The sequence below is a fragment of the Coturnix japonica genome, chromosome 4, assembly GCF_054131305.1.
Source record: "Coturnix japonica strain WE chromosome 4, WE-NBRP24, whole genome shotgun sequence".
Classification (NCBI taxonomy): domain Eukaryota; kingdom Metazoa; phylum Chordata; class Aves; order Galliformes; family Phasianidae; genus Coturnix; species Coturnix japonica.
Genome location: NC_140666.1, coordinates 74,485,469 through 74,621,995, shown reverse-complemented (window position 1 = coordinate 74,621,995; position 136,527 = coordinate 74,485,469). Strand labels below are relative to the sequence as shown.

The window sequence follows — 136,527 nt, the reverse complement described above, 5'->3', positions numbered from 1 at the left end:
GCGATGGTCTGTATTTCTGTCACTGAAGCATCTCGGTTTACCACTGCAGGATTATAGATATTTTTGCTTGATTTTACAACCATTTTTTTTCTTTCTGTGCATGAACTTTAATTTTTATGAATGCTCTGATGTCAGTCAAAATATAAAATACTGGTGTCTTTGTGTTACCCTTTGCTTTACACAAATCATCTTTAACTGAATATATCTTCTTACATCTTAAAGAGTAAGAGCATAGGTGATAGAATGGTAGTCAGTGCCTATTTATCTATAGAAGCCTCTTAACCTGAGGCTAAAGGGAAATACCCACGTTCTAATTCTTAAAATAAGACACTTTCGTACCTGAAATGTACAGGATCAGAAATACTTCACTGGATTTTTATAAGCTTACAAATTGTGAAATCAGAGAGAGACGTTGCTTGGGTAAATTTTTATGACATTTATGGCAGCAATTCATTATAACTGTTTAAACACAGCCTTTAGTTGTACTGGTTTTATCTACAAAAAGATGTTGATTTCCCATTCCCAGTTTAGGTGTGTACTTTCACATTACATCAAAGTTCTCAAGGCTGTAAGCTGGAGGGGCACAGTGCAGGCATTTTGAAATGCTTGGCTCAGCCTCCACTACCAAAAGGGGCACAGCATGGCATACAGAGCTGTGACACCCCAAAGTCAGTATGTAAGAGCCGTATGTGTACAGCCTGCATGTCGTGGTCTCCTGCTGACCTCAGATCTGACCTGATCTGTTCTTACAAAGCCCTTGCTCTTACATCTAGCTCTGCAAATAGAAGCTACTTCTGCTTCTGACTATTTTTGTCCTTTCGTGTACCACTGCTAACAAAAATCTGTGTAGTGAGGACTATACACACTGTCCTTTCTGATGGATGATCTGGACTCTGCTAATAGCTCTGTCAGGGATAGGTAAGCAAGTGTTATGTTCCAGGTTCCTCATTAAAGCTTATTTGTGCAAAACACTTCTCACCTCACCTTCACAGTAAAACACTTCTGTGTGCAGTTAAAATTAACTGAGTATCTCTGTGTTTTGCTGGATCAGGCTTAGGAAACCAGATCTATAAATATCTGCCCTACAGAGTTGTTTCTTGATGATTTTGGTAACTGTTCAATGGCAGATAGAAAAAATCAGGTCTTTAATGACCTTCTCACATATCCCACTAGTTAATATTCAAAACAAGAGTAAACTTCCAAGACTTACCCATGAAATAAGTGGCAGTTTTGCAAACAGTGCTTCCAAAAATGAAATCTTTCAGCAGGTTGGGAATAAGGGTGAATGGCATGCAGAAGAGACAGAGCATTAGGTCACTGACTGCCAGGGACAGCAGAAACGTGTTGGTGACCGTTCTCATCTGTTTGTTTCTTATCAGCACAGTGATGACCAGAATGTTCCCCAAAACACTGAGCAGAAATATCAAACAATACAGCAGAATCCGGATTATCTGGTGCAGATCTGAAAATAGTCACAAAGAGAAATCAGGTATGAAGTATACAGATCGCAGACTATGATATGATTCATCCTTTAATCAGAAGGTAAACCCTTTCAAAAGCCTGCCTGGTTTTAGTTTTGCTGAGGTTCATGCCTTTATACCAATCAATGGAAGTTCTAAAATTCTTAAATGTATTTTGATCTACTTGAATTGCATAACTTTAAGTCAGGACACATACAGTGAACTTCTGAAGAGCCAGACACAACTTCTGAATGGCATGTTCTGCTCAAACTACTTAACGTTCACTGCTCGTTCATCACAGAAATTCCTCCTTTAATATGAAAGCACAAAACGATCCAGCAATCAAAAACATTTTAATACAGCGATGATCATTTCAATTTCATAGTGTTATAGTTTCATACTTAATCTCTTTTACACATGATGTCAGATCACATAACTCCAGTGCTATGGATTTCCTCAGAGTTAAAATAGTGTTTCTCCATGTCCTTCTTAAAGCTGTTTACATTTTGTGCCCAATATTCCTACTGTCAGTTTTCCATTCTAACCCAATTTTGTTCCAGCTGGATGTTTATCTTGGAAAACCAGTACATGCTGAACTCTTTCCTGCCTGTTTCTCATCCTAACTTATCAGCAAGTAGTTGATTTTGCATTCCCCCACAGAAAAAGCCTTGTCTGGCTGTTTGTCTCTGTGTTTACTTTCAGCTAGGACTGCCTTAAAGATCTACTTTCTATACCTACCTTTAGAAGAATAAGGTGGATCGTCCACACAGTAAAAAGTCTCATTTTCCAAGAGGATATCACACAGCAAAGCAGTGATGTTGGTACTGTTCTCAAGGAAGCTAGCATCAACTATTTCCATCCTTCAGGATCCGCAGGTTAGCTGCTATGAAGAAGGCTGGTTTGTAACTATCTGCCCATTCTTTCAGTAAACAAATATCTTCTGAATGAAGTCTTCAAGAGGAATAAAAGAGAGGCAGAGGTGCAAGTAAGCTCTTTAACCATCCGTTAGGAGCACTCTGGTCAGGCTGAAAAAGATTTATGCCATACGAGGCAGTTTAGAAAAGCAGGGCAAGCATGCAGACACACATTCACACATATGCACACATGCACACATCCCCTCCTGTACTTTTTTAGATCCACCCTCTTCTGTTACTGGCCTACTGTTGGGATTATAAACAGACTAGAAAAAGATTACAGCGTTAACCCCTTGCAAGGTTGCTTCTGCTCACGTCTCTGCAATATTTCTCAGAGGGAGGTTGCTGTGCCACAGCCAATAAATCACAACCGGTGAGTGATGAGAGTGATAAATCCGTCTCTCAACCACCACCACTTAAAATGTCCAGAGGAACTAAATAGACAGGCACAGAAAGGAAAAATAACACCAAGATTTTGCATGCCTTACATGAAAGTGTTTTTTCCTTCACATTTTTCAGAACAAACTGAAGACTGGGTATGTAATTGTCTCAGGAAAACAAGAGCTGTTACATCTATCTCATTTAGCGATTCCTAACTTCATACTGAAGATTTTCATGTCCCTGATCCAAAGCTCAATAAGGCCACAGATTCCAGTGCTCCTGGATTGAGCTCTATGGACATACGCCATTAGAACTGTCGGCTAATATAAGCAGAAGCCTAGACATTTTTTCAGTGCAAGGGCTTCTATTTGACTTGTAAACTTGAGCTGATAAAATACTGCACTTTAGTCACGCATTAGTGCAAAATACAACAACCCTGACTGTTTAAAAGTAGCCCTTTCCTCTGAGTTCTGCCTTGTGAATATGTAAACACTATCCTCTCTGGTGTTCCACAATGTCCTGGACTATCAGCGTGGTAACAGTGGATTTAAGATCTCTTCTTAAATACACAGGACAATAATAGGCTCCTGATAGCAGGTTCCTAACCCCTTAAAGTTGATATACAATGACTGGAACTCCTGGATTTCTTTTCCACCCTCTCCAACCTTGGCTTACAGTGCCAAGGAAACATTCAGTCCAGTAGAATTCATTTCCAGCCTAAAAGGTATGTCACACTGGTAAGAAATTAATCCTACTATTATCTTTCTACTTGATGATTTCAAAACAATTATATAGAAGAAATAGAAGTTGAATTTTGTCTCCATTTTTGCAATAACTGACTGCTGAGCTTGAACTTCAAGTGCTGAACTCTCTGAAAAATCTTGTTGTCTTTTAGCTGCCTAACTCAGCTTTAATTCTTAATATATTTTAAGGAATAGGTTGATGGGTGCTAATAACCAACCACTCTCTTAAAAGACAAATTTGCCTATTTAATTAAACATAGATATATACATATAGTTTTCAGATTTAGTTTTGAATCATAGCTCAGGTTATTTTGAATAACAGTTCAGATCTATGTTGAATTATTCCAGGATTTCAAAGTATTATAATATCCCTTAGTGGCAGCTAAGACAGGCATTGATTTGGCGGTGGTAAACTGCAGGAAAAGTCCTGGATACTTTCTGAGAAGGACTTCTGGATTTCGAATGCTTTCTCACTCTTCAGAGACAGCAAGACGCAGAAAATCTACCTGAAGCTGCCAAAACTTCCAGCTAACAACTACTCTTTCCTTTGAAAATTACTTTCTATAGAAGAAAAATCAATAACAAAACCAACTCAGAGCAAATTTTGTAGCATATATTTGCCTTTCTAAGATGTGCCTTGCTTTTGATATCTGTATCCAAGTCATTTCATTTAAGTCTTTAAATTTGAGAGCAGTTATAAGGCAGCATTCAGTCAGAACGATTTTGAGCTCTCTCATTTTTTCGGTCTGAGACCTTTGCATGTCAACAGAAGTTATTATAATTATTTTCAATTATTATAATACTCTGACCTGCTGCAAACCACAGGCTGGGTAATTGTGTTTAGCAATTCCTTTACTGAATTAAATAACCTGTAATGGAGTTAGAGTCTTTCTGTAAGCAAGATGTCAAATTGTTATTCTGGGCTTATTTTTAATGTGGAAAAGATCTTTCTGGTTTCCTGGCACCTTCTATTAGATCTGTGTTAGAGAAATGATTGGATGTGTTTTCAGTTTCGTTTGTGTTGACTGGTATTAGCAGTATTTCCATCATTATTTCTAACCAGATGTATTGCTGCTTGGAGTTGGATTCTTCCTCAATTCATTTTTCATCTACAGTTTTTATACTGGTTATACCACTGTAATTTTTGGGTTAGTTGCTGTTGTTCCTATGATTTATGCATTGTTTATTCCTGTGCCTTGAGGAAGAAAAGTATATTAAATAGAAAGATTATTTTTTCTTTACGTTGTTAAAGTCTGAGACCGAAAGCTTAAAGTCTGCTGAGCTTCCGGATTTGCTGGACTACATTTCCAAGTGTCTTCTATGAAGACTCCAGGGAAGAACCAAAATGAGTTGTCACATTAGAGCAAATTAGCATTCTGAGCTGAATTCTCCATACCTGTCATGACTTTATCATGTCTGATGTACATGAAGTTAGTTATTCATTCCTTGTGTATGAGCTGTTTCACATCTTCCATGAGCACTGTGCCCCAGATCTAAACGTTTTCTAGTTCATGTACAGTTTTTCACAGATGGTAACATAGGAAGATAAACCAAGGATTTTAATGATGGCATATTGAATTTTTGTGCTTGTCTTTTTTTTCTTTCTCTGTTCCTTTCCTAATAATTCCTGTAATCCTATTTGCCATTTTTTATAACTACTGAGAATTGAACTGATGTTTACATGGAAGAATAATACTGTAACTACAGCAATCTCTTTCCTGCTTAGTGATAACTAGCTTAGAGCTCTACACTATTCATGAAGAATTATATTTGTTTTCTACATTGCAGTGATTTTTATTCTCTCTGCTTTACCGGAAAGAGCTTCCTGCACCTCTTCAAATTCAGCTTTTGCTTCTTCTCTTCTTGACTGATCTAACATCAGCAGAAAACTCTTTCATCTCACTCCTTTTTCCATTTTGTGGTACATTTATAAAAGTGTTGAATGTCTGAGGCAAGGCTTCCTATGGGGCTCCATTCATAATTCCTTTTCTTATCTACTTTTTATGTTGTTCCATGTTTCACTCTAAAACGATGGCCTCGTACTTGTCTATGATATTTCTTTACTACTGAAATACCTCTTACATGATTCTCCTGGTTCTTTCTGGCATCCAAATCCATGCCAGCTTTGATCCTTTAGCCTAGATTAGTATTTCAAGACTATTTGCAAACGCTGATTGCTGCATATGTGGAATTATCTAGGACTTGGGAAACTCCTGCTGGAGAAGCAATGAAGATACAAACCCAGAAGTGATACAGCAGCCCAGTAACATGGGTTATGCCCTTAGCACAGTGCAGACAGTGTTCTACATTAAAGAAACGAGACACAAAACCTGAAGCATTCATGAAAGATAGGACTGCCATTTAAAAACTCTGTAGTATAGACCAGATGTCCAGAGATTTGTATGTGTTATTGCAGTACCCACTGTGGATGCCAGGTTTACAATCTGGCTCTTCATCTCAAAGGTTTTCAGTGTAACTCTGTTTAAAAATTGGCATTATGTTTGCAGGAGGTCATATTTAATAATTTTACTATTTCCTTTAGAACTTCTGGATGAACACTATCCAGTCCTGGACTGAGCAGCATTCAGTATCTGCTGGATAAATTGCCAGACTAAATGACTAAGAATTTGCTGTGAACTGAACTCCCCATTTGGAGTCGATTTCTGCCTAAGACAAACTAAGATTAAATGTTTTTTGTTTTTCTAGGCATTTTTTGCATAGATTTACTCAAATGTACAGCCAACAATCTCAGTATCTGGACAGTTCTGAATTGCCTTTTTAACATAATTTCTCTCTAGTATATTTGACTAATTGCATGATGATCACTCTCTCACAGGCTGATCAGTATCATGTCAATGTCTCCCTACAAGCATTAAGATAAAGTAAAAAAGGAAACTGTTTTAATGAAATGCTCACTATAAATGTCATTTTATTATTTAGGAGAAACTAAAATTAAATAGTTACATTTATTTGATCACATTATTTGGTATGTTGGCAATTTTCGGCAAGAACTTCCTTAGAGTAGGCTGCCTTATTAACTACACTTACTTATGAATAAAATTGGCTTTGATAATTAAGATATAAAATAGGTATCACGGTAGCATAGAGAACCTCTGCGGGTAGTCTAGAGATATGTATACAGTGTATTCCCCAGTATCTGAAGAAGAGAAGGCCTGACTACTCTGATAACTAAAGGACCTTTTTTCTTATTTTAATTATATAATTTTTTCTGTTATGTCATATGGTGAACAAACTAGTTTAGTAGTCAAAACAGATCGTGTGCTCTGTCATCTCATGCTATGTGTGCAATGCTTTTCTTATCCAAAATCAAAAAACATCGATTTAAATTTCCCTCACAGTTCTTCTCCAAGGATAAGCATCTGTTCTTTTCATTTTTTTACCAAGGACTTTCACTTACTCTAAATAGAAAGTCTACTTGTAAAATTATGAATTTGGGAAAGCTTAGATTTTAGCTTCTGTCATATTTACAAACTGTTTGGGGTTTGTTACCAGATTTTCTTGTCTTGGTAAATGAAAGAAGACAAATGAATTAGAAGAAATATATATATGGAAAGTCAAGGTCTAGTTCAGTTCTCAGAGGAGTTATGCTGACATAAGGCCATTGATGATCTGACCTGGAGCCCCATTAGGCTTTCAGAGTAACTGCCATGAAGATCGGTTTATTTAATGCTCATCCAAACTTACCAATGTAAGGATGAAAGACGTGCGTCATGACACCTACCAGATAATGATGTAACTATTCTTGTCAGTACTAAACTCCTTAATAAATCTCAAAAGCAGAATAGACTGTTGAAAAAAAAACCCCTATGTGTAACAATCAAGAACTATAGTCTTTTCTATTTAATTCTCCAATGAAGTCCCATAATAGTCACCATTGTTCTACTGCTAGTAGACCTTAAAGAAGACTGAGGAGGGATCTAATTAGTGTTTATAAGTATCTAAAGGGAGGTCAGAGGCAAATGGATGAGGCAAGGCTCTTGGTGGTGCATAGTGATAGGAGTCATCAACCCTGGAGGTGTTCAAGGGACATTTAGATATTGTGTTGAGGGGCATGGTTGAACTATTGATAATAGGAAGACAGTTGGAATGGATGATCTTGTAGGTCTTTTGTTTAGCTTGGAGAAGAGAAGGCTCAGGGGAGATGTCACTTCACTCTACAACTTCCTGAAGGGAGGTTGTGATGAGGAGGAGCTTGGGCTCTTCTCCCAGGCAACAAACAGGACCTGAGGGAATGGCTGCAAGTTGTACCAGAAGAGGTTTAGACTAGACACAAGACAGAATTTTTTCTTTCAGAGAGTTGTCAAGGCTGGAATGGCTGCCCTGGGAGGTGGTGGAGTCGCCATCCTTGGCAGTGTTCAAGAGGTATCTGGATGAGAAGCATAGATCATGGTTTAGTGGTTTGCTGTAGCAACAGTAATGGGAGGACGGTTGGACTAGATGATCTTGTAGGTCCTCTCCAGCCTTATGATTCTATGATTTCAGCCCTTGTGATTCTATGATTCTATGAAAACCTGAACATGTGGAAGAACTTCATTATGGTAAGAGTGAAGGAGCACTAGAACAGGCTGCACAGAGAGGTTGTGGAGTCTCCTTCTGTGGAGACATTCAAGACCCATCTGGATGCCTACCCATGTAGGATCAATGATCTCTTGAGGTCCCCTCCACCCTCTGAAATTCTGGTTCTATGATTTTATGTCCCGACCCAAGTACACCACCTTGTATCTGGCCTCTCTAAAAATGTTAGGGGATGCATCTCTCGTTTAGAAGGCCTTTTTACTATTACTACTAGCTACAACATAGATCATCAATAAAAGCAATCTCCTTGAAAGAATCCAAGTAAAATTTTCCTCGAATAAAAACAAGTAATTATACAATGTTTAGAATTTTGCTATTTTTCCATTGTCATGATTTTCCATGGAAGGACTGGAAGGGTACTGAGGTCATGAGATAATGGACTGTGCTGCTCAAGTTCCAGGACTCCTGGGATGAAAGTAAGATTTTAAGTCAGACTTATGGCCATGTATTTTCCTGTACACAATTACATATTTTGTTGTTTGACTCTTGCTCTTATACTGTGATAATCTCCAGGCCTTTTTTTATTTATTAATTTTATATTGCTTCACTGAAACTCTGCTAGCTAGCAGTTTAGATTAATTATTGAACCAAGTAAGAATAGGTACAGGGAGACCTTCATGAAGGAAAACAACTTGCACAAGTTGAAGTTCTGCTACTGGTCTTAATTTGTGGAATTTTTATATTTATTTGCAAATTAGCCAATTATCTTTGCATTTTGGACTGCAGGCAGTTGTATTTTTTTTTTTTTTTTGAGAAACAGAGAATAGAGATGCCAAATACTTGGATTTGTTTCAACTATTACATTAAGCTTTCTTGGGAGCATTTGATAGTATTTCCATAGAGAGTCACTTCAAAATGTTATTCAAAAACTGAAAATAAATATCAGTTTCCAGAGTTCCACCACAGATGGGCTGTTACAAGATAAAATTATTGATCGTACCACGCTTTTTCTATATAATTCTTAAGAAAGCACACTCCGAGGAACAATTGCTTTAGCTAGTTTGGGCTATTTGCTTATGTTTATACAGTATTACACTGTGCAGGGAGTTAATGTGACAGAAAGCACGTAAGTTTTAAATTCATTTTCATTGTTCAGTCTTTGCTTACATTACAAAACTGTTTTAAAGCTGCTAAGGAGAACGTTCAACTCTCAGAAGAAGGAAGAAGCAAAACCCCGAGAACAAATTCTGCTCAGAATTCCCTACATTCACTTTTTGTTACAGCAAACCTCAATTAGTTTGGATGCTATGGTACTTCCCAGATATCCAAGGGCTTACAAATAGGGCAAATGTACTGGACAAAGATGGATCTTTGGGATGTAATCCTTGTATATGAAGAAGATACACTTAGTTGTTGTATGGTCAATTTTGCTTTTACAAACAGTTTGTGTTTCTGAAGGCATTATCTTACATATGCAATTTCATGCATACCAGTCTCATCCTTCCTGTAATCACCGTCACTGATAATAAGCATTCTTTGCACAAACAAAGCAGTGTAAAGCAGTCATAGTGTGAGCTGTGGCTACTGCATTGTTTCTTGGATACCTAATTTCTTCTCAGTATTTTCCCTTTATTCTGTAACATTTATTTTTTTAGTCTTGTGGGAAATGAAAAAAAAATGAGGAAGGAAAAGTATTTATGACAAAGGCATTAAAAAAGTCCAGTTACAATTAGTGTTTCATTTTAAAACCTCTTTTTCCTTAAGCTGCTTGAAGCAAGTAAAGCTTCTTTTAAATATGCAAGTAACACGCTCCCAGTTTCTATTCACACTCACTCTGGTTTTAAACCTGATGTGCATCTATTTGCTCAAACCACAACTGTACAGTGTTCTTACCTATTTAAATTTTGTTTGCAGTTCAGTGAAGAAAGCCAGAACCGTCAACTTCAATTTTATAGCTTGCAAACAGAGACCTCCTCAAAGTTTCACCTAATTCTTAGTAATTACTCATAAAAGGTGTTATTAGAAGTCAAATGGGAATGCTCTGGCAAAAGAAAGAGGAAAACATAATTTATTTTATTAAATACTAAAAATAGTTATTTCTCGCTGAAAAATCTCATTCACAAGACATTGTTTAGAGACTGCTGGAAATTTCAAATTGGATCATGTGAGAAATATTAAAATCAAATCTGAAAAACCAGAACATAATATACATTTCTGAATATACTTTGATTTTCTGTTTTAAGTAGGAATAAGCCATAGGTCATGTTTTTGTCATGGATGTGTTGTTTTAGTGCCCTTAAACACCATATAACAATGCCAGAGTAAAGTGTTTTTCTAAGCATCCACATGATTATGAAATATATACACTTATAGAGCAGGTTTGAGATGAGGTATATATATTTGGGATGTGTATACATATGTGTAAATACAAAAATTTTCTCCTCTAAATTACTTATCATATTTGCTCTGTAGGCTATTCTAAGTCTTTGTGCCATGCCTATTCTCACTGTAAACCTTTACAGACATACTTGCAGGAAAATATTAACTAAGTTTTGAAAGCATCTTCCTTAAATAGTTGGTGTCTTCTCCCTTTATTGTTTCTCTATGTGTCACATATGGGGGCAGAAAGACATCTCACTGATCTAAATCCTCTGAATGCTGCCTTTATTGTACATCTAATTTAACTTAAATGAAAAACTTCATGAGTGCTGAAAAACCCCAAGAAGGAATTTTTCTGCTACATTTTAAATAACTACACACTATACAGCAGAAACGTACCCTGCTGCAGCTCTCAGTGGGTACAAACCCAAATGCAATTTCAGACAAAAACCGGACATTTTTATCCACGTGGCTACTAGTTTATGTCTATATTCAAGCTGGGGAGCAACTTTTGTCCCATCTGCTCTGGAAAATATGTCCATTGGTAAACAGTGGTAGGCCAGTTGGCTGCAGGGATTCTTCCAATGAAGAACAAAAGCAATTAAAGATAAAAATAATTAGAAAGAGCAGTGAGGCGTCCTACTGAGGAAGATGGACTAGGGCAATATTCAGCTCCCAGAGCTGGATCAGGGAAAATGTGGCTGTAAAATGCTTTTTGTCTTAGCTGTCTGGTAACTATACCACAGTTATCCTTCTGAAGGTACATATTCCTCCAATTACACTCCTATATTACTACTTACTCATGCCCATGATTGACAAGCTCAGACAGGGCAAATCTGTACAGTTTTCCTGAACTGTTTTGTCATTCTCTTCTCTTCTCTTCTCTTCTCTTCTCTTCTCTTCTCTTCTCTTCTCTTCTCTTCTCTTCTCTTCTCTTATTACAGAGGTTTGTATAAAAATATATATTTGAGGGGTTCATGAGAAGAAGGATGTAGTCTGCAATTCAGTGGCTTTGCATACAGCATTCAGAACTGTCTTACACATGCTTGCACTTTCATCTGCTTGTTCCACTCTTTCTAGGTGCTTGCCTTGAATTCTTGTGCACATTCTTATTTTGAACTTACTTCCACAGTAAAAGCAGTCTATCTAGAATCACAGAATGACCCGGGCTGGAAGGGACCTCAAGGATCATGTAGTTCCAACCCCCCTGCCTGGCAGGGCCACCAAACATACACCTTTACTAGATCAGGTTGCCCAGGGCCCCGTCCAACCTGGTCTTGAACACCTCCAAGGAAGGGGCATCCACAACCTCACTGGGCAGCCTGTTCCAGGACCTAACCACTCTCCTAGTGAAGAACTTCCCCCTAACATCCAAACTAAATCTTCCCTCTTTCAACTTAAAACCATTTCCCCTAGTCCTGCTATTGTCAGCCCTTTCGAAGAGTTTACTCCCCTCCTGGGAGTAAGTTCCTTTCAGGTATTGAAAGGCTGCAATGAGGTCACCCCGCAACCTTCTCTTCCCCAGGCTGAACAAGCCCAACTCCCTCAGCCTGTCCTCATAGGGGAGGTGCTCCAGCCCCCTGATCATCTTCGTGGCAAGTTGTGTTTTGTGCCTACTCAACAAAATGAAGTTTAAAGGAAAGCACTAATGGAAGGTCAAAAATGAAACTCTGTGCCATTAAGCTCCAGAAATCAATGCCTATAAGTCCAGGCTTTTACACTGCAGGTGCAATTAGTGTGTAAAGAAGCCTTACTTCCTTGCCTGGCATAATCCTCAGCTGCAAATGAATGATTTCCTACAGCTGGCAACCTTCACTCTAAACCTCTCTTTGTCAGCTTCACTCCCACATCTGTCACTACCTATTCCTTGTTTTTCACAGCTTTTTCCAATCTGTTTTCCTTCCTCCTATGTATTGTTTTTTTCTCCTGCCAGTTACGTCTCCAATATGAGTAGGAAAATTGTTTCTTATAAATGTCAATCAAAGCCAAAAAGCTACAACTATCTAGTTGTGTTTTGTGCCTACTCAACAATTCCCATAATAGGAGCACAGTATTTAAACTTTAAACGGTTTTCTGCTATAATATATTCCTGTATGTAAATGGATCAACTTTGTTTACAAATCAAGGCTCCATTTTACATTTTGACTTAACCTATTTTGGCCTAATACAGGACAATCTCAAGTATTTCAGTATAGGATTCTTCAGGTCCCTGACATTGCCTGTGATCTATCAGACAAGCCTCTATTCCATAGTTGGTTAAGATATTTATTCAGTGTGCTGTGCTTCTTTTCAAGGGTAGAAAGCATATGTCTGTACAAAGAGAAGCATCATCAGTGGAGACAAGACTATGAGAAACAATTAGAAACTTAGGATTGTTTTGCTTACCATGTTCAGTTCATTCAGTGTTTCCACCAGGTAATTTATCTTACTGGCACATCTGGCTGTGCTTTTAACAGAGCAGCCATCAGGTTAAGGAAGCAGAAGACAAAAAGGATATCTGAAAAATGTTAGTAAGGGAAATGAGGATCCCTGTGAGCCAGTGTTGTTTGTAATGATTGCTGTATCTGGTCGTTTTCCAGCCCTACCCAAACCAACAGAAAAGAACTACAGGAGCTTTCTTATCCTCTTGGTTTATTCTTCATTTCTGAATCTTCTATTTGAAAATGTTACAAAGTATCTAATCAGTTTACTAATCCTTCTTATTAATAATCAAGAACTTAGAAAGAGGATAAATTACCTTTAATTGTCATAACTTCTTAACTAGAGGAATATAAAAAAACTACCTAGAATGGGTATCCAAGACCATTTCCCCAATTACTGGGGAAATGCATGTGAGTGCTGAAGAATGTCTTTTAAAAGGTTTGCCTATATACAATAATTGTGTGAATTTCCAGGCAGACTTAATGACAGCTGAACATACAATTTATAATTAAAATACATACCAAGTATGAAGTGCATATACTATGCTGTATATATACTATGCTGTATATAGACTGCATTTGTCATTTAGAACTTTTTTTCTTCAAAATTGTCTTTGACCAACAGGCTTCATTTCTTTTGTAAGCTTATGAAATCCCACATCCGTATAATTCTATTTTAAAAGTCTTGTGTGCACATGAGTTTTTAAGAAGCAGAAAATGCAGAATGGTAGTGCTCAGGGCTGGGTTGCTTGATTGATAACAAAACACATGACAAACTAACTGAAACGAATAGCACTAGAAAAATTATGGACTTTGTGCAGGTTTTACATGGCTCAAAACTGGCAGTTGCTATTATGACTCAGCAATGCCATTAAGAAGTGCCAGCAAAAGATGCTATGACTTGAGATACATAATCCTCTGTAGGAAGGATTAAACCTGCATAAAGGCAAGGTCTGGTAGGAAATCACCTAAAATCAAGAGCTGAAGCAATGTGATACTCCTAAAGCTGGACTGATAATTCTTGATGTCATTGACAGTCAAGTCTAGCTCTCAAGTTCAGCCCTGTATTAGATAAAACATATTACTTTTCATGAACAATAGTCTGCAATAAGAGATGTTTTCTGCCCTTATAAGTGAAGATACATCTAAGCTTCCTACATTCTTCAGATTGCATCTGAGGTATTTGGGCAAGAAAAAATCTCATTACTCCGCAGGGACTGATTATTGTTAAGAAGTATTGAAACTTGTCAAAATGTATTGCCATTTTTTGGGGAAAGTCATTTAAATAAAGCTTAAAACTGGTGAAAAGGAGTCACTGACAGAAATTTCATTTTTCTTGCATTTGTAGTTTTTGTTACTGTTAGCAGCTATAAGCGATATATCCTGGTTCTAATTGCACAAGAAAACCAGTGGATGTTGGAGCATAGCTGAGATTAAAGTTTAATTTGCAATAGTCCAATATAAAGAATGACCACACTGAGTGAAGGACTGAATGTTATTCTTTGAAACAAGAATGACACAAGAATCTGAATGACTGAGAAACCCAGGGAGCAGCTACTTCAACTTGACACTTTCAACTCACAGGCAAATTTCTGCTAGCATTAGAGGCGTGATGGCACTTCAAAAGAGATGAGACATCTAATTCCACAAGAAAAAAACAACTTCTTAGCAGCTCTGTGACAGTAGTGGCAAACCCCCTGTGCCCCTTAGGTCAGTGATCACAGGAGGCCTGTACTATTTGAACTATCTATTAAAAATTATTTTAGATAATAATAACAAAACATGTTACTCAGGAAAAAGCAAGTCTCATCTACTGTGGAAGTGCTTCAGTCTCTTAGGAGGGCAGAATGTGGGCTCTTGTCCATTGCTAGCAAAAATGCCAAGCTAATGGTGTTATTGTGCTTTTTGTATCTGTTGTAGTTTCTATGAAAATAAATAGGAGGCAACCAACATAGATTCCAGGAAAGAAAGTAGTCTTCATAATTATGAGGAAGTATTAAAGTGCATGTTGTCTTATGTGGCCTTAAAGATGACAATGCATCATGTATGATCTGTTGATTTAGAGCCCTCCCCACCCCCCCCTTATCTCAACATAAACCCCAGTGGGAAAATAGGGACAGACCATGGATGAAATATTTTAGCTACTGACTTGGCAATTTTTACTTTCCCTTGCCAAATTCCCGATGCTTTCCAGATCTACACTGGCAGATAAATACAAGCCAGTTGGGATACTGGTATCAGTTATAGCAAACTGCAGTACAAAGCACAATAAAGATGTGTTAAATTATAGAGCAGTGAAACTGTACTGGAGGTGAGAAATGATGGTGAAGAGTTAATGTTCAGGGTGTAGGACAAGGATGATGAAGACTGAGACCATAAAAACAAAACCAAAGTGAAACCAAACAAAAAAAAAACCCAAGAAAACAGACACCAGAGCTGCCAAAACCAGAATGCTACCTTTGGTATGTGGCATTGCACATCATAAAACAATTCTATGTTGACTGTACTGCAGTTGCTTACTTGAAAGTAAAGTAAATCACAGTGAAAAAGCAGGAGTGGCCCAACTAGTTGTGTCATCTAGTGGGGATGGGCTAAGGGGAATGCCATTCATGTTGGGATTTCTGCCAATGACTCTTATTCAAGTGATATTTTTTAACAATGACCCTATATTTCTTAAGCTGCTATGCTTAAGCTCCTTGTAAGGAAACAAAAAAGAAGCAAACACTTAAGCATGAGATTTCTTAACTGGATATGGTAAGGATGCACACAAAGTGGTTAAGAGCACTCAGAAAGATGCTGTAGAAATAATCTCTTTATATTTCCTTGCTTTTGGGCTTTGATTGACATTTGTAAGAAACAATTTTCCTACTCATATTGGAGACGTAACTGGCAGGAGAAAAAAACAATACATAGGAGGAAGGAAAACAGATTGGAAAAAGCTGTGAAAAACAAGGAATAGGTAGTGACAGATGTGGGAGTGAAGCTGACAAAGACAGGTTTAGAGTGAAGGTTGCCAGCTGTAGGAAATCATTCATTTGCAGCTGAGGAATATGCCAGGCAAGGAAGTAAGGCTTCTTTACACACAAATTGCGCCTGCAGTGTAAAAGCCTGGACTTATAGGCATTGATTTCTGGAGCTTAATGGCACAGAGTTTCATCTCTGACCTTCTATTAGTGCTTTCCTTTAAACTTCATTTTATTCAAAGAGCCCTTCCTAGAGCATATCAAGTTCTGCACGAATGTGAGCAAGAACTTGTCTATGGTGAGGGTGATGGAGCACTGGAACAGGCTGCCCAGGGGGGCTGTGGAGTCTCCTTCTCTGGAGATATTCAAGACCTGCCTGGACGCCTACCTGTGTGACGTGGTGTAGGGAGCCTGCTTTGGCAGGGGGGTTGGACTCGATGATCTCTAGAGGTCCCCTCTGACCCCTACAATTCTGTGATTATGTGAGTTCAGATGCGTTTTTATACCTGTTACATCTACTGATATATATATATATTTAGCAAGGTAGCTGATTACAGTTATCTTCATTTCCTTGCTTCGGCTTTGCTCACTTGCAAAGCTCACAGCAATGAAAACATTGCCCTAATATTTTAGTATGTTATAAAATTCAGTGTTTTAGAGGGATATGGTCATTCTCAGAGCTGGAAATGAATACTGATTATTTACTCTGGAAGTCAGTCTTCAGCTTTTCCATGTTAACTCCTAGAAATCTCTTAGATTGCTGATTAACGATTCTGGGGTTTTCTAAATTAATATTTTGACTTAGTAAATTAGGTTACTAAGCAAGAATTTGATTACATGGTGATGTACATAGGAACAGATTTTCCCAGAAGGGCTAAGTGGGCTGAAGCTCCTTGCATTCACACCAGCCAGTGTGCTGCACCTGGTGCTACACAGCTGCCCTGTTTAAATGAAGGCTGTATTGGCTCCTGGTACTGAGCTTCAGTTACAGAGCACACAGGGGTAAAATATTCAAGACTGCAATAAAGCTTTACTGCAGTACAGGTCTACTACCTCACATCATCCCCATGAAGCACACATCAAAAAAGCTGTGTGACTGATGTTGCTTTTCATACCATCAGTATATGGTATGAAAATATAGCACAGAATATAGAAAATATACCCCAGGCACATGGCAGTAGCATTTTAAACTGTCTCTCAAGCTTTCAGGGTGTGAATCCAGCTACCCTACACCAGTGAAAAGCCACTTAAATCACAGCTGAAGTTTCTTTATAAAGTTAATCTTTCTGACTGCTCTGACATGGGTTGGAAGCTGTGCCAATTCCAGCTGAGAAACAGTTCAAGAGGATTCTGCCTTGTAGCTGCTGATAGAATGAATCACTGGCTGAATGAGAAAGCTTGATCCTTTCCAATGCAAATGCAAACATGTTAATTAAGCCTTAAATTTGATGACAAAAATGCTATTTTAAGTGATTATTGAGCCAGCTCTGAAGTGCTCACAGCCAGTCCCCTGGGCTGGTTGGATCACAGAATTGTAGGGGTTGGAAGGGACCTCCAGAGATCATCGAGTCCAACCCCCCTGCCAAAGCAGGTTCCCTACACCAGGTCGCACAGGTAGGTGTCCAGGTGGGTCTTGAATATCTCCAGAGAAGGAGACTCCACAACCCCCTGGGCAGCCTGTTCCAGTGCTCCATCACCCTCACCGTAAAGAAGTTCTTGCTCACGTTCATGTGGAACTTCCTATGCTCCAGTTTCTGGCTGTTTCCCCTTGTCCTGTCTGCACACACTGCTGAAAAGAGTCTGGCCTCACCACTTTGCCCTCCACACCTCAGATATTTATAGTCCTGGATCAGGTCCCCTCTCAGCCTTCTTTTCTCAAGGCTGAACAGACCCAATTCACTTAGCGTTTCTTCACAGGGGAGATGCTCCAGGCCCTTCACCATCTTAGTGACCCTCTGCTGGATGGTGACTAGCAAGAAGCAGCAGCTACACACACAGCCTAAGGCTGCTACCACCTCAACTGGAGCAGCACTCAGGCGCGCACATAAGGCTGAGGCATTCACTCTGGCTGTAGGAATGGGGCCGTTCTGTCTGCACAGCTCAGCTGCAGCCCCCAGTGGGGGTGGCTCACATGCCCCAGTACAGGTTAGGGGTTGTCCTACTGGAAAGGAGCAGCCACCACGATCCCTCCGGTCCCATCGGGCAGGGCGGAACCCTTCAGCGAGGCTCCTCTTTCCGCCCGGCCGCTGTGCTCTGTTGCCCGGTAACGTGGTTGCGGGCGGGGCGCTGCGCAGTGTCCCGGTGAGGAGGCTCGGCGGTGCCGTGATGCTGGAGCAGGACGGCGGGCTGTCCCTCACCATAGCGCGGATCGTGCAGCGGCTGAAGGGCTCCAGCCTCCACTCCCAGCTGGAGCGACAGGCCCGGGTGAGCCCCGCACCCAGGCCCGGCTCCCTCTCCCCGCCTCACCGCTTTGTTCCCAGCGTTGTGTCCCTACTCCTCGCGATCCAGGGGCCTCCTGCCATCCTTCCCCCCGTCTGTCCGGTCGCTGTGTTTGTCGTTCCTCCCTCTGAGGCCGGAGGATTTGGCAGGCAGCGTGCGGACACTGCCCATCTCCATCAGATAGTGAACGGCTTTGGGTTATAATCAGCGATTTGTGGAGCTTTGTTCCCCTTCCGTGCCCTCCTCCCAGTTGCCTTCTGGGGATACGGAGGTTTGGTGAAAGGATGTGGAAATAAATGGAAAACGCACGTGAAAGTTGGTTTTGTAGCTGGGAAAGCAGTTGTATTTAGTAACTGGTCTGCATTGAGACCTCGGCTTCTTGTGTTCCAGATGATCTCTTTCAGATTAAATTTGTTTCTGTTTTGATAACCATAATAACATGGTATTGGTGCTGTAGCCATTGTTGTGCTTTACTGAACTATTTGGGTTTTGATTTCATAGAATTTGGGATTTCATAGAATTTTGGGTTTTATTTAATGTTTTGTAAACAGTGTGTGAAGTTGTAGAGATTTGGTTCTGGGCAGAATGCCAATTATTTGCCTTCATTTTGGTTGGTTTTGGAATGAAGCATGGTTTTCTTCTCTGAACGTCCCTAAGGCTTTCTCCAGCAGGAGACATCACAGAGTGACCTGGGTTGAAAAGGACCACAATGCTCATCTAGTTTCCACCCTCCCTGCTGTGTGCAGGGTTTCCAACCACCAGACCGGGCTGCCCAGAGCCACATCCTGGACTTGAATTCCTCCAGGGATGGGGCTTCCACAGCCTCCTTTGGCAACCTGTTCCAGTGTGTCACCACCCTCTGAATACCTTCTTTGTTACTGTTCTTGTTAGAAGCACCTGCCTGTTTGGTCCTTAATACTGCCTTAAATGCGTGTCTGCTGTGCTCTTGTTGAGTGGCAGCTCTCTAAATTCATCTAAACAAAGAGCCTGACATGGCATTTAGAGAGTGAAGGGATGTCAGAACAGGAATCTCTTCCAACAACTCAATTTCTGATGACAATGCAAAGCATGCTCATCTCTGCTTTTGTTCTCTTGCCCTCTGATTACCAGAGGCCTCATTCACAGCCATTGATACCTATGTGTCTGTTTTGACAAGGAAGTTCGGTGTGGCCAGGACTTAGTGGGTGGTTGTGGTGTGTAGTACCCGGGAACTTTATCAGTGCCCTTATCAGGACAGTTAGATGACTGAGTCTCATTCCTCAGAAATACCCAGCATCTCTGAAAAGTCACAATTGAACACAAGGTGAATTTTAATACCCCTAGCTGTTTTTAAGATGTCTTGTGAACGTTATTTTAGCTGTTTTGTACATTGAATTCTTCTTTAGAGTCTAGGAAGGAGAGCTCAGAATGAGCAGTCTCTTTCACCTGTTAATAATTTTGAGCAAAACACAATTTCCTGGTGTTATTTGTGAGAGGTGATAGAAGAGTCCCAGGGTTATGAATTGATCCCACTGGTGCTGTTTGATGCTGCCTGCGCGGGTGTCAGGGGCTGTGATGCACGATGTCTTTAAAATAAGTTCACCATGGGTGCAAAATGATCCACTGTCACAGGTATCATCAGATAATCACATTTTTGTCCTGAGAAGTGAAGTAGGGTAGAGTCATGTGCTTGTTAATAAAGGCTGGAAAAAGATATGTTTGGTTGATTCTATAGGATGAGTTTTAATGTTGATAGTTTGACAATAGTTAATGCAATTAGATTAAGGCAGAAAAAAAACGAGCATACTTTTTCATTCTATACTCATTTAAAGGCCTTGTGGCCCTCTTCTGGACTTGCTCCAGCAGTTCTGCATCCATCCTGTAATGCAACCCCAGGGCACAGTATTCTGGGTAGAGCCTTGCACGGTCCTATTATAGGGGGACAATCACCTCTTTCTTTCTCCCTGCTAGCCACCCTTCTTTGGATGCAGCCCAGGGTACAGTGTGTTCATGTCTATTGGGACCCACAAGTTGGCTTCTTGTCCATTGGGACCCCCAAGGATGCTCTCAAGGAATTCTCTGAGTACAGATACCTGGGGTTGCCCTGGCTCAAACACAGCACCTTGCACTTGGCTTTGTACCTCATTGGGTATACAATGTGAGCCCACTTCTCAAGCCTTTCCAGGTCCTTTTGAATGGCATTCCTTCGTTCTGTTGTATCAACTGCACCACTCAGGCTGGTGTCATCAGCAGACTTGCTGAAGGTTCACTCAGTCCTATTATCTGTGTCACTGATAAAGATATTGAAGAGCACCAGTCCCAAGACAGGCCCATGGGACTCCATTTGTGACCTTCCCTTTCTGAAATGTTTTTAAGGGATAATGTAGAAGTGGCTAGAAAAACTGAGATGTGGAAATCTTCAGGCAGGAAATTTAGCGTGAGATCAAATAGAATGATTCAGAGATCGGACATCACCTTTTAAATATGAATGTTTAACAGAATATTAAAAATGCTTGTTCTCTTCAGACCTCTAATAGAAATCTGTCATACTCTGACTTGCCAGGTGACCAGGGGCAAATAACAAGTAAAGCTTCTTTAACATAGAAGTAAAACAAGATAAAAGCTCTAGTAGTTTTTTCCTGAAGATCTTTCCTAAAGCAGAAGTTGAGAATAAAATGAAACAAAGGTTCTAAATTAAGCTCTGTGAAGCAAGCAATGCTCACAAAACAAGGAATCCCTCCTGGTATTTTCTGCATAGACGTTTTCAGATTTGTGTTTCTTGTAGGTTACTTGTGATGGGAGTACTTGAAGGAGAGCTTGTAGCAGATCAAAACAGAGCTGACTGAATAAGCTGAAAGATGAAACTGGAGTGTAGGAGTCAGCCCAGACACCCCCACCCCAGTCTGATAACTCAGGTGTGTAGGGTGGAGGGGAGAGGGAACACAGCTGGGGAGTGGTGAAAGGTTACAAGAGCTGTCTGCAGGTATCAGCAGGGTATGGCAAGGAGCTAAGCTGGAATACATGATCAGAATGGCTGTCCAGAGAAGAGGATACCATCAGCACTCTTGGAGGAGACTTGTAACTACTTCCAAAGGATCTATAGGAACTATTGATCTGAGTGAGAGGTATTGACATTCACAAGACTTAGAATGGGGGAGGGAAGAGAAGCACTGGGAGCGATGCCTCTTGAAGTTGGGATGCTGCCTGAATGTGTGCTTTGAGAGGGCGTGTGTGAACTTTTTAGATTAATTCATTTGGTGCAAAGGTTTGCAAGATTTCTGAAGGTATCATTTCGTGACGTCTTTTCCCTAACGTTTAAAAAAGAGAAATTGAGAATGATTCCTACTTAAATAAAAGATCATATTAAGAAAGCAAATATTTCTGTGAATGCAGTATTTATTTAATTAAACTTAGCAAGTAAACATAGGCTCATGAGTCATCATCACAGATAATTAATGATTCTTTTTTGTGCACTGCATTTGACAAATGACTTGCTATCCCCTTCTGATAGAGCTTGTACTTTGCTCTAATTGGTCCAGCAGTAACACTGCAGTATGATTAATTTTAAGTTGTGTGCAATTATGAATACTGTGAACAGATTGTGGAGTTCAGGAACAATATGAGTGATGCGGGTTTAACTCACAGATTTTTTAATTATTTTTTTTTTAGGAATATGTATTATATGTTTTAGCTTTTGTTTTATTTGAAGCACTAATTTTATATTGAAATGAAACCTAGAAAAATATGAATAGTGCATTTTTGGTGTTTAATTAATGTGTTTTGTATGTCCTGTGGGAGAATGCAATGTTTGAAACTTTATTTCAGTATGATGCGAATAGAAGCTGTCTGTTCCAACTGTTAGATTTTTGACATGTTTTAACTCACATAGGAAAGTTCATAATACTTTCACCCTTAGTTTAACTACAATAGAAATGTGCAAGTGTTGGAAATGCGTCAGTGTATTCAGAGTTTTGTACTTGCTGAAGTTACGCTCAGAATTATCCTTCTTTTGGTTACAGAAATGTGTAGAATAAATCCAGAATCACTCCCTTAACTCCGTAGGATTTTTAGGTGTTTAGAGAGTGTTTATACTGGAATTGCTGCGATAGTAATTGAAGTGATTTTGATCAAGTCAGTTTGATCCTAATGGAATCGTTTCTGATTACGACTGCTCACATCTTAACAGGATACAGTACCAAAGTCAAAGCTGTGCATGAGGTATAAACACAAATGATTGCTAATGGTACCTGAGACACTTGTAAGAAGTTGTGGCAAAATTTTTAAGTCCAAAAGTTCTGCTTTCTCTTCTGTGCAGCTGAAGGACAGGAGGGTGCTGACAAATGCTGTATTGATGCTTAGTTTTGAGAAGGAATGTCCAACAACCAGTTGCCCCCTGATTTACAAGGAGTGGACAGAGGCTGTTGATGAAGGCGGACACCCAACCCTTGGACCCTGCTGTCCTATCCATAACAATGTGCACAATGCAAGTTAGATTGGAAAGGACACCAATAGGCATCAACACTGTTAGAATACTCTGTGTTTATCCCTGTGTAAGGACTCAGCCTGGCTGAGCCCATGAGTAGCATCATTTCTTCCCTGGTCTGGCTGCCATTCTTTATCTTCCATTGCTGCTTTTCCTTTCCTCTGCCTGTTTATGATCTTCTTGATAGATTAGGAAGAAGAAAAAGGTAGATACTCATTCATCAATATGTGTATATTAAAATTGGAGAGTCTGTCATCCTGCTTCTGTGTACCTTGCATTTTGATCATGCAGGAAATTAATTCAATTCATCAGTATGTCTCATCAAGGTGTGGGGCTTTTTTTCCTCAGTAAGCCGTAGTCAGAGTTTTTATCAGTGTAAATCATAATGCTTTCAATACAAGAAAATGTTGTCAATGTGTTTTTCATGCTACCATGAAAAAGAACAAAATAAAACAACCTATAGTGGACAAAAATGCAAATAATATTTAGGCAGTACATCGAGTCAAGCAGTTCAAAACAAAAGCTACTGAAATACCGGAATGGTTTTTTTGCAGTGTAGAGTTAACAACTAATAAGAAAACTAACAGAAATAACTTATAATCACAGAAGTGGTTTGGGTTGGAAAGGACCTTAATGACCACATAGCTCCAAGCCTTCCTGCCAGAGGCAGTAGAGTCAGAGTAGTTATCCAAAGAAGACATTAAAGTATATAGGAGACCCGGTCTGTCTTCTTGACTCCTTCATTTAATGCCCATGAACACCCATATAAAATCCAAAGAGGAAGCAATTCAGAGGGGATTTCCTTTATCCTGTCCAAATGAGCCTTTTCTTTAGTGATATTATACAGCCCTAGGGTGTGTTCTGCTGTGTTACAGCTGGCTGCAGCCACAAGCTGGACTGTCTGCCAGATTCTTGTGTTTTGGGTATTGAATAGATCTACAATCTCATGTACAATAAATAAGACCTTAGCAACAGCAGTGTCTATGGCTCTGTAGCCATTCACTACACCTTGTGGTTTGTCCTTATTGACCATCTTTCTGTTTCAAAAAGCAAATACACCAAATATTAAAGACTTCAATATCTGTAGTGAAGTGACTTAAAATAAAAGGAGAATTGCTGATGCTAGTAGCCTTTTCATTTTTCAGTCATTCTCCCCTTTTTTACAGGGAAAAATAGAAAGACTTAAAAATTCCACATTGTGAATGTATGTAGACCAGCTGTTTTAGCAAGCTGCTGCACAGCAAATGAGCTTTTCTATGTGTATGTATAAACTGCAAGGCAGATGACAAGGATGTGGAGTTGGTTAGCTGAGTGTGATGGAACAAAAGCTTGCTGTGCTGTCAGCAGTGTTGTCTGTGCTGACACACTGCGTGAGCGTGAAAGTCTATTAGCAGCATGAGTTATCATAATAGACAGCAGCTGATATGTCTCCAGCATGTTGCTGAATAGTGTTTGGTGAGCAGTATCCTGTATTTCTGGGGAGCTGAGGTGGCTGTGTGCTTCTAACATGCCTTGCTCTGGCATGGCTGGGGGTAAGTTTCACAGATCTCCCAGTGTTATTTTCAGGTCAGCAACCAGGGTTGCTATTCTCCAGTCCTCTGGCTTTATCCTCTAGTACTAACCAGCTGTTCGTGCTTTGGAAATTATGCATTAAAGCTACTTCAAGGTTGTTGTCCTTTTGGAGCATTTTGGTCTCTTGGTTTTCTCCTCTTGGTTTAGTTGTAGGAGATACCATAGCAGCTGCTCATGCTGTTGCTGGAAAATCTGCAGCAGGATTATAAAGCTGATTGTTGTCCAGCTGACATCTGTCAAATGGAATTCACTGCGTATTGCTGACTATACCTTGTAATGACAGCTGCAGAGGTGAATGTTTGGTCCAGTTTTTATTTGAAATTTGAAGATGGCACTTCTTATCTGATGGGTGAACGGTGGCAAGTTTAGTTGGAAGAAAGCTGCGGAACACTTTCAATTTGTATATCAATGACCAGTCCTTTAATGTGTAGAGCCTGGCATCTGTAGATAGGGTACATAGGAAGAGTAAGTATGTATGTCACAGGTAGTCCTTCTTCTTTACCTGCATACAGCTTTTATCATAGACATAAAAACAAAGATGTTGACTTAGGAAAAAGTCAGCTGATTTTTTTTTTAATTATTTTTTTTTGACTTTTTTTTTCAAGTTACTAGGAAGTGGTTTACTGTGTGTGTTTAACATTAAGCTTGTTTGTCTCTTATTTCATAACTAAATACACACATTGCCTTCTTTGTAACTGATGCTTGACACTCATTTATTTATTTATTTATTTTCTCACATTAGATCAGCCTACACAACCCAGAAATTAAACTGGAATCACTAAAAGAAGACATAAAGGATTTTCTGAAGACATCAGGTTTGTAATGCTTCACGTAGTTAAGATGTGTAGTTGTTGGCACAACAACGTGGAGATGGTTTTAAATATATAGAGAATAGTGGGTGAGGTCATTTGGAAAATGGAAGTTAGCATTTGTGAAGGTCCTCTTGGAAATTACACCCTTTGGTAAATTTCCATTGGAAGTTGTAGGCTATATTACTCCATAATGTGGAGATTTGTATATAAGTGATATAAGGTTTGTAATCACCAGGAACACTATTTCTATTAACATTTATAGTTGTTTTAAAAATATGATGGTTTCAGAGAAATAGCTTATAATTGTTTATCCAAAGCTGTATCATAATTATTTGAACAGCAGATGGAAATAAAGGATATTCAGCCTTTATTGCAGACTTTAGCTTGTAGTTTTACCTACTATTATTAGGTTAAGGTGTCTCCCTCTCTTCCTGTCTGTCCGGTACATAGACATGAATTGAGACAGGACAGAAAACTCTAGCAACTCTAAAGTAACGTCTGATTTATGTTTCATTAGCATTAATTTCTTAAAGTTGTCTAATATTTTTGTTGGTTTATTTATTTTTATTTTAACAGGTTGGGAAAAGAAGCTTCAGAATGCTGTTTATAGTGAACTCAATGTGTGAGTTTATTGAGCGTGTTCATTTATTAAGTTCTGTTTGCATGAATTCCTTTTAATTCCTTTGTATGTGAAGGTGTATGATGTATTGCTATTATGTGCAATGTCAAGGGTGCCTGCTTCATTTCTGCTTGTGAAGTGTCATTTCTTTCTCATCCTGGTGCAAATGTTGGACTCAGATGTATTTTCCCATATTTTTAAACATTAATAATTTCTTTGTTGTTTTACTTCCAGAAGTACCAAAATCCACAATGTAATTCTGTTGTAGCTGAGTTACATATTGCAAATGAATTAAAAATTATCTTCAGATGTTTGTAACAGTATTATGCGCTCAAATACCTTTAGGGTTTTACATCTTTAGACTTAGCGAATCAGTGTCATCACATTTGCTATGGTTATAAATACACCGAAATTTGAGAAATTCTCTCTTTATTATTAATTAGCTCACTTTGAATTAGACTTCTGGGAAGTAGAAATGCCTTTTTACACGCTGGCAAGACTGAAAGGTGAATTAATTGATGCACACAGCCTGAACTGCAATTATGTAATAAAAATTGTTTATGCAAACATACTTCTGCTAATTTAACTAAGCATTTACAGTTAATAGTTTTGAACAGTATGTCTTCAGAGTACAAGGGTCTTAATGCAGCAAAGTACTGGTATATGTCACCAGTTAAAAATTGGGAGAAACTGTGTGTGTGGGTGAAGGAAGAATGAGGAAGAAATGATTAAAAAAGAAATACTACTTGTTTTTAATTTTGATAATCATGTGCAGTGTTTTTATTACTGCTCTCATGAAAGAAATTATGTTTAGGTTTACAAATAACAAAGCAAAATAAATATACGAACGTTTAAAGTATACTGTACTTTCTTCAAGGTTTCCTTCACCATGTCATCCTGCAGCACCTCCTGAGCATATGAAAGAACCATTGGCTTATATGAGGAAAGCACAGGTTGGTTGTTATCAATTTTACAGTTCTTATTAGATCTTTGGTTAGACTATTTCAAATTTCTTTTAATTTTGTTATTTCAATTTTAATGTTAATGTGCAATTTTGAGGGTTTATACATTAGGAAAAATACAGATTTGTAATTGTATGTGTGTAGAGTTTAATAATAATGTTGTATATGTAACGTATTTATACATACCATAAATGCTCAAGTAATTCTCCAGCTACAGAAGAAATGGGATGTAGTGGCAGATGGGTGAATATTTTAGAACAGAGATTATGTGAAGTGCATAAAGGAGAGTTTATTTCTCTTGGGAAAAAGATGTGTAGATAGGGTCATTTCACTTAGGGTTACAAATATATTGTTTTGAAGAGATTCAGATAGGCAGTTTGGCAGTGAAAGACAACAAGCTGCAAAGATAATGAGATAAGAAAGAAGAGAGATCTTCAATACTTGGAAATCTGAAGGAAAGGTGAAAGCTTTAGAGCTAAGGAGCTTAAGGAATATTGAAGGGGAGAATAAGTGAAACAGCACTATAAAACATTGAACAAGGATTTTGGTATAAGGGAAGGATATTTCTACTTCATTGGATTTTTTTTTTTTTTTCATCACTACGTGCTATTTGAAATACAGTTTTGTAACTTTTGAGGCTTTTTTTCCTTTCCATTTTTAAGAGTGTGATCTAACCAGAATATCAGAGATAAAGGCAAAATTGTATTTAACTCAGCCGTGTGTGGAAATACATTGTGGTATTCTTTTACAAGTTATTCAGTAAATTGTGTTACTTTTTCAATCATTTTGTTGCTTGTTGCAGTAAGTCTTGTGCTGCACTGGGTTTTCTATCTTTAGGATGTTGGTATAAAGATTGTTTAAAACAAATTTTCTACTGTGATGTGGAATGTAATGCTACAATTTAGTACCTGAAAATAACCACTCATATCAATGAATGCTGACATTAAAAATGCACAAGTATACTTGTATACACGTGTATGTATGTCTTTGTTTGTCTGAACTGGTTAAATTGGCTATTCTTTTATAAAAGTGTATATAGTGCTTAGGCAGCACAGTATTTTTGGTACCGTGTGGAAAGGATGGTTTTTCTAATAGTTTAGGAAAGATAAGGAGAAGTTCCATGTTTCCTTCTTTCAAAGTTGGACTTACCTATTTCAAAGAGAATTATGCATACTTATTTTCAAATTATTTCTTGAAATACAAATAGTTTTTGCAGGGAAATATTGATAAGTGGTGTTGGTTAGAAAGTTGCATAAGAGTGTGGTTGGAGGATTAACAAGGCATTATCCAAACACCCTGATGTGTGTGTGAGTATTTGATTTTTGAGAGGCACTCGTTTATCACTATTGGTAGTAGGCCTATAAGAAAACAAGGGCAATTGGATCAGTTGAATCTCAGCTAGGTTTTATTTTGTTAGTCTTTTGAATGAAGAACAGTAAACAATGTAAGAAATTTATGTAGTCAGTGTTTCCATGATTTTGTTTATTTAAAATATTTAAAAGTAGCTAAAATTCAATTATTCAGATTGCTGATGCCTACTAGAAGTAAACTAAAAGTGGAAACTTAACTGATTTATTTCCACCAGGTCTCAAAAATCTAATGAATATTTTGAAGGTAGAGGACTGTTTCTGTTTTATTTGTAGGTGGATCCTTTTGTCCTTATTTCTCTTTTAGCATCATAACAGTTAGAGAAGAATTTTTTGTTACTATCAACAATATTTGTCCTAATAGAAAAATGTTTTCCGTATACATTATATTTGATTGTCATTATGCGTAGGCATGGTTTAAGATGCTTTTTCTGTTGTTATGAGTTCACTGGCATTTTCTTTATCCTTTTCTATCTTAATTAGTTTTGTTCTACTTCAGAATTCTGGAAAGAAGGATAGTACTCTCTGAAAACTGTATTGCTTTGATATCACTTATTGGAATGACTTTGAATCACTAATTAAAACTATATTTGCATATCTTTTTTTTTTTTACAACAGATAATAAAATGTTCATGATTAACCCTTTTTCTTCTCAAATTGGTTATGTTTTCTGATTCTTAGCTGTCAGTCATAGATTTATGTACTGTATTCTTTTCACTATATCAAAATAAAAACAGATTTCTAGGAAATGACAGAACCTTCATATCAATGTGTGCTATAAATCAGTCACGCTGTGGTGGCTTTGTTCAGTGTAGTATTGCAATTAATATTTACATTTTTGAATATTAACTTAAAGTGCTGTATATTGTTTAATTTTGTGTGCTGTAGCTGAAGAGCTTTTCCTTCAGTTGAGTTAAGGTAGATCATTAGGTTCAGCTTCTTCATTCAGTCTTTAATTAGGTCTTTCCTAAACAGACGTTCTTCTTCATTTATTTTTGTTTCTTGGAAATTGACGGATACAATATGTAGGACCTCTCTTAAAGGCATCAGATAATTTCACACTCTGGTGTTCTCTGTACTAATTCGTCTGCTTACAATTTGAGGGGATTAGGTCACCTACTCCCACTTTGCTATGCAGCAGAATTATTACTTAAGCATCTTAGTGCAGACTAGGTGTAATTACTAAATTGTATGTTTAAAAACTGAAGGCTGCTAATTCACTTTGCTGCCCAGCTTTTAAATTTTAAATCTGTTAGACTTCTTCATTTTGATATCTGCATTTTGGTGAGGCAAAATGATGCAAGCCTTGTCAGCTCTTTAGTTTTCTCTGAGTTCAGCTTTTGCTTGATTTAGGAGAATTTCTGCTAACAGCAATACAGAAACGAAGTAGACAATGTAAATATATAAGAACAAATAGAGGTAAAGATAAGAATGAGAAGTTGAGTGCAAAGAAATGTTATGAAATGTTTCTAACATCTCCCGTGGAACCATACTTTGATTGTGTCCTATTTTGATATTACAAAACTCATAACAAGCTAAACACCATAGATTACTAACATGCTTCACCTTCAGTGCAATAACCCTACCCAGCTCTGGCTGGGCAGTTGACTGTCGTATCAAGAGTATCGGCCTCCATCACTCTTTGGAATGAGCTAATGCTCAGTTTTGCAAAGCTGTCTCGCTCCACTGTGCTTCTTTTTCATCTTTTATATTTTGGCATATTGTGTTTTGTAAGTTTTGATCTTTATTGTTTCACTTCATGTTCTTTTAACTGTTACTAACGTCTCTGAATTCTTTGTGTCCATTTGTATGTATGGTTTGGCAGTCTTTGTGTTCTTTCCCACTTCTCGTTTCTTCCAGCAACAAAACTACAATCTCCAGCAAAACAGAGTACCATAAATGGTTTGTTCTTCCATGAGAGAATAAATAGTTTTGAGTCATGCTGTTGTGTAATTGTGGCATTTGGGTACAATAATGCAATGAAATAACAAGCGTTATACAGAATATTATAAAAATTACAGTGATCAGGAGAATATTTTTTACAGTCAATATTCAGCCCATTTTGTTTAGAGAGGAGAAGGCAAAGGGTTGACTTGATTTTACAGAAAAGTTACTGATAAGAGGACTAATGTGTTTGATAGAAAATGTCATAAAATATTGTAAATGGAAGCTAAAATGAAGAAATTATAGGCAAGACAATCTTTTTTTTTAAGACTCTTTCTTTCTTTCTTTCTTTCTTTCTTTCTTTCTTTCTTTCTTTCTTTCTTTCTTTCTTTCTTTCTTTCTTTCTTTCTTTCTTTCTTTCTTTCTTTCTTTCTTTCTTTCTTTCTTTCTTTCTTTCTTTCTTTCTCTCTCTCTCTCTCTCTCTCTCTCTCTCTCTCTCTCTCTCTCTTTCTTTCTCTCTCTCTTTCTTTCTCTCTCTCTTTCTCTCTCTCTCTCTCTTTCTTTCTCTCTCTCTCTCTCTTTCTTTCTCTCTCTCTCTCTTTTTTTTTTCCCTTAAGATAACATTTGAACTTCTGCCCTTCCCTTTGTTTGCTTCATGTCTAATGAACTGCAACCCATTTTGGATGGAAATTTAAAGAGCTTAAATGGTTAGATGGTATCTAACTGTTGTCGAATTTGTGCCTAGAGCTAATTACAAATGATAAATAGAGTTAAATGAAATTAACAGGAGTCCCCACATTCATTTGGTTGATGCTTGACTCATCATCTGCAGAAAACAAAATTAAATATAAAACCTACCAGTGCAGCTGTAATCATGGAAGCAAAATCCAAAGTCCTTTGACTAGGAAGTCAATACTACTTGGCATTAATTACAGGGGAATTATCCACAGATAAGGCCACAGAAGTGAGCTTGAAGTCTAATACAATAATCAGAAGAATGTGATTGTTCTTTAAGTGGTCCATTTGCTCTTGTGGAATTTGTCATCTGTTGAGGTATGAGGAAGTTATTAGGCATATGTCATAAATCAGTGACTGAAATATGTGCTTTTTAGAGATCTAAAATTTGTGGAGTTCACTTTTCTGGTTCTTTATTGCGATGATGAAATCTATTTCATCTGTTGTTTCTATTTAAGCAACCATGTAAACTTTCCTGTAATGCTTTTGCAAGTGTCAGTGGTTCTTGTTATCCTTTCTTTATATTTGACTTTAGAAAGCTGATTATTCTCAGACAATGGAAAAATTGGAGAAAAAAATAATTTTAAAATAATTTAATTTTCTTGTGCATTTCAGGGAAGCTGGGAGAAGCGAATTCTGAAAAGTCTAAATAGTATGTGCACAGAGCTCAGTATCCCGCTTGCACAAAAGGTAATGTATTACTAACTTTCTGTTGCCAAACTGACGTATTTTTTTCTTGAAATCAAGCCTGGTCTCGCATTTTTTGTAGTGTTCATTGTACACTTGGTTATCAAGAGCTCCAAGACTGCTCTCCAAAATTTTTTAATACAAGGGTAATTCTCAAAGATAATGACTGTACGCTTGAGCTGAACTTAAGAGAAGATAGAAGAAGTCTATAGGAAGATCTTCCTCTGCTGTTGCAGGAATTAGCCTCTTGAGGGAGCAACATGTGGGAGAGCTAATTGCTATGTTCATTGCTTGTAACAGAATGTTTTTGTGTGCAGACTCAGCTGTATAACTTAGAGCTGCATAGCCTATACATAACATGAATGTATTTTGTTTGCTGGATCATATGTGCCCAACCTGCTGGTTGTATTTTTTTTTGTTGTTATGATTTTCATAAAAACGTAAAGTTAGGATACTTAAATAACAATATTATGTGGCCCAAGACCATTTGTCTTCACTCAGTGTGACCCAGGTAAATCAAAGGGTTTAACACCCTTGCAGTTGCTACTTAGGAGAGAGATACTGACACATCATTACTGGTTCCCTTGTCAATCTGCATTTGTTTCTTTATTCATTTATCAGCTTTAATGTTAAAGATCACAGATTGGGCTAGTAATGTTAAAATGTTGCATTCTTTATTTATTTTCTTGTTACAATGTACAGAATTTTTGATACCATAAGTAATTTGGTTTTCTCTACAATATGGTTCTTCATCACTGATAAAAGTGCTCTTGGTTTTGCTTTTCATGACTGTGCTGCAGATGGGAATTTGAGGACAAAGTTCAGCAGCTTCAGCTCTAGCTCAGTAATATGAATCTGACCACCAAAGAGCCTGAAATTCATTAGTAAATTCATAAAACTGTTTAAATTCCGCCTTCCCTTTTCTTTCCGTGAACTGGAGCCTGGGGCTTTCTAGAGTTTTTAGCTTCGGATTAGTTTTCAGCAAAGTAAGTTGGTGTTCTTAGTGCAGCCTGTTTTTAAAAGTGTAATATTCTCTTACCTATTTGAAATAGGCATGCTTTTACTCTTTTCTGTTAAAAAAGAAGTTTCTTTCTTGGTGACTTTCAGAGGCCTGCAAGTGAGCAGAAAGAGCTGCTTAATAAATGGAATGAAATGGGAACTGATGAACCAGGTATGATCAACTAAATTCACATGCATTAAATTTTTATGCATAGTCAAATACATGTTATTTATCAACCAGAAATTAGCATAATCATTTCAAGGTAAACTGATTTCAGTCTTTTTTTCTAATTTATAATGTTTAACTGTGCATAAGTGTTCATTTTATTGTCATTTTGTTTCGAGTTACTGTGCAAATTTTGAGTCAGCACTGGGAGTTCGTGGTATAACGCTCCTGATTCCAATGGTTTAGAGATTTATACAGCAAAGACACAGCTCTTTTTAGTGTAAAATCAGGGTAATAGGTAGAAAATATTCAGAACTATGGATAATTAGGCTCAGACATTTTGCTAACAAAAGATAAATATAACACCTGCACAGAATAGTCATATTATCATTTGGGAAAGCAAGGCTAACCACAGGTAATTCACACCCAGCTTCCTCGGAACAAGTTATTTTGCAAAGGTAATGGTCTATATAACCTGCACAACAAGAAATACGTTTCATCTTTTAAGAATGTCATATCACTTTCATGTCTGAATGTGGTTCAGCGTAAAAGCTTACGTGGAAGCAGTAAAAAGTTTTCTATTGCTCACTTAAATACTTGGGATTTAGTAAGCCAAGGCACTGACTGATAACATAGTTTTGGAGTATGTGAAATAGTTTTAAGCATGATATTTGGGATGATTGTGATGTTATTTTAATCTTAGTTGTAAGACATTATTGAAATTGCTAGACTGTGTTACATGTATGAGAAAATTGCTTGTGTTTTTCATCTCTTTTAGTTTTAAGATACCATAATTGAAATCTTATTTCAGATCTAAGTCTCTTCAGGCCTGTTTATGCACCTAAAGATTTTCTTGAGGTAAGAATTCATAAAACAACTCAGCAATTGAATTGCATCCATTACAGTGATTTTTTTTGTGTGAGGTGGGAAAAGTGGTTTTTTTTGTTTTTTATTTTTTTTTTAAGTCTCAAAGAGACAAGTAAGCAGTACAATTTGCTGTTATTCTAAAAAAGCCCAATTTGTATGATAGAGTTGATTGTCCATGGAGTGAAACAGTAGAAAGCTCATAAACAGTATTTACAATACCTTAAATTTTCATTTTCTGAGTGATTGTCCACACACATATTTACACTGAGACTAAGTACCAGTACTATGCACTAAGTACTACTACTGCCAGGGTCCCAGAACAATTTATGAGGCCAACCCACACAGATCCTTTACACTTGTGGGTAGTGTTTGTGAGCCTTTATCTCTTACAGTGTCTTTCTCTCAATCATATTAGATTTTGCACATTCTCTAATTCTTTTTAAGACAGTATCTGATTGGACCATTAATTAAGGTTAATGTGTTTTATGAGAGTGGCTCGAAAGTGATATAGACACTTGTTTGTTAACTTACTCTATGGATAGAGTAAAAATTATTTTCACATAAAAATGTGAAAATAGTAAAAATGATTGTTACATGCTTGCATGCACTGTGAATTTTCTTATTGCCAACAGGCCTTTAAGAATCCTAAAGTAGATTAGAGTATTGAACTGTTAAGGTAACTTCTTATGTTATCCAGCACTTGTAGAAGTTGCAGAGATATTCAGAAATCTTTCAACTACTCCAGTTCTACTTTAGCAACAATAGAAAGACCAATGTTGAATAATGGTCTCTCAAAAAAGAATGAGCTGTGTTGACATTAAAAGGTTGCACTGCAGTAGAAGTGCATTTGTAGAGTGGAAGAGTTGGTCCAGCATTTACAGTGTTGTTTTTTAGGGGTTCAGTAAGTAGTCAGTAAGTAACGTAGTCAACTCTTAATCTCAATCATCAAAAATGCTTTCTGCTTTTTTATTTCATACTTTGAGCTTCCTTTTCAAAGTAGAATATATTTGTTTCCTCAAAAAAATTGTCTTCTTTTTGGTTTTGAAAATGTAGATAGTTTGATAATTTGGGCCTGTGTATGTAGCGGTTGCGGGAAATGGTTTTATGCCAAAGGTCCAGTTTGCAGTATTGATTTTGAGGACAGTTCTGACTGTAAATTTCCAAGTATGTGCAAGGAATGACAGAACTACCATTTTTAAGGTACTGATGAATCTTCGAAACCCCAATTATGAAAATGGAGAGCAGCCTAGTTTCAGAAATCATCTGGGGCTAATTCAGGTTCCTCTAAAAGTTAAAGATATTCCAGAGTTGGTAAGTAAATTCTTCCTTGGCAGTAAGTTTCTATAAAAATTATTCTTAATGACAAAGAAAACATAAATACCGAATTGTCAGTCAGTTGGGAAATTTTCATTTTGTGCCACACAGCTGTTGATTTGTGCTCATGCATGTTTTCTTATTTTCTGTGGAAAAAACCTGTAAATCTTAAATTTGTAACTTACCATAATCTCTCAGTTTTATTCAAGGTGCACAAGATCGATTAATGTGAAAATCAGTTTCTCATTTTCTTCTTGAATTAATTCTCAATTTTGTTATAATTTCACGCTGTAAATGAAGGGAATTGCTTGAATATAAATCTTATCACTGGATGATAGGAGAGCTATTCCTAATGCTCTACTGATAAGGTTTGTCAGGACTTTATGCTGGTAGAAAAACTTGCATCTTGGTTGAGGAACAGTTCATTAGAATGAATTTGAGTTCATTAACCTAATATTTTATTTTATACTTTATTACATCCTGGCATAGATCATAGTCAACTTCAAAACTGAAACTAGAGTAAGGACTGATGTGAGATTCTTCTCTTTTTAAAAACCTGTGCTCTTATTTCATATATATGCATTTAAAAGAAATACATTTTGTGGAGAAAATATTTGCATTTAGATTTTGATAAGAATTCTTGTGGTTTAGGGAATAAAAGACTGTCATTTTCCTTTTTATGGTTTTGTTTCTTTTCAGAAAGAAGACTTCAGTGAACTAGACTTAAACATAGGACAGCTGGGTATTGATGATTCAGCACAAGTGCCTCCTGGTTAGCTAATGCTTTGCTTCGCTCGTTTAATTAGAACACTAATGCATAGAATACTATGCAAATATCAGATAATCTGTGTATTTCTTTCACAAGAAACCATAGATGTTTGTTCTGTAACTAGGATTGTGGCAATTTTCTTGGTAAAATATAGCTAATAATAGACAGCATTTCAAATGGAGAGGGTCAGATTTGAAGAAGATATAAAATTGTCAGCTGAAGTTGAAAATAAGTTTATCTCAGGTATTTGAACACTAGAGAACAAAATTGCCTGTCTCCCAAAATACAGAAAATACTGAAAAATCTTAAGTCAATCCTGTAGTGTGACACTGTTAACGTAAATACATATATACAAATGTCTTCTGTTATTTTTCCTTGTATGCAACTATTCTAGTTAACCTAGTCTTAAAATGGTGTTTTATACAAAAAGACTTATCTTATGAAGCTATTTATCTTTTAAAATGGTAATTTGCCTAATTAGAAGTCTTAGTTCTTGTAGCATAGTGCAGCTTTTGTGTTTTTGTCTCTCTGACCAGAACTAGTTTAGTATTATTACTTGAAAAAGAACATTTATGCTGGTGCAATTTAATTTTACTGCCATCACATTCAGCTAATTTTTACTGCTAGAGAAATGTAGAAAAAGATAGAATACTGTGCGTTTTGTTTGTTTTTAGTTTGTTAGTTTTTTTTTCTTATCTAATATTATCTCTATTTATTTTCTAGAGTTCTTTGAAAATGAGCATGTACGTATTGGACAAAAAGGTAGGCATCTGCTTCCATCTGTAAAATAAATAAAAAACTGACTAGTAACAAATACATCCAGTAATTTTATATCTCATATGCCTTTAGAATTTTAACAAATTAGGCAGACTAGAACAAAACATAGTCAATAATAACATTGTAATTTAGACAAGGATGGAAAAGGAAGCATTGCAGCCTACCAGTAGCTATCAGATAAATAGTTCCACAGATATTTCATTAAAATTAAATAGGAAGCATAGACATGCAGCTTTTTGATGATAACTTAGGTCACTGCTGAATTTCATTTTAAAATCAAAAGATTCTGGACTCTTTTCCCTGCATACACAGTTCTCATTAGTGTAATGGGTTTTATGTCTTCAGAAAGAATGTTGTAATGGTTATTTGCAACTGCAGTACTTGTTAAATATTGCAGTACTTAACCACTATGTATACACCTTTTTTTTTTTTTCTTCCTGAAAACGTTCGGGAGTTTCCTTGAAGGATAAGAAATGATCTGGAAAGGAAGAAACATTTCTTAGTTCAGATTTGCTTATAAAAGCATACATACAGTGTTTGAAATCCATTAATATCCACTAGTTACTGTCCCTTGTGATTCCTTTTAGAATTTGTCAAATAAAAAAAGGGGGTGAATGCAATTCCAGAATTCTCTTTTATTGTTTCACTAACCAATCAATAATCTTTCTATCTTCCTTCTCTTTTTGCGGTTCTTATTTTGTCCATTGTCTGTTCTCTGTTCTGAGTGCACCTCAATAGGGTATGGTCCATCTCCTTCTTCATAGAATCATAGAAACACCAAGGTTGAAAAAAATCCTGAAATCACCCAGTCCTGCTGTCTACCTGCCACTAACATTTCCCACTGAACCATGTCCCTCAGTACAGCATCTAAATGTTCCTTGAACACCTCCAGAGACAGTGACTCAACCACTTCACTGGGCAGCCCACTGCAGCAGCTGACCACTCTTTTGGTGAAGTATTTCCCAATATCCAACTTGAACCTCCTGTGGCTCAACTTGAGACCATTCCTTCCAGTCCAATCATTAGTTATATAGGAGAAGAGGTTCCTTTTTGCCCCAACCTCCTTTCGGGTAGCTGAAGAGAGCTATAAGTTCTTCCCTGAGCCTTCTCTTCTCCAGATTAAACAATCCTGATTCTTTTCTATTTTGTCCCAATAAAATCTCCACTCAAACTTAATGAGATTTAAATCCACATACAGTGTAATTTTTGATGCTCATCTCTTGTCGTTGTAGGGCAGGCTCTATTATACAGATTGTCTTAGCTTTTTATCTGTGCAAAGACACAGAATCTTTTAAAACTGCAAGCTGAAGTCTTGACCATGAATATTTAAGTTCATTCAAGGGGAATCATTTTCCATGCTCCATTGGATGTTGTTTATGACCTTGCCTGTCACAGATGCATTGATTTTCTTTTATGTAAAATATTACCTAGCCTGAGGAGCTGCCTTTATTGTATTTTAATTTGTAATTCTATAATGTTTAAAAACTCATCTTGTATGTGATAAAGCTATTTGTTCATACTTTGTGTCTCAGTAAAAAATGGCAAGGTAAATACTCATAGACACTGAGTCACAGTCTTTTCTGAAGTTTTGTGGGAATTGAAGGAATGTCTTTTCTTTTTGCTCTTTAGGGGAAGGAAAGGAGATCATGCAGCATCTGTGTTAGAGCTCTACAGGGTAGACAAAAAAAATGTTGGATTAGTCTATTCAGTACTTAAAAGGAGAGGGAAAAAGAGAGGAATCAATTCAATAGGGTTTTGAATCTGACCTCATCCTTCCATTACAGGATCGATATGGTGAATATAATATTACTGTTAAATTTAGAAAAGCAAGTTGTTTACTGATGAAAAATTGGAGGATACAGATTTGGAAGCATCTCACTACCAGAACTACTGATCTGTGGGCAGTTGTTTAAGTTTTTTGCTCTTACTATCTATGGCAACTTAGTTTTTTTTATCACATGCTCTAATAATCAAGCTGAAAAATAAAAAAAAACCAAACAACAAAACAGTGTATCATAATTGCCTCAATGAAATTGATATTTTCCATCTTGAGATTATATACAGTAAGTTCACAGTACTTTCTAAAATATTCAGATACTTTGCAGGAGTCAGTCAGCTCACAGAAATATTCTCCCAACCCATCTCTAGGTAGTTAACATCAAAATAATAAGAAAGCAGAGTAAGTGGCAATCTCATATTTGATATATCACTCATACAGGAGTATTTTATGGCTATGTATGACTGCTTGTTCCATGTGATGTCAGCCTAGAAGCTGAAACTGGTCTTAAGTAAAGACATTTAAGTGCTGTTCTTCTGCTAATGGCATGTCAATTGTTTTCTTTCCCAAGGAGCTAATTCAAAACTGTAATGTGAAAACCAAACCTTTTAGATATTTTCTCTTTTTTTAATGTTTACGACATAGTAAACAAGACTGTACACCCTGTACGTGAATCTTTGTGTTACATGTTTATGGGGCTAAACTGCACTCAAACTATTACATGTTTATAGGGCTAAACTGCGCTATCAGATGCTATCAAGTACTAACCTTACTCTCTTGCATTCTTTGTTACCTGCATGTATGTGTTTTATTTGCCAAAAAAATGTTTGAATTCTCTCTATATAACAAACATCATCTAAAATAAATGTTTCCAAAAAACTGGTTTCACAGAAAACTGAGAGATTATGTAAACAGAGAAAAAGAAGGCATTAAATTTCAATGAAATATAATGTTTCTTTGTATTACAGTATTTTATTCCTTTTATATTTTTACTTTTGTATCTCAGAATAATGTCCATTTCAAATACATAGGAATGTTACAGAACTCTGTTATTTTTGGTAGAAATTCAATTTTCAGTACTTAGAAATTAACAAAAAATAAGAAACTTGATAGTCTGATAAGCTTTGGAAATCTAAAGTAACAGTTGTTTGTTGTTTGCTTCATTTTTTACAGTTTTAGCAGAACAAGATAGCGCTGCAGCTCAACAATATGTTCGTCAGGGATGTCCAACAGCACTCCGAGCTGATCTATGGGCCCTCATTCTGAATATTTCTAATCAGCCAGAGGTAAGGGGTAGAGCGAGAGCAATATGTGAACATGTGTGCAAACACATTTTTCTGTGATGTTTTTCAAGAATAGAAATGTTCTACTGAGTTTTCACACTAACTGATACAAATTCCTTTCAGAAACCTCAGTGCTGTGGCGAAGTCTTTTAGGCTCTTCTTTAAGTGTATAAATAAAATACTATGGAACAGACTATTTATTTGCTCTAGCCAGCTTCTAAGCTTTTCCCTAATGGTGCTGTTTTTTTTACAAAGGTGACTAGAGAAAGGTCTCATAAAGCTGAAACTCTCTGAAGTTTTATAAAAAGAAAACACATATACCTTTTTCCTGGCTGTTAGTACCAGTCATAATCTGCATATACATATCTGGTAAATTGCTTTGTATTTGTGGATTGTTTTCATGCCTGTTTGTACATCAGCAGTTTTTCATAGTACTTTGTGTTTTACTGGAGTCCTCAAGAGTGAAATCTGTTGCAGTAGTAGAAGACAATCAGTGTATCTAGTATATTAATACCACATCAAGTTAAATCCTTATTTAAGACATTGCAGAATTGTGAATATTTTGATACAATATTTTGATCTCAACTAAAACAGCATGCAGAGATGTAAGTTTAGTCATAAATGTGGCAGTTTTACTGTTTTTCATGTCATTTGAAGATGTAGTCACTTTCTTATAACTCTGAGGCTGGTAACTACAGAGTATAATGGTAACACCTTATCCTTAAAAATAAACCTGAATCCTGTTCATTGGCAATTTACTTAGCATGGATTTGTACAAAAACAAGTCTTTATTAAAAATATTTGGCCTGGAATTGGAATTACTTAGCTTATTCTTTTTTGAAAAAGTGGAGTAGGCTTTTGTTTCTAGTAAGTAAAGATTAAATCTTCTGTAGAAGAAAGAGCTGTTGAAATAATCACAAAATATTGTATATCTTAATCAAGATGCTTAACACAAGACTTAAGTGCTATGAAATTCTGAGATCAACTTGAACTTTAGAAGTTTTTCTCTGTAAGAGAGCAGGAGTATTATCATGTTAAATTAATGTTATTGGTTATACTGCATCAGCTTATATTCTGCTGAGTCCTTTGTGCTCTCAGAGCATCTTTAATAAATAATAAATAATAAAAAAAAGCAAGTATTCTGTTTTGATGACTGAAAGTCAATAAAATAATAATAAAATAATAGAATATTTCACTTTATGTTCGTGTAAAGCATGAGCTAGTACACAAATAGATTTATCAAAATCTAGTTCCTGAAATTGATGTGAACATTTCTCAACAGTCATTTTTCTTTTTAAGGAGGAAGAACCTTTATTTTCACATTCTCCTTCAGGAGATATCCTACGGAGTTTAGAGCCTTGAGAATGATCTTATTTGGCTGCGTGTAGGGAGTTATTGGTGAGACAATGCTTTGTGGTGCAGCTGAGGTGATGTCAGATAGCTGGAGAATGGTAACAATAACCTCAAGAAAAAGTAATAAGTGAGGTTAGATGAAATGGTGCAGAACTGCAAGTCTGTCAACAGCTTCTAATTGTTGAAATTAGAACTGGAAAAGAGGAAAAAACAAAAATCCCCCACATCCTTCCACATAGAACAGAAATGATTTTAAGTGTAGAAAGATACAATATATTGGAGAATGTCTACTAAAACACTGAGTATACAAATGCTTGTATAGTATGCTAATGTGACAGAAACTTTTATCTCATTTAACAAGGCTATTTCTGCATAATGTAGCATAGTGTTACTTATCCTGGGCTATAAGTTATAACTGTCAATCTAGCTTCATAGTCAGCAACTGTAAGTTCTATGTACAGTTGTTTAGATGTTTTTAAATACACTGCCTAGCAGTGAATTATTAGTTTTCATTTGTAGTAGTACATTTTGGAGAAACTGTTTAAAAGTGCATTGTTTTAAGATTGAGTAGTGAAATATTTAAAAGCCAAACAGTATCACAGTTAAGTCTGTGCAGACAGTCCAACTTGCTGTGTGAGTTTGTGTATGTATTATCATGTGACCTTGAATCACACAGTCACAGGTTTTCCTGTGGGACATCTGTCTCTTCCATTGCACCAATGGGATGGCATGCAGTTACTAAGAATCTCTTAAATGCTCTTTTCCTCTTTCTTTTGTTATCCTGTTGTTCATCCACATGTAACAGCATGTAACATCAGTGGAGTTAGGAAGCTAAGGATCAGTAGCCCTAGATTTCCACTCAGACTTCTCCTGTTCAAACAGCTGAGAAACTAGTAACACTTGTCACTGTGACTGGGGATATATTTTACATTTCACTGGTGTCTACAGAAAAGGACACAAGCTTTGGATCATAACCATCATTTGATTCATTATGATGCCATAAGCAAAACTGCATTGAAACTGGTCTCGTAAGCATATGATATGAGCACTGTACAGCATCTTCTATGCATCCTTTTTGTTCTTGTACGGAGGTCAGTTTTTTCTACATCCAGTATGGTCATTCCTTGTGTATCAAAACACTAAATCTGAATAAAGCAGGAAAGTAATTCCATTTAATGTCAAGTTATTTTGACTGCTGAGATGAAAGGAGCAAATATTTAAATGATTACTTTTTACTTGTGACTTTTAAAAATATTCTAATAATAGCAGGTAAATCTATGGAACCTGGTAAGCCAACGTAAAATATAGTTTAGTAGTTAGTTATGTCAGCTGTATTTTAGGCATTATGTTGTCTCTGAATATTCTGCAGTTCAAATGTTAATGTGATATGAATTAACTAGTTATTATTAAGTAAAATAAATGGTGGCTGTATCTTGTGTATGATTGTTGGTTGGATTTTATTTTATTTAAACTTATAGTCATACTTTATAGAGTAATATTTTAAGATACATTAAAATTATAAAATGGAAAGCTGAGACCTTACCTTAAATTGCTACAAAGCCTGAAGTGTGTCTGTGAATATAGATAGATAGATAATTAGTTTTCAATTTATAAATATTCTTCAATCTTTAAAAGAATTGAATGATTTGGTTCTTTTGATATACTTTCGTATTTGAATGCCAGGTTTTGTTTTTATTCTTTTGATGTTATCTTGACATCCGTCTGAGCCCTGTTTGTAATTGAAATTGCCTCTAACCTTCACTTGCAGAGTCAGTTCAGGTGGATTTAGCATTCAGTTTGTTTTGATGTCTGTTTTTTCTGCTGTGTTTATGTAAGATTTCCTGGGAAACTGACAGATCCATCTGATATTGCTAAATTAACTCTTCTCAATGCATTCTATGAAAAATTTGTTTTTAATGTTTTCCTTCGGTAGCAAAACAACCACCAAGGGAAAAAGCTCAGGTTTGTGCTATACAAACAACTTCTAAATGATGAAGTTGTTAATATTCTCTGCTGCTGCTTCTGTTTTCTAAACAATACATTATTGTTTTGGCTTTCGGAGTTGTAGCAGAATTTAGTTAGTGCAAATAAAATGGGGAGATTTTGGACTGTATTTGACTTACACTGAGTTACTGGCAGGGGATTTTATTCTATTTTTTAATATGTTTTCTGTGAATTATGCCTGAGAAAATTGTGAAGACTAAAAATAATGTAGACTTACAACAACTATTTAATGCAACCTGATCTTTCTGGCTTTTGAGTCTGATTAAATGTAAGCAATTTAAACATACAGTATTAGTTACATATACACAGAGACTAAAAAGCTCGCATTGGAATATGAGCATTAATTCATGAAGCTTCACAGATCTATGTATAGTACATAAACACCATTATCTCTGCCTCTGGGCAGCCAAGGCAAAGTGGTTAATAGATAAATCTGTAAAACGATGGGTGAAACAATTTTGGGGGGGGAATTTTTAGGTAAAAGTGTCACTCATTTGCTGTTGAACTTTGAGGGCAGTAACTTCAGGTACTTTTCCTATTGACTTTACAGTTCTCTGAAGATGTAATCCATATGATCTAATTGTACAATTCTAGGGTGGTTTCATAATCTGCAAAATTAGATGCTACTGAAGTTTGATTTGTATTATCTTAAGCTAGTTAAATTGCAAGTGAGAGTGACTATAAAGACAACACAGAGGAGTGGCTCAAGACATGATATTTTCGCCATATATAAAAAATATCCTTGGAGTTCTGATTCTGAGTTTGACCAAAACTTCCCCAGCAAGAAAGGGGAGCTCTGTTAATTAGAGTTCTCCAAGCTATGGTTTCCTGTTGGACAGAAGCCTTTCAATTCTTAAAGAGGTTCGAGGTGGACTTTTTTTTTTTTTTGGGGGGGGGGGGGGGAGTTCCCTGTGGATTGTCACCATATGAAGTAACACTGTTCTTGTCAGAGAGGCTTCCATTTGGTAGTATGAGCTATGAGCATGAGCTACTACTCAGACTGGTATTCTGAGCTGCGTGTCTCTTGCAGTGTGTAAGCAGGCTGTGTGTCTTAAAATGAGCAATTTATGTGTTACTGAATCTTACCCTAAACAACTGGCCTGTAATTCCATGGGAGCTTAATGACAATCAAGAAGAAATGTATTGCAGCTTCTTCTGCTGTACTGTCTGGTACAGCTCTTTTCTAAAGATCATGTAAGTCAGAGTGGGTTATTTGTGGTGAAAATTATAGATGAAGAACTGCTGATCTTAGTTCAGTGTCTGTCTCTATTGTGAATTTTTTGAGTGATTATTTGTAAATAAGTTAAACTTCTTGCCTCTCATTTTTTGGTTTGTAGAAAAGGAGATCATGATGCTTCTGTTTGACTGCAGACTCTATGCTACACAAACTGTCTTACTATTTCTTGCCTATGTAGAGCAACAGAATACTTCATTCTAATGTTGGAATGTTCTAATTGGACTTCATTCCAGTGTTGAAAGTGATCCTCAGGAGCTTTAGAACTCATCACCTTGCTGCCTTGAGGATCTGTATTTTGGAATCTTATTGGATGATTAGATTTTAATGAGAATTTGACACAGCAAACCATTCTCATCTTCTTCCCATTTTGTCTTAGTATTTTCTTATTATTATTTTGTTAGGCATGTTTGAGAAATTGGCTAGATGTTTCTTAAAGGATTTGAATGCTGCCCTGGTTGTAAACTTTGTGAACTATCAAGTACATTAGTGCTTGTGGAATACCTTTAACGCATCTTATTTGCATACAGGGCAGAAACAGTTAATTCCACAATATGCTGAGTATTTTGCTTTTTTTTTTGCTAGCTTCATCTGTCATAATATGTGCAGCTGTTTGAGATAGGAGAAGAAAAAAACAGAAAAACTTTATGAATAATTTTTTCAACAGTGCTGCACTTTAATAGGCCGCTGTATTAAAGCTTTAAAATTCTAACCTGAGTATTAAAGTAGTTGTCTGTAGCATTTAAAAACTGTGCTACATTCAGACTGCTGCTAGTTTATATTTAGTAAATATTTGTGTCACCCTTAGTAAAGAATTAGTGCACTGTTTATACTTTTTTTTTCATCTCCTCATTCCCTGTGCTAGTTACCAGTACTGAAAGGAATAATACATTTATCCTCATTTCAAATTAAGTTTAGTAATGTGTTAATTTTAATAACTTTCTAAGTGTATGTTATTCACCACTTTCCAGTTTTTGATCAATGCAAAGAACAGCTGCAGTGTTCCTTGGCCTTCCCTGTACTTTCTCTCATTCTCTCCTATAATCTGTCTTCAAATTTCATCTTGCTTCTCTTTTTTTCTTTAGATCCTTACTTCAGCCTCGCATCTTTTGCAAAGGAATCAGAAATATTATGTAAATCTAGTAATATACAAACATCTGGGTGGTGTCTGAAGAGACACACTGAAATTTAAAAAAAAGAATTGTGAATTAAGCCCTTGGGACTGGTAATTTAGTTAATACATCATTCTAGATCCATCTAGAACAATTTGAAATGGTAGTACTCAACTATTGGCATAATGGCATAGACTTATTTATGAATTACATGATGATAGTGTAACATATAACATTTTTTTTTCCCATTGCAAGCTCTTTCTGTGAATAAAGGGGTAAAATAAGAAAAGTGAAGAAATGTTTGTTCTTTTAATTCCTTATTGTTTCCCCCTTGTTCATCTTATGTATGCATTCAGGATGTAATTGAAGTTTTAAAACAAGTCTGAGTTATTTGTATTCAACATTTGTATATAAATATTTGTATTTGTATTTTTTATATATTTAATCATGATTTAATCTTTCAATGTTTTAAAAATTTAGAGATTTGCATTAGAGTAATATAAAATATTGGCTATGGATCAGTAATGCTAGAAGATATGACAGAACTCATTTATGGAGATATGCACGAAAGTAGAAAACAACAAGTAAAAAAATTGCAGTGATTTTAGCATGGAAACTATTTTGACTGTTCAGTGACCCAAAAGTTGGAAGGTGAGAATCTTTGGTTTGAATTAGTTCCTTCGTTCTCATTCTGTTAATTATGTAACACGTGAATAAGCATAAAGGGGAGTTCACTTTATGAACTCTCAAATATATGTCTCATTTCTGAAGGCGAATTAACAGTGATAGAGTGCTTCCTAAATTACGTAGTGAGACTTTGAGTTTAATACGTGCTTTACATTTTTATTATTATTACTAAAAAACATCTTTCTTATTACAAACATAAATTAGAGTTTTGTCTCTGACTGATGATGATAATATTTTCAATTTTAGGATATCTTGTATTATGAGCAGCTGAAGTCAAATGTCATCCAGCATGACCTTTTAGTGGACAGCCTGATTTACAAAGTAAGTAATCCATTAACCAGTGCCCAAGTGATTTATGTTGTCATCACACCAGTATCTTATTTGTGGGCGACTTTTTTGTTTTGTTTTGTTTGTTTTCTTTCTTTTTTTAAAAGAAAGAAAATGTTACATAGTTCTATTTTAAGAAGTGTCAGAATAATTAGAGTGAATTTATTCTTGTAAACTCTCTCCTTGTTCCTGCGGTGGCTCTTATGTAGGACATTTGTTTAAACTGTAGAAGAAACAGCCATAGAGAAAATGGTAACTTCATTTTGAGGAATACATGATTTCTGAGGTCAGATAGCATTGGGGCCCAAATGATTCCATTTCGAGTTTCAGTTCTAAATAATAACTAAATGTCATGGTTTTGCATTTTACAATATGGATTTTATGCTTTACCATAAGCTTTTTCAATATTAGATGGTGAAACAGTGTCTTCTACCATTCTGTTAAGCTTAGTTAAGTCTTTCAGCTTCAAACTGCTTCATTTTTATTTATTTATTTTAATTTCAGGATGTAAAGCTAACGGCAAGCAATGATGATTACTATTTTGTATTTGAGGATTATTTGTATCAGGTAGGTACCTTAATTTATTACCAGAGGAGCTAGAAAGTGTACTGTTGTGGCAGTATGTGGTGAGACCCTTAACAGATGCATGTTTGCTGCATTATATATATTGCCCCTTCGAAGTATATATACTGTAGGTGAATCTTATATGTTTGGACAGATGAAGCATGACTTGCTTCTAAAAACTCCCGAACGACCCTCAATCATCCTTCCAATGTAAAAAAAAAAATGAAGTCAGCTATATTTGTCCTCTTTCTATCTTTGTAATAGTAAAAATGATCAACAGGAGCTGTGCTGCATGGAGATGTTGAGAGTTGAGAATTATATTCAGATTTCCAATTTAAAAACAAAAATATTGCAGTGACATACTGCAGTAGGCACAGAAGGTATTTTATTGACAGTATTTTTAAGCTGAACACATGGGTTCTGCATAAGGTAATGAAGTGTATGGTTACTTCTAAGCTTCTTCCCATACCAAAGCTGCTACTTGCAAGAGGGAATACAGCTAATTTATACGGAATTATCTTCATTGCTGTCTGTCAGATACCCTTGAACAGAAGAAGATTACATTTATGAATTTCCTAATGTGTATTTGATTGCAGTGTCAACATAAATGTCATGCAGCAAACTTCACATTCCCACGGCTTTTTCAGTTTCATTAGTCACACTTGTTAGGTTAGACTTGCTTAATTTTTTGTTTTAGAGCTATGTGAAACGGTTCTTCTTTGATGATCGTATGTAAAACTGCCATTAATATGGAGAACTAACAAAAGCAAAAATGATCCTTAATGTCGTTTAGCCCATATGAGTAAAGAAAATGAGTTACTATTTAAACATACGATTGAATCATGTCTACATATGATATTTTTTAACACAGTGATTGTTTAAACATGAACATTTAAAATCACAGCCTCAAAAAATATCATTCATTTTACTTAAAAAAGTTACAAAATTAATGTCTGCATGTGATTTTGTTTAAAATGGATTACAATTAAACAAAATAACTCCAGAGTGACAACTCAGCATTGGTGTTACCATATCCAGGAGTTTACCAGACATTTCTGTACTTAACAGGTGGTTGTGTCATTATTTCTTACAGCAGCATCATTCCTGTGAATGAGAAAAATAGCGCAGAAATCGACAGATTTGTACATCTGTGATTTCATGTCAGATGTTCTATTTTAATACTCAAGTCTTATATCCTGTATAACGAATAGGTGCAAAGAGCCTCACACTGCAGTTTTCAGTGTAGTCAGAACTTGTGTTTGGGTTGGAGTCTACCTCTTGTAAAGTTACATGGTCTTAATTTAAAGACTTCCTCATTCTGGTGCTGGGCACTGTATCCCCCTCTGTGGGTGAGGGAGGCCTCAAGTAAGGTTACATTCTTTCCCCTGTGAGAGGACACAATTTATGTCCCTTCTAGATGAGTTCCTCTTTCTCTCACCTCAGTTAACATATACAGAGAATTACGTTTGCCTGTGTATTGTTATTGTCAGTTGTATTTTGGCAGCTGTGAAAATGACTGTGTACTGCACAAAAATAATATTTAGCTTGAACTGTTGAAGATAAAGAATTTATTTTTTAAAAGATGTTTGTAACTGTGAAGTAATGTTGAAATTCAGAAAAGGGAAATTTCTCTTGCTTTCAAAAAGCCAGAGTGGTCATCAGATGTCACAGTTTTGCACATTTCCTTTCGATAAATGCTGATCTCTGGAAAATGTTTGAAAAACGTTTGCAATAATTTGTTGAAGAAAAACTCCATTTGTTTTACTCATAAGAAATTATGTAGTAAAACACTGTATAAACCATCTCCACATCTTACACCTTGGCTACAGTTTAAAGAAAAATTGTTGAAAGCACTGCAAGAACAATGGGTTTAGTTATTTAGAAGTCAGCAAATTGTAGGTTGTTTTACTTCTGCCCTCCTGTGTCCATTCTGGATAGCACAATCTCTCATTGCATGAAAACAGGAAGGAACATATTAAAGTAAAATAATTATTGCATTTTTTTCAACTGTATATAGGGTGAGATTCTTTATTGTTTTATTTTTTCCCCTAGGAATGCTTTTAATATATATATATATATTTTTACTCAATTGCTATGAGCAGTAAATTGTTCTTTTACGTAAGCAATGAAAAATGCAGATGTATTTTGTAAAATATAATATACATTTCAGAACTTAGGGATATAAGGGGAACATTCTCACTTGTTCTTTTGGGAAGTTCTGAACAGCGCAAGCATTCTGCAAAGCTCATGGGAATGAGGGAGAATATGAGGATCAGTCCTCTGGAAATGCGTGTATATTAAAATATAAATTCTTCATTTGCGTATGCTCCTACTTGGACTTCCCTAAGTCGTAGTAACCAAATGGGAAAATGACCTATTAGACATCAAAGCAGCCAGGTGCATGCACAGCCACTTCAGCTACTGAGATTAATGGGAAAGGGGGAGCTAAGCAAAAGCTGAAGAGTGTTTTTGAAGTATTCCAGAATGTTCCAACATGCCCATTTTTCAGGTGTACGTCAATATGACATGACAGAAGGGGGTTAAACTGATGCTTAGAGGCAGAGGAAGATTGGAGGTTGTGGATATTTTACTGGCAACAAGTGAACGTGAAGATGATATCGTAGCAAGCTCAAAGTGAGCCTGGAAATTTTAACAAGGCACCACTAACTGGAGCTGGTCGATAGCTTTCAACCACATTAGCTTTCTTCAGTAGCATCTTACAAGTGCTAATTAAGGCGGGTGCTTGAATCTCTATTTGACATTTCTTTATTGATTGTAAGCTGATTTTTTTTTTTATGCTCTCTTTTACAGGTATTACTCTGTTTTTCCCGAGATACTTCAGTGTTGGAGCACTTTGCGTACAGCAGTGCTACCCCACCAAAATCATACATACGAGGTAAAGGGGGTTGTTTTAAAAAGGAATATATTGTGTGAATTTCTTTTGGTTCATTACACCTCATAGACTACATTTAAAAGAATATTAATAAAGAACATCACGCATCCAGATGACATCTTTGTGGTTTCTATTATTGCAATTTAGAAATTGATTGCATAAAAGCCAGATTGCAATGATGTTATTTTATGGTAGTTTTCTGTGTGTTATTATTCAGTGTTTTTTTCCAAAGTAAATTAAAAATTAATCTATGGTGGTATAATAAAATCATGACATCTGTCATCTGTTGGGATAGAAATTTAAATACACATCATTGTCCTCTGCAACTTCAACAGATTTACTAAGTGGAAGTGGGGGTAGAGGGTTACCTTCAAAACTCACTGCTTTGGGAAGATATTTGTAGACAGGGACAGAACATGTTGCTGAAGAATATTAGGCTCTGTTACATAGACTGGAAAAGTACAGCCCTACCAAGCAGGCTTACACTGATTTTTTTCATTGCACGGTGTCTTCCAAAGTTCTACCCTACCTTTGGCTTGATTTTTTCAATTTTTTTTTTTTTGTGACTTAATAATATTAAATCTATCATTTCAGTCGACTTGCCCTCTCATCCAGCTTCTGCCATGTTTCTGAGCTCTGCTGCCTTGCTTCTTAGATCCTCACCTCCTTTGGATTTAGCCATTTCAAGTGTAGAGCCATGGCAGCCCAGAAACTCTGCTATTCTATTTATTCCAGAACAAATCTGGAGAATGAAGTTGCTGAAAGCTAAGTCTCTGCTGCAGCATATATGTGCAGTGCTTGTAGGTCCTATTTTTGGCTAATTTTCCAAGAGAAATGCTTCACGCTAAAAATAATCACCTTCCAGGTTACAACTCCCAGCTACAGGGCAAGCATACAATTGAAATGAAAAGTGAAATTACTTCATAGTTTAATGAAACAGTTGATCCCTGTAATTGGAAAATAGTGGATTTTGTTTTTGTGGGTAGGGGGCAAGAGCTTCACAGGTTAGTGTTGGATTTAATTCTGTCAATTTGTATTATGGGAAAATGTTTAAGTCTAAATTAATTTGAACCTGGCAAAAGGTCCTGTGCCATTCTTCTGTGTAGAAAGAACAAAATGCACAGAGATCTGCAGGACCTGTCAATATCCTATAAATTTTCACAAAAATAACTGTAGTTGAATTTCTTATTTTAAAACAGAGACACAATGAAGGGTTTTTAAGTAATTGTAAAATGCTTAGAAACCTTTTTTATAGTGCTAAATAAATTGTGAAAAAAATTATAGCAGATTTAAAATGAGACTGTTGTGTAGTTATGATACTGTTGACTAATGTGAGATGTTCATTCTGCAGAGAAAACTAGTAGGTTTAATCTGTATAGTCAACATTTGTCTTGACTTAATTAGTCTTTTGTATCCAATAAATCACTTTTTTTGTTTTGATTTATCACAACTGTACCATGCATCTTCCTCTCTGTTGCAGACTTAGTGAAGTTTGGAATATTTTTTATCTGGTGTTCTTCTATCTATTTAAAGGACTTTCCTTCCCCTAAGTCAGCTTACCACAGCATGACAGACTTAGCCCTCTAACTTCACTGTCTTAAGTTTCAACACCTTTAAAGCTTCCTAATAATATTACACCTCAGTCAAAATTCCTGTTCTTTTTTCCCTTGTTTATCATCGTGCCTTGGTGGTGCTGCATTTTTGTTTTACATTTCAGAATGTATCAGTTCTATTACATCGCTTACATGCTTTTAGACAGTATCAAATGATCAGTTACATATGTAGTTACAATTTTTATAATTGTCATTTAAATCTATTTATTAACTTATACCTTTAGGCCTTTTTAATAGTCTTATTGCGTTTTAATTGTTGTTTGATGATTCACAGGAAAACTTGGAATAGAAGAATATGCTGTTTTCTATCCACCAAACGGTGAGAATGATACTATTGCCTCCTCTAGCGGTAGATTGGAAAGGTACAGGATATGTTTCTCCTCAAATACGTGTTAACCTCTTTTTCTATATCCAAGTGTGCTTTACTGATATTCTGCCAAATTCATTAACGTAAAGGATTACGTTGGACTGAAGCTAATGCAGAAGCATGTTCAGCCTGTTGTTAATAGTGACATGGAGTTCGTATGTGTAGGAAAAAGGGAAAGCAACTTCTGGTGCAGCAGTGTCAGGAGATCTTCCACTTAGAGAATCTGAAAGATCCATCCTGACCCCCAGCTTTTCAATGCTCTGCACACCGTGTTTGAAAGTCTCTTTCAGAATTAGAGTTCATTTTAGAAATTCAGATCTAACAAATCTATACAATTTTAAATCACTATCATTGCTGTTGGTACCTCAGTTGTTCATTTTCTTTTTCATCTCTTATTTTGATCATTTCAGTCTTATACTGTTGAATCCTTACCCTGTTTTTGTGCCACATTTAGAATTCAGGCTCTCTGCTATTGCTTTCAAGGTCTCACATCACCAATCTTAAATCCTTATCTCTGACCTTACCTTCAGTGCCTCCTCTGCTGCAGTGGTGTCAGTGATAGCACATTTGTTTGCTCTCCTTTCTTCCATTTTTGCCTCCACATTTCTTGGCAGCTTTATGGCTATGAAGGTCCTTATGATCTCTTGTCAAAGCAGTTCCCTCTCATTGGTGCTATGGAAAATTAATGAATGGGTACTGAGATCAGTTGCAAAGGAGGAGAGAACTGTCATACAAGTGCCAAGTCCTCTAAATGTTTTGTCTCAGTAGTACATGAGTTACTGGAAGTCTTGGCCTTTTTTTTTTCCAGCTCCCTCCTTGTCAGTGCATGACATCTATGGGTTGTCATTTAACTGAAATTAGGTTCTGATTTCATCAAAGCTTATGCTTAGTAACTTCATGGAAACAAAGCTCTACTTGGCTTTCTAGGAACTATAGCATGTGTTATGTGTATGTGTTACCCTTGGTGGCAGTGAAGTAAACTACCTAATTCTTATACTTAGATACACACCAGAGATCTGAGACTGTGGGTGCTATAACAAAGACATATTTTATCTCTGTAGCAGACAGAATACAATTTAGAAACTTGGGGGGAAAGTACATTTCTATTGTGGATAAAAATCGATTTATAAGAAAAAGAATAAGAAAAATCTTTGTTTTTTAGGTGTAATCCCATTTCATGGCTTTTCTATGTATGGTAAGTATGACTCATACAAACTCATACATACTAACAGTCTGGGATTTCTTTTTATTATATCATAGTATAAGGCTGTATGTACTTTTCTGTAAGGATATTGCTCTCTATATTCTATTTCTTTGTATATAAAAGCTGTTGTATGTGATTCTTAAAATTCTAAGCTGTATCTATTTCCTCCCATTACAGCCTTATACGCTACACAGTTTGAGAGCTAATCACTGAGCTGTTGGCATCCAAGTCAAAAGTGGCATCTTAATATATTTAAATGGAGGGAGAAAGTTCATTTGCAGAGTTCTCTTTCCTCATGCTTCATGTGTTCTCGGTAGACCAGTTTATTTGTCAGTCTTAAAAGCATGAATTATGTGAAAGGCCTGCTGCTCTGTCTGTCTTTGAATAGGAGCTAAAGGACTGTTAAGTGATAGGTTGGTTGCTACTGCCCTGCACTGAGGACAGCTTGATTATCAACAAGATTTCTAGGAAGAGAGCACAAAAGTCCCCCAGTTCTCAGATATAGCAAGGCATCAAGGCACATTACAGAGTAGATGTACTGCAGAGAGGCACTCAAGCACCATGAGAGTTTATGTTACAGGTTTCCAGAGTTGGTGGTGGTGCTGATGGTGAGTTTGTTGCTTCTTTTTGTTTTCTTTTTTTTTTATTTTCAGTCAGAGTTCAAGATTATCCTTAAAATGCCATATTTAGCTACTAATAAAGCTTAATGATCCCACACCTTTAATTGTCAGAGGTAAAAGGCAATTTAAGTATGAAATAGAAATTTGGAATTGAATGGAGAATCTAAGCCTTCTGAAGTAGGAACCAGCTTGGTTATATACTCCTCCTTAAGTGCTCACTAGGAGGCTTTCAGTTTCTTCCATGAGAAACTGCTTTTCAAAATGTTTGGATTTGACTCTGCCCTTTAGAACAGCGCTATCAAACTGGGTGGGAGCCTCTTCCCCCCCTTTTTTCCCCTTTTACTTGGAATGGGCACAAAATAGACAGGCTGTGAGAAGGAGGGAGTCTGAAAAGGCAGGCAGCTGAAACACTACAGCATGAATGCAAGCTGTGTGTGCAGAAGCTGGGTCCAAACAGCTGCTCTAGGAGGAAGTACCTGGGACCTGATGTAAATGTCGTATACTTCTGCATGTTTGCACACATACTCTTGTACTGTGCCACCTGTCAGGCACTGTTCTCATATCCTCCTGGGCTCTATGTACAAAAGCACTTTGCCAACTCTTTTCCCCTCAGCCTTCAATCCTTACACATACACACTAGTAAAACCCTCTGCTTTTCTTAAGCCAGTGTAAATACATATTTCAGTGAATATCTCACTTTGCCTTTGTGCCCCCACCTCTCATACACAAGTGCTATTATTTTATAGTAAGCCATCTTCTCTGATTTATATATGTAAAAGAATGAATTCACACATGCAGGTTCTAAGTAGTTTAGATTCTTGAAATATTAAGAACTGTATGCTAGAATGTATTGTATTCCCTTGCTTAAATTTGTGCTTCAAATAATAGGTTATTATAACAGTCTTTGAATAGTTTTTATAATATAAGTTTTGTAAATTGTGCTGATATATATTACATGGTTTTCACCATATTTCATGCCTCTAACCATTAAATTCTTTTAGCAGTTTACAATGTTGTGTCAATTATAATTCTTCTATCCTTTCAGTTGCTCCACTTTGTTTTCTGTATCATGAACCTTCCAAACTGTATCAGATATTCCGTGAGATGTATGTGCGTTTTTTCTTCAGACTCCATTCCATCTCTTCTCATCCCTCTGTAAGTTCATTAGGAATTAAAATCCAATCCTTTAATATTCTCTTTGCTATAGAATGATATTATATGGTGACATAAGTTTTCTCTGTGGTTGAAATATATCCTTATGATGTAATGAAATGTTTCAGACAAGCTTGGGAAGGATGTTGGATGTCTTTTTCTATCTCTATTTCAGTCTTTGCTACAGAATATAATGTACTTTATGAAATAATGTATTTTGCTTAATAGGCTTCTTAATTCAAGCTGTTATGTAAATGCATATTCTGTCCTATTTTAATTGATGACATGCAGTTGCTCACTTAAGTGCTTTCTATAGTAGATGGGTTATAAGGTAGTCAAAGATATACAGATATCTTTTCAGTAAAATCATGTTAATATATCTTTAACTCAGCCATCTTTGAGTGAAAGCATATGCTTTTTATCATTACTGGAGATACAACTTAAATAACTTACTTACATTCACAGCCAACTGTTTTAACTGTAAGACAGTTGTAGAAGTTTTTGCTCACCTTCTATTTTTTAAGAGTAGAACATAGTAAATGTTTTTCTCTTCTCCCTCACAAAAGGCTGAATAGTTATATTTCATTTTCAAAACATTTCCTGGTTAAAAGAAAATCCTTTCCTTATATTTAATATACTGTTTCAAGGCTGGCCGTTGTGCTTTCAGTCATTAATAGCGGGAAAACTGGTTGGACAAGAATCTATTCCTTTTCATGGTAATTTGTTAAAGAAATTTTAAAATGTGTTTTTATTTCACTTATTTGTACCTATCCCCACTGCTGTTCATTTCAGTTATCAGGGAGACTATTTCTCACATCCTCCATTTTTTTAGCATATATATATTGTAAAAATGGAAATATTTCGACTAGGTCAATCAGAGTAGATCCTGGCATGCAGCTGAGAGCTGAAAGGGGCTTTCAGAACATATGACATTGCTAAATATATATATAAAATTTTAGCATTAATGACTGAAGGCATTAGAGTTGCTCATGCCCTGCTTACCTGAACTGTATATTGTATCATTAATACTGTTTTATTTCTTGAATTAAAAAGTCATGCATACTTACATGCCCGTACTGTTTTCTCAGACTTGACAGCATGAGTGTTAGTATTCAGGATATAATCTTGTTTCTTTAGGGTATTGTGTCATTGTGTTTGCTATTTGAGACTCTTCTACAAACTCATCTGCCTCAGCTCTTTTATCACCTTCGAGAAATTGGGGCTCAGCCGTAAGTACATCTTACTAACTTGATATAAACGTTATGGATTCATTGTTCTTAAGATGCTGGCTGTCCTGTTGTATTTTAATTTAAAAACCGCGAGAAATTATTCCAAACTGCAGGCATGAATGTGCCAATTTTCCTTGAAAGTCATTTGGAGTTCTTTGTCTATCATGCATACACGTACACTGTGCATTTCCTTCAGTATGTTCTATGAAAAAGAAGGGTAATTGCTCTTTGTGCCTATATGAGAAATGATAGATATTACTGGGTTAATTTTCAATAATTCACATCAGATCTGATGGAACTAAGGGAAGAGTAAAATATTTTTTATTTTCATTTACATTGTGATATGCTCAGTAGAGCAGAAGCTATTGAAGGAAGAGGAGAGTGAGCAGGTGGTTGTCATTCTCTGTAGTATATTCATGGCACTAAGTGCAATAGAACCTGAAAAATCTTACTGTCGTAATTAATATTCATAATAGTAGCAGAAATTGATTAAACATTTGGGGTGATAAAAGTTGGAGATCATTCTAATTTAATCGTTTGGTCAGAATATTTCAGTGATAGAGGATTTGTCTAATCATGGGAAAGAGAAAAATCTAACTAAAACTGTTTATTGCTTGTTTTCAGACTGCGAATTTCATTTAAATGGATGGTACGAGCATTTTCTGGTTATTTAGCTACAGATCAGCTCTTGCTTCTGTGGGACAGAATCCTCGGGTACAACTCCCTAGAAGTTCTTGCTGGTAAGGGAATTATTTTTACAAAATATGTTAAATCCATATAGATGAAATGCAAATACATGTTAGCTCACAGTCTATTTTGTGACAACAAAACATAGTTGTTCTTCAAATGCTGAAAGCAGATTATATGCAAGTCAAAGAGAATTCTTTTTAAAAATGGTATAAATACCACACTTCTAACAAAAACATGAAGTAATTGTTTAATATACTTCTTTATAATTGTTTGCTGTGATAGCAGTCCAAAAGTAGTGCTCTGAACAAAGCATAAGATGTTCTCCCACCTTCAGTGGTAACGTTTGATGTGGCAGTGATTAAGATTTGAATTCATTACCTTTCACAAAACACAAGATTAATCTTATGGAAAGTACATCCTCAGTACTTAGCACAACTGAAAGTTGTCCTGATTTGCTGTAATTCTTTTTTAAAACCCCATCTTTTTAAGAGACTTTGAAAGTTTTGTACTTTATAAGGGAAATTCTGTCCTAAGATTTACACATGGTAGAGGCTTCCGAGGAAGTTATATGTATCTTCAGTTGGATCACATTTTAAGTACAAAGAATGTTTATAAAAGAGAAGTTTTAGTTTCATTTGTATCTAAGAGACAGCTATGTAGATATGTATGCCTATATATGAGATCACAAAATGAATTAACGCCTTTTTTCAAGTTATATAATGCTAACAATTGAAATCAATCCAAATTATTGGCTTAGAAATAAAATAATTGAGAATCACCTTGTCCCTTGTGATTAAAAGCTACTCATCTTAAACAGAAGCGTTTTCACTCGAACTTTTCAGAAAGGATGTTTGTTGTCCTATCAGTTTTTGTGAATAGCCAAAGAAACTCAAGCATTGACATTCTCTGTATATAATTATTCAAAATCAAACTAATTACTCTGGACAGAGAAGGATGGCATTTTAGATCAAGATTAACCCTAACCACTAATTAATAGGTCATCAACTTAAACATTGGTTTGTTGGCTTTTTTTTTTTTTTCCAGTCCTGGCAGCTGCTGTATTTGCTTTCCGAGCAGTTAACCTGATGGAGGTGACATCACTGGCTGCAGCTGAAGTAAGGATAAGTTTCAGTTAGAGGAGATTGAAATAGTTTCTGATGCTTTGCCAGCCTCAGTAACCTAAGCCTCACATGGCACGTGGTACATAGTGCAAATGTTTCTTCCTAAATTCTTATCTTGGTTAAAAACTAGATAAATCTTGAACATGCAGTACATATTACTGCTACTCTGAACTAAATGGAAGTAGAAGTACCTTTCTTACAAAAATGCAGAGTTATCAAACTGTGTTGTGTAATTAGTGCTTTTATTTCCTATTTTATTCTCAAAATATGTTTGTGGGATATATTATTTTAAAAAGTATTGTGGAGATTTGTACTTTTTTTTTCCCTCAGTGTATTTTAATGTAGGTGCTTCTGTGCTTTTTAATATTACAAAGATTTAACAAAGTTAATTTTGTTAATATTGAATCTGAAAATTCATTGCAAGTAGTATCATTTTACAGATAGGAAATGGAAAAAGAAAATCAGTCATTAAGATGAAGATCACTCGTTAAGATGAAGATTATTATTGTTTATTTGTACTAATTTGTTAAAATAGTGATAGGTATTTTTTAAAACTACAAGAGATTGTGATTGCTTCAATTTTTTTTGTTTGTTTTGTTTTTTAAACATACTTCATCAGAAGACATTGACTCTTTGAGTCATTACGTTCGTTGGACCTGCTTCATAAGTACTAGCCAAGCCACAGGATAAGGATTCTTAATTCCCAATTATTTTTAGAAGCAAGTTGAAATGTTAGACCTCTTGATGCCCTGTATACTTCGAGTAAGACTAAAGGCTAAAATAAAGTTACTTGGTTTTATATAAGTAAACATACACTTTTTCTTTGAAGTGGTGGGATGAAAAATAAAGCAAGATAAATTTTTGGCACACTGATGTAAACCAGTGTAATTTGTTTCTAGTGAAATCTGAAACTAACTATTGTTATGAGTCAATACTGAATCTTTTCCTGACTTCTTTAGCTTCTTTAAAGAAATGTGATTCAAATGTCAAGTTTAACAAGCCTTTTGGGTTTTTATCCTAGGCTGTCCTTGCTGACCTTTCAACCCTGAAGGTTATGCCACTTCTTCAAATCTTCTTGTTTGCTACCATCACCTGATCTGCTTCAACAATACTGATATTGCATTTCCAGTCTCTCATGAGAAGCTAATGATCAACTATGCAATGTCTGCATAAAACCAAAATTAAACTGTACGTATAATATTCATTTAGAAATCTGAATAGAATTTTCTAACTGGAAACAGAAACTTCACACAGAAGTGTGTGCAGTGCATGCTGCTGACTCTCACTGCAACAATGGTTATTACTTGTACATTAAGAATGACAACTTGTGCAAACAAATGATTATGAATCAGTGTCTAAAATGCATGTAATATATAATAAACAATGTAATTCTTCCCCTGAGTGTTGTAATGTTAATGTCAGAATTATAAAAGCTCTCTTTTAATCTTAAAAAAACTTTTTTCCAGCTCACAGCTTAGAGCATATCAGCTCTGATACCATAAATTGAGAAAATGAAGATACTTTAACTTCTATCTCAGGAGTCTTCTAAACTCTTTCCCAGAGTCTCATCAAAGGCCCCATGTAGTAAGATATGTTCCCTTGTAGAAGGCCTGAACATAGCTTCCTTCTGAACTTGTTGAAGCCAGTCCATGCATGAGCCAAAATATTCCCCTGAGAATGATGCCAAGATTTCTTTCACAGTACCCCACGCCCTCTTTGGGAGGGCAGCGTTATGTCTTTGCCAGTTTTCCAGCCTTGGTGATTCAACAGCTCAGGCTTCAGTTCAGAATCCAAACTCATATCAATGTGTGACGGATTTTCACTACGCCGTCAGGATGGCTTGTTGTCTGTTAGTAAGTATACCATTTTTGAGGTCTTCCAGGTTTTTTTCATTGACTTGGTTAATACCAAAGTGGAAATGATTCATGTGATTTGATTAAGCATGTCTTAATATGTGGAAAAGGGTCAAAGTCTGAAGGACATAAGGGGTGCCTTGGGACTTTCCATGGGACTTCTGTCTTCATCTAAGTTATGTAAGACGTGTTACTTTCAGAGCAACCTATTTATTTCCATGGAAATGACAACAGACATAAAGAGCACAATAACGCTATTCGATAGAGCAAATTTTCAGCCACAAAGCACTGTTTTTCAACACAGTCACCACCAGTAGCTATGAGCTTTCACCAGTGATAAATAAGAGCCTGCATGCCATGCTCATAAAAGCCTGCACCAGTGGAGGTGACCTGCTGGTCACCATTGCTGAAATGTACCACCACCACCTCCCTGTATTTTCATCCACTGTTTGGTCTCCATAAATGTTCAGCAAGTGTCAGTGAATGTCAGTGGGTGCCATTTTTTCCACATGGAGGAATTCAGTGGCAGACTGGTGGAATTCACAGAGGAGTTCAATGACACACTTCATATTCACTTGTGTCCAGCGCCATTTTGTCAGACTGCCTCTCTGCTGCCATCTGTTGCATGGCAATGAAATGTAACAGAATATTTGTGGTGAGGTTCAACCTCTGCTGCCATACCACCAAAATCTGCCTCTGACATCATGGGCTGACATCATAAAATAGGAGGCATTATTTTCATATATATGTTCATATATATGTTTGTCATTTGTGATACATACTGAATCTGTGACAGTGAAATACAAATCCTCATAATTTGTTCAGCAGTTACCTGAAAAGTGGTCTAAGCTGTAATCTCGCCTTAGTTTGAGCTTTATGTCTGTTGTTCTAATTATGTCTACCTGTATAATACAGGAAGAAACTGACTCAACTTCTATAGATTGCTAGTAAATTTATAAGGCTAATTTTAATAGAAGTAGAGCTTTGAATTCAGCACAGTCACTTCTTCTGAAGAACAAAACCATTTAATAGGTTTGACTCTGAACAAGAGTGTTTTCAGCAGTTTTCTTCTGGATGACAACACAGATATTTTCCTTAATATTTGACAGAAGTGGTTTTAACATTTTTACCAGAGGCTTTTCTAGACATTTAGTTTTTAAAAAAAGAGGACACACATGACAACTTTTATCTTTACAGACAGTATTACCCTATTTTACATATGGAGAATGGAGGCATAGAAAGATTAAGAGATTTGCTAAAGATTACAGAGTAAATTCCTAAGACATGAGCAGCCTCTCCTGAATTCCTGTTTATATTTCAGGAAGCTCAGCTTGTGTATTAAGTACAGGACCTTATTTCAGGACAGCACATCATACACATCTACCTCTAAAAATTGAGCATTTTGCAGTTTTTAAAATCTGTGAGGCCTGGTACCAACTTAGAAATTATAATGTTACAAAGGATTCACAAGAACTGTGGCTTTGTAAGGTCATTACAAGGTTACCGTGGCTTTGGGGGGAATTAGAAGTACTTACTAAATAGCAAATCAGATCCCGTAAAGGCCTGGTAACCTTCTATTCCTTCCCATCGCTCCAGTGTGTGGTGTATAATCTGACCATTATTCTAACCCATTCCTTGCTGGGCTTATTATTTTCACTCTTTTTTTTTTTTGAATCTCAGTGTGGTCTATTTTGCTGTGACTTGGCATTGCATTATTCATTCTAACATTCATTCTCACTTCTCCCTTCTGTCCCCTCTGCCTTCCCCACTGGCAAACTTGTTCTTCCTTCTGTTCTTTACCTTTGTTTCTCCTGTTGGCTGGACAGGGGATCTTATTCTTTGCAGCTACTGTGGATCAATGTGCATCATTGGTCAGAGCAGTTGTGCTGCTGCTTTTTCAGCCTGGGCCAATGCTGTGCCTCATGCTTCAGGCTTGGCCAAAGACTTCACAGACTACATGCAGCTCTTGGACCAGGGATTGTATGGACCAGCTGTGGCAGTGAATCTCTTGAAGACCTATGCTAAATTTTATTGTATGTTTAAGTTGACATTTTTGAGACACGAACACAGGTGTACATAAGAATAATGAGTATAACTTCCTTAGAATGAGATTAATATAAGATTAAAACCAAACTGGATCCTTTCCTTAGATTTCAACTGTACTCTTCTAGAACTTTCTTGAAATCTGTTCTTAAAAAATTGCTTTTACTGGGGTATTATTGTTTTCATGCTCACATCAGTTTCTCCTTTTAGTTCAACAAAATCCTGTGCTTCAGTTTCTGGATGGTATTTGTATTTTTCATCTCTCTTGTTTAAATAACCCTCCTTCATTTCAAATATTTATAAAAATAAAATTACTGGCTTCTATCTCAAAGTTAGATATTTCTACTAGGCAATATTCATTTTTTAACTGTTAGCTCTTAACTCTGAAGTGAGCAGTTCAAACCTGTTTAAGTCCACAGTCATATAATTTGACTTCCAAATTCATAAAACTCCCTTTTTGTTAATGCCATTATAAACAGTGGCCAGATTTTGATTAAAAAACAACAACAAACATAAATAAATGAACACTTACACTAATTTAAAGAGAATTAGCTGAACTTTGCATGGGTCAATTTAGCCAAATTGTTTTCCTTACTCTGCATCCCCCCGTATGAAATCAACATAGAGATATTTCAGTACAAGAACCAATTGTTTCTGTATCTCCAGATAAAGATCAATTTTTGCTGTTTACCTTTAGAATTCTGGCTATGATCTGTCAAAGATATCTTGTAATGTCAGATAGACTGTTAAAAAAAAATATGCAAAAGCAAATTGGCTTTTCTAAAAATGTAACCAAGTTATCTTGTTTCAGTACTTCCAAAAATATATTGAAACTTTCATCTTGATGGCTGGGTAATGGAACAGCTGAATAACTAGAACAACTTCTACTTTTCACTGGATTTTTTTGGTCATAGGAACAAATTTTATTATGAGCAATGATTGTAAAATATCCCAATAAAGGGAAAAGGTTGGAAGGAGCCATTTATGTGTTACCAAAAAACAGCAAAAAATTGTACCCAAAACTCTATTTTACTCCCTTGTAAACAGAAAGAAAGTCAATGACTTTCATACAGTTCTTCCAACGAGGCTGAAGGGATTTTACTGAATTGATTGTTGTGTAAAGATCAAATATGGGAATGTAATGTGTAGCAAACTGCTTATCAACTCTAAGTGAGAGCTTACTTAAGAGCTACTGAAGTATTTTGTGAAACTATGGGAGTTTATTCTCAATTGGGAAGGAGAAGAGGCTTTCTCCTTTGTCTGAGCAGTGAAATACTTCTCTGCTGTTCTGTCAGGTATTTTATGTTAGGAAATGGGGGAGGGAAGGGAGGATGCAGGAGTGGTGAGAGCTGCAGGGCTCTTCCTTTTCCCTCCTTTCTTACGGCCTTTTCCTGTTCACGCCTCACTGCTGGCAGACGGTGCTGCTTTCATCCCCAGAGCGGACACAGGAAAGGCAATCAGTCCTAACCAGGGTTTGAGATTAACAGAGCTCTGTATCTCATGTAGCCGGCCACACTCAGCTTCCTCTGGCTGCAGATAACTCATGGCGTGTGGCTGCTGGGCTGGCACGCAGCAGGGCCTGGGCTGGGCCTAGTGGAGAAATCACCCTGGTATGAGAGGGGAAGAAATGTCTCCTTTTCTCTGGTGGCAACTTGCAGAGGCTCCAGGCTCTCTGAACAAGGCCGCTCATCTTGCAGGGCACCACTCCTGCCAGCAGCTCTGTGGAAACCACTGGTTGCCATAAAGAACAGCAGGAACTGAGAGAGCTCTGGGATGGAAAATGAATTCTGCTGCTGACTGAAATCGGTCACAGATTTTTATTCTTAGCTTTTTCAGTCCCTTAACAAAAATGCTGGAGCAGGGAAGATTGGTTCGATCTAACAGGGGAATGGTTGTGCTCTGCTTTAAAACAGTCATAAAATGTCTTATCTTAGTATTTTTTTCATTGGTCAGGTCATAATACCAAATGACTGCCATTCAGACTAATCACACTTTTGGGAAATGTTTCAGGATGCTTGTGTCATTGCGGATGTCATGTGGTGCAGCAGCATCCAGCAGACGTCAACGAGGACAGGGCAAAATCTGCTTAGAACACTGTGTTTGCCTTTGGTTCAATGTGTTTGCAAAACGGGAGTGCTTAACCTGCTGTAATGTGATCTAATTGTGCTAAATACTGGCTGGAGATCAGTCCTAAAATGGTGGCAAGATGGGTAATGCTGCTCTTTGGCAAACCTGTTTGGTTTTTGTTTTGCTTATATAAGACTGCACACCAGCCCAAGGAGGTTCACCTGTTCCTGCACCGTGTCAGACATTACAGCCTGCAGAGGCTGAGCTTCACATTCTGTGAAGTCGTATTTCAAAATCAGTGTGTTGTTTTAGATGTTGGACTACTGATACGCGCTAGCAATTATCTCTAGAGAATTGGCTTTATGGAGGACCACAGTGCTTTGCCAAATGACACTGTGTTTGGCTGAACAGTTTGAACAAATTCTTTCTTTTGGGATTATGACCAAAATAAATGCAATATTTAACAAAGGACTTTAAATACTCAGTTTATGTAAGACAAAGCAGGCAATCAATTTCTGTGCATTGTTTTAAGTGACAAAAATTGGAATGAGATAGTCAAAGACAAAATATGCTATAGCAACAGAATATGTTTAGTGGATATCTGACAGTTAATTCAACAACAGCTCATTCCACGAATGCTAGATTCTGTAATTTTATCTTGCAAAGTTCTTTTTAGTATAAAGTTATGCTCTTAATGAGTCAAGTAATAAAGAGTAAATCATTACACATATATGTTGTAAAAATCAATTGTACTTAGTTTGCTGTCTGTTCAGAATTATTATCTCAAGTTGTTTGATTATATGTCTAGTGTCAAAACATTGTCCCTTTTTTTTTCTCTCTCTCTTTTAAGTGAGTGCTTCTGGGTTACAAAAACATAAGCAATGCTTTGAAGCCTAGTTCTGGTTCATTAGTGTTGACTGGAAAACTGGCAGTGTTACAGCTTGTGATGGAAGCTCTGGTTGCTTTCTGCGTTCATGTTTACTCCACAGCTTCCTACATAAGGGCATATTTAGACATTCAAATTTAGTTTGTGATACACTGGAGATATTCTGACCACCACATCTTGGAACACTCAGTTTCTCAGGCTGGATGTTAGTCTATTTGATCACTCAGATTTTAAAAGAAACCTGTTTGAGACCATACTGAGTAGCTTGGCTTTAATGGAAATCACACACAGCTGTGTATGTAATAACTTTCAATCAGGTAACAGAATTATTCCCATTGTTACATGCTACTCATGAAGTTCATCCATTTTTCTTGGCTTATGTTGAAGGAGGGATCAAGACCCTTATGTTCTAGAACACTGCATAAGCACCCACTGTACACAAAACTAAGTTTATTTGTACAAACTAGTGTCTTGAACTCAAGGCTAGTATTCTTATAGCTAAGCAATCAGCCTTCTGTAGTTTTATAAGGGAAAATGCCATCTTTTCTTCAGCAGTACAAAGAAAATTAAATGTAAAATGCTACACAGTACAGCTCTTTATGCATGTGTTTCTTGTTCACAAGTTATAAACAACTTCAGAATAATGAAGAATAGCCTCAATGTTTTGTTCTCCTTTTGTAGAATTTGCTGTAAATCCCAACCCAATTGAAATTACTGTCATCTTTTCAATTAGCCCTAGACTGAATGTTTGCCCCTTTTTAGGAAACACCATGGTGAGGATATTAAACAGCAAGCGCAGGGTGAATATCTCTTTTCTGACTTCATTCCAGACGTTTAGCCAGAGAGATGGCTATTGATACTGCTCAGGAAATTGTTCCAATGCAAACAGGTTAAGGCTGCACACTCTGCTTTTGGTGGTTCTGGACCATTGAAAGGCAGGGTTATTATGGGACAGAAACTTTCTTTAGAGACTCAGGGCTGTATTCATGTTTTAGTGAGGATTAAAGCTGGGAACTTTAGCATTTTATTTCCTTCATACTATTTCTTTCATTTTTTTACTAGCCCCCTTATTTCTTTATGAGTTTACAGGGCACCTGCTGTCTGAAAGGATGAGCTGTTGGGATTAAAGAAGTGCACCTCAGCTCATGCTCTTCCTTCCACCTTAAGACACCCAGGATGTGGTAAATGCCCTGCTCTAAGGAGCAACACCCACTGACATAGTTCATAGTTTGCCTCCACGCCGCTCCAGTAATCCTGGACAAGTGCCACAACTACCTCAAATCTGCATAATTCAGGAGGCATTAAAAACCTAATTGTGGGGGAACTGTAGCTAACTGTTTATTGAGCTCGTCTTTCTTCTTCAGATCATGGAGTGATATTGAAACTTTTGAAGGATCACAAATGCTAGTTCCAGATGAAGTGGAACATTGCTGGTGTTAGCACACCTAATCCCACTGGGAATGCATCTCTGGAGCCAAGCACTACTCAGAGTCCCTCTTCAGTCTTTCAAGATTGGTTCTGAAGATATCCTCTGAACTAGTGGAAGTGTAAATATCATGACAAACAGAAAATCATCAGGAAAGGTTTACCCACTGCCACTGGATGTGCAAGCAAGATGTAAGCATTATCCTTATGGATGTTTACCAGGTATAGCAGTTTCAGTAAGGCCTTACATTTACTTATTCCTGATAATATGATGTAAGACATGTGGAAAAAGACCAGGTCCACTTTCTGCTGTACACAGGAAGCTCACCTGCCTCTGGTCCAGTCCTCTCATTTTGGCTGCAGCTCCCCCAGCCCTCCTGCTCCACCCAGGCTCCACTCTTCTCCCTGGGCTGCAGCTCCAGCTGTTCCTGAAGGTACTCTCAATGCGCTGTGGTCCTCAGCCACATCTGCTGCTGCAGCTCAGGCTCCTCCATGGCTGCACATGGGGATCTGCTCTGTGCATGAAGGCAATACGGGGAATCAAAAAAATCTACATTCTTTGAAGGCCAGTCAACTCAAGTTCTCAGAAAAGCTTAGCATACTGCACACAACCTCCAACTATCACAACCTGCAAAGCAATCAGGAGCAGAAATAAATTGTACGTATTGCTTCTGAAGATGCAAGTTTTATATGAATTTTGTTTTTACCGTTCTAAGAAATACAGCTGCTGCTTGTGAGTCGTGATGCCAAATGCCCAAGGTTGTATTTGCAAGTAGGAAGACCATCTGTTTCCAGCATTCTTTTAATTGAGGATATGGCCTCCAATGCTTTTTTTTTTTCCTCTCTTTTTTTCTTTTCCCCTATTACCTAAACCAAAGAACACACACAAGTAAATAAATAAATAAATAAATGAAGTAAAGAGAGATGAAGACAAAACAGCTGTTATTTTATTTTCACAGCAGTGGCTTCTATATCTCCTTCAACATCCCGGGTGATTTGAGACTAGCTGTCTCTGCCTCTGTTGAACGATCTTATTTATGATGTGACACAGCACTCAGTACCTGGCTGCACATGCCACTGCAGTCTGATGGATCTGGGAAGAGCTCCTGTTTACAGGATGTGCAGCTTGCCTTCAGAAATTCCAGGAAACCGTCTGATTGCTGTGACCTCAGAGCAGCCATTTCAATTCACTACAGGCATCTGATGGTAGGATTGTATTTACGCACAATATATGAGTTCACCAGGTTTTTTATTACTTTCTGGTACTTATAGTTCTTAAGAATATAATCTCACTTAATTTCTGTTCTCTGAATGAGTGGTTGGCTGTTCCACCTTCCAGTCAACAGCTGCTAGAGCCACCAGAACCACATCTGAAATAAATCTCCAGTCACTTCCTTCTTGCCTCCACATAAGGTCAAATATATTCTTTGTTCTTATCCCAAATATTTACCTAAAGAGGTAAATGACTTCAATGTTAAACAACTAAGCTGACAGCATTTTTCTCAGACCTTGCTCATTCAAAGAACAGCTCTACGTATTAGGAGCTAACATGGCTTTGGCTCTTTACTTAAACAGAAAAAAATAATCTCCAAGTTGCTATGTAGGTTAGTGATAATGCAGCATTTCTCTTGGTTTCAGCTGATTCCTCAGAGCACCTCTCCCAGCTGGAACAGGCAGACTCCAGCCAGAATGGTTCCTGTTACAAGTGAGCAGAAAAGCTTTTTTCTTCCAGTGAAACCATACCCAGGCATGACCCAGGAGGCAGTCTGCACTACCTGCTGTGAATATATGAGCACATGCTAAATTACTATGCCCAAATCCGCCCCCCCCCTTTATTTTTAATAAATAAATTGTGGCTTCAATTCTAACATTTCTGTTGGTCAACATACTTGTTATAAAAAGCAAATCCTGTAAGTAGGGGCTCTTATCATCCCCTGATTCTTTCCTTGTTTTGCTCTCTAGGCAGTCACAAAGCACTTACTGTCTCAGCACCAGGTAAGGGGAGGTTTAGATTTACTGAGATTTGGAGACGGTAAAAGAAATATTAGGTACATGCTGGGATCCTTTTCTTCATGTGGCATTAAATTATTTGCACTTCTGTCCCTCTGAGAAAGCCCTTATGGTGATTCATCTCTACAGCTACCACTTCTGTGTTGAAATTGGTTGAATTCTTACAAGCCTTAGAACAGAAAAATGGAAGGCACGTTGTTTTGGTGTACAGATTGGTTGTGTGATACTGCTGCTGATTAGACTTTAAGAATGGTTACATTGATCACTTAAAGTCAATCTGAACTGCAAACGAACTGATTATGTCTTTACTGAGGATGTAAAATTGTCACAGTCAAAGCCTTCTTAAAATTTAATAACACACCTGGACTTTCACTGCCTGGCAACCAATTTTAGCTGGAAAAAAAAGAGGGTATAGTGAGGTATGCTGAGGTATGGTAGGTATTCATTTATGAGGTAGGTACATCAGATGAGGAAAGGGATGTAGTCACATCTAGATCTCAAAGGTTGTCCCTTGGCAGTTCTCAGCAAACTTCTGATCACTGTAATCTGTAACATATTAATTCCATAGCTATTTATGTGTTACTCTTGAATGTCCTTGTAGCTGTCAAAACATATAACAGCCCATCGTTTTGTTGTAATCTAACCGTCATGCCAAATAACAGTCAGTGAGATAGGAAGATTCCTGCTCCTCTATCACTAATAAGGTTGTGCCCTGGCAAGCTGCTCCTGCTCCAGATTCCATAAATCAAAGTGCTGCCTCAGATATTTCAGTCATTCATTCTGCCCAGTGTTTTCCTTTGGATTTGGTATCTCCAGATATGCCTCGAGTTATTGTGTAAACAGATTGAATCATTGTTTGTTAAACAAAATTCAACCCCATTCTGCACAGCCAACATCTTCCAGCTGGAGTGGCATCTTTGCTCTCATAAGAAGAAACTGCAACAAGCTGCAAAACAAAACCAACCACAAACAAAGGTTCCCTGCTAATGGGAGACTCAGCTGCGATGAGCATTCACTGAATATTCTGTGCTTTACAAGACTTTTCTTTAATATATTTGTACATGCTTTAATTGATAGTGTCAGAGAAAAAAACAACAAACCCACATTACTGCGATGGAAAAACACCATAAAATTAGGAGATGTAATCAACCATTTCTCAGAGAGCTACATGTTTAGTTTGCAGTTCATGACTGTTCCTTCTCAGTGATTGAAAGAGATGTCATTATTTTGCCAGCATTTTAGCATAATTCCAGGCAATTTGCTCATTTCAGAGATACCCAGGATCTTGGTCCTTGATAAGATCGTAAGGGCTAATACACACATCAGACAAGGAGAACACTTAATTCACTTCCATTCTTTCAGTTCTAATGTCATCATTAGACCTTGATAATATCAGTGGCCCATAATTTCTCAGTCCATTATGGGCTGGGAATACAGGACCACTAAGAATATTCATTTCTTTTTTTCCTCTTCAGCTAACAACATTCTTTATACAAAATACAACTTCAGGAACTCAGAAACAGCTGTGGATGGGGTCCTAAACTCCACAACTCCATCTTCATTCAAGATTTCATCAGCAAATGAAATAAGAGAACTGCGAGGTTGCGGTCAGTTCGTTTTGCATTAGTTGCTTACAGATACAAATTACTCATTATCTACTCAAGAAGAAAGCTTGATTTTACTAACAAACTTGTTCACAAGTGACTGTTTCTGTTCACACCAGTTGTGTAGAATCAATTGTTCTTCAGACAACTTACAATAACCTGGAGGTCATTAGATATCTGAATTTACATTGATCTATTGGCAGTTTGTATTTGCAATGTTTTTTAATAATCTGATTGTCTGCATTTCTCCCCAGAGAAATAAACACCAAAGAGCACAACAGATATTTATTTGTCTTTATTTCTGCCTTGCTGTTCAAACCTGCTCACAGGGCCCTTTTGGACCGGCCAAATATACCTATTGAAAAGCACTGCATTAAGCAACTCTGAAGATGAGTTCCTCTCCGTTTTATTCTATTTGGATAAATCAATGCGTGCAGCAAAGCAAGATGGAAGGAATTTGCTGATTGCAAATTGCTGACGGAAACAGCAACTCAAAGCAGTAAAACAGAGACCATTAAAACAAAACAAGCAAACAAAACTGCTCTGAAGATCAGTGGAAGACGGGACCTAAAAAGAATCTCGTGTTATCCATACAGCAAAGCACTTTTGACCAAAACTATACAAGTCCCTTATTACTGATAAGGACTGAAAGTCACATTGTTGTGTTGATGGACATGATTTAGCTGGGAAGTATTGGTAATGGTTGGACTAGATGATCTTCTAGGTCTTTTCCAACCTTGATAATTCTCTGATAAATTACTTTACTTTAAACAGAAAATGCAACGAAAGACCTTTAACTAGAAAGTATGCAGGGACAAACGATGGCAGCACTGAAGTCTTACTCACTCCTCCTGTGTTCTTCCAAGGTTGGTGCCCACGTGGAGGTTTTGGCAATGACTCTTCAGGGCATTTAGAAGCTGATAAGGATCGGTGTCTTTCATCACGTCTCTGTGATTCATCAGGATTTGTTCACTGCTCTTTTTCTTCTCATCTGTGTGTCTTGCAAAACTACTCGCAGATGTGCTGGTCTTTGTGATCTGTGAATTCGGATGCCATTAGCACTGACCCTTTTATTGCTGCGTGCTTAGTCAGGATTGTCAACACCCAGAGCGCCATTTATTATCCAGCTTCAACCTTTCAGTTGAAAACACTCTTAAATTGCATTAATTACAAGTGTGCTAACCCTGAGAACCAAGGGTCTGCTGCTGAACTGAGGGGGTGACAAGGGAAAACGATGAGCAACTCCACGCCCTGAGAGGCTTTGAGGTCTTTCCCTTGGTATTTCCCCTCAGGTCTCACAGAGACCCAGCAGCAAAGTTTGAAGTTGTGTTGAGGGATATGATTTAACTGGGAAGTATTGGTGATGGTTGGACTGGATGATCTTCTAGGTCTTTTCCAGCCTTGATCATTCTGTGATTCTGTGATGATACCCCAAGCCGCAGTTGTGCCCGCATTGCCCGCAGCGCTCACCGCTCCCGCCCGGCTCCACGCGTCCTTACACCCCGCCCCGCCCCGTTCTCCCCCCGGTCCCTCCTCCCGTTTCGTCACAGCGCGGTGACGTGTCCCCGCTCTGCTGGGCGCCGTTGGCCGCCGGAAGCGGCAGGAGGCGGCGTGGGACCGGCGAGCGGCTGCGGCGCGGGCAGCGGAGCGGCTCCGGCCCTTTCCTTCCTTCCTCCTTCCCTCCCCCTGCTCCTCGCACGGACGGCGGAGCGATGAGCGGCCTCCGAGCGCCACGCGGTGTCCCCGCGTCTCCTGGCCGCCTGCTTCTAATGCTGGGGCTGCTGCTGGTCGGCGTCGCCGCTGCGGAATGCGAGCTGGAAGCTGCGGACGTGCACGGTGGGCGGCGGGGAACGCGAGGAAGCACCGCCGCCTCTTCCTCCACCTCTCCCGCGGCGGACGGAGCGGCCGTTGTGTCAGGTAACGGCTGTTGTGTCACTGCGGATCTGCCCCTCCCCGGCCGGAGCTGCCGCAGGATGCGGGCCGGATCCTGCTGCACCACCACACCGGCTCGGCTGGGTGGGGGGGTGTGCGGTGTTCCACCCGGAGCCACCCCGCCTGGGGGGCTGCACTACGGCTGCGGGCACCGCTGTCGGTTCCTCCCTCACCCCTTCCTCCGGAAAGGACAAGTGTGAGGAGCTGATTGTCTGCGGGTAGATTTATTTATTTATTTCTAAGGAAAAGTGGCAGCGTGCCTCTGCTGCTGTGCTTTTGGAGAATGGGGGTCTGTCTGTCTGTCTGTCTGTCTGCACGCAGTTGCAGCGAAACGCTGTAGATAATGATATTTCGGCAGGTCGTGGTGCCTCTGAGTTGCTCGTACAGCTTCCTGGAGCTGTTCTATAGTAGGCAGTGGGAGGCTCTACAGTCCTCAGACCGTACTATGAGGACAGCAGCGTTTGTGTGCAAGCAGCACTTGAGCATTGTGAAGTTTGCCGTGTCTCATAGCGTGCTTCTGAGAGCACTCTGCCTGGAGGAAGGTGCGAGTGAAAGGGGAAATGCACCGCTTCAGATGCAAAGCAGAGAGTGTTCCTGGCAGAGCAAAACCCACTGTTTGAAGGTAACGTTGGCACCCTCTGCTCGAACTATAAGTTTTCAGTGGTGAACCATTGGTCTGCTTGGAGGGCAGGGCACTTCTGGACTCAAAGATGACCCGTTCCATTGGCTTGCTGTGCGAAGTGAGGAAGTGTGAGCATCTGCAGTCTGGGAGGCAGGAGCCGTATCTCCTAGAGCTGTTGTGAATGTGTTGTGTTGGAACAGCTTTTTTTTTTTCTTTCTTTCTTTTTCCAGAGCGTAATTAATCAGGTGGTAGGTGGTACTAAGCAGTTCTTGCCGTACATAGTACTGATGCTGTCTACACTTCATGCTCAATCAATCAAAAGGTGTCAGTTTGGGTGGAGAAAAGTTATTTGGACTGTAAAATCAGATGTTTGTCAGATGCTGTGGTATTTCTACCATCAATGTATCTGGAGAAGAAATAAATTTGAGGGGCCTAATGCATTAGGAGTCAGTTTGTTGTGTTACTTATGTAACCAAGAACTTATGTGCTTAAATGCTGTCTTAGAATCAGTTTTAATCCTGGGGAGGTTTTTAATCCTGGGGAGGTCTTTAAGAGCATTCATTGCTTGGAGGTGCAGCGTATGGCTGATAGCTTGAGCTGGTTGCCTGTCTGATGGTGGAGTCAAACAACTGCAGGCTGCAGTTTGCAGTGCCGGGGGAACTCCTGAAGGTTGTGGGAGAACCTTGTGATTGTACAGGGAGTGATTATAATGTTATAATCTTTTAGGGAAAGAACATACAGGTGTGAGAGCAAGTTAGGAGTGATGCAAACAGTCATCTGGATAGGCTGAACATCAAATTCTCTGTGCTTAAGAGGTAAAATCCAGAAGATAAGTTAACAAAGTAAGGAGTGTTATGCTAGGAGGAGTCTGTCAGGTGCTCAAATAAGGTGTAGGTGTACAGTCAGCACAGCTGTAGAAAATAAGCCAGAGTTACAGTTGCAAACCGAGCTGAACAAACAACATAAAGCAGCTGGTAGGAGCGAATGCTGTCCTGGGATATGTTAATCTGGTTTGAATTGCAGAAAACTTTACAAACAGAACATTTTATTGTTCTTCACTGCTCTTCTGTGTCTAGTCTTGAGTATTAAACAAGCCAATAAGGACAGAAGAAAGCAGCACCGTGGACTGTGAGGCTCAGAATCTGACTGATATGCTGCTGTGTTTGTGTGGTGGAAAAGGCTGTGGGAGGATTGTGTCACTAAATAGGTAAGAAATAGCTCAAATGAGGGTATCGATCAAAAAACCACAACTTTTTCCATCTGTTCTGTGGCTAAGAGGTAGGTTAAGAGGAAGTGAGTTGTACTGGGGGAGTTTTAGGTTAAGCATCAACTGGGACGTTTTTACCAATAGCATTTAGATTGCATCCTGTCGTTGAAAGGTTTTGCTGGGTTAGAGGAGAAGTTGGCAAAGTTAATCTAGGGATAAACGGACATGACAGTGAAGGGATGTGCAACTGATTTTTATGACCAGGAGCCAGTTATACTTTCAGGTATTCAGAGACTTAATTTGTAATCATTACTGCTGTGTCTCGTGTGTGTGCTCCCTTTTTAAATGGCAATTTGTAACATATATACAGCTGTCACTTACATCTCAAGTCGTTAAGAAAATGAGATCTATAAGTTTCCTTGCACTAAATGGGGTACTGAGAGGCATCGTGTGTATGTTTGGACTCTGCTTGTTTGCTCTTTGGTGTGGTAGAAAGTTGGAGGGATCACCTATTCTAGCCCTGAAGATAACCTTGGGTTTTCACATTCTGTTTATTCATTGACTTTAACTACATTGCACTGCAGTTCTGTGCAGGCAACAGAAAACCCGTTTTCTTATCGGACTCCTTCATGGCACGCTCTAAGGGCTAACAGCAGTGCAGGGAGCATGGCTGTGCGGGTGGGTCAGCAGTGGGATGAAGGGCGGTGAGTCATTAGAGCAGCCGTGCTGTCCGTGTATGTGCATCCTGAGGTGACTGGGACCGCTGCGGTGACCTTTCTTTAGTTGGAGTAATCCCCTCGGAACTTAGTGCAGTTGTGTGTGAGGCTTCACGTGGTGGAGGAGTACAGAGTGTAGTGGTTTTGATCATGTAGCAAAATGGTCTTTGAGGCTTTTGGCATGTCCTGGTCATATAAAATGGGGCTGTGAGATTTGTCACTTCCTCAGCAGCAGGCTGCTTTTTAAGGGTGATTGCTGTTTCTGGCGATAAAAACTGAGTATCCCAAGTCTGTTCTCTTTTGTTACTTCTATTATATGCCTGTAGTTAAGCCCTTAACGATCTGGTCCTGTCGTTTCTATTGGGAGGACGGAAATTGGAGTCCTTTGTCCACTAATGATGCCGACCTCAAGCTGTCGGTTACTGACTGCGTCTCCGAGCACTTATCTACAATTACTTAACTCGGTATCACTGCTCCATCAGCAGGTTTTTGAGTCGCTCTTTCAGCTGTAAGCTTTCTGAAGAAATCTGTGCTTTTCTGGGGACCTCCTACCAGGCTCAGACTAGCTACTCCTACGCAACCCGGGCATGACTCATTTTCTTCTAGCTAACCTCGGTGATAACGATCTATCCAAACTGCGTTGAGCTGCCTTGCATCTGTCAAAGGATGGCAACCGGACCCAATGGCAGAGGCAATTGATAGCGTTAAGATTTCCCACGATGATACTATTGCTATGGAAAACACTGAAAAGTTTAGTTTTCTTTTTCTTTTTTGAAGTTTATATGAAGTAAACAGTTTGATTTCCTTCTCGTTGATTTTAGTTTGTTTGCTGTACTTCGTACGTCCTTCAGAATTCAGTATCTGTTCTCTGTCAGCTCTAGGGGGAGGATCATGTTGTACAGAGCTGCAGTGCTGTGGAACGGCTCGGAGAATCACAGCCTTCAGATTTTTGTAGTTTTGAGTGTGTTGTCTAAAAGTCCAGAGAAGTGAGAAACGTTTTATATAAGAGTTGACTTAGAGACTTGCTGTGGAAACCTCGGTGTACAAGCAGACTTCACTGGGACTAGTCTATTGCATCACACCTGTTAAATGCTTTTTTCAAATACAGGAATTTCAGATGCTTATCTTGACCACATAGGGTTTGTGTTGAGAGTAAATAATCTCTGTGTGGTGTTATTAAATAAGCACCTATACATCTTCAAAACATAGGTGAGTTCCCAGTCATTACATAAGTTGGTTTTCTACTGCTTCTGGGTACTGTGAAGGCTTTCCAGTTGCCACGGAAACTATCTTTGCATCTCTGAGAGGGGGGAGGTGAATAAAACAAGGATGCAGAGTTCTCCTTTAGAATCTGCATAAATGGAATGCGCTCATTGCCTGGGTGCTACACAACTTGTGTTTGTTTGCTTGATTTCTGTGAGCACTCCACACTTGACTGAAGAGTGTTTGTTGCTTTCTTTAATACTTCTTCTTTCTAAATCTTCCTCATCTTCCTTCCAAACACGAAAATTGGAGTTGGTCAGTAAGAACCCCTGACCTGATATTTTACATCTTCTCCTTGTGTTATGAGTTATATAGCTCATGAGGGGATGTCCCTTACATGCAGACACCCTGATGCTGCTGCAGGTAAATTTTAACTTCTCTGGGACCTCCTGAGTGTAGGGCTGGAGGGGAATGGCATTGCTGTAACTTGCATTACAAACTGTGAGCAGCACTGTAGGAACTTGGTTGGTCTGAAGCAGATGTTGAGGTCCAGGCTGTTGTATGAAGCTTCAGCTTGTGCAGTACCAATATTTACTGGAAAGATAACTTCGATCCCTCTCCTTTAGGCCCCATGTTCTGTTTCCTTCTGCTGCTTCTGCATTATGAAGCACCTCAGAACTGACAGCAGCCCAGCCCTCTGCTGCTGTCTCTAGTTAACATTTTAATATCTGATTTGTTTTCTTTGTGGCTAATTGTTCTTCTGTAAGAAACTGTCATGTGCTCGGCTTCTAAGACTGAGATCAGCAGCAAACAGTGGTTTATATGAAATGATTTAAAGCCATGTATAAGAGCAAGTGCAAACTTTGGTAATGTGTTAATTCAAATATTATTTCTTACTGAATAAAAACCCGGTGAAGGCATTTTAGGTTTCTGTGTCTGGGATAGTTTCTGTTTAAAACAGTGAGCTTTCTATGCATTGAGGTGTGGTGTGAATGCTCCTTTTCGCTTTGTCGTTTCAAACAAAGGAGAAGATGTTGTTAGCTGGAAATGATTCCACTCGTGCAGGAATGTTACACTGCAAAGGAACTGCTCTTCATCTGTTCCATCAGGTGGCTGTGAACTGCATCTGCATTAGTTAAAATTAATATTTATCTGCAAAACAAGTATATTATTTAGAAAGGGAATTTTAACACCAACATTAATAATTCCAGTAGACTGACTGCCATTGAGATTTGTCATCAATAACATTTCTTTTTTTTTTTTTTTTTTTTTATCTGTAGTGCTTTATGAAGGAGGGAATGGCTCAGTAAGTGCTTTATACTGCCATCTGTTTGCATGTTGAAATAAGTTCAGTGAGCTTCACTAGGAAATTCTTGAAGTAACTTGTCTATATTTTGATGCTTTTTCCCAACCATAGCGTTCTATTTGAAACTTATTCCTCCCCTGGACACCTTTCCTAGTCTAGTAAGCAAGTGAATTTTCTAGTTGTATGCCTAACCTAAAGCATATACAAATATTTTATATTGTTTCTCTTCACTTACAGTCTGAGAATGACAAGCTTGGTTTGCTTTATCTGAATTTGAAATGCCTTCTAGTATTAGAAGAACAACAAGCAAAGCATATGATACTGTTGAGAAGTAAACAAAACCACCCAAGCCATGTGGTCTGCGATTTTGAAACAAAGCTGCTCATTCTGAGTAGGAGACTTCCTTCTAGTGTGGTTTTAATTCTAGATTGCTATATATAGAAAGTAGCACGATCACCTCTTACTGTAACACTGCATGCCTACATTAAAAATACCTTTGACTTTCTTCATTGCCTAGTCTTAAATGCTTTGAAAATGAAAGTTTGCCTTTTTAGTGCTAAGTATGGCTTACTGTTTTGCTAAATATGAAAATTAGACTATATCGTATCATGTAGCTCTAATACTATATCAGGTGACATGAAGGAAAAATATCCTTGTCTATGTGTGTTTTTAGGTGCAAGTGAAATGCATTGAGGCAGCTCTGTCTTCCCAGTGTGTGTATGTTTTACTTTTTTTTAGAGAGACTTTATAAGTGCTCTTTTGGGAGCATGTCTGTCTCAGTTTCTTCTGTCTGTTCCATGTTCTTTGGATGCATTTCCTGAAATGCTGTTGGGATGCCCATAGAGAGGGTATTGTAGATACTGCTCTAACAGCTGAATGAGACAATTAGAGGGATCGTTTAGTTTTGAATATATGAACCTTTGTTCTGTATTATCTGGGTCTGTGTCTACCACTGCATTTGAAATATGTTTTAGTCTTATGAAACAGTAGTCCCTGTAATTGGTCTTTTCATGGTTGCATTGCAGGCGGCGACTTTTGCTGTGAAAGATGTGGCTTTTTATTGATCTAAATGACCTCAGTACCTACTGTTGCTACACAAAGTGTTGTTCCTTTGCTTGTTGCTTTCTCTTCCTCCCTGCTTATTCCGTATGTCCTGACCTCTTCCCTAATGTTATTGTGGCTGGAGGTGAGCTAGTTTTGGGAATGGATTGCACTCGAGGTTGGTGCTTTTTTCTTTTTCCCCCAGCAGGATCAGGTCTTCAGTTCACTGCACTGCTGCACAAGAGCAACTGTGAGAAGGTAGCAGCTTTGGCAGAAGGTAGTGCTGGCCACTTGAGTAGAAGCCTATGTGAGCTGAGTAGAGTTTTCTGTTTAGGAATTACTGCTTTCTTTCAGGAGTTAACTCAGTTTTTACCAGCTGTTCGTATGAGAGAGCTCATTACTCAAAACCAAAATCACATGCTTGCCCTAACTACTTAGTTGCATAAGGCAAAACTAATGAAATGTGATTCTGTAAATACAGGATAATGAAGACATTGCCCATTCTGACTGAGCTGTAGATATTTAGCAACTTGAAAGAAGAAATGGAGTCTGAGCTCTAAACGCATTTGATTTACCACTTTTAGTATTTCTCATGATGGATCCAAGTAGAACTGGTTTGTTTCCTTTATTTAATAAGCGACTTCCCTAAAAGAAACTATGCATCTGTGAAGTGGTTTTTTGTCCCCAAAGCACTCAGACACTGTTTTTTGCTGCCTTGTGTTTGGCTGTTTCTAGCATCCTCTAAAGAATAGGCAAGAGTGATTTTTCTTGATGTTGAAAAATAGTAAGACGTCCTATTTCAATAAAATGGAAGTGCTGTGCACAACCTTGACTGTGATGAGATCAATAAATACCAGAATCTCCTCAAAGAGTGGTAAGTTTTTGTAAGTAAAGTGTTAAGTTTAATTAGAATAAAAATGATACAACTTCTAAGCAGTAGATAGTAAATGGAGCACCAGCTCAGAGGTGAGTGGAAATTGGACATGCAGCAGAATGATGAAGGGGGACCTGTTGTCCACATGGATCTCTGAAGGTGTTGAGTGATGGCTGCATGTTGGGATGATGAGATGTGAGACTGTGTCTGACGTGCAGGAGGGAAAAAACAAAAGCCAACAAAAAAACCCCAAAACTGGGGAAGGGGGGAAAAAGGAAGGAGGAACTTACTGAACTGGATACTTTCATGCCATGAAGTAAAGACTTGGATTGAACTTAACTTGGTAACTGAACTTCTGATTAGCTGTTATAATTCTGATTTTGAGAGTGGATTGTTCTGTGGTTGTTGGTTGGAAAGAAATACTGCAAGTTACGAAGAAGGGAAAATAGTAGATATACCATTATTACTTATGAAGGATATGTAAGACTAGGAAAGGTTTGGATAAAGCTTGCCAGAGTTCCTGTATGCATGTTTTTTTGTGTATGAAGAAGCATCAGGTTTCTCTGGTTTTTAAAAAGCCTGCCTGCAGCCATACTTCCTTGGGAGCCTAAGCCAATATGTGTTATCAGCTGTGGGTTAGGCCTCCAGCCTGTTCTCCTCATTCTGAATGATTTCCATTGAGCGAACTGACATCTGCTGGAATAATGTGAAGGTCAAATGAGCAGGGGCTGTGGCAGCAAAGGAAGGAAGGTGATGAAGGCCAAGGAGCTGGAGGAAGGGCATTGCAGCAGCTGGGTGGGTTTCAAGTCTTAAGAGCTATTGCTGAAAGTATGATAGACCTGTTTGTTATTGTAATAGAGGCAACTGTAGGTAGTTAATGGTAGTTATTTTCCTGATAAAAGACCTGAGGCATTAATCGAAGATCAGGTTTGAAACAGACATCCCACCTGCTCCATGCTTTTCTTTTTTTGTAGGAGGGAGGTGGAGGGCAGCACACCTTTGTTGAAGAGCTGGAATTAAACTAGGAGACACTGCATCTATGTTATTTGAGATGGGACAGTATGGTGGATGCTTGCTGTTTTTCATTGGCATTTCATTTTTTGTTTAATGCAAATGCTTAAAGTGATTGCTAATGTGGAAGGAATAAGGCTAAAATGCTCAAAGGAGAATGTCGTAATGTTGTATGTTGCGTCATAATTCATATAGTAAAGTTTTGGGGAGATGTTCTGAAATGGAGGCTGTTGTCTTGTGGAATTTTTTTTGCTGGCACTGACTCGGTAAATTGATTTTTATTGAACTGTTTTTCTTCCATTGGTTTGTATTGGTTTGCGGTCTCCTAAATGGTATCTGAAATTTATTTTCTGCTGGAAGATGGTAGAATTACAATGACTTTTTTATTTTCTGTATTATTCATAGTTTCCTTTGTCCAAAAAGCTGTCAGCAGCAGATTAACGTGCTTGTAGAAACTAAAGTACAAGACAACCATTGTCTTGTTACCCCAATAGTTACTTTCTATACTTTTAAAATGTGACCCCGCCACTCTTGTTTGCAGGATGTTGAGGGAAGATAATTTGGCACATCTTGTGGTCTCTTACACTTTTTTTCTTCCTCGTGAAAAGGTTTCAGAAGCTTATGAGAATGAGATTAATAATCCCATTTAGAGCATTCACAATTGTGCAAGAAGCAGTTAAACCATCTGATCTTGGCATGTGTTCTAATCTGAAAACTGACTATAGAAATATTTTGTGAACATGTGTAGTTCAGTTTGCCTCTTTTTATTGTGCTGTGCACACTAAAAAATGAAGGTGGAAGTGAAATTCTTCTGGTAACAAGGAGGTATTGCAGGACATTAGTGGAAGCACGGTGTGTGAAGTAAAAATACTATTTACTTTTCCAAATCTGTGTAGTACTCTCAGTGACAATAAGGAGACACTTAGTTCTGGTCAGTTTAGTTGGAGTGTAGTAAGAGACATGTTAGGTTCAAGGAGCACCTATTTCGTTATCAAGACAGAGCTCCAGTTATGTTTTCCTTGGTGAGTTTTTTGTTCAGTGTTTCGGAAAATATAGTTGTATGTATGAAGTTCTTTTGTACTTCTTGTATGTAGATGAGAATTAGAAGCATCAACCCTAAACTGCTGTAGGAATCAACAGTAGGTGTGTGTCCTGCAGTCATCATGGAGGCTGCCATTTGTACAACTGTTGGGGTATTTCGGAGCCCCTTTTGTGAGGCTTGGTAGTGAACTGAAGAACTTGAATATATAGAGCAGTCTGTGTCATTTGGAACTAAACCATACAAAGCTGTTAGTCCTGTAGTTGCCTAATAGATAATTTATATATTGGATATTGTCTTAAAGTTTGTATGTGAAGTAAGCTAGAAACGTGGTACAGGGTGAATTATAACGTTCATAGTGTTTATGAGTACAGGTACCAATGCTAATAATGAAGTTGTCAAATTATTGCAGTTCTAAGTGTTAGGCAAAGAACTGTATTTGCCTCTGCCTAGTATATCTTGTCCAAGAATTTTAAATAGCTATATTCATACTTGGATAAATTCATACTTGTGTGAATAATGAGCCCTTGGCTCTGATTTATTCATTTGTTTTATGAGACTGCATTACCCAACGATCTTAAGTTTCTCATTTACTTAGAACTATTTTGAAACTCACTTCCTCTTTGACCTATCTCAAAGTTGTGATAAACACACATTGCTTCAAAGGGTGAGTTCTAATTAGCTGGTTTGTTAAACAGGCAGAACCCCTTGATTTTACTCATTCTTAGTCATTTTGTTTGAACTTAATTTGAATTAATAGTTGTAACAATGAAATCAACCTCAATTTTTATTTTTTGATGTGAAAGATTTTAAAGATAACTTACATTCAGTTATAGAGGTCTAATTAAATTATTTTGGGATCAGAAATTGTGTTTTATTATTGTTACAGCATCACACCAAGGGTGGCTTTCAATTCTCCTTCAGCTCTTGTCTGGCTGCTTTTTCTGTTGGAGGAAGCAGGCAAATAAGGATTTGCATCAGGTCACATGGAAGGCTTTGCTGTTAGTCTCAGCATTGCTTCCAGATGGGGTTGGGAGTGTGTGGGATGCTTCCTGGTGAAGTACAGGGTCTGGGGCTGAGGGAAGCAGCCAGACCCAGCAGCAGGTGCTTTGCACGCTGGGTATCTCCAGCAATAGGGTTGCTGCACTTTCCTTGGCTTCTTTGCCTTGCTTCTGGTCATGCCGATAGCTGGTGGTGCTATACTGGACTTGGAGAGTGCTGTAGCATTTGGGAACTGATGTTTCAGACCATTCAGGATGGAAAAAATATACTTGGATATGTTTCACTGTACATAGTTTCCTGCTTAATAATTTTCATTTGTCATTTAACACTGTTGAATTTGTAAAAGTATGACCCAGCCCTTAGTTCTTAAAGTGCTGTTACTTGAATCCAATCCTTAAAGTTCATGTTCATTTTACAGCTCTTGGTGTTGATATTCAAGTTAGTTATCCATCCTCCTGTAACAGAGCATGGAGAACAAAATTAAGTTTCTATGAGGTAGCAAAGCCTGTTTGGATATGTGAATCACACCATTACCTCAGTGTTAGATTCCTGTTGGATTTAAGGAGGCAAAAAAGTGTGCTCTCGGTTCTATACAGAAATTTTTCTAGGAGCAAAATGCTATCCTGCCTGAGGAGCCTTAAGCTGTAATCTTATATCTAACCTTAGACAGTTCTTGAGACACTGAGTGAGGGGGGGGGGAGGAAAAAAGCTGCTTTTAATGTTTTGATTTTTTGAGTGTTGGAGAATAACTGCTGCTCAAGTTGGGTACTAATTTGATATTTACTTTCATAGCACTTCTTGAGTGCGTTAAAGTCTTGTTTCCTGCCATTTAGGTTTAAAATGTTGTGGGATTAAGTTTCAGTCAGTCAGTAATACTAGCTAGGAAGCTATAATTAATGTGTTAGGGAAGGGGAGGTGGTGTTAACTCCTTCTCCCCATCTTTCATATCCTCGTTAGCCATAATTTATTACTTTCAAAACGTTTGGGACTTCCTAGTGGACGATGTACTAGAGAAGATGATCTATGCTTGAATTCACTTCAACTTTTGAACTGTTTTACAGATGTAATTTGAATGTTTGTGTTACAGTGCAAGGCCTCTCATTTTTTCGCGTGGTACAGATCTATATGCCAATATCTGTATTCTGTAAGGTGTACCAGAGGTATCAACTACATTGCCATCAGTTTATGTGGTTCTGGAACTCTAACAGAAGTGCTTTAGATCTGTAGATAAAAGTGAAGCACGGATACAAAAGAAAGAGAACAATTCCACCTCTGCATTGATTGCATCTGGGAACTTCAAGTAACGCTTTGTACTTCAGAGCAGAATGTTGTGCTAAATTGGAAATTGTGATATTCTCGCCCACAATTGTTCGGACTCATGCAACTGTGATTGGTTTAGTCACAAGGAGAATATTGGTCTGCCTACTCTGTCTTTGCAAGCTACCATAGCACTAGAGTCGTTCTTAGGGATTCATTAGTATTCATAGGCACTTAACGTGGGAAGGATGAAATTTGTGGGCAGTGTCTTTTATGATAGCATAGACTTGACTTCAGGAGATGTCGGAGAGCTGGAGAAAATCTAAAATACTCAAGAAGGGTTGACGACATTTAACGTGCAGCTTGTTTGAAGGCTACAGTTGCTTTGAATTTAAGGGTCTTTTGTAGTCCTTCAGAACGCCTGTTTTCTGTGCTTTTCTTGGGCAGCTTTCTATAGAGAACTTGTAGCAGTTACATGTTGCTAATGCAAGTTGCAGTAAATCAGCACTGATGCTTAAATTCTGTAAAGTGCTTCTGAGTGCAGCTGATTGTGGGGAAAAAAAATACCAAACAAAAAAACAGAATTAGATTCCTGATCAGCTTTTGTGTTATTTATAAGTTAATGATGCAGTTCAGATAAAGAATGAATTATAGATGTCAGTGTGGGAAATCTGGAGTTCATGTTCTTACTAGACATGATGCCAATCTGTTTAGATTAATTAAAGAATTTTTATTGATTGAGATTACTCTGACTTTTTGTGGTGTTGTCCTGATTAATGACCACTTGTGAAAATTCTGTGCTCTTTTGCTGTTTTATTGTATTTGGAACTGATGGTTGACTCAACACATGTTAGAGGGGCTTTTGCATTAATTCTAGCACATAGTATATGTAGAAGGACTTGCCTTATAATATCATAATATCCACTCTGAACTGCTAGGACCATGTTTGTGTATAGTGATTCTAGTAAGTAGCTTAAGTGAAACATTCCTTAACAACAGTAATGTAGTCAGTTTTCAGTGGAAGGTGACTCTCAATATTAATTCCTCCGTTCTGACTATGCGTGTACTTGGCCTTAACATTTAATATGCCACCCAGCCATCACTATTGCCCAAGCACATGGTAGACACGAGAAGTAACAGGAAAGTCAGAAGAAAATAAGACTAATGAAGGATTACTAGCATCACTTTCTGAATGTTCATCAGTAGATGGATGATGGCTAAAATTATGTAGAGAAAATAAATATTCCTTAATAAATATTGGTTTTAGTCATATTATTGTCTGCTTCCTTCTTACACCTCTGCCAGCTGTTGTTGATCCAGAAGTGGACTGAAAGATTAAAACTTAAGAACATGATTGTTATCTTACAGAATAAGTGAAGTAGCTTGTCTAGAGTCTTGAATTAACTGTCTACCTGTGGCTTGAGGAGGATATCGTCTTAGCACATAACTGCAGTGTAGTGATTCAGGAAGACTTCTTGTAACAAAGTATTTACGGGTTGCTTTATGTCCTAGTGTGAAAAATTGTATTAGGCTCCTTGGTTTTTTTCCTTACCTGTAAGAAGTATCGTTCTGTGATGTGCATCTCCCTTTTAGAAAGAGTTATAAAATCAATGTCTGATTTGTTTTTCCTCATGTTTTTCTATCACTCTGCTTGTGTGCTCTTTGCATATGAAGATTTCTTTTGTTTGGAATACTCTTTTGAGATGATTAGAACCAGGGAGAGTACTTGAGTAAAGGGGGTGTAATTACCTCTGCATTGCTCCATTTAGTAATTTAACAGCTACTTATTAAGCAAATAACTTAATTGAGTTAATACCAATTAGCAAACTTTGCGGTAAGAAATTTTCTGAAGCAAATTCCAATGTGTATAATTACCTCAGGTGACTTTCTGTTCAGATCAGTCAGCAGTGGTTGGTTTTATACTTCCGCACCTTCCCTTCTGTATCTCCCTGCAGCTCTGGCTTGCATTCCTCTTGAAATTGTTGTAGGTGGGCTTTGTAGTTGACTTACATGATCAATAGCAAAATTCAGAAGGAAATAATAGAATAGTTAATAGTTGGAATCAGTTCTGCAATTGAACTTGCAGCTCTCCAGCACTGATGAGAAGGAAAGCCTTAAGCTTTGTTTTGAATATAAGCTGATAAATCATTTGAGTAAAAAAGATTTATTCTGTATCCAGTGTTCATTATTTGTCTGCAGTATTTATAGCCTGTCTATGAACAGTTGTCTGTTCTTTGGTTGTACAAGCTACAGTGTCTCTTCTACTGTTGTACAAAAGCTTACTAAAAGGATCTGGTACCACTATTTGGCTGTTGGTTTCAACTTCAAAAGGAAAGTCAGTGTTTTCCAGACAGCTCTGAATGTAGCTGTTGTTTCCTAGTGCATAATTATGCAGTATTTATTCTACTGATAAGAGAAGGAAAAAAAATCCAAGTGCTCTGATAGGCTGATTAAAAGCAAGATAATAAGGAAGGAAGGCTAGCTATTTCTTATTTGGTAAACAGTTGATGTTAAAAAAGCAGACAGATGGAGAACATACTATCAGGAAGCAATTTGACTCTATGTAGCCGAGTTTCTTCTGGTATTTACCTTCTAACTAAACTGCATCTCGAGTCTTTACTCAGAAAGCTTAATTTGGAAGGAGGGAAAACAGCCAGTGCTCTTGAGTAAGAAACAGGTGCATGATGGACCATATTTCATGGCTGGAGAAAATGCTTTGCTGAGACCTGTGAGGTGGTGTGAACTCCAGTGGGGCTGTGTAGCACTAGGCAGTCCTATGGGCATGCTTTGGCAAGCTTGGAAGGCAAGGCATTTTAGTTTAGGTACAGTGCTTCTATAACAGATGAGCTACTTCCATGTTACAGTGAGACATCTGAAGGTGCTACCCAGACTGTTCTTCACTTCTGTTCTCTGCACATGGTATGAAGATGTTCCTGGCTTGCTTTGCTGACTTAAGTGATCTTCCTTCACAGTCAGTGGCAATCATCTTTGTACACTGAAATTTGTCTTTTTATAGTTAACCCGGCCTGCCTGGAAATCAGGGCTTTTCTAACTCCATTTGCAGGAGTGTGTGCATGCTTGTGCAAAAGTTACTTTGGCTGGTTCAGTGAAAAACAACTGTATTAGGAGGGGATGAGAATAGCAGGTTCTTCACCATGAAATAATAGGACTGATGTGTCACTATATTTGACATATAAAACGTGCACAGTTTTTTCTTAAGGATGCGTTAAGAAGATGGACTTGGTATCAGTATATCCAAACTAGCAGACAGTGCCATCTTAATTATAGCTCTTTCACAGATGGAAATTGATTAGAAACTGGAATGAAAGCCTTATGATACTGGACATGTAATATGGGGAGCATGGAGGAGACCTGGAAAGGGAAAACAGAAGTATGAGCAAAATATGGAAGGGATGTTTGTGTGCATTGAGGGTTGGAGGGGAGGAGTGACACAAACAGGAAATGCAGCAACCCAATTTATTTTAGGAAGGGACTGCATTGAAAGTAGAAAGTAACAAGCTGTCAGTTTGCTACTCCTATTTAAGCATTATGCTTGTTTATGGTAGGAATAAGCATTACGTTTGTTCGGGCTCCTTATACGTTGTGGTATGTGTTGGTAGCAGAGGCTGTCAGGCAGCTTGTGCAAAATGCTGTAAACTTGCTTTTGTGCGAGATACAAAGTATTTACAAAGTGTTTGGAGCATTAGATACTTTTGTAGCTTGTTTAAATGGTGCTGCTTTCCTGGCTGCGAACTGTGCATGCCAAACCACAGAGTGGTGGCTGTAGCTGTCTATTGCTCAGTGATGTGCTAAAAGCGATTGTTTGCTTTGCAAGTCCTGCCCGAGGCGTGCGCAAGCTGAGTTTAATGTTTGCACCCGTGGAAACAATCTCAGGACTCGTTTCAGACGTCGGTTTTCTATTGTCTTCCCAATGAGTTGATGACATTGCTGGGGCTGTGGTTGTGCTGCAGTTTGCTCCCCCCCGGTAATGCAGGGGATCGGGGTGTGGTTCGGCAGAGGTGCTTTAATCGAGGAAGGAAGAAGCTGATGGAAATGATGGGTTTGAGGCAGTTTGCAGCTGCGCTGGTGGTAACAAGGCATGGCTGAACGCTTGGCTTGATTTCCTTGTTCCTGTTTGAAATCTCTCCGAGGTGTGGCTCCTCACAGCTGTATAGTGGTGTGGGTGGTTAATGCTGCTGGCTGCAGGCACTGCAGTGCAGGCAGAGCTGGGGTGACATTGGCAAGCTGGGATTGAGATGACAGGGGTGGCTGAGTGAATTCTGCTCTCCAGCAGTGTTCTGAAGAATAAATTGCTTGTGAAACTCTTGCCCTGTCTTGCCTTTTCCAAGTTGTCATTGGACTTAATTTAGACAAGATTGAAAACTCTCAAATTCTTTCTTTGTTACCGGTTTGTGCTACTGCAGGTGGTTTTCTTAAGTAGGTCAGTGGGCATGTGCTCAGTCTTTGATATATGAAGCTGGCATGTATTAATGTGATATGTAGCAATACCTGTGGGATTGGATTAAAAAAAAATGTTTTAGGAAACAGGTAGGTCTTCAGAGGACGCTCATATCAAGATGTCTCTGTGGAAAAACTAGTTAAAATCCTGCTTGTCTTCATTAGTTGTGCCTAGTTGCTGGGTTTTTGTTACTTAGCATATCTTTTATTCGTCCATTTCATACAGTTATTTGTCCTCATGGTTTGGAAGAGACCTTAAAAACTATCTAGTTCAGTCCGCTTGCCATGGGCAGGATTGCCACCCACTAGATTGTACTGCCCAGGGCCCCAGCCTACCTGGCCTTGAACATCTCCATGGATTATATTCCCTACTGATTTCTCTATTCTCAAAGCTTGTAGATTAAAAAAAAGCAACCACCAAAACAAAATGCCAATTGTGTACGTAAATAAAATGGTAAACTTAAATAATGTTCACATTGTACACATGTTAGTGTACTGGATTCTGTGTATACATAACAATATACAGTTATAACAGCTGCTCATCTAATGTGAGCAGTTCAAGTGAGCGTTTAAGCATATGAAAGATCTTTTTTAATGACAGACCCCGCCTTCTTGCTGTCTCCTTTCAGTCAGTCATTTCAAATTAGCCTGTAGGTAGAAAGCCTTGCGGATAAGAAAACCGTATGCTTGTGTTAGTATAAGGAGTGTTTCACTTGTATATAGTGTTCCATGTTAGGGTGGGCAGAAATTCTTCTAAGTCTAGATGGGATACATGATACATGCTTTTAGTGTAAAAGTATGGGGACCATGGAGTAAAAATATAGAGACTATGCATGTTCTGTCATTTAGTATTCCATCTGCTGCCTTACTGGACTGACTTTAAGATTTCTCCTGTTTGTTTTACCTCTCATGTAGAAAGGCACAATTAAGTGTTGGTAAAAGGGACTTTGAACTGTAATTTTTATCTTTTCTGCTGCTATTTGCAGAGTTGTCATCACTGAACAATTGAACACTGGTCTGAACGCTCAAATAATAAAATGTTTTTTTTTTGCTGTAATTCTTTTACTTTATGTATTTGAAATAGTAGGTGCTTAATTTTTGACTTAGTCTAGTTGTCTTGCAGTCATGTCTTTACCTTGAAAATCATGGTATAATAATTGCCTAGCTAAAAGAATTCTATTAATCAGGACTTACTAAAACAGAAAATCTTTTGTAAGGGATAAGTAAGCCAATAGCCCATGTGATCTCACATGAAACAAAGGAATTTAAAGAACTCCAGTGTTTAGATTTGTTTATTAAAACTTGGTCTGAAATAATTATTGTTTAAAAAAAAATGAACAAAGAATCTTTTATGAAATGCAGAGATTAAACTTTACTCTAGTTTATATTCCCTACTGATTTCTCTATTCTCAAAGCTTGTAGATTAAAAAAAAAAACCAACAACAAACAACCACCAAAACAAAGAAAATGCCAATTGTGTACGTAAATAAAATGGTAAACTTAAATAATGTTCACATTGATTTTTACCTGTTGTTTTGCTGATTGATTGGATATTAAATGATTTATCTTTTTTTTCCCCTTATTGAGTAAGCTATTCCTGGCAAATGTTAAATAAAAGGCTTTAAGTGCATTAAACCCACCTTTCAGTAAATAATGCTCAGGCTTGTACAGTTGCATGGAACAGCTGGTGCTGTTCAGAAAAGATTGGAATTAATTCTTATAAACTCCGAATTGGCTTCCTCTATAGGGTGCTGCCACAGGTAGTTACAATTGAGCTCTCTTATCAGTATTTTTCTTGTTGAGCTGGAACTTCTTTTTGTTTAAGAGTGAACCTTTATAGGAATAAACTTGGGTACCTTTTCAGGGTGTTGTTTGCTTTAATATTGCTGATCTCCTTAATTTCACTTCCGCTGTTCTGATTTTGATTGCTTCTCTGTTTTAGTGCATTTAATTTGCAAACATTTTTACAGCTCTCCTGTTTAAAAAACGTGGAGAAAATCTAATGGTCAGAGATTCTTATTTTTGAGTATATCAGATGCTTTTTACATGAGATACTTTTTCTACACTTGTCTGTAATTCCTTTCCCTCCCCCCTTTAGCTGCAAGCATCTTGAATCTTATTTTTGATCGGGATTGCAGTTGTAGTGCAGTAACTTATGTAACACTTGTTCATAAATTACCTTCTCTGCTCATAGAAACAGTGCAAGAGTTTCAAAACAACTCTATTTTTTTCCTCTTCTTCCCTTATAGTTCTGCAAAAGAAATTAGCCCTTCTTGAAACTTTTAGCCTTTAAACTGTGAATGTTAATAGAGCTTTTAAACCTTGATCTCTTTTCATCTTTAGAGAATCTCAGATAAGTTGGTGGAAGGAAAAGTGAGGCTGCTTATGTCATGTACCTTAACATCACCGAATCCCCTTGGAGCTATGAACAGTGCCAGAAGCTTTCTTCTCTTTTAATCATGGCACAAAGCTGTATATTTCTGCAACAGACATCTCACTTAGAAATACAGGTCCCCTCTTATGTGGGACTGGGTGTGGTCATGTTTAAGTACAGTTTTAGATTTGCCTTTTCAAGGTTGTTTACACAAAATGTCTCCACATGCAAGAAGATGACAGATGCTAGTTGAAAGGTACCCCTGGAACTCAGTCTTGTGTTATAAGCAAGAGAACCAGAGCTGGTCATCTTTAGCTCTCTGGCCATCTCCTGAAGATCTCCAAGGGTGGAGATACTGTATCTCCACCTTAATTCTTCTGTCTAGCCTACTATAGGGTTGTAGCAATGCTCTCCTGGTTAGAAAGACTTGATGTGTAACTTGACTCCTTGAGCACATAGTTTGACTGTTGCCCTGTGTCTACCACTGTGGAATAGGGTATACAATCTGCTGTCAAGAGATTGCAGGTTGCTGTTAATCACCATAGCGTCCTCTTCACGTGACTACTGAAGAAGAACAGCTTTCTGAAAATAAGTGGTCTCTTTGAGTTTATGCAAGGCTGAAACATTTTGTTTTCTTAAGACTTATAAAATTGGACTAGTATGTTAAACACAAGATTTGGAATGTGAAGGTTTTAAGAATGTGTGCTAGTACTGCAATCAAAATAAGCCTCTGAAAGAAGGTTGAAATCAGCTGCATGCTGCCAGTCTGTGTTTGTGTGTATACACACAGTCAAACGATACAATATTTTACTTAAAACAGAAAACAAAACAAAAGCAGGGGTTACCTGGGTACGACAGAGTGTCACAGAACTGTAGGGCTTGGAAGGGGCCTGCTGAAGGAGGTTTCCTGCAATAGGTTATACTGAAAAGCATCTAAGAGTTTTGTGGAGACTTCTGAAGAGATATTCAGTCTCTCTGGGCAGCCTTTTCCAGTGCTCTGTCACCTTCAGGGTAAAGAAGTTCATTCTCATATTTGTATGGAACTTCCTGTGTTCCAGTTTGTGCCCATTGTCTGTTCTGTTGCTGGGCATCATTGAAAAGAGCCTGCTGCCATTGACTTGACTGCTGCCTATTCAATATTTATGTGTTGATAATATACCCTTTTAGTAATCTCTTTTTCAGGCTGAACAGTCTTTCAGCACAAATCTCCAATTTTCCCTCATAAGAGAGATTCTCTATGTCCCTAATCATCTTTGTGGCCCTCTGCTGGGCTTTTCCTAGAAGTTCCCTGTCTTTCTTGAACTGAGGAGCATGGAACTGGATGCAGTACTCCAGATGTGGCCCTCACCCAGGCAGAACAGAGGAGGAATAACTTTCCTTGACCTGCTGTCTATGTTATTTTTAACACACTCCAGGATAACACTGGCCTTCTTGACCACATTGCCACCATGGACATCCACCAGGACACCCAAGGCCTTTGCAGAGCTTTTGTCCAGCTGATCAGCCCCTACCTATACTGATGTATGTGTTTATTCCTCTCCACGTGCAGAATGATAATTGCTGAGCTAGCAGGCAATAGGTCAATCCTGTAGTCTAGTATTGGCTGATGTGATGTAGATAATGGAAATAAGGAAGTTCTGTAAGATAGCTGTCTGCTTAGACTATGGTGAGCATACTAAGTTTATGTCTTTGATGTTGTACTTCAGAGCAACAGAGGGCAGCTTTTCTTTTCTTTGTTTCACTTTCATGCAGTAGCTACATATGCAAATATTGCCATTCTTTGGTTTGTCTGGAGCACTTCTAAGACTTTGGGTTCATCTGCATGGCAGAGAATTTCTGAATACCCATGTGGGTTCTTCCTGTCTCCTCCCAGTATGGAAACTTCTGATTAATTTCTTGATAATATTAAGTAGCTTTCATTTACCATTGGTAGTAAAACTTCACCTGAGTGAATGGAACCTCTGTTAACAGTTTAAAATGTCTGCAGAGGATATTTTAATGTTAATCTGTTTTTACGGTAACTGGAAACTCTTCAGCATGTTATTGTGTAATGATAGAAGCATTAGTAAAGAATTGGGACTTGATGAAAAGGGGAAACTTTGTTTTGTATTTCAATAGACTAAATGGGATTCTAGATCTGTTAGTAAGAGTAAGACATGATATTCCTAACTATTCCTGAGATAATCTATACATCAGTTGTGTTCAGTATTCTTTAGAAGTGCAAACGCTGTCCTCTTCTGCCTCCAGCAGATGACTTGGTATGAAAATTACTTTGAATTTGTTACCTACAAAAAACACATTTAAGGCAAAGACTTGAAATGCAGGAATAATTGTGCTGATGCACAAAAGATTATAACATTTGTACTGGTTGATACATGTGAATGAGGTGAAATAGTTGGTTTTAAGATGTCGGCTTAGTCAGGTGTTGCAGTTGATGCATGACAACAGACCATGGAAATAAAGTACAGTTCCTTATGTTCAATTAAACACGAGAGAAGCTACAAGGTATGAAGGAGTATGCTTCTCTTTCAGATATGAATGAACTTCAAAGGTGTTTTATAGTCTGTAGAGGCTATAAAACAGCAGTGGAATACCTGACAAAAGATACTTCCAATTCCTTTTAAAACAACTCTGTAAAAGTTTTTTATATATTCTATTTGTGGTACTTCTCTTTCAGTGGGAAATAGCCTTGCATGATTGAAATTCACTACTAGGGAAACAGAATCTTAACTGAACATACTGAAGTTGAATTTATTTTCCATGTTTCTGGCTGGCTTTTGGTTTCATTAAGGGCAGGCAACCTTTCTTACCTTTTGGAAGTTATTTTCATTTTGATAACTGGGAATGATGAATTGCTTATACTTGTTGATGTTTGATATTTAAAAAGAGCAATGTAGTGGAAACACTTGCACTGGAATTTGGCACTGGTCCACTTTTTCTCCTTGTGCCTATTGCAACGAGTAAGTAGCAGAAGTGTTGGTAATTCAGTGTGTGAGAGATCCAGCTCCATTTACAGCATGTATCCAGTGGAGCTTAAATAAAATCTGGTATGTCATTTATCAAGCTTCAGTCTTTTGAAGTCTGACAGTTGCATGTCACTGTTAGTGTTTAAAGTTTCTTATCAGACTCTTAATTTTAGTTAGCTTTATGTGTAATTGTCATGAAGTTTTCTTGAAGAGTAGTCATTATCTGGAAAAAGCTTACTGTCCTTCGTTTGATTTTGTACCTATCTTGCACTGGGGAAAGAGGAAGAAACAAAGACATTAAACTTGATTTTGAAATGAGTATTCTTCTGTAGGTGGTTGCAATCTCAATTGCCACAGTGTTAAAGATCTTCATACTGGCTTGTGCTTTCCCTTGAGTTCTCTGTAAATACCTGTCTGGCTGTTTCTTCTCTTCAGGAAATTCTTTTGTTATGAAATCTACAATTTAAAACAAAATGAAAGCCTCCAATCCGTTGTGCTGGGTAAATAGGTGTCAGTTTGTTGGCTTTGGGACAGATCCTATTGTGTGTTCCGCATGTTCTGGTTCTTACGTTTTGGAAAGTGGTCAAAACAATTAGCTTGAATGAAGGAATATACTGAGTCCTGTGTTGTGTTATGTGCTGCCACGCATCAGCCTGTTGCAGGTGACTATGTGTGTGACATCATCTCAGCTTGGTGGTTGTTACCTGCAGCAAATATGCATCCCAGAAGTGAGGGTGAGGATTTAAGATACGGGGCTGGAGTTTCTCTCAGCAGTGTAGATGTTATTGTTCCATTGCATTCATTCTGTTTTTGCTTATTGCTCACCTGCTGTGTTGCTGGCTGAGTTTAGCAGTATGAGAGGATCAGACACTGTGCAGTTCTGCCTGCTTCTGTTTTGATTTCTCCTTTGCAGTTGCAAGTTATTCACGCTGAATTAGTTCCTGAGCCTTCCTGCAGCATGGTTGCACAAATGTGCTTTTGTTGGTACAAGGAAGAGAGCAGTATGGGGCAGGAACGTGTGGGTACAAACAGATTAGAATCATTTTAACACTGTGCTTTGGCTTATTCTTCTATGGAGCTTACGTGGAATGATTGCCTTAGATCTGTACATCCTGGATGTGTTAGCGCTCATAGGGAACAAGTGGTGAAGTAACACTTAGCTGTGTGTAGTTCAGGCAAACCTAGAGAATTCAGGAGTTTTACATATTGCTATTGTGTATGCCTTCTCAATATTTTTCTGGAGGCACAAGCCTCCTGCTTCAGATTTATATAGAAAGTATGCATCTGTTTTTGAAGGGAAGAACTATGTTTTTTATCATGCACCTTATAATAATCAGACTACGTTATGTTGCTTTTTTTTGAGGTTTGGAGCTCTCGGGGTGATCCAAATTTCCTGGTTTTTTTTTCTTTATCTATGTGTGATGTCTGGTGTCTCCTCACTGTATTAGAGCTAGCTTCTTTTTATAATGCCCACTTAACATCTAAGGGATAAGTGTTGGCCCACTATGCCCTTCACTACTGCAGACCCAAGAATACACTCATCAAAGCTTTGTCAGCTGAAATGTATGTAGGGTATGTACATCTGTGGCTTATTCTGACACTCTCATTGCTGCCTGTGTTAAGTTTGAGCAACATAATGATGTTATATAATTGACATGTATGTGAATTTCTTCTTCTGCACATTCTGAAACCTTAACAAATGAAGCAAGGGGACACATTTGTATCTTATTTGCATGAAATAAACCACCGAGGTGAGCTGGGACGACAGCAGTAGGTTTGTCAGCCTGATTTATCACTTGGTGGAATTTGTCATAAGAAAAATAGGCAGTGTATTAGCAGGAGGAGCAAAACTGCCAGTTGTGCAGTGTGGTTGTACAGTCTGGAGTTGCATGTGAATGCTAACTGCAGAGCAGTTTATAGAAGCTTTTGGAGTTAAATAGTCCTTTACTAGCTAGCAGTGTGCACTACTAAATCTTTACCTAGGCTAATGGAACTACTTAGAGAAACTGATATATGTACATGCTCAAAATGCAGTGCTGGAGGGAATTGTTTAATGGCCTTATCAATTAAAGGAAATGAATCTACAGTTAGCACCTTTGGGTTTCTGAAAGTATAAACATGGCATAGGCTAATAAATTTAATGCTCAAACATTGAAATTGTAGCAGATTACTTACAATAAAAAAGGTGCCTCAATGTTAGGGGCTTATTTTATTATAGTCTTACATTTTGGTAGTTTAGGTTTCAGTTGTACAGTTCTGATACGCTCTTTTAAAGTATAAATACGTTCTGACAACATGTTGTTACAGGAACTGTGAGGGATTTGATGATGTTACAAATGCTGCTCACAGAGGATTAAATTTGATTCCTTGGTTAGAACAGTTAATAATATACGTACTAGATCGGATGGTGTAAAAGACTTGAAGTAATTCAGTAATGTCAGCAATGTCATGCTTGTGTGCCTGATTCATGGATATAAGATATGATTATGAATCACATGTGAAAACAAATATAAGTGTAATTATTCTGGTTTTACTCAGATGTACGTTTATGTATGATTTTAAATGAAAACAGTGACTTAAAACAATCCTCTAATTTATAATCATAGGACGCTTAATTCTAATTGCCTAAATGTGGAATGGTTTGGGTCTTAGAAGGTATTTTGTAAGTTTTAGAACTGCATCTCTAATGCTTCTTTTACATAATTTTAAATAAATAAGGTTTAGTACTACGGGAATCTTTTTCAGGTGCTTTAGCTCCCTCATTTCAATTCTAAGGTTTGAACTACACTTTCAACATGAGAAGTTGGAACTTACCAGTGATGCCACAGCAATGAGATTGTTCAATTCTGCAGATCATTGTCCTCTATGGAGAGATGTAGTGGCCCATGCTCTGCTTAACTCATGAGCTGTATCTTAATACAGATTGGTACACTGAGTACTGACTGCAGGCTTTCACCAGAAGGCTAAAGACCAGGCTGTGAGATCAATTCGTAGCAGAGGTGTTAATAAGTATGCAATTTGAAGCAAGATGATGAGGTTTAATATAGAATTGAGTTACAAAGAAGTCTGCAGAAACCATGTGGGCACACTATTAGGCAGTTGCAGGTCATCCTCAAATCTGATTTCCTGACCAAATTTAGAAAGTGGCTTAAATGCTATGCTGTCTTCTTTTCTTCGTTTAGAGCTGACAGATTTTTGCATGCATTCACATAAATGATTAAGCACAAAGTACATCTATTTCTAACTTCCCACCCTTAGAAAAGGAGGAAGCTGTTACAGCAGGAGAAAATAACTAGTTAAACCTAAAACATGTAGAATGCTTAGCTACCCATTATATACTTAGATACGCTATGCACTAACAGTCATTTAGTTTATATGAATATGCACCTGTAGTTTATTTAATCGGCTTAATCAGTATTCTGTTGACATATGAACTCAATTACTGAATTCATAGTCCTAGTTAATAACCATGGCTTCTGAAAGTAAGTAGTACAAGGCGAACACAGCAAATGTCTAATCATTTTGTTTGAATTAAGGTTTGTTTCTCGTTTATGAACCTATGTGAATTTGTTTCTTCTTGAATGTATTCTAATTTCAGATGTTAGTCATTAAAGTGAAAGGTATACCATACATTTTAAAAGGTGTGCTAAATAGCACATATCTGAACTTTAAACAATTACATTTCTATCCTTATTCTTGTATATGATAAAGTTTACTGAAGTGAGATATACCTCTCTATATTGCTAAGAGGAGATATTAGATGTCTGTTATTTTTTTTCTTTCACTATTCATGAATGTATAGGAAATGTTTATAGATAAGGTTATAAGGAGGAGAAAGGGAGATTGTTATTGGCTGGCTTAAGATACATCTCCATCTCCCCATGTACTGCTTTACTGGGACTAGCAAGAGTTCCTCTTTCGAGTCAGCTGTCTTTGAACATTTCATATACATGTAGTCCAGCTTCTTCTCCCCTTGTGCAGGGGAAGGTGTGCAAAGGAGATGGGAGGAGTCACAAATCCATCTACTTGGCTTTTGTGCTACAATCTACAGCAATCTACAGAAGTGCTGTAGATTGCTAATTAACTTACAGTCTAAGTGAAATGTTTATACGGACACTTTGTTTTGTTAGAACAATCTGTAATGAGTAATGTCATCTCTCAGCCTCCCTTTGTGTTATTAATCACTAAAATTTATATATATATATTCAGAAACAATATTTCATGTACCAGAGTTTGCAGATGAGTTTCATTTTTTGAATTTTGTCTGTTATTGTACAAGTTAATAGAAACAACTGAAGAAATTATCTGCATTTCTGATATGTAGCATCAGAAAAGACTAACGTGAAGCTTTGCAAAGCTTTAAAATGCTTCAGACACAGCAGGATGTTCTTGTCTTTTCTCCTTTCCCACTGCACCCCTTCCCCTTTTCTTGCTGTCATTAGTATTACTGCATATTGCTTTTCAGAAAGCTCATTTAAGTAACATGAATATTTTGATTAGAAGATAAATGTGTTCTGCTTTTTTGTCAAAATTGTCTGTTGCTTTAACGTTTTTAGTGGAAAGATATGTTGCAATGATGAACTTTATTTTTTTTTCCTCATCATTTAAATAAATGTCACAAATAACGTTGTCAAGTTAACTGTTATCCTGCTCAGCCTACTTGTCGCATGGAGGAGTTTAATTATTAAGAGTAGGAGTTATTTGCTTTGGGAGCTGTTAATTGAAAGATTAAATGAAGCTTAATCTAAGGATCTCTACAAGCATTTGAAGATTTTAATGGCACCTTATGTAAGGACTTGAGATAAAAGCTGAACGTTTGTTGCTTTTATTCTAAGTAGCCGTTTCAAATGTGGTGATATTTGTGAAAACACTTTCAAGATACTTCTGTAATCTCTTGTTATGGGTCAGATTTGTATGTCTTTAAAAGTTTTGGTTTTTTTTTTTTTTTTTGTCCCAAATTGATGAGGAAAACAGAGTGTATTAAAGTACAGCGTAAAACTGAATCACAAATAGAAATGTAAGCTGTAAGGAAGTAGTGATTGTAGTGAGTGGAAGATGCATTTGGAGAGGTGTCAGGGAGTGTTGTGGCCACATGCTTTAACTCTGAAAAATGCAGAGAAATCCCACTTCTGTCATCACAGCTTGTTGAAGTACAGCTATTTTCAGCTTGGAATATATGATTCAGTAGCTGACGTTATAGTGCAGTGCTTGCCTTTTGTGTGAGGCTTCCCTTTATCCCAGATGGCCTCTTAGTAGTGGGAAACCATAAAGCTAGCAGAACAGGGTATATTCCTGAATGTATGAGAAAAAGGCAATCACAGAAACATTGTAGGCTTCTGTAGGACTGCTCTAGTTAGTGTGAGGAAAAAGTACTCTTCCTACTGGTGAGTGCTGAACAAACATGTGTTGTAACCAACTGTCCAAATAATTCCCAACAGCAAGTTCCTTTAAGCAAATTAATTGGGAAATTACAAGGCATGCACCTGATTTCAGGTACTCTTGAAAATATTAAGATTTTTTGTTGGCTTAACTCGAGGTGCCTCGAGCTGCCGAGAAGCCTTTGGCATGCTTTTGAGACTAGATCAAAACTACCAGACCAGAGTCCCTGCGACGCACTTTCCGGCACCATTACCTCTCTGATGCTCCAGAATCCATGTGCAGGATGGGGACAATAACTGCAGGGCTGCCTGCTTGTTGCTGGGTTCATTTTCGTTCTGCAGTCTGTTACGCTGCCAGCAGTTTGAGGAAAAGTAAATGCAGGGTAGACGACGGGCCGTGTTGTGATCTTACACCCTTTTGCTTTGGAGCCACGTGTATTCCTAAAATAAATTTCATGGGCTTTGCTGACACGATAGCCTGAAGATATGGGTGTAATTAATTTTTCTTACAGGCTTGTGTTGACAGTGACACTCTTTAAGCTTAAGTCCTGTTACCTCCAGGAAATGAGAAGGAAAAGCTGTGATGCTACAGCTCAGAACTTCAGATAGAAGTTTCTCATGCAGCTTTGCCTTATTTTTGCTCCTTTTTTAAAAGGGAGAGGGAGAACCAAGGGCTAATTTCCCCTTATTTGTAAGAGCAAACAGCTTCCTGTGTACTAGATTGAATCTCTGAGCTCAGTTCCTTATCAGACTGCCACCTGCAAGAGCAGTCAGTAACAGTGGTCTGCTGAGGACTGCTGTTTCCTGCTCTGTCAGGGCTAGGAAGGCAGCCTCTGACTTGCTCAAGGCAGGAGAAAGGTTTACTCCTGGAGCTTCTGCCAAGTTTGTTGAGCTATGAATTACACTTAATGTTTCAATAGAAAACTCTGTTCTTACTGTGAGTATAATGTCAGAAGTGTAGAAATTTTAGACCTACGTTGAAGGCATATCATAGAATCACCAAGGTTGGAAAAGAACTAAAAGATCATCCAGTCCAACTGTTCACCTATTACCAATAGCTCCCACTAAACCTCAACACAACATCCAGTTGTTCCTTACAATGCGGTGTGCTTGTGTGCCTCCTGTCCTCCTCACTTGAACATCGTATTTTACTTTTGTTTGTTTCGTTGATTCCTGTTGATTTATTCATTAAGGGAGGGATCAAATTTAAGTTGCCGGGTACACTCCCTGAATGAATGCTTGATAGTGTATCAAAATAAACTCGGAGGTCAATCTGGATTCTGTTTAGGATGGATTATTTTTCGTTGCGCTTGATGTGTTCCCGTTGTATGTTTCTCAGACCAAAAGGTAGTAACTGGATTTCTGCCTTTGAGAGAGATCAAGTGTTCGTGGGACATTTGAAGCATAAGTAGAGGCCTGTTTACTTCTCTGAAGAGCTGTAGCTTTTTCAAGTGCCTTCATGTTTAAATAAGCGAAAAAGGTTTGGAGAGGTTCAGGCTGGACGTAAGGAAAAGTTCTTCAGTGCGGGTTGGTTAAACAGTAGAACTAGCTTCTTGGAGGGATGACTGGTACCATGTGCCTGTTGTTATTCAGGAGGTATTTGGATAATGCCTTCACAAATGTGCTTTAACTTCTGGTTAGCACTAAAATGGTCAGGCAGTTGGACTCAATTTTTGATGGCCCCTTCCAACTCAACTGTTCTATTCTTAGGTGTATTTATAAGTACTCTGTTTAGGAAACTGATCAACTCGTGTTGAGAGGGTGTAGATTGAGAAGATTGTGATCTGAAAAGCTGTCCTTTCAGCTGAAGAAAAAATGGAAAAGCATTTGAGTGCTTGCAAACTGTTAACCATTTACCTGATATTTTCTACTATAAAAGAATTAGCGCTAAGTGCAAGTTAAACAAATTAAATCAGCTTTTTACATTAAAAGACTAAATCTTGGTGTTACTTCTTTCAGGTTATATTCCGAAGCTGAAAACTGTGATGGGTCTGATTTAATATTTATTTTTTTCTTTACAACTGTTTCATGCATCTCTGAGATTTCTTTCTAATTTGTAATAGTGCCGCTGTGTTGGTTTTCTAATTGATATGCAGACACAGATGGAACTGTCAGTTTCTCTGTCATGAAACTTGCATATAAAGTAAGAGTGCTTTGGACTCGTATCTGTCTGTAGTAGGATTAGCTCTGCTAATGTGTCTGAGAACTCAGTTATGACTTGTTTGCCAGCTTTGTACTTCAACTCTGTAGCTTTATGCAAGTAAAGTCTTCTAGGCATTTCTTATTAGTTGTTATTTTTTAATGTGTAACAGATGCAAAAGCAGAATCATGCCAATTTAATAGATATGTTAATTTTTTCTATGTTAACTTTAGATTCTGTCATGTATTTGTATATGTTTCATTCATGTTGCATGTAAATGAACCTTTAATATCTTTTGTCACACCATGAAAGTGTAGTATTCTGGTAGATAGTAAAAGAAGCAAAAGATAATCATGCCTCCTCCAATTTTATTTTTATTTGTGTGGGTTAAGCAGAGTGTACCTGTAGTTTATTGGAATTGCGCCTTTTAATAATGACTATATAGTAGGAAATAGTGCTGAACTTTAAAAAAAAAATAATAAAAAAATCATTTTGTGTCTTCTGTCATTTGGTTTTGCATGCATCAGAACTAGTGTGTACAGGGTTATGGGGTATCAAATATTTTTGTCAGTTGTGTTTTCTTTTTAGTGTGCTTTCTTCACTTGCAGTCTTTGTGTATTGTGCCTGTGTATGCTGTCTACAGTACTACTGCAGTATAGCTATCGTTCCTTTGTTATTTGCTTATGAAGCTGTGATTGCAGGACATGAGAACTTATTTTTGCTCTCATCCTCCTCCACTTTGTTTTTGCCAGGCTTTCTGAAAGGAGGCTGGAATCGAGGCAGTGGTTTTCTTTGGTGCTGCAATGATAGATCATGCAGAGTGGCTGACAAAGAAGAAGAGATAATTACAGCGTAGGGGATGGAATTGCAGGAGTCTAACTGTCCCAGCTTCTTCTATGAGGCTGGTTAAAGAGAGGATGTTTTTTTTTTAATTTTTTTTGTAAAAATTTTGCCATCTATCTATAACTTGGAGGATATGTTCAGTCAAGAACATAAAAACATACAAAAATTCACATCCTATGTCTTGCTTAGAATCGTCATATTCTAGAGAGACAACTAATATATATATATTTTTTTTTTTTGTCTGATTTGTTTTTTCTCCTTTTAGATCCCTGCAGTTCTCTCAGCCCACCGTGCTTTACTGAGGAGGACCGGTTCAGTCTGGAAGCTCTTCGCATGATCCATAAACAAATGGATGATGACAAAGATGGTGGAATTGAAGTAGATGAAAGTGATGAGGTAAGAGGCTAGAAAGCCTTCACTTGTGCATACCTTCAAGGTCTGTCCTTTTCTCCCTGTTTTACTTAGCTGCTCTGATATTCCAGAACTATAGTAGTTGTTCCTTTTATAAAGTTCAACCCTTTTTTTACAGCCAAATGTGGAAGGTAAGAAAATACACCATGGGCAGCAGTTAAGCACTGAAAACATTCAGTAACGTTAGGGCTGAACTGCTTATCATGAATGTTCAGGGTATGCACAGTCCAGTGTGTAAACTGAAACTCTGGTGGCTGTGAGATTTTTTTAACAGCTTTCCAGGACTGTATGATTCTCTAGACTTGCACTGCATTTGTTATACATGGGCTTCATCTTTATTTCTAAACGCAAGTTTCTTCCCGTTCCAGAGGAATGTCAAGGTAAATTGAAGCTACTCATAAAAATGTTAAAGTGACTGAAATTTCAGCAGTTCTTGAAGTGATGCTGTTATAATTGGCATGCACAGCTACTGAAATATTGTTGTGCATAAATTAAGATAGAAAGGGCTATATTTCAGCTCTGACACTATTTTTTTTTAAATATTGAATTATTTAGTGAAAAGAAATCCAAATTAGCTGCTTTCTACATTTAGTTTCCTGCAGATCAGTGAGTATTTGCTCAGATGTACTTTCTTCCAAGATAGTAATTTCAGGTTTGCTAATAAGAATTGCATTTTGATTGTAAATTAAACCAGTAATCTGTATGTTCCTTCAGTGCTTGTAACCAGATCTCAATCATCAAAAATTTGATAGTTTTAACAATGTACTTACCTGATTACCTCACTACAGTAGATCTGAATATATACAAAACGTGTCCTACTAGACACTGCTTCAGAAGCAGATGTTTTCTGTAACTGTAAGAGTGGATAATGCTGCTTGTTTTGGTTAAAGATGAGAACAGATAATTAATAAACCACTTTACTGGAAATAAGTGTTGCTTAAATATGGGGATTAACAGCAAGTTCTATTTCCTACTGTTCCATGCTGCATGGTTTTTGTTTACAACAAGACTCCTGGAAGGGCATCATATTCACCACATTTTTTATTTGGCAGGAAAAATACAACAAAGCACATTAAATTCCTGCTGTACTAAAACAGTGTTATGATTACAAGTGTATATTTACACAAAGGAAGGAAGTTCTTGTAAATAAGTTATTTTGAGAGAGGAAAGGTAACAAGAGGTAAAGCAGTTAAAGCACTTTTGCTATTTTAATTTGCTAATTCAGTTGAGAACCCCTAACAGTAACTCCAGGCGTTGCCTTCTAAAGTTTCTCATGTCCCTTTTTTGCTTTAATTTTTCTGTAAATTAACAGTCTCTCATAAAAAACATTCAGTGAGTTTCTCTAGGGAGTAAGGAAACTTGTACTTCTCTAGGAAACATTGTTTTCTCAAAAACTCACTATAACTGGAGGCTTTTTGTAAGCTGAAGAAAGCTCATTTTCTTGTGGTAAATTTGATTTAAACTTTGTTTAACTTTTATGGGATTTACTAGATGACCTCAGTAAATGTTTTATGCATTTGGGTGACTAAATAGGATAGAGGGGACCTTGTTAGTGTAGACTGGTTAGATTTTTTTTCCCCCTTCAGTCTTTATTAGATATGTTAGACTTCTTAGACTACTGAGAGCAGCCCTGCAGAGACGGACTTGGGGGTCTTCATGGATGAGAAGCTGGGTATGAACTGGCAGCGTGTGCTTGCAGCCTGGAAGGCCAACTGTGTTTTGGGCTGCCTTAAAAAAGGGGTGGCAGCAGGGAGAGGGAAGTGATTGTCCCCCTCTGCTTGGTAACTGTGTGGCCCCATCTGCAGTACTGCGTCCAGGCCTGGGGCTTCCAGTACAGGAAGGATGTGGAGTTCTTGGAGCTGGTCCAGAGGAGTGACACTAAGATGATCAGAGGGCTGGAACACCTCTCCTGTGAGGAAAGGTTGAGGGAACTGAGCTTGTTTAGCTTGGAAAAGAGAAGGCTCTGGGGAGACCTCATTGAGGCCTTCCAGTACTTGAAGAGAGCGTTTAAGCAGGAAGGGGGGAATGCCTGTTTATGATGGTGGATAGTGATAGGACAAGGGGAAATGGTTTTAAATATGACAGGGGAGGTTTAGGTTAGGGATTTAGGGGGAAGCTTTTCACACAGAGGGTGGTGGCACACTGGAACAGGTTGCCCAGGGAGTTGTGGATGCCCCATCCCTGGAGGCATTCAAAGCCAGGCTGGATGTGGCTCTGGGCAGCCTGGTCTAGTGGTTGGTGACCCTGCATATGGCAGGAGGGTTGAAACTAGATGGTCATTGTGGTCCTTTTCAACCCCAGCCATTCTATGATTCTATGATACGTAGTATAACCCAAGATTTTTAAAGGTGGAAAAACTAAAGGAAAAAGGAAAGATTACTTGGATAATAGATTATGCTTTACTGTCTAGTTATTAGTTTACCTGAAATAGGATATCCATGTGCAAACCAAATGGTGGTGTAAGGGAGAGTGGGGAAAAAGGAAGGATGGAGAAAGAAGTCTGTATTTATTGTTAGGATAGGTGAATATGAATTTATCAATTCCAGCTCCTGCTAATATTTTACTATTTATGTACAAAAGGTTGCAAGTGTTTACATTGGTTTAAATATGTAGGCTGTTGAAGGGTAACTAAAAGGGAGGACATATTGCTGACAGAGATTTTAGTCATCTGCTGTGGGAGGCTATCTGCTTCGGGAAGCATCTGTTACACCGTGCATGTACTGCCTGTTTTAGAGGTGAGGCTCAAACAGTAAGACAGATGTATATGCTTGTTAATTCTGTAGCATTTTCTTCTGTTTTCAATGAAGCTCCATATGCAGATCATGCATTGAGTAATTTCCTCAAGAGATATCACTGTAGGAAATAGATAAGTTGGTGTTTTCGAAATATTGTTATCTTAAATGTGTGTACAATATCACACAAAAGCTAATGGCATGAATTTACAACTTCTGTGGAATCTTTGGGTAGATGATTTAATATCTTCATATTTTATTTAGAATACACTTGCATAATGAAGAAAAAAGGAAAACCGTCTCCAGTACAGTGATTAAAGCAGAAACTGTTTGCTAGTGATATATTCCTTGTTCTATAGGCTTCCTTTCTTTCAGCTGTTAGGATGGTACATGCATACATCACTGTTTTAGAAGGTTACTAAATTAAAATATTATACATTAATATTATTATATTAGAATCTAAAGAAATAAAATGTAACACAACTACTTCAACATGAAATTTTCCAAATTACTCCAGAGAGAGCTGTTAAGCTGTGAAGATGAGGAGGTATAAGAATTCTGTGGATATCTTTTGTTCTGTAATTCCTTAAGGAAAGGAAAACAAAATAATACAAAACCATGTAATTTACTGGATTAAACTACAGCTCTGTTCATTTCAATAATCTGTTTTGGTCAGGGGGTAACTACCAGACATTTCAGGGAAACTGCAAGCAATTCCATGGTTGGAAATCCTGAAGAACTAAGCATCAAGTAATGTGGTGCTAACACTTTGAATATTGTGGGTATTAGGAGCACTGAAGCATGAGTGTGCCATTAAACTCTGGATGTCTCTAAGTGAGCAGGCCCTTCTGTGTTCTTGAAGAAAGCCAAATGTATACGCTGTATCTCTGTTGTTTTTGATTGTTACATCTTAGAGAGGATGAAGATTTAGCAAAGCTTTTTTTTTTTTTTGGAGGCCAGAGATAAGTACATCTTTATGTAGACTTTTAAAAAGTGTCTGGTAGACAGTTTGGATGGGCATTTGATGAAACATATGGACAGAATTTGCATGCTAAGATGTTTTTGCTTTTAGAGGTAGCAAGGCAGAGAACTACTACATGTAGTTCTGAGCCAGCTCTGAAGAAATCCAACCAAATGTTTTTAAACCTACAGACTTTGTGTAATGAGGTTGGAAGGCTTCATCACCCTTTGTTTAGTATCCTGAGACTTCATTATGCTCCAGGATCCTACCGCAGGTGTTGTCATTTCAGCTGGGAGGAGTTTTGCTATAAGCTGAGCCTCTGTTTCTTGTTTGTGGATGTACACACAGCAAGATACTAAGAAAACTTTGAAGAACGTTTTGTCATCGTTTTTATAATGTCTCTGCACTGGTATATATAATTATGTAAAGTAGTCAGTGCTTCAGAGTCAGACTGTTGGGCAAAGTGCTCTGTTGTAGAGATGTCTACTTAAGCAGCTCAGACTGCAAGTGCTACAAGCTGCTTTGCATCTCCAGGATATCTCTGGAGTTCATTTAATTCTCTGTGCAAAAACATTCTGTGAGGAACATGGGTCTTTCACATGAGTATGCCATATGTCCTCACTAGTGTGACTGACAAAACTCTTCCTCCAAAGCCATTGGCTTACTCTTGAGATTACTCTTAAGTTTTAGTTACCATCTAACTTTATTGCAGGTGTAGTAAGAGGTCTTGTTTAAATTGAATGTTGTCATTCAACTGCGTTTGTCTCGGGTCGATAAATTGGGAACTGCCTTTTCTCTTTGCAGCTACTTGGAGCCCCTCCACTAGCGGTTCCTTTTCAGGGCAGGCAAGTTAGGAACCTGCTTTGCCCCCAGATGTGATGTCTGTCACTGTGCTTTCTGCACAGGGAGTCCCGAGAAATGGCAGCGGGTGCTATTGTGGGTGCTGTTGCATGGGAACTTGTTCAAGGGTGTTTTGAATCAGATCTACCTCATGCTGTGCCTCTGTGGAGGTACTTAAGCTAATATGAGGCTGTCTGCACCTGTTTATGCACATTGCAGCTGGGCAGTCGTGCTACAAGGAAGTGTGACTGTGGAAATTCCAGCTTCTTTTGAAGGGACTGTGACAGTTACAGCAGAATAAGTAAAATTTTTGCCAGGTGCCATGTATCTGGTAGCAGTGGATAATACATAGCCTTTCAGGAAGCTCTATTGCTGTCTAATGGTGGTTGCTTATAGAACTGGCTGTACCTGAAGGTAGGGTATTAGCTTAAAAAACCAAACTTTTAAAAACCTTTTTATGTCTCCTTTGGAGAAAATAAGACTGGGGGGAATTATGTTGTAGAATAGTTGCATTAGGGAGATAGTAACACTGAGATGGTACTAATTGCTCTTAAATTGTGTTAGTTTAAGTCTATTTTAAGTTTCTGAAAATGGAAATCATAAGCTTGAGTCTTACTCCATAAAAAGGAATAAACACAGCAGATGAATGCTTCCTTCTGTAATAATTGCGTGTGGTTAATTTGACTTTACCACTGTTTTGCAGAAGAATGCAATTATTCATTTGCTCCTTGAAATGTGAGGATATTTCGCAACTTCAGTACTCAAACTACACAGCTGTTCGATTTTTTTTTTTTTTAATTTTTTTTTTTTTGTGGTGTTGTGCATGGCTTTAGTTTGTCAGTGCTATTTGCATGTCAAACCTGTACTGGATTTTTTTTTTTTTTTTTTTTTTTTTCTTGTTCAGAAGGACTGAAATTCTATGGTGGTGGTGGTTCTTGCTTCAGGTTTGCGTTTCCTTATGGGTTGGGTGCAATTTGAGTTAACTGTTACAGTACTGAAGGTTTTCTAAAGAGGAATGTGGTGGCTTGCCTGACCTTGTACTCCTGCTAACAGGACTCCACCTTCAGTTTGCTTCAGGGAGAAATTTTCCACTGCACCTTATTACATTCCTGAATTCTGGCCTTTGGGATGATAGATCTTGTAGTAGGAGTATAGTTGTCTCCAAACTTCTGGAACTGAAGCTCCATGTTGGAATTTAGCTGTCTAGCTTTTTTTTTTGTTTTAAATACTTTCTACTACTTTAAGTACTTACATTGACAATTTTTTATTTTTTTTTTTCTCTTGATGTATTTTTATGTAACTCATCTGCTTTCTTAGTTTCAAATTTGTAGTCTTTTTAAGAGGACTTATCTTCTTTTGAGTAATTCCACTGCCTAAGATAATCCTTAGATGTTTTTTTTGCAGAGCTCATTCTTTTAACTTCTCTGTTTAGAGTTATTTTTCTAACCTGTTCTTTGTGTACTTAATGGCCAAGGCAACAGGAGAGAGATTAGCTGCTGTGACGAAGAATAGAAAAATCTGCCCTCCTTTCTTTCCCCCCCCCCCCCCCCCCCCCTTCCATTTTTTCCTCTTACCAGCACTGTTCTGTTTTTAGGGCTTTCTTCAGTTTAGGATGCAACTAATACTGAAGAATTTCTGTATTAGGCCTGCTTTGAAATAGTGGTATTTCAAACAAAAAAAGATGCATGTTCAACAGTGCTGTCTCCTTGTTACACAATGCATTCCTTCTTTTTGAGAAGTGACATTGTCTGGTCTAGATATACATGCAGTAACTTATTGTGACCATCTTCTGTTAGAGGACCCTATTAAGGAAGATGTTAGTGTTATTCTCACTGGATCTGAAGGGGGTTAAGGTGAGACTGAACAGATGAACAGAATTCTATGGAGAAATTCTCAGAAGGGTATAACCTCTCCTGAGGAGTTACTACATGTGGCTTATTAAATGCAAGCTAGGAGCTTGTGTGTAGGTACTTCATTTAAAGCCATTTTAGGTTTTCCTTGAGTATTTAACTGACATTTTCCACTTTCTTTCTCTCCTATCTGAAATTTTTGTGCTTTGAACTTGGATCTGTTTTCTCTATTTGTGAAGAAAATTTGAAATTTGGCTGTTTTCACACAAAAGCTGGTGGAACTGTGTTCGCATCTGAGCCTGTTGAGAATAGATCTGTTAACTCCTGCTCCCTCTGCTGGCCTTGTAGCCCAACAGCATGGTAGTTTGATATATAGGTTTCCTACTAGTCATTGCAAATGAAACAGCTATGTATAATTCTTCAGTACTTGGAATGTACCCAGAATGTACCCACTGAGGCTTCATTAGCAAGAAGAAAATTGTCTCTGGGGTGATTTCTGACTTTCAGTTTGAAGCAGAACAAATTTTTGGTACTTTCTCATAGGACTGTAGTAGTATTAGTGAACTCTTATCCATCAGTTTGCTTTAGCTGCTACAGCAGGATTTGAATATTACTCACTATCCATAAAGGACTGATATGGTGTCAAATATTATATGGTCTTCCACAGCTGAATAAGATTAAATATATTCAGAATGGAGAAGTATGCAGTGTGATTGACATGGTGCATACTCGTAAATGTTGTGAGGCTAAGATAAAGTAGTAATGTTTTCAGTATACTAGCAACTGCAGCTTCAGTTTTTCTAGGGTTTAATAATTGCAAAATCAAATCCTGTAAAAAGTAATAAACTTTTTGAATCTGACATAGTTGATTTGCATGAATTTTGTGATGCTCGCATAAGGAAGAGATGGTAATGATTCTCTTCTGCCTGATTTAGTTTGTTTAGAAGTTAGCATTACTTAGGAATTAAAACTATTTTCCTGTTTTCTTCAGTTTCTAAGGGAAGATATGCAGTATAAGGATGCTTCTAATAAACATAGCCATCTGCATAGAGAAGACAAGCATATCACTATTGAGGATTTGTGGAGACGATGGAAAACATCTGAAGGTAGGTAAAAAAGAATAACTAGAAATCATGGTGCTCATTGAAATAGACATAATTCAACCATTTTCTACTAAGTCACTTAGAGTTGTTAATGGATGATCTTTTCTTAAGCATCTTCAGGAATCTGTAATGGTACCTTGTAGTACAGGGATTAGATATTCATATAAATCCAGTTGAACATGGACTCAGTCCAGCTAGAGTTTACATCCTGCCTTGCTGGATGTATTGTAAATTAGGACAGCTTAAATTAATTAATACAGGGTTGTGATTAATGGACGTACCTGTTGCAGGCATTGAATTACAGATAAACTTGTTTTTAATTTAGTAATTCCTGAAGGTGAGTATCATGGTGTTTTTAAACATTATGCACTTTATAATAAAGTAGAAATTTCAGTGTGCCTCCACTCTATTACCACCTTTGGGCTATGAAACCTAGTTCTTAGTACAAAACATTTTGTAAAGTCTTCTAAAAATTGGAATACAAAACAATGCAATAATGGCCCAGCACGCACCCGTTCATTTTGGATGAATTTTTAGGACAGATATCCCAAATATCAAACAGTAGCTGTTTTCTGTTCATTGCTGAATATGGTCTAGAATATTGTGATTAAAATAAAGCTCTACAGGTTGGGGATATTACAGTTCTTAAAAACAAAATATTTTTTAACCTTTTCAAAATGTACTGTGTTAACGTTGAGTGCTTTGGAGACCTGTGAATTGCTATCAGTTGAACAAGAATAAGTAGGCACAGAATATAAATGAAAAGAGGAACATGCTTTTCATTTGTTCAGCTAACGTTGGCACTTAAATGTGCATTTAGCACTCATTAACTCTTTGCTGTAATAAATAAATAAATGTACTTTAACCAGTTTTTTGCCTCGTCTCTTCAAGTATTCTAAAGGTACTCCTTCACAGTAGACCTTGTGCAAACAAAATTCTACAGCTACATTATTGGAAAAAATAATCTCCCTAGAATCGTTTGACCTATATGTAATTCAAGCTGTAATAATGCTCAGTAAACAGGTACTTTTGGTATAAGTTGTTCCAGGTCTCTTGGATGTAGCGAGCATGTAAGATTCAAATGATGTTGAGGGTACTGTCATTCTCTTTATAATGACTTTGTTCTGCATCTTGTTAAAGATCCTGTTTGACCACTGAAAAAGTCCCCTCTAGAATGAAACTCCAATGTGGTACTAATGGTGTGTAAATGATGCTTTAGGAAAAGTGAGATTTAAGCTAAAGTTGTTTAAGCTTTATGTTGCTAATTGAAATACAGCTGTTGGAGATGCTTTCTTATTTTCTTTATCCTCCTTTAATTTTTCCTCATAAGATGAAAAGTTGTTCAGGTGCTTTAAATTCACTTAAATTTCTGTAATTTAGAGATTCCCAAACTCTTGCTTTTGTGATTACCAACCTTTTCACTTTCACTTTTTTTTTTTTAAAGTTTTTATTTATGTGATCACCTGTTTTAATCTGAGGTAATATTTCACGAGTGTTGTTGCAGCAGCTGGGACTGAACTGCGTGCCACAAAGATGTTATGGTTGCCTTGCACTTTCTAATTCGTTTACTGTCTCAGGTTTTAAATACCAGTGGCTGGAAACACGTGTGCAGGGCTTGGCTAAGGCTGGGTTATGTAAGGCTGCATGCCATCTGGGGCAGGAGGGTACAGTGCTGCAGACAGGCATTCTGCACGAAGGAGAATTAAACTTGTGCTTCTGTTGGAAAGATAGGGTCACCATCTAATAAATTTAAATTAAAAATTGTAAGAACTGGTTGCAGAGTATTTCACATAATGCAGCTGCTGAAGGTCCTGCTACAATAAAAACCTTGGACTCCGTACATATGATTGACATAAACAAAAACCAAAGTGTTTCTATATTGTTTTTGCCTGATTAGTCTGTTCTCAGCTTTCAAAGTATGGCTGTCATTCACTACTTACTGTGAAGTATTGCTGTTGTATGTATTCTGATCTGTGAAAGGTGTTGGAGGCCCATAAGAGTACTGGGACTGATAACTGTAATGTTTTACTTTCCAGCTGCCTCCTTGTAGCACTGTGCTATGTGATAAGTTCAATATGAATAAAAGCATATCTATTGCCTGATCTCCTAATGGACAGTGAATATGGGTTTGCAAGGAACAGCTCCATACAGGGTCATCTTGCTACCTTCACCTTCAAGCATGTTTTCACAGCTGTTTGTTAAAAAGAAACACCAAAATTGGTATCTAGAATAGAACAGCTGAAGTAAATCTAGAGTCTGAGTGCTACACTGGGGTGTAAACACTGTGGCTTTTACACCTGCCTGCCCAAGGCATGTTGCTGACATACTGTCTCTCAAGATAGCTACTTGTAGAAATAGGTATGACATGGAAGGTTACTACGATTACTCTTTAATGCCATATGCATTTAACTTAGAGGAGCAGCAACTAAACGACTCTATCTGCTATCTACTGTATTCTTTCAGGGTGATGAAAATAAGGAAAAGTCACTCCCTCAGCACACTTGGAGCTGTCACATTCTTACTTGCAGTGCTGATGGAGGTGAACTGCAGCTGCCTGCTTTACTTTGAGTACACTCATGTCGTCAGTTCTCCTGTATCGTGTTTCAGCAGGCTGTTGCTGCTTCTGCCGAATGAAGGCCAGCTTACTTCTCACTACTGTATGCTGTTGAGGGATAAGTGTCTATACTGGTTGTAAGGTCTTAGTGGAAACAAGTCAGGCGATACTTCTGACTGGCATATACTCTATAGAAGATAAATATAAAGAAAGCTTGAATGTTTTGGCTGATGTAAATCAGTTTTCCGGGGCTCTACCATGGTGCTTCAGGAAAGGGAAGTTGAGGTTCCATCTTGAAAAGGTAGGGACATGCAGACCTAGTATTAGAATTTCACTTGTGTGGAAATAGATTACAAGCAGGCATACAACAACTTTAGCACCAAAGTAGTTTTCTGTAGCTACTAATCATTTACACAGGAACTCTGAGCCCTGCTACCACCTCTCTAAACATGAATGAGTTTGGTTGCAAGTGTCTTTTCTTGAGGTTAAGCTCGCTGTGTAAAGTTTCTTAATTTCATCGTTCAATCCATTGATTGTTGTTGCTTTACTCTCTCCAAGTTATTACAATCCTCTTTCCCCTGCTGTATGGTTAGAAATGCCACACAGTTCTTCAGATTTGGAAGCAACATGCATGTATGCTGTTTTCCAGCTGCTGATTACTTTCACTCATTAGTTAATTGCACATCATCTTTTACAGCCACACTTGTTTGCCACTGGATCAGTTAATCAGATAATTACTTCTTACTTGCTTCTGAGTAAGTGGATGTACTTGACAGATCCTGTAGGGAATTAGGAGCTTGTTCTGCAGTTGAATTTTTGGCTGTGGATAGCAGAGCTCGAGTGAGGGGGAACATGATCAATTTAGGATCAAGGATCAAGCAAAATAACTTCTCATATGTGAGGAAAAGTTGACAGTGTTTCTACTTAGCTGCTGTCTGGTCTTTGCTTGGATGCAGGAATTTGTCTATAAAAATGGAAAGACTGTCAGGTCTAGGACTTATGCAGACCTGGTGTATGACATTGTATAGTTTTACTTTGCTTTGGATTATATTCTTACTGACATCCAGATCAGCCCCCTCCACCTCTCCTTACCCCCTGGATCTTTGTTGTCTTATTCTTTTTAATCTCTCTTTAATTAAGGGACTGACCCTTGTAACTACTCTAATGTTTCTCTTGTACCTTTGGAAAGCTGTTGACTCCTGGAAAAGGCTTTTCTTGCATCTCTTTTTTATGGGGAGAGAATGATCTCTGACATAATGAAGTGTACTGTTTATTGGAATTAGAAAAAAATAAATTGCAAGTATGTACAGTTTAGTTGCTTGTGTAAGTCACAAGACTTAGGCTTAATTATATTTTCTTTAACATTGATTAAGTAGTGTTATAGTGGAGGTAGCCATTTGTAAAATGGTTTCTGTGGGCATGACAAGTACAATGTGGTTAAATACAAATAAATCATAAAAGCAAAGGTATTTCCTGAATCCAAGGGTTCCTGCCAATCTAGTGATTACAGTGATGTGAACTAAGATAGATCTAGACAAGCATGAAACTTCTAAGCTTTCACAGTGGGATTTACAGTCTTTTTGTCAGACAGCTAATTTGCTGTGAGTTTCTGTAGAACTGAAACAGACAATCTGACTACTATGTTGGTGTTGAAGGTCAAACGAGGAGGTGTTTATTAAAAGGAGAAACGCTTATTCCGTACAGCTTTGTTTTTATCAAACAAATCTAGCATTCTTGTGGACAGATTCGGAACATGAAATCCTAGAATAAGAGTTGACTCCATATTATGAGTCCATATTCCATATTTAAGAATAATTCTTAAAGTTGAGAGAGGTTATTTAGATAGGCACACCTATGTATAACCGTTAATAGCAGTTTTTTGGTCAGAGGGAAACTATATGAGAAGATCACAGCAAGTGTAAGTTCTCATTTTAGTTCAGAACAGATTGACCTTGATGCTTTATGAAGGCTCTTTACTAATGGAGGTATCTGGTACGGTGATGGGAAATGAATAGGAATGTTAACTAACTAGATTGTTTTGGGAACTTTCTTCAATATGTCGTGAAGGAGACATTGTACCTTTTTGTCTCTGCAATAGAGCAGAAATAATTTACTATAAACAACGCGTATATTTCTTCAATAAGAAGTTGAATATTATTGAATTTTTATTAAAAACAAGAAACAATTTCACTTTGATTTTTAACAATGTGATTGCAGAATACTTCCAGGAGAAGTGAAACTTGTAAGTTCTTTCATTTTCTAAACTCTGCGAATTGCTGCTTCCAGAACTGTGCGGTCTGTGCTGTCAGCAGTGAGGTCTCTAGTGTGTCGTAGCTATTTGAGATGACTTTTTTTTAAATTCAAACAGTGCACTTGCTTTGAATCTGTGAATGTAGTACTTGTATGATGCAGTTAAGGACAGTCTTGGATGATCTTGACTAACCTTTTGATATCCTTACGAAGACCTGTGAATCTGATGGTCTCACATTAGAGAAACAGTTAAGAATCTTTGCAGTGTGGAAAGGATCTGTTTGTAAATAGAGTTGAACCATCTTTTATCATAGTTTAGAGTATTATGATAAAATGGAGTCTGAAGATCAACATCTGGAGAACAGGTTTGGTGCAAAGGCAAGGAAATAAATGGGATGAAATAATTGCTTTGTGAATTTGTCAGTGTGAAGCTTGAAGCCATGGCAGCTGGACTAGAAATGTTTTTGGAGGTTAAAAATCTATGGATAGCATTTCTTTATTTACTTAGAGCATTTATAGCTATGACAGGTTGTATAGACACCTGCCATTATATACTCGAGATTTTTTAATTAATTTAAACATTTTTCTTAGCAGGAATACAAGTGCATATAACACAGAAATCTTGGACTTTTAAGGAGTTGATGTGTTTTGTTGTTGTGTATCTTTCAGTATTTTCTTTCACTCTTCCCATCTTAATCGCTTTTGTGCTCCTCTTTTGTGGTTAGTTTGCACAAGCCTCTGTGAAAATGGGAGCAGGTTCCTGGGTGGGATTTTGGTATGTTACCTTAAATTATTGCCATACATTGGTTAATGCGGATGTTAATTTGTCTGCACTTTTTTTTTGGCTAAACTCTCATGCTCATTGTAACTTGATTTTTTTTTCCTACTGTTTGTTTGCAATGTCTTCTTACTGTTTTTTGCTAAAATTAATCAAAACCTTTTTTTTTTCTCAGTTCATAACTGGACTCAAGAGGACACTCTTCAGTGGCTGTCAGAATTTGTTGAACTGCCCCAGTATGAAAAGAATTTTAGGGAGAGCAACGTTAATGGAACAACACTTCCCAGGTGAATATTTCCTGTGATTTAGTTTCAAATGACTTACTGTAGGCTGCTGATTTAGCCACCATGTGGGAACATATATGTGAAACTGGTCTAACTATATATGATCAAATATAAGAAAAGAGAATAGCCGTGGTGTTTCTAAAGGCTGACTGATGTTTTTCTGCTGAAGTAATTCTAGATATATTTTTCTTCCCTGCTATTCTTTTCATCTTAGTTTTATCTCCTTCTATCAAAGCTTTTATCAATGACTACATTATATTTATATTAGCTCAATTTCTTTTGGACAACTTTGAATGTATTGCATGAATGTATATCAGAACTATCTGCAGAAACCATTTTCTTGAGCATAATTGCTACATTTTAGTTTTGTAGATATCAGTGAGTTGTTGTCACAGGCTTATAGATAAGTCATTACTTTTAGCCTTACCAGTGGGATTTGTTTCATGAATATTCCAGAAAGAATAGTGCTATGATTTGATTGTTTTTCCTTGACCACGTGGTTTTTCACAGCAAAACTATGAATGTATTGTATCTCTTAATCTAATTGTGTGATCATAATCTATCTAACTGGAAAATTCTGTACAGTGTGGGTGCATTTTCTTCAATAAGTGGTTTGAATACAGTGTGAAGTATATGATGTGTTGTTTTGTCGTTAACAGGATAGCAGTAAATGAACATGCTTTCATGATTTCTCACCTGAAAATAATTGACCGGAGCCATAGACAGAAACTTCAGCTCAAAGCCTTGGATGTTGTTTTATTTGGACCTCTTACACGTTAGTAATTCTTTTTACCTTACCTTTTTATTGCATAAATTAAACATCAAGGATTTCCAGTGACATTTGATACTATAGGAACAATGGCTTCTTTTTTTACTGTGTATACTGATTGACATGCAGTATAGAACTAAACAATTGATTTAAAAAATTATCAGAATGATGGACTGGGGACACAGCACACTTCCTTAGTCTACTCTAAAACATAATACAGTGAGTAGATTTTATTCGAGAACGATTTCTTATGTGTATGGTAAATGAACAGGAGTTGTTGGAGTTAGCTTAAGTATGGAATGAGTATGAATTCTGTTTAACATCAGGTTTAATCACAGCCTATGCTATGCAGGAAGGAAAAAACAGCACAGCAATGCATATACAAAAAAAACCACAAAACCACCACTAACTCATTATTGTAATTTTTGTACCTATGAAGCAGTTAATGATTGTGTTATTCTCTGTACAGGTCCCCCTCACAACTGGATGAAGGATTTTGTATTAACAGTTTCCATAGTTATTGGTTTTGGAGGCTGCTGGTTTGCATATACACAGAACAGAACCTCAAAAGAACACATCACAAAAATGATGAAGGACTTGGAAAGTCTGCAAACAGCAGAACAAAGTCTTCTTGACTTGCAGGAAAGGTATAAAAACAAACAAAAAAAGTTAATGTTGTCTTTGATTTCCTTTTGAAATGAAGTTTGAATACAGACCACTTAGAAAAAAACCTCTTGCCTTAAGCTTACTTTGGATTTTGTTGATTTTTTTAAAATGGAAACTTACCCCAGTGCTGAATGGGGATTTGGGTAGGTATTGCTCCTGGGTACTTGAGACTGTGATAGAAAGTTAAGATGTGAGTAGAGAATAGAGGTTCCATCTTTATAGAATGATTTAGAAGTAGATATGGTTATTTTCATATAATTAACTTTGGAATCTATACTATGTACATTAAAGAGACAACACAGAAGCATGTTTCATCTATTTTTAGTTCTTAAGATTGAATCACACCGTGACTGATTATATTGCTTGTTTAGTGTTATGAAAGTTGTTAGGTTTTTTTTTTTTTTTGGTATGTTTGTAACTCAGTTTTCTATGGAAACTGATACTTTGATCTTATTACCTTTAATGAAGGCTCAGTGAAAACTTGACATGTTTTGCTTGACGCTATAAACATCTCAATGTGATGCTGCAGATTCATGCAGCTTGTTCAGTTTTTATTGTCACAGAATGGCTGAGGTGGGAAGGGATCCCTGGAGGCTGTTCAGTCCAACTCAGAGCAGCCCAGGACTGCATCAAGGTGGCTTTTGAAGATCTCCAAGGAGGGAGACTCCACAGGCCCTCTGGGCACCTTGTGCCACTGCTTGCTCACCTGCACAGCACAGGCATTCTTCCTAGCGTCCAGATGGAGTCTTCTGTTTCAATTTATATCCATTCAATTTGTATTGTTGTGATGTTGGACACATTTCCATTCTCTGGAGGATGGTAACATCTAACAAACCTGCTGTGTGTTTTCTCATTTTTTCTGTTTGATTGTGAAGGCTTGAAAAAGCACAGGAAGAGAATAGAAATGTAGCTGTGGAAAAGCAAAATCTGGAGCGCAAAATGATGGATGAGATCAATGATGCCAAACGAGAAGCTCATCGCCTAAGGGAGTTGAGGGAGGGAGCTGAATGTGAGCTCAGCAGGCTCAAATATGCAGAGGAGGAGCTGGTGCAGGTATCTCCAAACTGTATTTTAATGCTGACTTAAATGTAGTTCTTGCTTTATTTAGAGCTTTAGGAGTATTTAAAATAGTCTTTCTCTGATGCTAGATTTGAATGGAGAAGTCTAAAAATACTTAAAAGTGTGTCAATTGTCATTATTCAGGGGTGTTTTATTATGTAAGACCTTGCGATATTAGGAACTCATGTAACCAGAGATGTAAGGAAGAGGATTACAAAAGTTTTACTGTCTTGTTTTTGTATGGGAGAACTAATGGCTTTGTCTTGTTCTTCTTAGTAGAAGCAGGTCAGATGTATGTTGTGGGCCAGTGTAGCAGGAGGTATAACATTCAGAGCAGCCCTTGCATAGTTTCAGAAATGTTTGCTATACTTCCTAAGAGGAGTGACACTTGCAAGAGATTTGTAAAACCTGAGTATGTTGCTGTGTGGTAGAAATATGTTTGTATTTTACATTTTTTTCTTCTGTCAGTTCTAATGATGATCTTGATGATGCTTTCATTTCTTTCTGATTGTCAGGTGCGCATGGCTTTAAAAAAGGCTGAGAAGGAATTTGAGCTGAGAAGCAATTGGTCTGTTCCTGAAGCATTGCAGAAGTGGCTTCAGTTAACGCATGAAGTGGAAGTACAATATTACAATATCAAAAGACAGCATGCTGAAATGCAATTAGCAATCGCCAAAGATGAGGTAATGACTTCAATGTTTTGTAAAGACCAATATTTTGCTAAATAAATTTAATGTTAAATACAAATTACTCAGGTAAGTGTGTGGATATCTTTTCTGCTTTGGGCTGGTTTATACTGTTCATCCATTTTGCATATATATTGCTGTATGCATTAAGTATTTAATTTGTGCGTTTCTGCTTTTTAGGCAGAAAAGATAAAAAAGAAGAGAAGCACTGTGTTTGGAACATTACATGTTGCTCACAGCTCTTCACTGGATGAAGTGGACCATAAAATCCTTGAAGCCAAGTAAGACTAATACCAGGATGTGGTTATTTTTTTTTTTAATATATTTTTTATTTTTTTTTTTCTTGGAGGGAAGCAAGTTCTGAGTTCCTGGAACAATTGAATTGGAACTTTTGTTTTTATGGAATTTTTGTTTCTGGAACTTAATGTTTTTGCATTTTTATGTGCATAGATTAAAATACATTGGTGTTGGGAATATTTGGACAGTCTTAATGGACCTTGAGGTATTCTAAAATGACTGCACAGTTGTTGCTTTGTCACTAAAAATGTAATTTTAATGTGTGATTTTCTTCAGGAAAGCACTGTCCGAGTTGACAACCTGCTTGCGGGAGCGTCTTTATCGATGGCAACAGATTGAGAAGATTTGTGGTTTTCAAATAGCGCACAATTCTGGGCTACCCAGCTTGACCTCCTCTCTCTACTCTGATCACAGCTGGGTAGTTATGCCCCGAGTCTCCATTCCTCCTTATCCAATTGCAGGGGGAGTTGATGACTTAGATGAAGATACTCCTCCAATAGTTTCACAGTTTCACGGTAAGTGTTCAGTAAAAAAGAAGGGAAAAAGCATTGGAGGGATAGGATTTTAAAGTCAAGTGAGAGTTCTAAAAATAATAGAGTTGGAACAAAGTCAGAAGAAATAAAATTTGAGTTAACTTTTTCAGATCTCTTTCAAGGCTTGCATAAACTGAAAATGGAGTTTTGTAATAAGGAGAAAGCCTTTATTCCCTCTCATGGTTGGGGACTGGGCAGGAAGGAGGGAACACGGTGCAAAGTCAGTTGAAGTTTTGAAAGTCTGCTTTTTGTGCTTGCAACTTAGACAAAACATGGATAATCCATAATGTTGAGTTTCTCTTAGTGCACCTGTTCTTTCTGATGACAGGGATGGAGTTTGCCTAGGATCCCCTCAGCCACTTGGAAGGTCTTATCCTTTGAGATGCAGTGTGATACATATCTATTCAAACATTCTTCAGTGCCTGAAAGAAATTCCTGTTGTTGTCCAAGGGAAGCTTTCAGGGAGAATGTTTATGTTGAGATGCATTGAGTTGTTTGAGTGTAAAGCACAGAGGCCAAATGCTGGAGGGAGCGAGATCCAGCTTTGGTTAAACTATAATCAAAATATATACACTGGGGGTTCAGACCACCCTGATATTTTGAGTCATTATGTCAACACAAGGTTTTTTCAGGGAAGTTGTGATTAACTCGGCTCTGGAGACACGTCAAAAAGATGAGTTCCCATGTAGCTGTTCAAGAAGCATCAAGCTGAGAATTAAGTAGGCAGGAAACTTTTGTCATATGTGTATGTTTTTCTTCCAGGGCTGGAATTCCTTGAAGAAATTAGAATTAGTGTTTTAAAGCTGCATAATGGGACTATTTGCCACTTTGCTGGTTTCAATCCATATGCTTTGGGCACGCTTTCCTTCTGATCTTACCAACCTTCTTGCATGTGTTCTGCAGGCCTCTCTGAAAACCCTTGTAACACTATTTCTTCTGAAAGTTCTGTTCGCTTTCTAAAGAATACTGTCTCTATAATATTTACCATGAGGACTTTGATTTAAACCTTACGAACAAATTCTTTGGATGACCAGTGGATGCAATAATATTATACCAAAGCTCAGTAGGCACGAGTCTGCTTTCATGGAAGTGATTTTTCAAGTTTGTACTCAATGAAAAACAAGGGAAAAAAGCCACAATAAATGACAATCTCAATTGGAGATGCTTTGGAAGCAGGGAAAGAGAAAATGTGCTGAATGACGTTGCTGAAATCAGTTCAAGTATAGTAAAATAGTGTGATTGGTTGATAATGGTTAGGTTTATTCTCATACGTCAGACCAAAAATGGCAAATGTACACTGGGAAAGACAGAAGTAAAATGTCTGATAAAAGGCAATGTGCAGAGAGGTCAGTTACAAGCAGTGCTGTTTCAGTGTATGAACCTAAACTGAGTTTACTAGTCTGGGTTAGTTATCTAGCCCAACATCCTTTGATCTCTTCTTAAGATCTATTTAATCAGTCCCGAGCTGAAGAACTGAATGGGGTTAGGAAAAATATGATTGAGAATGGAATGAAGTCATTACAAGAAAGGGGATAGTAAAACTTCCTGTTTTCCATTGGCTCATTAGGATTCTGCTAGTTAGTTCCTCAACATAGTGTTTCATTTGTATTTGAAAACTATAGTTGCTGAGTTGTCATAGCTTAGTCCTTCGTAATCCCATGTGTGTGCGCCTACAAGAAAACAAAATGTTTGTAATTCCTCTCGGCGATGGTTCAGTCTTGGTTTTTACACCATCAAGTAGAATGACATCTGATTTACCTGGACACACAGTACATGTATCCTGAATGGATTCTGTAGTTTCACCTCACTAAACTTCCAGGTTTTTGTTTCTTAGAAATTTCTTAGTAGTGACAAAACCTTATTTTTGAGCTGTCAGCGCCTGCATTTCAGGTCAGTAGGGCATTCCTCAAAGTAAAATAAAAAGTTTGAGTTACATGACAACTGATACGTTGGAACTTGAAAGCAGTTGTTCTTTATCACTCAGCCCAGTAGATCACGAAATCTAAGTAAGTACTTGTGAAGGTCCAGCTCTTTGCTATTTTGTGCAAGTTGTGACTTCCTGCACTGAAAACAGGAACTGAACCTTTTCTGAGATTCCAGGAAGGGAAGCTAATCTAGTGGTTGCTAAACTGGCATATCAAAAAAAGATATGTTTTGTTAGGGCATCCTTGTTTACCAAAAAAATTTTAAAAAACCACCAAAAACAAAACACAAAACCAAAAAATACCTGAATCTACGGTGTTCTGAATTAAAGATCTTCAACATCAGGAACAGTCTTATCTAAGCAAAGTGATGCATTTTGTGAGACAGTTTGAAGAGGCATAACGAGGCTGATAACAGCTTGCCTCGAATGTAGGGTTTGTAGTTTTTTTTTTACATGAGAGTATTGCTACCTAGTCAACTTCCAAATGAGAAATTGGATGAGGAAGATAATAGTTTGTCCCTTCATATTAGATGCTTGAATGGTCAATTCTTGTATTGTAGTCTCCGCCCATTAAATTTTTTTTCCTGAAATTAATAATTTGCTTGGTAAAAGAAAATGTTGTCAAATCAAAATTATTGAGCTTGAAATGAGGCTTAATTATATATTTACTATCTTTTAATTTAAATGGAATATGATAAATTAGTCTTCTGTGTCTAATGTTAATTCTCAACTAATGCAATAAAATTCAGTTGGCTGTTTGGCTGGATGCGCTTAACTTGCAAAACTTTCACATATTCTTTAAGCTTCAAATCACTACACAAGAAAAACGCAGGATATTGCCTAACACACTAATTTTAGCACTGCTGTTCTTGCTTTAAAAGGGCTTGGGAGTCTTGCTCTTAAAGAGAGGGTAGTAAGCCAGTGGTGCGTGCAGTCAGTATTTGTCAGACGCAAAATTGCTGCAGTTGGATCTTTGTTAGCTAGAATGTATAAGGTGATGTCAGTCTGTCTTCTCTCTAAACAGTTAAACAGTGTCCACTAAATAATTGGGTGATGTCGAAGATGCTTAGGAATCACTATGGCTGAAGCAGACACCTATTATTTAGTCTTCAGAGTAGATATTATTAACATCAATGTCACTTGGGGGATTTTGGTTTGCTTTTTCTTTGCCTCAGGGTCCATTGTAAAACCTCCAAGCACACTGGCAAGAAGCAGTAGCTTGTGTCGATCAAGACGCAATGTTGTGCCATCATCTCCACAGTCTCAGCATGCTTTGCACTCCCCTGACCCTGACATCCTTTCTGTGTCGAGCTGTCCAGCTCTTTATCGAACTGAAGAGGAGGAGGAAGCCATTTACTTCTCTGCTGATAAACAATGGTACGGAGACTAGCAAACAGCACTTGGAAATCTGATAGGATTATTTGAGACTATCAGTTTAGAATTAGAGATTGAACCAAGTCAAAAAATTGAAGTAATCTATAGGATAATATAAGTAATACAGTTCATAGGGAGCAGAGAGTGTTCTTGTCTGGTATGAATATGTAAATAGCTAGTATGTCATATACAGTTAAGTAATGTTACAATCCAGGGTGCACTGAACTAACCCTGATTCTCCATTACAATATGTTACTGGCTTTCACATCTGAAACTAGGATCAAAAGCAATGTCAGCTACTGGGCGAAGAGAAGATGGATGGTAACACAATTCTTACAGCATGTTGAGCGTGTACCTACTCTTGTTACATGGCCTCATAGGAAAAGGTTAAATTCCTTTTGGAAGGAGCAAATGAGCTTGTTGAAAGGTAGGGACGCTTGTCCTGAAGAAACTTCTTATATATGATAGACTTAAATCTCCTCCTTTCATTTCATAACTTTTCTTGACTTCATGTGCCAGAAAGATAGTTTTTGTTCTTTTCAGTGAGATACAAATGACTGATTCTGGGCAGATTCTGCTGCCCACAAAAACGATTACAGAAGCTAACTAACTTAAGTTTAGGTAATAAAATGATATAATTCAAGTTGTAAGTTAAAATGTCTGACCTAATGTGTTTTTGTTTTTGTTTTTGTTTTTTTGTTAATTAACTAGTAGGGAGATGTGGGTGGTGCTTTTAGACTAATGTTAATACTAAATTTATTTCCTTTAAATCCCACCATGCAATTAAAGTTTCATTGTTTTCTCCTCTGTTTGCTTTGACTCAGGGAAGTACAGGAAACAGGTTCGGAATGTGACTCGTTAAATTCGTCCATTGGAAGGAAGCAGTCTCCTCCATCTAGTCTTGAGATGTACCAGACGCTTTCTCCTCAGAAAGTATCCCGGGAAGAACTCTCACTGGAGGAATCATCTACAGGAGACTCTTCTCTAACTGCAGATATATCTAGGGGCTCTCCTGACTGTGTAGGCATGGCAGAAACTAAAAGCATGATTTTTAGCCCTGCAAGCAAAGTTTATAATGGAATTCTGGAGAAGTCCTGCAGCATGAACCAGCTTTCAAGTGGAATCCCAGTTGTAAAGCCTCGGCACACCTCATGCTCTTCAGCCGGCAGTGATAGTAAACCCAGCCAAGAAGCTTGTTCTGTCCCTAGGATAAGTAGCATCCCACAGGACCTGTACCAAAATGGTGAAAAAAACAAAAAGCCATCAAAAATAAAAAGCCTCTTTAAGAAGAAGTGTAAGTGAGGTGGGCAGAAGAAGTCTGTAGTAACATTATAAGAACTCTTTTTTTAAAATCTTTAGGAATGTAATTCCATTTGAGCATTCCGTTTTCGAATGGGATGTTCTCTAGGTCAAGTCTATTTAACTGACTCTCTTGTCAAAGATCGTGCCAGCTGTCAATGAGAAATCATTAAAAATTTCAGACAGTTTACATTCATTTCTGCCTATTTATTTCTTTTTCCTTTTGTTTATTCATAAATCCTTTTTAAGCCACTTTGGACTTAAAAGCTTTAATGAACTAGTAAGCCTTCCTGGGCTTGCCAAAGTTTATTGTTTACTGGAGCATCTTCCTATCTTTCCATAGAGCTAGGACGCTTATCTACTGGACTTCAAGAAAAATAAAAAGTAGAATTAATTGAATTGCACTACTGTTTTACAGACTGGAAAAGTCTCTCTGCAAGTGAAACTGAAAGACTTACATTTGACTGAGAAGACGAAACTTTTCACTTTTAGATTTTTGGGGTTTTTAAGTAGAACCTAGGATTTCTAATTGACTTGATTTCTGGAAATGGAAATGCCACGCTTTTACTATGGGAAGCTTTGTTAATGCATTTATTACTAGAATGGTTCAAGTCCTGCTGTAAAGATAATGTTTTTCCCAGGACTGTCACTGTGATTTTACTTCACTGCAGGCTGTATGATAAATTTATATAGATGCGTGTAATTTAACAAGAGAAGAAGCTCTTGATTCCTTATGCAAGTGATCGATATGAAACTTGACTGGGGACTGAAAATATTCGCCCTCCTAAAATGAGGAGGGGATTAGTAGCTTTTGTTTACAGACTGACAGACAACAGACATCTGGTTTGTGAAAGTTTGTACTGTGGCAAAGATAATAAATTGGAAACATTATTGTGCTTTGGGAATGTTCCAATTTTAGCTGATGCTTGTTTCAGACATATTTCAGAGTTCTGTTTATTCAAAGCTCTTGTAGGCTACATTGCTTATGCTTACTGCTGTGTATAAGTTATTGTTATATTTTTTTTGGATTAGCTATTAATGTCTTAATGTCCTCCTTTTGTAAGATTTCATACACTTTATTTTTGTATAGTTTGAAGATTTAGCTGTCCAGACATGTCTGAAGTAAATGGTATAATTTTATAATGCATACTGTTATACTAACTCATAATTTTAGACATAAAGGTGAGACTCGACGTGCTTCAGAAAGAGTTTTTGTTGAGCTTTTATACGCAGAGATGAAATTACTATGAGGTAGCAAGGAAGCCTATTTAGGGCAACAGTAGCTAATTGTTGAAAAACTTTTTTTGTTTATAAACAGTAGGCAACAACAAATGTACTGCTTGAGTAACAGTGCCTTTTATTCAGTTTGTCTGAAAATGTTAATACTGAGCAGGAATTTATTTTGAGGGTACATTCCAAAGAAATATTTCTTGCTCTAATGAACACAAGCAATTTATCCAGCGATCACTGAGTTGTTTTAGCTCTTCCATAGGGGGTATGCTAGTTGTCTCAGTAATGGGGTGCCACTGCCAGTAAGTGGCCTGTGAGTAGGGGCTCATTCCTCGCCAATATGTTCATGCTGTACTGTGTGAAAGAATTAATTCACTGACTGCCTAAATTTTTTTTGCTATTAAGGAGCCTTTAACAAAACCTGTAGCTAACAGAAGTTGAATGATATGTGTTTCTTTTCTGTAATTTTCTATTTAGGTTCCTGTACATAAATGATATGTTCTGTCCTTAGTAAGTAGTGGTGATGTTAACAGAAGTGTTTACAATGGGGTAGTGAAATGGTTAGAAGAGGAACATTAGAAGTTGGGATGGAGATGTTTAAGTACCTTAAAAGTCCTGGAACGCTGCTTAATTCTTGAAGAGAACAGAAATAATCCAGAGTTTTGCTGTCTGTCAGGGAGTATTGAACATCACCTATACAAAAAGCTTAGAAAAATAAAATATTTGTGAAGTTTGGAGAAAAGAAAAAGTGGTTGAATAGAAAATAACGAAACTGTATTGTTCTCTGAATCATTACTGAACAGTTAAAACTGCAAAAATAGTCATCACAAAGTAGCAGTGATTGCTTGCTCTGTCCTTGTTAGGCTGTACTAAAGCACCTATGTAAAAAGACTTTTGCCAGGGTGAACCACCTCAATGCTGAGTCTTCAGAGTCCATGGTTAAAAGCCTTATGAAGTACTTGAAAAATGTAAAAAGGGAAAATGCATAAAATTAAGGAACAATTTGCTTTCAAAACAAGATAAAGAAAAATACTACCAGAAAAATGTTCAATTTTTGTCTGCACTTGAGAAGGCTATAGCAATAAATGAGTTTTAATTAAGATTTGAGGCTGAATGGTAGATGTTGCAATGTGAAATTGATGAATTGTCTCTACCATTACCAAAGAAGATGAAGCAGCTTTTTGATACTAGAGTGCAAATATTTATTCATGTTTTACTAATCACACAGTAGGTAGGGGTTGGAAGGGACCTCTGGAGATAATTTAGTCCAACTCATTGCTAAAGCAGTTTCCCTAGAGAACTTGTGTGAAAGTCACGCAAACTCAAATACTGAAAAGCCAAATTAAGTTTTCTGTAGTATTTGTAACTGAAAAGTAGAACAGCAGCAGCGGTAGCTTCTTAATTGGCTGTGACTTAAAAAAAAAAAAGTATTATTTTTATTAAAATACACAATTTTACCAGCTTCTGGAAGAAAAATGTTATAGTATTCTAAAAATGAGACTGTCATAGTGATAGCTTCTGGAGCACAGACCGCTTTCAACACTCGGTTTATCACCAGCTGTCCTGCAACTCTATAGCTGCTACTCAATAACTATAACTAAACACTTAATATGAACCGAAGAGGTAAGTATTGTATGTTGGAGCATAAATTGCAATTGATTTAAATTCATCAAGCTTTCTCCATTATTTAATTGAGCCCTTAAAGGTTAATTTGTCCATAATATAAATGACATGTTCCTGCTGTTATGACTACTGTAGAATTTTTTTTTTTTTTTTTTTTTTTCCTTCCCCAAACTTTAGGTCTTTTTTTTCCACCCTACTCAAAAAACCTAAAATTGCCAGGCATCTGATGAGGTGGAGGAAGGAAGGATATTGAGTTCATAGACACTGCAGCAGATCCTCATTGGTAAACATCAAATGCAGCCTCAGCACTGAAGTACCTGAGGTGTGTCAACATCTCAGAAGTGAGGAGATTATAAGCTTTAAAAGGTCCTCCAAATTTTACCTCTGTTTGCTTAATGTAATTTGAATAAGCTGGCAGCCACTGAGTCCAATCAGTGATCCAACCACTAGGACTGCTGTGAGGCATAGTCATTTGGGACAATCTAATGTCATCATTAGGCATTAGAGCTCCAAACTCTGCATGGTTGTGATCAGAGGTGTTTTTTTTTGGTTAGCTTTTTTTTTTTTTGTGTGTGTGTGTGTGTGTGTGTGTGTTGGAACTCTTATAGCTAAAATCATGTTCTATTTTAAGGTCACCTTCTTCTGAAAGTGAGGATCTTTGCCTTCTTAAACATTTCATTTGAAGTATCCTTTGTCAGGATAGAATGCCCCTTTGTAGATGCTGTCTAGCCTCTTCAGGGAGGATTATGTGTCTGTCTATGGTGGTTTCATATCAAGAAATATACTGACAAGTAAACAAAATGAAAAAACCCAAAGGCCAAACCTTTCCACAGTTCCTTACTGAAAGTTATGATTTTTCTCTCTCCTTATAGCACAAAAACTTTAGTAAAGGTATTTCTGGTTGCTGTGGGGAATGCTTTATGAGCAGCTTATGGTGGACTTTGTTGAGATTAAAGCTGTTATTTTTTTTTTTTGGAATTTGAAATTGCATATGCACAGTTCCAGACACATACAGTAAACTTTCCTTTTCCCACTTTGCTGATACCTAGGTAGCAAATTACTGTGTACTTTCTGATGGACAGTTGTGTAATGTGGAAAAAATTCCATCAAATTCTCCATCAGAGCCTATCCATCCTTATCTGGAAGCATTGGAACCCAAGATATCTTGTGTTTATTTGTGATGCGTATGGATGCAAGCCTGAGTTGGGCATTAGTTTCATGACTAAATGCATAAAATTCATTAGAAATGGAAGCCTAAAGTATTCTGCTTTTTGCCTCTGAATATATGGGAAAGGAGAATGTGCAGGAGACAGAGCAACTCCAATCAGCATATCTCATACCACCAGCATTTACAGCATCAGGACAATTTCATTCTACTTCCAAGACAGGCTGCTGAAGAATTGCTATCTAAATTATATAATATATGCGAATAGGCATTTATTTTTCATTTACTTAGAAACGGGGGAGAAGAATGCAAATATAAACCCAAGTGTTTAACTTAAATTGTTTGAAGCTGAATAGTGGAATTACTGATTCTTGGACCTCTTTACCATTTGCTTATCTCTTTGTGCAGTATGTTAAGGGTGATGAACATAGTTTTATAAGATGTTCTAGATGTGCTGACTGAAGTGATTTGAGATTGAAACACAGCTTGCTCCTAATTGCTCAAGGCATTTTAATCCTGGATGTTGCATCTTTGTTGAATAATGGCTGTTTGCTAAGGCTGTTTGATTTCGAGTGCTTATAAACTTTTCTGCTTTTGTCTTTTAAACACAGATTTGGGTATAGTCAGTAACAACAGAAAAAGGGACTTGCCTGCAGTGTGTCATAGCTTGACATCATGTAAATGTTTAGATAGCAATACTTTTGAGGCTAAAATAGTTCAACAATTTCACGCACATTTTTAGTAGATGGCTTTCCCTTCCAACCCACTTGATGTGGTACTGATCTGAAACTCTACCTAGTCCTCTCTTGCATAAACAAAAGGCACTGATTCATGCGAATTAGAACAACTTCAAACTAATGGTTATTCCCTATTGCTCTAGCATCTGATGTTACCTAAGCAAGATGGCAGTACTTATCAATCCACTGTCTTTCAAAAGTTAAAATGTATTTCTTCAATTTTTGATCTGTGAGTGGGAGTTTCATGCTTAAAAAAATTTAGAATGTGTTCCATATATTTCATGTGTCTCTGAAATTCTCTTAAATGGAAATCGGTTGATCTCAAGTGTTATGGGGAAATCCTTGCTCAATCACATACAATGAAAAAGAATGCAAAGGCATGCATCATCTGCTACTATAACAGAAGGCTAAAGGATATTCACAGCTCTTGGTGCTGCAGGTTGAGATATGCTCAATCTCAACATTCAGATCAGTAACTTTGTTCAAGACATTAACCTTTGTTTGCAGAGCAAACTCTTCAGGGCACTGCCTTGATCTATTCCGTTTTCAAACCAGCTTTAAATTTGGTAGCTACAGCACTAACTTAAGTGATCGCCAGACCTCAGAGCAGTTCTGGATTTCAGTAGTATGTCTTAAAGGTGACTATGTTTAATGTTGATGACATCTGAATTAACTCTCCTTTACATTCCTTTTACTTTAATTCTGCTCATTTGTTTGCGATCCTTCTACTGTTAGAAAAACTATACATACAGCTAATGGTAGTTGATTGTGTTTAGATTACAGCTTTTTTTTTTTTTTTACTCAGTAATTGAGAATTACTTATAAGTGCTAGATTTTTTTTTTAAAGACTTAGGTCATGGCTGGATATGGCTGCTTAAACATTGCTGTACTTCAGTTGAGCCAAGTATGTCATTGACTTGTGTGATTTATTTCAGTGGTAAAGTTATCTGTCTTAAATTGTCTTTCATTATTTTTTTTTTTATTTGTATCTTAACTTGATGCTGCCCAATATTTTCAGACTTGAAATAATTTAAATTTAAGGTCAGTATGTCCAGTCTTATAAAGGTCAGTTTTGAGTTGTCAGCCATCAGCCCATTCTTACTGGATTTAATTAAAATCAGTCTTCTGCAGAAACATCCATCTTCGATATTTGTACTAGCTTATTAGTTTGTTGGTAGAACAGATTTCTGGAGGTCTATTGGTGAAAGGCAGAGAACTGAATTGAACCAGGTATCAGCTTTGAGATCCATCTCCCAATAGGATTGAGTCTCCCCAGGGGAATGTAGATGTACCTTACTGCTTGGAACTTTGTAGTTAATTATATTTGGCTATCTAATTCTAATAACTGCATGTGTGCTGTGCTTGCTTGCTTTTCAGTATCAGACAAGAACTATGGGAGTTCTTAGGGGTTTGTTTAAAAGAAATTCATGTAACGACAACAACCAAAAAAACCGAGACTGGCAAAAGATAATTCTGCCAGGTATGGACTGATTTGAACCAACATCCCAGCTTTTGATCCAGAAGGCTTGTTTTGTGGAATGAGTTGCATAGTGTGTGTGTTTTCACACTGTTCTCCTGCAAGCAACAGAAAAATTAAATTGCCCTATATGTTAGCAAGGCTGTTTGGGAATTGTCTTGCCCTGTTCTTATTTTCAGTTTAAAAAAGATTTAGTAGTAAGTGTTCAGCATATTAATGCCTGACTGAAAAGATTATCAGAATTTGAGTGACTTGCATTGTTTTGTTTAATTACAGCTTTATAAAAATGTATATATCTGCATAAAGCCTGTCTTTGGTTCTAGGTTTTTTTTCCAATGACATAATAATAAGAGGACCAAGACAAATAAATGTGTACACAGCTTAAATCTTATTCAAAAGGCTTTACTGTTCTGGGAAGATATGTTGTCCTCCATGCAGATTCTGCTCTTCCTCTATTTACTTCTGTTTGTTTTTGTTAACTGAACTGAAGTAAGAAACAAAGCCCTGGGACTGACTAGCTTCTGTCTCTCTAGTATATACACACTATACTTACTTTTGACTTCATCTACTGCATGTTGTTAAGGCTGTACAAAAATGCAGTTGGAGTATTTCTTTGGTGTTGTACAGCATGATGCATTTCATTCCCCTTTCTAGTTTACCTCCCATTAGCTATATATTGCTTTACAACTGGAAAAAAAGAAAACACAACACAAAAACAAACAAAAAAATCCCTGCAACCCAACACTTGAGTTTTTGGGAATTGAGTCTTTGTTTGCATATATTTTTCTGTGAGTCTTATGAGAAATGTCCTGCTTGGAGAGTCTCAGACAGTATTTTCTTATGTTTATTCATGTTGTTTTGCTTTATTTTATAAGTGGATATTGATTTCTGATGTGTTGTTACACTTAATGTTGAATAAATCTTACTTCCATTTTGAAAAGTGAAAATGCGTAAGTGAAAATCTTATGTAGTGTTAATTCCTTTTAGACTTTTTCCTGACTTTAAAAAAAACAAAAACTACAAAACCTTTAACAGTTTAAAGTAACTTTTCTTTGTTATGCATAGAAATCTGGTTGTTATTTATTTGCTTATCATGCTGTCATTAACCTTGACGGCCATTGTACTGGGAAGGGAAAGGTGGAGTCGGTTCTGTTTGGCAGCGTGCTTGCTACATTTAGCCTTGGAAATCCCGGGGCTTGTGGCTTGTGCTTGAAAGAACTCTTGAGTTTGTAAGTTGCTTCGTATATTGAACATCTGGAGTTCTTTAATTTTATTTTGAAGGTGAAAAGCCTTTCCAAATAACTATCATAATAATGCACAGACTTGTGATTTTGATTGTGTAGAATAGATCTTTTGTCTCTATCCCCATCCCCCTTAAAGAAAAACACCACACCACAAAAAATTACTGTTTAAGATTACAGTTGCTAACATCTCAGCTCTGAGAACAAGCACTAGCATCAACGAAGTGATTTTTTTCAAAAGGAGTTGTTTTGTAACTGATGCTTCAGACTGAGCACCTTTTATCTAAAGTCCCATCTATCTACAGGTGACAAAACTGCAGTGAAATTGGCAAGTGAGTAACAGTGCAGGTGGGGAGTGTGGAATCATTGTGAATGGTTTTCAGACAACTTAAGGTATGAATAGTTTCTCCTGGAGAAAACACGGTTAATGGTAATTGAAGCCATTTGGAAATTGACCACATATAAATTTTCAGTTGCAGTGCAATATGGACTACCTCAGGAACAATTTGGGGTGGGTGTGTGTTAAGATGGCCACAGGCTTCAATTCAGTTTGTCCCTAGTACCCTGGATCAAATCCCTCTGACTGTATATGTGAATGAAAGGAGTGTGTAGGCTGGCCCAGCCTAAATCAGCTCTGCTTCAGGAATTTATTTCTATTGGAGACTTACTATTCATTTCTCTGGCATATTGTGACTGAGCTAATAGCAGCAGAGGTTGTGAAAAACGTCTCATTTTACTGTAAGACATGGCATCCAGGCAAGTGGAACACAGAACATTTTAATCTCATGGGATGATAATACTGAGCTTTGGTTAATGAAGAGTTTCAGCAAGCTGGGATTCAATCACTGAAGGCAGATCATCTTTTCTTAGTAGATGAACTACTTCTGATCACTACTGAGTGAAAGTCCGTTTCCTTTACCCTGTCAAATTTCAGTTTTTAAACTGACAGCTTCAGCAATTCCACTGGGTGATGGTATTGCTTGCGATTCACTGCAGCGTACTGCTTACCCTTGGTGAGATGGAGGCTGGGAATGCTCATATTCAAGGAGTGGCTGGAAAGCATTTTAGAAATGTTTTCCAAACTTCTTACTGGATTTCCATTTGTTCCATACATTTTATCTAATGCCACTTATTCTACAACTTTTCCCATCAGTATTGGTTTCATACAGGTAAGGTTTAGCTGTATGAAAATGCTCCAGAAGTTTTCAGTCATGATTAAAATGAAGCCTGTCCTGGTGGAACAGGAAAAACTGTTTTCTGTGATTTGTCTGTGCTATGAAGAACTTCTTAAAGGAACTCCTACTCTCATGCGGAAAAAAAGAATACGGTGTGGAGACAAAATTGTTAAGAGAATTATGAATGAAAATACTGCTCTGGGGGGAAATTCCATTCTGCTTTTTTTACTACCAGCTATAAAAAAAACACCATCTTTTTGTAGTAATTTTACAGCAAGCAGTTGGGGAAACGATACTATTTCTGCTGTTTGTCTCCAGTGACCGATGTTATATGCCAGAAATTCTCCAAAATGGATGACTACCCTCAGTCTCAACCAAACAAAATGCACTAAATCCTGTGGTGTTTGAAGTGTTTTCCTTTGTCAGCCTGCTGTTGTCTAGGTTGAAGTAAACAGTTGCCTGGATAGCTGTTGTTTACATTGCCAGAGATTTTGGTTAACTTCTGTTTGGGGTTGAAGAAAAACAGGCATTAGAAGGAAATGCTGTTTTGTGAGAATTTAATGAAAATTAGTGCATCACCAGTATGTAACAAGCAGAGGTCTTCAGAACGTAGGCTTTTGATGAGGTTCTTTATAGTTTCAAAAGTCTAGGCTGAATTATTCAGTCAAAGGTGTGCTTTAACTATGTAGTAGTCCAGATCTGATGCATGCATTTAGATTTATTATAAAGCAGAGCTTCCAAATGTAATTAGAAGTAAAAAAAGAACAACCAACATCAGTTGTGAAACTTAAAATAAGAAAGAACACCTCAATTTAAGACAAGCTTTCTAGCATAAAGTAACCAAATAAAGCAGCAAGCTGTGTATCCATAATCTAAATTTCATCTGATAAATTGCTCAGTCCATCACTATCTCAACATGGAGTTGTTATGTAGTAAAATCAACTTTTTTGTCTTGTGTAATGCGAAGAAGAGCTTATGCAGTGCAATTTATGCTCTTCATCTGTATCCTCCGCACTCTGCTTTGTCTAAGCTAGGCCTGGGATATCTCTGCTGCTTTGATCTTGTCATTGCATCTCATGATACAGGCAAACTTTTTGTTTTGCAAGTTCAAAGTTTTTATTAGATTTTTGTTTTGAGCATAGAATATTTTATTCTGAGAATCTAACAAGCCTAGACTGAGTTACTGGGCTTTGCTAGAGGTCACATGTCTGAGGTGACTGTTGTAGGTATTCACTGTGTCTACACCTAATAACTGCAATACAAGTGTGTTAGTTCTGTTGAGATTCTACGGGGAGAAAGCTCTCAAAGTATTGAGGTGTTTTCTGTCTAAATCAGATCTGTATATATTAAGAAAACACCTTGAAGTAGATCTACTTACTGTCTTGAATCATGTTATATTACTGAAAAGGATAATTAGCATTTCTTTGTCCTTCAGCATCCAGAAGTAGTGAAAAAAGGTGGATGTATTATTTGTCTCTTGCAAAGGGCAACTGACAAAATCTCAGGATTGGAAAATGAGTGTGTAGAAAATAGTGATAGGCATTTAAAGTATAGTCAGTTGTTGTGCAAGGTGATCATTAACTGCTGTGATACTATTTTCTCTAACTAATTTTGCTCTTAATGAATCAATTACATTGAGAGAGAGTCTTCAGGAACATTTGGCTCCCTTTTATCCCTGTTTATTGAATAACATTAAAGCAAGCTGAAGAGAAAACCAAACTGAGCCTTATTCCATGTTTTATGGAATATGTCTTCAGAGATACACTGGAGTTCAGAGCCTTCATTTGAATAGTAATTACTGGAAGAACATCTGGAGGTATTGTAATTTAGAAGGACTGCTATGATATGAAGTTGTGCTAAAGGAGAAATTCTTGCTGGCATTTTCTCTGAATGTAGTTAAGACCATATACTTTCCTATGCTTTGCTCTCTCGTGTATAGTAGAGAATGTAGTTCTGCTGCTTATGCTCCCTCTGTTTTATCTAGAGCTATCAAAATTGTTTTTCCTTCATCAGCTGTAGGATCCCTGGTAGCAGGTACTCATTCATTCCTTTCTCTGGAGTCTACTAGTTACTTTTTGCCTAATTCAGGAAGAATATTATCCTTTGCTACATATGTGCTGTACACCTCCCTAGGTAAAGGTTGATGTACTTAAAATATAGAATGGAGTAGAAGGGACCTTTAAGACCATCCAATTCCAACCCTCTGCCATTCACAGGATACATCTTTCACCAGGTCTGGCTGCCCAGGGCTCATCCAACCTGGCCTTGAATTCCTCCAGGGGTGGGGACATCCTCAGCTTTTCTGGGCAGACTGCCAGGGTCTCATCATCCTCTTGAGTAATGAATTTCCTCTTATCTAATTTAAACTTTCCTGCTTTTAGTTTAAAGCCATTGGCCTTCATCTTTCTTGCTTTACTCCCTGATAAGAGTCCCTCTCCATCTTTCCTGTAGGCTCCCTATAGGCACTACATGGCCTCATTGAGGTCTCTCTGGAGCCTTCTTTAGGCTATTTAACCTCTACTGTCTCAATCTGTCTCCTGCGGAGGTGCTCCAGCCCTCTGATCATCTTCACAGTGCCTTCAGTTTAGAAAATCGTGTTGCCTTTTTGGCATCTGGCAGATCTTTCAGCATTTCTGCAGAACAAAATTGTTCAGAGATTTGGAAATGAAAATACATCAGCCTGCCTTGGCGTGAATTTGCTGCAACAGCAAAGGCTATTTTGGATCTGTGTCTGGTGTAGTTAAGAATACCCAAGTGCCCTATTTTCCAGGGGAGTGCTAACAAACCTATTATCAAAGAGCTGTGATTGATTCTGTTGCATTACAACCAACAAATTTTTCTTCTTTTGTTCCAGAGGGAGCAGGGGGTGTATGTTTTCTATCCATTTAAAGATGCTCTTCATCTCTAAGCACTGTGTAAGCTGGCATATATTAAATTCTGAACATGAATGGATAAGGCAGCCCTGTAATTCACACATCTTGATTTGACAGCTAGGTCGCAAATATGCTAACATTCAACTTGTTGGTTATCATTGCTGCTCCTTTTCACAAGGGAAAATTAGTATGCACATCTGAGGATGGCTTCTTTACAAAGAATTATATAAATGAGGCAAGCAGCTCAATTTCTTAGCTGTTTGTGAAAAGGCCTTTTATTTCTTACTGTATTCCCCGTCTGGGAGAAGTCAAACATCCATTTGAACAGAAATACTTGAAAATTCAACAAATAGTTCCTTCATTTAAAGGACTCCTCTGAAATACTAGCAGCTCTTTTTTTTTTCTTTTCCATAAGTGTCTTGCACTGGTGAATCACTGTTTTAGTGTTGCTTTCACCATATATCACATCCATAATTTGCCTACTGAAGATGTTAGGGAAATGTGCCCGAACAGCATGTGCTTTTTCAAGCAAGTAATGAGCACATGAGAGAATTTCATTTATTACAGCTCTTAGGTGACCTAGCAATGGAGGAAGGAATGAGTCAGTCATTTATTAGTAAGAGGCTTCTCAGAGTCTAAAATAAAGCCAGAAATCCTACAAGTAAATTAAGTGAAGGAAAGCCTAATTACACTATAAAAAAAACCAAACAAACAAAAAAAAAAAACCCACTAAAAATTCTACTAATGTAACTTCTTAAAAGTAACTGTTCCCAATGACAGATGCTAGACACAGCACTTACAAGCTTGATTTCTTAAGTTAATGAGCCCTTTAACCTTTGTGGTATGATTTCACATTGGTTTGTTTGAGTCTGGGAAGCAGTTCAGTGCATGGGGCTTCTTATGTTGCCATCCAGTCTTTGCATGGTGTGTGTATTTCTTGCAGCAGCTGCAATAGTTTAAAGCTCCCATTAGCTGCACTGTTAGTAGCTGCACTCAACTTGTGCAGGGTGATTAATTGCTTTGAGGTGATCACTGAGTTCTTAGTGGTCCCCCATTGTCATTGAAGTTGTAATGTTCGTAGCAGCAAAGGACACCTGCTTTGATCAGTAATCTACTGCAGACTGTAGTTGGAACGAGGAAGAATTCTGGGGAGATGGATGAATAGGAAAGTCTGAAATGCAAACGTTAGTATGTTTTAGTATTAGTTTTCAGGGGAACACTATTGTATTTTGAATCCAAAATCTGATGCCTCCTTAAATTATTGTAGCTTAATGGTATGGACACCAGGAAGACTTGACAACAAAAAAAAATAATTTAAAAATAGTATTCTGCAAACTTGAGGTGTTTAAATTATGTTTTATCAACTTGCCAGCTTAGTGTTATTGCTCATGCAGTTTACCTTGGGTGTTTCCTTAAAAACTGTCTTCCAATTAGGTAATCGCTAATTTCTATTGCAATTCTGTCCCTATCTCTAAGTATGATATAGCTGAAACAAGCAAATTCTTGCTGACTAATGCTGATGGTGTGACCTTAAAAATTCAGTGAGATTTTTATTTACACGTTCTCTCCACAGCACCGTAAAATTGAATTCTGGAAACACATAGAATATAGTGTTGTGAAGGAGACTGCATGTCTTTGCAGTAGTAAGACTTAGTGTTACACGTGTTCTGTGCTATTGCAAATCACTTGCCCGTTGCCCTTAGTGAAAATAAGGTGGTGTGGTGTTCTCCTTTATTTCTGTTTTGCAGTGGTAAAACATAGCAGTAATATCTTGCTCACAACTGTCAACAGGTCTGCTTCATGAACCTTTATACAGTTGTTTTCATTTTATGTGGTAATGACTACTCTGGAAATACTCTACAAGACCGTAGATCTTTCAAAGCTGCTTTTAATGAACTGTAGGACTTTGGTTCTTTGCTTTC

At 37.5% G+C, this 136,527-nt stretch overlaps 3 protein-coding genes and 1 long non-coding RNA gene across 8 annotated transcripts in view; 3 read left to right on the top strand and 1 right to left on the bottom strand.

The window, feature by feature from the left end:
* Positions 1 to 10,075, bottom strand: part of CCKAR (cholecystokinin A receptor) — a 14,139-nt gene extending 4,064 nt beyond the window's left edge. Inside the window, exons 1-3 of one of the 2 annotated variants that reach the window (XM_015862952.3) lie at positions 9,928 to 10,075; positions 2,199 to 2,485; positions 1,211 to 1,462 (exon numbers count right to left, since the gene is read on the bottom strand). In XM_015862952.3, the coding sequence (XP_015718438.2) occupies positions 1,211 to 1,462; positions 2,199 to 2,319 (373 nt within the window). In that variant the 5' untranslated portion in view covers positions 2,320 to 2,485; positions 9,928 to 10,075. Of the gene's footprint in view, positions 1 to 1,210; positions 1,463 to 2,198; positions 2,602 to 9,927 lie in introns of those variants that run through there. The other variant, XM_085545605.1, reaches the window with a different exon arrangement.
* An 8,011-nt stretch (positions 10,076 to 18,086) lies between these two features.
* On the top strand, positions 18,087 to 58,858 carry TBC1D19 (TBC1 domain family member 19). Its single transcript, XM_015862935.3, has 21 exons — positions 18,087 to 18,220; positions 25,012 to 25,084; positions 25,658 to 25,703; positions 26,578 to 26,653; positions 31,264 to 31,338; positions 32,443 to 32,506; positions 33,312 to 33,358; positions 34,568 to 34,678; positions 35,381 to 35,453; positions 36,174 to 36,212; positions 39,178 to 39,290; positions 45,924 to 45,998; positions 46,509 to 46,571; positions 49,380 to 49,464; positions 51,349 to 51,393; positions 52,604 to 52,636; positions 54,311 to 54,420; positions 55,555 to 55,646; positions 56,271 to 56,386; positions 57,381 to 57,451; positions 58,479 to 58,858. Exons 1-21 carry the CDS (start codon positions 18,122 to 18,124, stop codon positions 58,551 to 58,553), a joined length of 1,581 nt encoding a protein of 526 aa, XP_015718421.1. The 5' UTR covers positions 18,087 to 18,121; the 3' UTR covers positions 58,554 to 58,858.
* Positions 58,859 to 66,206: 7,348 nt separating this feature from the next.
* On the top strand, positions 66,207 to 67,601 carry LOC146761134 (uncharacterized). The gene is made up of 3 exons (XR_014945473.1): positions 66,207 to 66,389; positions 66,691 to 66,937; positions 67,370 to 67,601. It is a non-coding gene; the product is annotated as an uncharacterized LOC146761134 (long non-coding RNA).
* Positions 67,602 to 70,930: 3,329 nt separating this feature from the next.
* Positions 70,931 to 130,263, top strand: STIM2 (stromal interaction molecule 2). Of its 4 annotated transcripts, XM_015862701.3 has the most exons (13): positions 70,931 to 71,262; positions 100,980 to 101,110; positions 108,500 to 108,614; positions 114,369 to 114,480; positions 115,137 to 115,252; positions 115,716 to 115,893; positions 116,788 to 116,965; positions 117,487 to 117,654; positions 117,838 to 117,938; positions 118,231 to 118,469; positions 121,587 to 121,788; positions 122,064 to 122,212; positions 122,610 to 124,231. In XM_015862701.3, exons 1-13 carry the CDS (start codon positions 71,058 to 71,060, stop codon positions 122,645 to 122,647), a joined length of 1,932 nt encoding a protein of 643 aa, XP_015718187.1. In that variant the 5' UTR covers positions 70,931 to 71,057; the 3' UTR covers positions 122,648 to 124,231. The 4 variants fall into 4 exon arrangements, with proteins under 4 accessions (XP_015718187.1, XP_015718184.1, XP_085401730.1 ...); XM_015862698.3 differs by lacking the exon at positions 122,064 to 122,212 and having other exon boundaries at positions 122,610 to 130,263; XM_015862699.3 differs by lacking the exons at positions 70,931 to 71,262; positions 122,064 to 122,212 and adding an exon at positions 71,477 to 71,495 and having other exon boundaries at positions 122,610 to 130,263.
* The last annotated feature ends 6,264 nt before the right edge of the window (positions 130,264 to 136,527 follow it).

Coding starts and splice junctions, on each gene's coding strand:
- TBC1D19 (XM_015862935.3), top strand. CDS start 18,122: ATGCTGGAGCAGGACGGCGGGCTGTCCCTCACCATAGCGCGGATCGTG. Junction 45,999..46,508: donor TGGACAGCCTGATTTACAAA/GTAAGTAATCCA, acceptor TTTTAATTTCAG/GATGTAAAGCTAACGGCAAG. Junction 49,465..51,348: donor ACCAAAATCATACATACGAG/GTAAAGGGGGTT, acceptor GATGATTCACAG/GAAAACTTGGAATAGAAGAA.
- STIM2 (XM_015862698.3), top strand. CDS start 71,058: ATGAGCGGCCTCCGAGCGCCACGCGGTGTCCCCGCGTCTCCTGGCCGC. Junction 114,481..115,136: donor AATGGAACAACACTTCCCAG/GTGAATATTTCC, acceptor TGTCGTTAACAG/GATAGCAGTAAATGAACATG. Junction 118,470..121,586: donor AATAGTTTCACAGTTTCACG/GTAAGTGTTCAG, acceptor TCTTTGCCTCAG/GGTCCATTGTAAAACCTCCA.